Source organism: Hibiscus syriacus, unplaced genomic scaffold, assembly GCF_006381635.1.
Source record: "Hibiscus syriacus cultivar Baekdansim isolate YM2019G1 unplaced genomic scaffold, ASM638163v2 tig00014949_pilon, whole genome shotgun sequence".
NCBI classification, from domain to species: domain Eukaryota; kingdom Viridiplantae; phylum Streptophyta; class Magnoliopsida; order Malvales; family Malvaceae; genus Hibiscus; species Hibiscus syriacus.
Window position 1 is genome coordinate 187,311 of NW_024062339.1, and position 144,179 is coordinate 331,489.

The following is a 144,179-nucleotide window of genomic DNA, read 5'->3' on the forward strand; positions in this document are numbered from 1 at the left end:
CAATCAAGAGAAACGTTAGCCATTAGCTTCATAATCAATATTCATATTTAATGTGATATGGCAAAATTGGTCATATATCTAACATGAAGTAAATGATGCAATAATGAATAAATCACACAAAACATATAAGTTCATACCATCCATAAGTCCAAACAAATTCAGAATCAATGAATTCACAAATTCAAACATTCCAAAATATTCAAAATGTTAAAACAATAAGTTTGGAGTTCAAAGTAAAATATAGAATCAAACATCCGTAGGAGGATCGGGAGGAGGAAAACGAGCTCGCATAGCGTCCATCTCGTGTGAGAGTGCATCAATACGTTCATTCATTGAAGCGTTGTTTGTGTGCATCTCTCAGAGAATCTCTAATTGTTGAGCTCCCATTGTGGATAAATGAGACTCTATATAAGTAAAGCGCGAATCCATGGTCGCATATCAGAAATCAAATGTCTCCATAAAGGATTGAAAATATAGAGGCATTTGAGTCGATTGTTGTGCGTGCTCCTCGGGTTGCTCAGGCTCATCTTCGGCTTCATCGATATCCTTCATTAATTGTTCAAACTCTGGATCTTCGTCAGCTTTGAGTGGAGCTTGTGAAGAACTAGCTCCCGGAGTAGTTGCAGAAGATCGAATCCATTCATCGGTTTCTTTAACTTTGACCATCCCGCTCTTGTTAAAGAAAGAAGATTGATTTGTTTCTTAAGAGGAAAGGAGGCATCTAGACCAACTCAAAGCTCGACTTTAGAAAATATATTACTAAGGATACAACCGTAAACTAGTGAAGAACAGAGTTTCTTATTTGGCACTAGGTTAACGGTTTCAACAATCTCAGCAAAGATAATCTCGGAAAGGTTTATTTTTATATTGTGTTCAAAACAATGCAACCACCAAAGATCTAAATCTCTGAGAGTAGAATAACGACCCCCGGATGGACGAAACCACCAAGTGATCATGACATGAAGAAAACGCTCATGAAGATCTAGAATACTTGCACTATCATTTCGTTTATATCGAGAGCCTAAAACTTGTTTTTCATTTGATAAACCTTCATTATCTAAGCCTAAGGCATTGGCTATGTAAGCCGGATCAAGATGGAAATATTGACCTAGGAGGTAGGAACGTACTCCTATGGTTTTGGTTTTGTCACGATTTTTGATACAAACGGCATTACAATAGAAGATACGAACAAGTTGATGATAAACAATGGGTTCAAGTTCGAAAAGTTTATCAAATTTCCATTCGTGCAAGATAGGGAGATATTTAAAGTTATTAGCAACCATAGCTTGAAGAGATGGGATACGTTCTTCCCTAATCTTATACGAGTCAAAATATTGGTAAATCCAAAAACGATAATCTTTAGGACCCGGTTGATTGAAACAAGAATTTTGGATAGTCAAGTTAGGATCAAGATTTGGAATAGGATTTTGAGGAATAGGAGGAGGATTTGGAGGTGGATTTGGTTGATGACTAGAACGACTAGATGAAGACCTAGCACGTTTAGGATTGGACATGGTGAAGGAAATCGGAATAGATTGGATAACCTGCAAATTTAAAAACAAATGTATGCAATCAATTAATCCCAAAACTCAATTGAGTCTTCAATATTTCAAGGTTCTCTAAATCAATCCTAATGGGCAAAATTTTGAGAAACTTTTGAAAAATACGGTTTTGAGAAACAATATATGTATAGTTTTCATAACAACAACATAATTTAATCAAAACACAATAATTTGAAAAACAACAATTTTTTTTTAATTTCAAAAATTTAAATTTTTTGGGAAAATTCTTGTGTTTTTGATGAAATTAGTTGTAACATGTAGTTTCTAATCACTAAACAATCAATGCCTGATCACTATTTCAACCTAGAACTAATTAAAACTAATCCTATGTTCAAAATCAATGAAATAGAGAGTTTAGAAAAATTTACCTTGAAAGATGAAGATTGAGGGGATTTAGATGTTGCTTGCACGATTTTAATGATTCCAACAGGTTTAGAAGATGATATTTGATTCGAATTCTGATTAATATCGTTGATTTGAGGCAAGAATGGAGATAGGGAAAGAGTTGAGAGGGAACGGCGGCAAGAAGAAAAATAAGAGGGTTTTATTGTGTTTTGCCCGATTTTAACAGAACCCCAGGGGGGTATCGATTCCCCTGTGGGGGGAATCGGTTCCCCTTCAAAGGGGGAATCGGTTCCCTCATGGGGGGATCGATTCCCTCTACACCAAAATGCTAAAATCTGATTTTTAAGCACACAAAATGCTAAATTAATCTTCTCTAGTTGTATAGGCAACTCATATATTGAAAAATAATTATGTTCAAACAATTAAATTAATCTTTAATCGATATTTGAACATAAAATTATTTTTTCATCAAGAATCATAAACTCCCCCTAACTAATAGCAATGAATGCAATCAAAAATTACTATTATGAGCATTTTTCAGTATTTATTAAAAGTGCTGAATTATTTTAAACACTAAGTGAAGATAGGTCAGTTAAACCTAATTCTCTCCTAAGTGTCCAAAACCTTTCATTATCTAAGGGTTTTGTAAAAATATCTGCTAATTGATGCAAAGTATCAACAAATTCTAGAACTACATTTTCCTTAGTGACATGGTCTCTAATGAAGTGATGTCTAATTTCAATGTGTTTAGTTCTAGAGTGTTGGATCAGATTTTTAGTGAGACAAATAGCACTAGTATTGTCACACTTGATAGGAATAGTACCTACTTCAATTCCATAATAAAAAAGTTGTTGTTTCATCCATAAAACTTGTGCACAACAACTACCGGCTGAAATATATTCCGCTTCAGTGGTAGATAATGCAACACAATTTTGTTTCTTTGAAAACCAAGAAATCAGCATATTTCCAAGGAATTGGCAAGTACCGGAGGTGCTTTTCCTATCTAATTTACGTCCTCCATAATCCGCATTAGAGAAGGCATGCAAGCTAAAAATAGAGTCTCTAGGATACCAAAGTCCTAAACTAGAGTGTCCTTAAGGTATCTAAAGATTCTCTTAACAGCTAGTAAATGTGATTCCTTAGGATATGATTGAAATCTAGCACATAAGCAAAAACTAAACATAATGTCCAGTCTACTTGCAGTTAGATAAAGCAAAGAGCCAATCATTGACCTATATAGTTTAACATCCACACATTTACCTCCTTCATCTAAGTCAAGCTTTGTTGAAGAGCTCATTGGAGTGTCATGAGGTTTCCCATTTTCCAGTCCAAACTTCTTTAGCATATCTTTGACGTACTTAGCTTGATTAATGAAGATGCCATCTTTTCTTTGCTTGATTTGGAGTCCCAAGAAAAATGAGAGCTCCCCCATCATGCTCATCTCAAACTCACTTTGCATTAGCTTAGAAAATTCTTGGCAAAGAACATCATTAGTAGAACCAAATATTATATCATCAACATAAATTTGAACTACTAATAAATCTTTACCTTTATGCTTTAAAAACAATGTAGTGTCAACCTTTCCTTTTGAAAAACCTTTTTCAATTAAAAATTTGACAATCTTTCATACCAAGCTCTAGGAGCTTGTTTTAAACCATAAAGAGCTTTTGTCAATTTAAGAACATGATCTGGAAATTTTGAATCTTCAAAACCTGGAGGTTGTTCCACATACACTTCTTCTTTTATAAAACCATTTAAAAATGCACTTTTAACATCCATTTGATATAATTTAAATTCATGAAAACATGCAAATGCTAATAACATTCTAATTGCTTCCATCCTAGCTACGGGAGATATGTTTCATCATAGTCTATGCCCTCTTCGTGAGTATACCCTTGAGCAACAAGTCTAGCATTGTTTCTCACTATATTACCACTCTCATCAAGCTTATTCCTAAATACCCATCTGGTACCTACAGCAGATTTATTACTAGGCCTTTCAACTAATGTCCATGCTTTACTTCTCTCAAATTGATTTAATTCTTCTTGCATAGCCATAATCCAATGTTCATCATTTAATGCTTCTTTAATATTCTTAGGCTCTATGCATGAAATAAATGCAACATAATTACAAATATTTCTAAGAGAAGATCGAGTTGTTACCCCTTTGGATGGATCACCTATAATCTCACCACCCTTGACATAGTTGTACTCTCTTGGATAAGATACTTCCCTTTCTTCAATGGTTGGATTCTCAAGAGGATCATGAGTTTCCTCATTTTTCGTTTCTTCCTTTGATGATGGTTCTCCAACGTCATGTCTAACGTCATTTGTATTTATAACACCTACATCATCATTCACACAAGAATTCTTCCTCGGAAGGGGATTATCATTGAAAACAACATGTATAGACTCTTCTACAACTAAAGTTCTTTTATTAAATACATGATAGGCTTTAGAATTTAAGGAATAACCCAGAAAAATTCCTTCATCACTTTTAGCATCAAATTTGCCAAGGTTTTCTTTACCGTTGTTTAAAACAAAACATTTATATCCAAAAGGATGAAAATAACTAATGTTAGGCTTTTTATTTTTGAAAATTTCATATGGAGTTTTCTTTAAAATTGTCCTAATCATTACTCGATTTACAACATAACAAGCGGTATTTGTGGCTTTCGCCCAAAAATATTTTGGCAAATTATTTTCACAAAGCATGGTTCTAGCCATTTCTTCTAAAGTTCGATTTTTCCTCTCAACAACTCCATTTTGTTGAGGGGTTCTAGGTGCTGAAAAATTATGACTAATACCATTAGAATTATAAAATTCAATAAATCTAAGATTTTCAAATTCAGTGCCATGATCACTCCTAACACTAGTTATAGAGTAACCCTTTTCATTTTGGATTATTTTTGAAAATGTGATGAACTGTTCTAATGCTTCATCTTTAGTACTTAAAAATAGAACCCAAGTATATCTAGAATAGTCATCTACCAAGACAAATGCATATTATTTTCCGCCCAAGCTAGTAGTCCTAGTTGGCCCAAAAAGATCTACATGGATCAATTGTAATACTCTACTAGTTGATACGTCATTAATGGATTTAAAAGAAACACGCTTTTGTTTTCCTTTAGCACAAGCATCACAGATTTTATCATTATCAAATTTAAGCTTAGGCAACCCTCGAACTAAATCACCTTGAATTAACCGTTGCAAAACACTCATACTAGCATGTCCTAGTCTCCTATGCCATAACCAACTATCATGTTCATCCTTAGCAACTAGGCATAAATTAGTCATATCAAAAGAATCTAAATTCACCATGTATATGTTCCCTATTCTATGACCAACAAGCATAATCCGATTAGATGCAATGTCAATGACTTTACAACCATTAATTTCAAATAAGACATTGAATCCTTTATCGCATAATTGACTAATACTCAATAGATTATGCTTTAATCCATTCACATATAAAAAATTTTTAATTTGTATGGAAGAGGTATTACCTATTGTACCAATACCTTCAATGTGACCTTTTGAATTGTCTCCAAAAGTCACTTCTCCTCCATTTTTGGTGTTAAGCTCAATGAACTAGCTTTTGTCTCCAGTCATGTGTCTTGAGCATCCACTATCAAGGTACAATGAATTTGAATTTTTTTCCCGTGCCTTGTAGCAATGCTCCTTTCCCTACAAACATAGATTAATTTTTTATTTTTGGTACCCAAATTCTTTTGGGTCCATATTCATTAGTTTCCAAAATCCTAGTCCCCTTAGGTATCCATTTGTGTAGGATATTTTTATCTTTAGTAGTAATGAGTTCTTTTGAAACCCACATACTTCTAATGATTTTTCCATTAGAGGTTCTTTGGGGACCTCTATGATTGTAGTTTCTAAAACTTTTTCTAACAAAGTTGGATTTTGAATTTCCACCTTTTTAAAAATATTTTGTTCCAACTTTATCAAAAGAAGTTTTAAGATCATCAATTTTCTTTTGATGATCATCATTGATCTTTGAAAGTAAATTTTGCAAATCTAAATTTTTCTTTTCAAACTCTTCTAGTTTGATTTGCAAATATTTGATTTTACTTTCAAGATCGTTGTTGGTTTTGGATATGAGTTTGTTTTCATTTTTCAATTTTGAAACATCATTTTTGTATTTTAAAAATAATTTCTCATAATCCGAAGCTAACCCATTATATTCCTCTAATAACTCATCATAGGATAAATCATCAAAATCGGATGAGTTAGAGGTTACCTTAGAATCTTCCCCAAATGCCATCAAGCACAAGTTAGCTACTTCTTGTTCCTCTTCATCGGAACTTTCTTCATCGCTCCATGTAGCCACATGAGCCTTGTTCTTGTTCTTTGATTGATTCTTTTTCTTCAATTGTGGGCAATCATATTTAACATGCCCTGGCTTTTTGCATTCGTAGCAAATGATTGGGTCCTTCTCTTTCGGTTCATTTTTGAGGCCTTCATTTCGTTTAAATTTTATTCCTCGATAAGGTCTCATCATTTTTCTGAACCGTTTGACAAATAATGCCATTTCCTCGTCATCGTCATCGTTATTCGAATCACTCTCATCTTTTGTGGATTTGAGAGCAACTCCAATGTTTTTCTTCTTCTCCTTCTCCTTTGGTGTCTCGTCAATCTTGTCGAGGTCCACCTCATCTTCGAGCATCATTTCATGAGTGAGGAGTGACCCAATTAGCTCTTCAAGAGTTAAGGACGTTAAGTCCTTAGACTCGATGATTGCCGTCTTCTTTGATTGCCACAATTTTGGGAGGGAGTAGACTAACTTCCTCACAAGCTTTTCATTTGAAATGATCTCTCCATATGATTTGAGACCATTGACAATCGTTGAAAATCTATCCGTCATAGCTTTGATATCTTCATTTGGTTTCATCCTGAAATTTTCATAGCTATGTGTTAGAATACTAATTTTAGATTTCTTTACCTCATCGGTACCTTCATGAGTGACTTAAAGTTTGTCCCATATTTCTTTGGCGGTTATACACGATGAAACTCTTCCGTATTCATCTGGTCCAAGAGCACAAAAAATGATATGGATGGCTTTGGAGTTGAGCTGGAACATTCTTGTCTCTCATTCACTCCACAACCTTGGATGAGTGAGAGGTTTGATGTATCATTCTTCTACAGCATTCCATGCTCCCATGTCACTTGCTTGAATGAAGTACATCATTCTATTCGTCCAATAGGCATAGTTAGCTCCATTGAAGAAATGAGGCTTGTTGACAGGCATCGAGTCGAGACTGGAGTCGAAGTTTGAAGCGGAGGACATTGATGACTTTGATTATCGATATAACTCTTCCCGAATCGACTCAAGAGGTGATTAAACCTTCAAATGAGTTAGGCTATGATACCAATTGTTGAGTTAATCGATCGATGGAATAGGCCAAGAGGGGGGTGAATTGGCAATTAAAATTTCGGTGGAAGCTTTTGCAGAAAATTGAAAAGATTTGCACAACAATTAAGAGTGGTTCGACTTACTCAATCAAAGTCTACGTCCACTACCTTAGCTATCCACACTAAGGATTTTTCACAAATTCAGTAATTTGTCTTTCTTTTGAGGACAAAAAGTAACCTTACAAACCCTCAAGAATTATACCCCAAATTCTTGAGAAAACTCTCTCCCAAAGAGAACAATACAAATTTGCAAACTTACAGGGAAATCCTCACAAGGTAGATTGTTTGCACAATTCTAGAACAAAGAAAAGAACACTGAAAGATGAATACAATTGAGCACAATATGTGTTCTTGAAAGCAAAATGAATATTGAATGAAAATTGGCTTGAAATACTCAAACTTGAGGTTTGATGCTTTATCTTTGATTCTCTCTTGATTCTAGTTGCTTGATGTTTCTTATCTTTGATCAATGGCTTCTAAGCTTGCTTAAAAACACCTTGAATCACTTCTGAACGTTAGGGATGATTAATGAAGATAATATAGCCGTTTAAGTGTGAAAACATTTATTAAAAATGCTTGGAGCATGGGGGGAATCGGTACCCTCTCATAGGGAATCGGTTCCCTAAGTGTAAAATTCAAATATTTCAACCGTTGAATAGGGGGAATCGGTACCCCCTATGGGGGAATCGGTTCCCTCCGAGCATTCTGGAAATCTCGGAGCAAACCATTCAGGGGGAATCGGTTCCCTCTGAGCAATCTGGAATTTTTGGCTTTGAAATGGTTCGAAATACTTTGAAAGATTATTTTGAAATTTTTTTAAGATTAAAACTTAATTTTACACTTAAGTAAGGATTAAAAATGATTTTTGAAATATTTGGAGTAATGTTTTGATATTCGAATAATTATATCAAATATACTTAGAAAATCATTTGAAAAATCTTAAAATTCATTTAACTTAATTTGTTATATCGAAATATCAAAAGGTTTTCAACATAGATGGATTCGAGTAAAGTGGAGGATATTCTAAGCTAGAAGTAACCTAAGAACGTCTTTGAGATCCGTAGTTTCTTGGGCTTAGCTTATTATTACTGTCATTTCATTGAGGGGTTCTCCATTATTGTAGCTCCTCTAACGAAACTATTGAGGAAATATGTTCCATTTGTCTAGTCTGAGAATCCACAAGTTAGCTTTGAGAAACTGAAGACTGTTCTGACTCAAGCCCCAGTGCTGATTCAGCCTGAGTCTGGGAAAAAGATTTCTATCTACATTGATGTTCTCAATCTAGATTAGGATGTGTTTGGATGCAAGATGGGAAGGGTGTCGCTTACACGTCACGTCATTTAAAGCTGCATGATCGCAATTATCCCATTCACGATCTAGAGTTATCTATCATGGTTTTTTATTTGAAGATCTGGAGACACTATCTCTATGGAGAAAAGTGTTATATTTATACTGATCATAAGAGTCTGAAGTATCTAGTAATTTAAAAAGAATTGAATTTAAGACAGCGTCGCTGGTTGGAGCTTCTAAAGGACTATGATTGTGAGATAGAGTATTATCCAGGGAAGGCTAATATGGTGGCCGACGCCTTGAGTCGTAAGGCGATATCTGATATGAAAGCCTTGTTTGCCAGCTTGAGTTTATTTGATGACGACAGTCTATTAGCAATTGCAAGTTAAACCCACTTTGGCCGAGGAGATTAAAGCCAAACAGCTTCTTGATAGCTCATTGCTTCCCATTATTAAACAAGTTAAGTGGGATCGAGTTCAGATTATACTTTGGATCATGATGGTATTTTGGGCTTTCACAATCGTTATTGCGTCCCTAAAGATGACGAGTTGAGACGAGTTATTCTTCAGAGGCTCATAGTAGTCCTTAGGCTATGCATCCTGGCGGGGACAAAGTGTACAAGAATCTCAAGGAGCGCTACTTTTGGATTGGTATGAAGAAGAATATTTCAGATTTTTCTGCGAGGTGTCTTACTTATCAGTAGGTAAAGGCAAGCACCATCATCTGTCTGGATTATTACAATCAATTAAGATTCCTGGGTGGAAATGAGAGTGCATTACGATGGACTTCGTTACTGGTCTTCCACTGACTCATTCCGAAAAGGATTCAGTTTGGGTGATTATTGATCGACTAACCAAGTCAGCTCACTTTATCTCTGTTTGGGTTAATTATTCTTTGGACAAGCTGACTAGATTGTACATTTCTGTGATCTTTAGACTTCATGGTGTTCTGTTGTCTATCATATCTGACCGAGATCCGAGGTTCAATTTCAGGTTCTGGAAGGCTTTACACAAGGCTCTAGGTACTCGTTTAAATTTCAGTATATCTTTTCACCCACAGACTGATGGTCAGTCTGAGTGAGTGATCTAGGTGCTTGATAATATGTTACGGGGTTGTGTGATTGACTTCCATGGTAGTTGGGAAGATTTCTTATCCTTAGCCGAGTTTTCTTACAATAACAGTTACTATGCAAGTATAAGCATGGCACTGTACGAGGTTCTGTATGGACGTAGATGTCGTACTCCTATCTGCTGGGCAGAGTTGCATGATAGAAAAACTTTGGGTCCAGAGTTAGTTCAAGAGATTGAGGATATTGTCCAATTGATCCATGATCGCCTGAGAGAGTCATTTGATAGGCAAAAATCATATGTAGATCAGCGACAGAAGGATATCAAGTTTGAGGTTGGCGATCAAGTTTTTCTCAAGGTATCCATGTGGAAGAAAGTGTTGAGATTTGGACGTAAGGGTAAATTGAGCCAGAGATTTATATAACTGTATCATATTCTGAAGAAAGTCAGACCTGTTTCTTATCATCTTGAGTTGTCTCCCCAGCTCAGCCGCATTTATGATATTTTTCATGTATCCATGTTGAGGCAATATCGTCCAGATCCAGGTCACATCATTCAGGTTGAGGAGGTAAAGTTGAGACCTGATTTGTCCTTTGAGGAGGAGCCCATTCAGATTTTAGATTGGGATGAGAGAATTCTTCGGAATAGGCATATTCCAATGGTCAAAGTTCAATGGAGTAACCATGGCCCCTCAGAAGCTACTTGGGATGCATTGGAGTCAATGGAGGCTCAATTTTTGCATCTGTTTACATCAGGTAAATTTCGAGGAAGAAATTTCTTTTAAAGGGGAGAAAGTTATCACACCCCAAAATAAGGCCTAAAATTTTCTTAAATTGTTTTAGGACTAAATTTAATTTTGATTTAATTTAGGGACCAAAGTGAAATTTTGATTAAATTATGGATCTAAATTCATTAAACAATTAAAGATGGAGGACCCATGGCATGATTTTTTTCATTTTCTTTTTTTGGGGTTCTATAACCTCAAATTTGGGGGGAAATTAATTAATTTTTCTCTCTCTTTAATATTTTCCTCTTTTAGAAAGTTGATCGTCATTTCATCGCTGATCTTTGCTCCGTTTTCAATACCTCCTACATCATCATGTTCCTTGCATCGTCCTGAGTCCACCGATATCCTTCTTATATCCTTTATCACCTGCGTGTGAGGGGGTGAGGAATATCAAGTTTCTGACATTTCGAAATCGAGCTCTCCGCCGTTCACCGTTGTGAACCGAGTTAGGTAAGTGTCTTAAAACCCCTTAAATCACACTTACAAATTTTTTTAGAAATTTTTCGACCCCCAACAGCCCCGCACGCGCCCCCATGCGTCACATCTACACGTGGGGAAAGTCCACTACCTGGTGCAATGCTTGGAAATGGGTTGATCCGACCCGCTGACCCAACCCTCTAATCTGACCCGCCTGCCCGACCCGATCCAAACCGGTCCAACGTTGACCGTTGACTTTGACTAAAAGTCAACAATTTTTAAAAGTCATATTTTATGTTTTTCAACGTTCGAAGTTAGATTCCAAAGTCCGTTCTGACCCGAAAGCCCCGAATCGAGCTCGTTAATTCGATAATGCTTAGTATTTTTAGTATTTTTGCTTATTTATTTGAGATTTAATTATGAAATTGATCCAAGAAGATATTTTTATGAAGGGGATTATATTTCACCCGATTGAGGGTCGATTAGATATGGTGTTTCATGTCCGTCAGATTGTTCGATCTGCATTCTACGAGAGTTACCCATAGGTTTCAGTAAATTATTTCAATAAAGGTTAATATTATTCATATTAGGATTTCGATATGGATTTTTCGATTCGTAAGATCTAGCACTTACACTGATCGTGATCGACAAACTCAGTAGTAGGTTTCCCTATCAGAATATCAGACTACTCAGATCGATACAAGTGTGTTTCCTATTGGTGTTACATTATTGTTTTCAACTATCTGTCTGAACAGTTTTAGATTTCTGATAATATTGAATATTTTTATAACAAAGTAATTGATTTTCTGAACACGATTTATATGATATCTGATTTACTGTATATTTCTGATACGATCTCTGGATTACCATATTTTCGCATCTGATTTCTGAAAATGAAATATTTTCATGTTTTAATGGATTAAACTAACATTTTCTTTCAACTACATATATGTTATTTCTGTCATTGGGGTTTTATTGGAAGAAATATCTCAGGCCTAGTCTATGACTTGTAAGACCTTACCACTTTTCGCAGGCTCCTCGGCTTTGTACTCAGGGTAAGTCCTTACTGCAGGCTCCTCTGCTTTGTGCTCAGGGTAAGTCCTTACTGCATGCTCCTTTGCTTTGTGAACATGATAAGACATTACTACAGGCTCCTCCACTTTGTGCACAGGATAAGACCTTACTGCAGGCTCCTCTACTTTGTGCACAGGGTAAGTCCTTACTGTTGTACAGGTGGGTGTATGGTTCTAGGGAACCTACACATTTTGGTGATCGAACGGGGGCAGTGTTCATGTTTTTAAAACATGTTTGATAAATCGATTTTACTGAAATATTTCTTCTGTATGTTTTTATGCATCATAATGAGCACACTAAGCTTTTTAGCTCAAGATGAATTCTCCTAATTTTGTACAAATGTATATTTTGATATATCATTCTGTTATATTTTGGTGACATGTGTTTTTATACCGTCTTGATATATATGTATTACCGATATTTTGTTCCGTAAATGTTTTATACAGTTTTCTGCTATTTTTTATACATATATGTTTTATACAATTTTCTGACCTATGTATAAATATATGTTTATCATATAAATCTTTCCTATGATTTTAAAGTTGTTTTAAATATTAATTTTTATAATGCGATATGTGACCGCCTAGATTTGGACCTAACGTCCCGACTAGGTCTAGGGGGTTACTATAAAGTTCAACATTATAAAAAAAAATAGTTAATCTTATTGCCATTAATTGGATGTTGTCAATGAGATTCTCCGATATCAAGTTTTTGAGAAAATAATTAACCTAATTTTGAGGAATGTTATGAAGCCATCAAGCTTTGATTTACTATAAGTTCAAAGAAACAAACATATAGTTCTATCAAATTTGCTGAAGAAACTAGAGGTTTGATCAGCAATTTAATAAAATATTTACAATGAAGCTTAGTGTTGCGAAGTCGGTTGATTATGATAGATGTTTGTCTTTTGTCCAAAGACGAACAATTTTTTCAATTTTTAATTAAGCTCTGGTCAATCAGAAGCACTATTTATCAGCTAAGTTATATTAAAAGTAAAGATTACTAATTTTTTAAATAAGTTCTAATCAAATAATTTTAAACTATTAAATAAAAATTTAAGTTAAAAGGAGTCATTCATAATCACACAAACTTTTTCTAAGGAATGGTTGTTATGTTAAAACTCAATAGCTTTTTATGTCCTCAAACTTTTGAATAAAATTAATACATTTTTTAACTTTTTTCCACTCCATGAAACCCTCAAATCATAAAATAATTCAAGGCAGCTCTTTGATTAAATGAAACCATCGTTGATCATTGTTGTGCTAATGGGGTAGCCCATAAGGCTTACATGGTAGCCCATAATGCTTAGATGGTAGCTCATTGTACTTATGTGGCTGACACGTGTGAATGATAATGTGGAAAAGGGGTGTAATTGATTCTTTTTTTTAAGTTAGATGGCATAATTTATTTTTTAGAAAGTTTGACGACTTTTATATTCTTTATAGAAATAATATTTTTTTAAAAAATTAATGTATATATATCAAGAATTAAAATATAAATAAATTTAAAAAATAGAAGCCATGAAATGACAATTTATCAATTATAAAAGATTAAAAAATATTTTTATAAAGTATTAAAAAAGTGAACACCTTCATCAAAAAAGTCTCGAATTACATCTTGTAAGCCAAAGTCTATTGCTATTCTTCAAACTCACTTTTCAATTGCTACAGTAAAAACAAATAAATAGTATTTTTCAAAGACTCATGAGAGTTCATTTTTACTTTCAATATTTTTTAAAGTAATATTTTACTTTCATGAGAGTTCATTTGTTTTCCAATGTTTTGAGGTGTTATTGTCAATCATCTAGGTTGCCAAAGTAAAACCTTATTATACTATTTTATTAACATTTTAATAAAAATGTTAATTATTAAATTATATTTACTCATAATTCTAACAATATGATATTATATTCTTTAATATTATAATGATACATAATATTATAATTTTATTTTAATAATATATAATAAATTTTCAATAAAAATAATATTAATTACATAAATTTATTATTATTAAATTATTTAGTATTGATAACAACCCCTTAATATATTATATAATATCCTTATTTTAATAATATAGTTTTTAATATTTTAATATTATTATTTTCAATAGTAATTAATATAATCAATAATATATTATAATTATTATTTTAATAAATAATTAATATAATTTATTAAAACTTTCAATAAAATTTAATAATCTTAATATTTATATTTATAAAACTATATTTATAATATTTTAATAACTTTGACATAAATAATATGAAATGAATATTATAATATTTTTAATAAATATCTACAAACCTCTCAAATATTCTAAGACAATCAATTAAAATGATTTCTGATATAATCATTCACCTATGATAGCTACATTAACACTTTGAACTTCCATCTCGACATTTAGGATCACCTTGTTAGTATCGAGCAATAGGACATGATAATTATATTTTATTTTATTTAATGGCTATATTGTGAGTGAAAATGGTTTAGAGACTAAAAATATATTTTTGAAATAATAGAGGGCTTTATATACCATTAATAATTATACTAAAGACAACAAACAAAGAAATATCATTACTATCATTAAATACTCTATTGAAGTTTATTCAAACTATATGAAAAGTTTTATCGTATATTGAATTAAATGGTAATTAAAAACATTCCATGAATGTTTTATTGATGTCAAACTGATAATTAAAGTGAAAATGTTATTAATTTCTCTTGAAATTTAGATTCATGTCACAACCATTAAGATACTCTATAATGACCATATTGGTTGTCAAAGAATTGTTGCAACAGAAAAAAGGCCTTCTACGGACCAAAGTCATAAAATCCTTTTGCCCCCTAAAAAGCTTCAATGGCTAGTCTGAATGTTTATGTTGCTATAGTATTTGTTTAAGTATTTGACAACATTTTTAAGGATGGAACGGTCTCTAATGAATGTTGTTATCAACTTGTTAATCTAGGTCAAGCATGTCATGAAGCCGGGGTGAAGAAAACTCTTTAAAAACCTTTTTTCAAAAACGATGATACGTCAGTAATAATGTCTAAGAGTGCACAAATATGGAACAAGTGCACTTTAGTTGCAGTTGTTTCACCCAATCCTTGAGGAGTTTGATTCTTACATTGTGATATTAAATTTACTAATAATATATTAATAAATTAAAATGAGAAAATATTTTATATTTATTGGATATATATATATATATTATAATGTTGAGAATTGATTTCAGTTATAACTTTATTTATAAATTGTGATTACAAACTATTTGAAGCTTAATATTAATGTTAAACATGGTTGCTTGGACTTATAAGTTTGATGGTTTAATTATTTCATTATTAATTGCAAATTTATTTTATTTATAATTATAAAATAATTTATTTTGCTGAAGAGTTACCATACAAAATAATTGTTTCAAAAAAATAATAATTAATGTTATGAAGCCATCAAGCTTTGATTTACTATAAGTTTATAGAAAAAACATATAGTTCTATCAAATTTGCTGAAGAAACTAGAGGTTTGGTCACCAATTTAATAAAAGATTCTTACAGTCAAGCTAGTGTTGTGAAAGTCGGTTGATTATGATATATGTTTGTCTTTTGTCCAAAGACGAACAAATTTTTCAATTTTTAATGAAGCTCTGGTAAATCAAAAGGACTATTTATCATTTAAGTTATATTAAAAGTAAAGATTACTAATTTTTTAAATAAGTACTAATCAAATAATTTTAAACTATTAAATAAAAATTTAAGTTAAAAGGAGTCATTGATAATCACGCAAACTTTTTTCTAAAGAATGATTGTTATGTTAAAACTCAATAGCTTTTTATGTTCTTAAGCTTTTGAATAAAGTAAATATTGTCTTTTAACTTTTTTCCACTCTATGAAGCCCTCAAATCATAAAATAAATCAAGGCAGCTCTTTGATGAAAGGAAACCATCATTGATCATTGTTGTGCTAATGTGGCATCCATAACACTTACACGATAGCTCATTTTACTTATGTGGCTGACATGTGTGAATGATAATGTGGAAAAGGGGTGTAATTGATTCTTTTTAAAGTTAGATGGCATAATTTATTTATTAAAATGTTTGAGGACTTTTATATTATTTATAAAAATAATATTTTTCAAAAAAATTAATATATATATATCAAGAATTAAAATATAAATAAAATTTAAAAAATAGAAGCTACGAAATGACAATTTTTCAATTATGAAAGATTAAAAAATATTTTTATAAAGTATTAAAAGAAGTGAACACCTTCTGTCGACACCGATAGCATTCACTCCCAAGCATAAATGCGTGAGATCAACTATTGTGTCTAATAACCAAATATTGCATCGTTTTTAGAAAACATAATGTGGTTTTGAAAATGATGTCGACTTATTTCAGGAATTATTAGTAGTCACCCCCGGAGCATGATTGCTATAGATATACTTATAATTCCTTAATAAGTGAACAATGCCTTAGATTTAAAAAAAATACAATCAAACAAAACTTTATTCATCCTAATTAAACTAAAAGTAAATTAAGGTTATTTCTAGCTTAAGGTGTCAATTATGAAAATAAGGAACCTAGGGGATCAAACCTAAAAACGTAGGCTATAATATTAATTTAATTGATTTTGATCAATTATCGAGTCGAATAATCGAGATGGTCCTTCGAGCATTTAGGTGAGGGCCAACTCGAATTATCGCCTAAATTAAAAGGACTAGCGTGTAATTTTGTATCGGATTGCAACACTTCGATTAAATGCTACTTTCCACGCCCATTCCACGAAAAACGTTTTTGAAAACCATTTCAAGTACATATATATATATATATATATATATATATATATATATATATATATATATATATATATATATATATATATATATATATATATATATATATATATGGGAAACTTTAAACATTTAATGAATGAAAACATAACGAAGTTCAACAACATTATCATAAACTAATTAAGATTTATTATGAATAATAATATATATATTTATATTTATATAAATATACAATAATATTAATCATACAATCAAAGATGAAATAAAAATAAAACTCAATACAAGGAATAAAATGCTAAATATAGAGTTAATAAAGGATCTAATCAAAGTTAAAAAAAATAACAGGGGCCAAACAAGCAAATAAACCAAAATAAAGATAATCAGTGACTAAAATTACATCAAGAATATCTTATGGACTAGATATGTAAATTTCCATTTTAATATAACAAACAAAGGACTAAAATACAATGAAAGTAAAACAAACAAGCAATAATCCTTATTTAACCCAAAATACAGGAGTAGTGGTCAAAATAAAAGTTTCATAAATGCAGAGTACAATGTATAAATTTGTAAAAATAGTAACAACAAATAGTCTAGTGACCAAAATGCAAACCATACAAATACGGGGAATGAAATACAAAAATGAATAAAATAAAAGCAGTACCCATTCATGAAATTTCCAAAACACGGAGGACCCAAACGTAATTTACCCACATGAAAATTACAAACAAACCCCTCCCTAAACGGAAGCATTTAGGTCGAGGTATTTAAGGCCCAAACTTAGGCCAAAACTCAGCCAAATCCTCATTTTCTCATTCCCTCTTCTCTCTCTTCAAAATAGAGAGCAAATGCTCTCCACTTCTCCTCTCCCCTGTCTCCCTCTCTGCCATGGAGATAGACAAAAAAGAGCTACGGCCGCCATATATCGGCACCAATAGCGTGAAAATAAGAAACCCGACACCAACCCCTAGCCTCTCATCTCTTGTCCTTAAAAGAGTCTTTCTATTACGCAAAAAATATAGACCACACCCCGAAATCCTAAATTCAAGAAAAGGAAAGGTTTTACCTTTAGGAATAGGCTCTTCAACCTCTAATGAGATCACGACTACCAGATATAAGGTAAGGGTTTCGATTCTTGTGTATCTTTCCTTTCTCCTTTTTTATTTTTCTCTTTTCAAATGGGTTACTCCGAATCACTCTCCCTCTCTTTTTCAATCTCTAAACCCCCCGAATATATGGTTGCCTCCCTATTTCTCTTTTTTTGCATGTGTCTTTTATGTGTTCTCACTGCCCTTGAAAAAATGATTTCCTCTCTAAGTGTAGGAAATGACCTCTCTAATTGTAGCTGATGAAAAATCCTGGAATTTTGGGATTTAGATATTTTTATGGATTTTTTATGATTGTTATGGCTTGGATGTGTTCTTGGTCACTGATTGGGACAGGTTTGTCGACGACGGCATCAGAAATGGTCGGTGAGTATGGCGATGCAATGCACGCGCGACTGGGAGCTGAAAAGCTAATGCGTGAAACTCACGCGCCTGTGGGAGGTGAAACGTCGGCAGTGGCTACTAAAGTTAGGGTTTAAAATTCTAATTGCTTTGAGTGATCTGGACCTTTGGATGGGTCCAGATCCAACGACGAAGATCAGGGGCGGTTGGGTAGCAGCTGATGAAACCTAGCAAGTTTGGGTGCTGGGTCGGACTTCGGGCTTTGGGTCTGGGCTCCAGCTGGGTTGTTTTGTAATTGGGTTGCTTTGGTGTTGGGCTCGTGTACTAGATCAGTTTGGGGCTTAGTAGCCTACAAAAAATTTTAAAATAGATTTTAATAATAATAATAATAAATATTTTTTACCAGACAAAAATGGATATCTACACCTTCATCAAAAAAGTATCAAATTACATCTCGTAAGCTAAATTCTATTGCAATTCTTCGAACTCACTTTTCAGTTGCTATAGTAAAAACAAATAAATATTATTCTTCAAAGACTCATGAGAGTTATTTTTTACTTTCAAGATTTTTATCTTGTTTATGCTTCGGAGTGCCAGTAACCATTTATTTTCCAATGATTTGAGGTGTTATTGTCAATCATCTAGGTTGCTAAAGTAAAACCTTATTATACTATTTTATTAACATTTTAATAAAAATGTTAATTATTAAATTATATTTACTCATAATTCTAATAATATGATATTATATTCTTTAATATTATAATGATATATAATATTATACTTTTATTTTAATAATATAAAATGAATTTTCAATAAAAATAATATTATTTATAAATTACAAAAATTTATTATTATTAAATTATTTAATATTTATAACAAAACACTTAATATATTATATAATATTCTTATTTTAATAATATAGTTTTTAATATTTTAAAAAATATTATTATTTTCAATAGTAATTAATATAATCAAGAATATATTATTATTATTTTAATAAAAAATTAATATAATTTATTAAAGGTTTCAATAAAATTTAATAATCTGAATATTTATATTTATAAAACTATATTTATAATATTTTAGTAACATTGACATAAATAATATGAAATAAAACATAATAATATTTTCTAATAAATATCTATGCAACCCTCAAATATTATAAGACAATTAATTAAAATGATTTCCAATATAATCATTCACCCATGATAGCTACATTAACACTTTGAACTTCCATCTCGACATTTAGGATCACCTTGTTAGTATCGAGCAATGGGACATGATAATTATATTTTATTTAAGGGCAAAATTGTGATTAAAAATGGTTTAGAGACTAAAACTATTTTTTTGAAATGTTAGAGCGCTTTATAAACATTAAGAATTATACTAAAGACAACAAACAAAGAAATATCATTACTATCAATAAATACTCTTTTAAAGTTTATTCAAACTATATGAAATTTTTTATCATATATTGAATTAAATGGTAATTAAAAACATTCCATGAATGTTTTATTGACGTCAAACTGATAATTAGAGTGAAAATGTTATTAATTTCTCTTAAAACCTTAGATTCATGTCACAACCATTAAGATATTCTATAAATGACCATATTTGTTGTCAATGAATTGTTGCAACAACAACAAGGTCTTCTGCTGACCAAATTCATAAAATCCTTTTTCCCCTAAAGAGCTTCAATGGCTAGTCTGAACGTTTATGATGCCATAGCGATTCTTGTTATTTTTGCAAGTGGAGTTGTAATGGATCAAGACTTTTACGATTGTGAACACCAGAACAAGATAGACTTGCATTGTATTTTTGAAGTATTTGACAACATATTTAAATTTGAAACTGTTACAATTGAATGTTGTCGTCAACTTGTTAATCAAGGTCAAGCATGTCATGAAGCCTGGGTGAAGAAAACTCTTCAAAAACCTTTGTTCAAAAACGATGATACTTCAGTAATAATGTCTAAGAGTGCACAAATATGGAATAAGTGCACTTTAGTTGTTGTTGTTTCACCTAATCCTTGAGGAGTTTGATACTGACTTTGTGATCTTAAATTTACTAAGAATATATTAATAAGTTACAATGAAAAATATTTTATATTTCTTGGAAATATATATATAAGATATTTTTGAAAATGCTGATAATTGATTTCAGTTAGAACTTTATTTATAAATTGTGATTACAAACTATTTGTTGCTTATTAATGTCAAACATGGTTCTTCGACTTATAAGTTTGATGATTTAATTATTTAATTATTAATTGAAAATTTACTTTATTTATAATTACAAAAATAATTCATTTTTCTAAAGAGTTATCACATAAAATGACTGTTTCAAAAAATATAATATTTATAAAAAATAGTTGATTGTGTAAAAAATTATAAATTACGTTAAGTTCATATTCCTTACAACATTAATAAAAAATGTTAAAATATAATTATAATGTATACCAAATGCTTCCACCGCTATCATCTCCCCCATAAATGATTTAGATATTGTATTTTCAACGTGATATACTTAACATGATGTGACAAAATTTAAATTCCCACTACTTCTTCCATAAGTCTCCAATGCATCATACATGAATAAATTGAAAAGGATGGTATAGTTATCTTTTAGCAACTTGATTATCATTAACTTATAATATTATACAAATGACATCTCATTTATCTCACAGTCAACCAATAAAGTTCAACATTATAAAAAAATCGTTAATCTCATTGCCATTAATTAGATGATGTCAATGATCTTTTCCGATATCAAGTTTATGAGAAAATAATTAACGTAATTTTGAGGAGTGCTATAAAGCCATCAAGCTTTGATTTACTATAATTTTATAGAAAAAAATAGAGGTTTGATCATCAATTTAATAAAAGATTCTTACAATCAAGCTCAGTGTTGCCAAAGTCGGTTGATTATGATAGATGTTTGTATTTTCCAAAGATGAACACATTTTTCAATTTTTAATGAAGCTCTGGTCAATCAAAAGCACTATTTATGATTTAAGTTGTAATAAAAGTAAAGATTACTTTAGTTGTTGTTGTTGTTCACCCAATCCTTTTGATGTAGGCTGAATCTACACTCTTCAATGGAAGTGAGTAGATAACCTTATTGTTGTCCCGATCTAGGAATGACAAGTACTGATGTCCTTGACTTATAAGTATGGCTGCAACAAAATAAGAAAGATATGGAACTAGAAATGGAAATAGATATGGATAAGAAAATAATTAATGTAATAAAATAAGAAATAGATGGCTACGAAATTATAATGAAGATGTTGGTGGCCTTGATGGAAGATGGTTAAAGGTGTTGATGTTGAAATTGAAGATGATGGTGATGTTGTATCTGAAACACACCAAAGAAGAAACTATGCTCGAAAGCACAATCCCGATCTTCACAAACTTGGATGAGGGGTGGTGATAGTGTCTTCAACCCACTACATATAAAATCTAGGAATTAAGGAATCAAGGTGAAGAAATGACGCCACAAGTATAAGAAATATACTTGCTTAATCGATAAAGTTCACAAAGAACTTTGAAGAGAGATTTAACTCACCAAGGTTTGTTTATATTATGAAATGAGATGTGTTCAAATGATGGCAAGCTCTCAATTTATAGGAAAAGAGAGGGCTTGGCCGAATAGTCACATAAGGTTTCGGCTAGATACATGTCTCTAAGGAAAGTACATAATGCTTAAATGAAAGGAGAAGTCCCTTGGCATGGAGATGGTTTAACTATCCCTTTAAATAAGACATGATGGTTCGGCTAGGATGAAGATGCATCTCTCTTGGCCGAATGGTAATTTGCTGGTTCATCTTGGCACCAAAGTTATATTCCTTAGTTGAATGGGTTGTGTGTCCTCAAGTTGGTGCCAAAGTCTCAATGTGCAAGGCATATGTGTGGTGGTCGAAGAGGCATGGTGCTTTGTCTCATGTCTCTTCATGATTTAGGCCTCCAATGGATGTAAACTCTTTACCAACGTGTACCATGATGAAAGGGCACCTTCATGGGCAGCAACATTCATGAAAGGTCACATTTTTGGAAGGTAATTTTTCATGTTTAAGCTAGTTCTAGGGTGAATAAGCTGGAGGTGAGCTGGCCATAGGTGAGTTGTAGCATGATGAACATTATGGAAGCTCCTTATGAAAAGGTACCTCTTGAGATGGAAACTATTCGCAAAATGGTACGATTTCACAATATTTGACTTAGGACATATTTGAAGTGTCCTAAGTAGTGATGCTGATGGTGCAGCTCCCCATCTGAATTGAAGCCATCTTGTAGCTCAAATTTTCAGCTCAATCCAGCTATGAGCTCACGGGTCTTCGGATGACTTTTCACCAAATGTTCCTTATGCTCTCCTAAACATCCCCATGTATGTTTCCTTGCCTTTACTTTCACCATTTAGCTCCAAGATAGCTCCCAAGTTGTGGCCAAATATACGTACACACATAACATAAAGAGTAAGTTAAGTAGATGAACTATATTAATGTATTTAAGATAAAGATGTGGACTATAGTATATAATAATAACTTAGGCCTCACATAGTAATGAATAAGTTATTATCATTATAGTTTAGATGTAATATATGTATATGAATATAACTATGTTATAGCATATGAAACAGACATCATTATGTATAAAGATAGAAAGTTTCTTCCCTTGAAAGGTTGGAATAGTAAAGTTAAACATGATGTTGAATTGGATCACATCACCTTTAGTTGTTGTTGTTTCACCAATCCTTGAGGAGTTTGATACTGACTTTGTGATCTTAAATTTACTAAGAATATATTAATAAATTACAATGAACAATATTTTATATTTCTTGGAAATATATATATATAAGATATTTTTTATAATGCTGAGAATTGATTTCAGTTATAACATTATTTATAAATTGTGATTACAAATTATTTGCTACTTAATATTAATGTCAAACACAGTTGCTTGGACTTATAAGTTTGATGGTTTAATTATTTAATTATTATTTATTAATTTATTTTATTTATAATTACAAAATAATTCATTTTTCTGAGGAGTTATCACACAAAATGATTGTTTCGTAAAATATAATATTTACAAAAAATAGTTGATGGTGTAAAAAAGTATAAATTATGCTAAGTTCATATACCTTAGAACATTAATAAAAAAATGTTAATACACAATTATAATGTATACCAAATGCTTCCACCACTATCACCTCCCCCATACATGATTAAGATATTACATTTTCAATGTGATATACTTCATATGATGTGACAAAATTTAAATTCCCACTACTTCTAGCATAAGTCTCCAGTGCATCATACATGAATAAATTGAAAAGGTTGGCATAGTTATCTTTTGACAACTTGATTATCGTTAACTTATAATATTATACAAATGGCATCTCATTCATCTCACAGTTAAGAAATAAAGTTCAACATTATAAAAAATCGTTAATCTCATTACCATTAATTAGATGATGTCAATGAGCTTTTCCGATATCATGTTTATGAGAAAATAATTAACGTAATTTTGAGGAATGTTATGAAGTCATCAAGCTTTGATTTACTATAAGTTTATAGAAAAAACATAGAGTTCTATCAAATTTGCTGAAGAAACTAGAGGTTTGATCATCAATTCAATAAATGATTCTTACAATCAAGCTCAGTGTTGCCAAAGTCGGTTGATTATGATAGATGTTTGTCTTTTGTCCAAAGATGAACAAATTTTTCAATTTTTAATGAAGCTATGTTCAATCAAAAGAACTATTTATCATTTAAGATATAATAAAAGTAAATATTGCTAATTTTATAAATAAGTTCAAATCAAATAATTTTAAACTATTAAATAAAAATTTAAGATAAAATGAGTCATTCATAATCACACTAACGTTTTCTAAGGAATGATTGTTATGTTAAAACTCAATAGCTTTTTATTTCCTCAAAGTTTGAATAAAATAAAAACAGTATTTTAACTTTTTTTTCCACTCAATGAAGCCCTCATATCATAAAATAAATCAAGGCGGCTCTTTGATTAAAGGAAACCATTGTTGATCATTGTTGTGCTAATGTTGTAGCCCATAAATCTTACATGGTAGCTCATTGTACTTATGTGGCTGACACGTGTGAATGATAATGTGGAAAAGGGGTGTAACTGATTCTTTTTTAAGTTAGATGGCATAATTTATTATTTAGAAATTTTGAGGACTTTTATATTATGTATAAAAAATAATATTTTTCGGAAAAATAATATATATATATATATATATCAAAAATTAAAATATAAATAAAATTTAAAAATATAAGCTATGAAATGACAATTTACAAATTATGAAAGAATTAAAAATATTTTTATAAAGTATTAAAAGAAGTGAACACCTCCATCAAAAAAGTCTCGAATGACATCTCGTAAGCCAAAGTCTATTGCAATTCTTCTAACTCACTTTTTAGTTGCTATAGTAAAACAAATAAATATTATTCTTTAAAGACTCATGAGAGTTAATTTTTACTTTCAATATTTTTATCTTGTTTATGCTTTGGAGTGCCAGTAACCATTTGTTTTCCAATGATTTGAGGTGTTCTTGTCAGTCATCTAGGTTGCTAAAATAAAACCTTATTATACTATTTTATTAACATTTTAATATAAATGTTAATTATTAAATTATATTTACTCATAATTCTAATAATATGATATTATATTCTTTAATATTATAATGATATAAAATATTATACTTTTATTTTAATAATATATAATGAATTTTCAATAAAAATAATATTATTTATAAATTACACAAATTTATTATTATTAAATTTTTTTAAATATTTATAACAAAACCCTTAATATATTATATAATATTCTCATTTTAATAATATAGTTTTTAATATTTTAAAAATATTATTATTTTCAATAGTAATTACTATAATCAAGAATATATTATTATTATTTTAATAAAAAATTAATAAATTTATTAAAAGTTTCAATAAAATTTAATAATATTAATATTTATATTTATAAAAATATATTTATAATATTTTGATAACACTATGAAACCCTCAAATATTCTAAGACAATTAATTAAAATGATTTTCGATATAATCATTAACCTATGATAGCTACATTAACACTTTGAACTTCCATCTCGACATTTAGGATCACCTTGTTAGTACTGAGCAATGGGACATGATAATTATATTTTATTTAAGGGCTAAATTGTGAGTAAAAATGGTTTAGACACTAATAGTTTTTTGAAATGTTAGAGGCTTTATAAACCATTAAGAATTTGTTGAAAACATTTTGATATTTTGATATAACAAATTAAGTTAAATGAATTTTAAGATTTTCCAAAAAGATTTTCTAATGTATATTCGATATAATTATTCGAATATCAAAATAATACTCCAAATCTTTCAAATGTCATTTTTAATCCTTACTCAAGTGTAAAATTAAGTTTTAATCTTAAAATAATTTCAAAACGATTTTACAAAATATTTCGAACTATCTCAAAGCCAAAAATTCCAGATTGCTCAGAGGGAACTGATTCCCCCCAAGGGGGTACCGATTCCCCCCTGAATGGTTTGGCTTCGAGAATTCCAGTATGCTCGGAGGGAACCGATTCCCCCCTAGGGGGTATCAATTCCCCCCTTGTTTAACGGTCGAAATATTTGAATTTTACACTTAGGGAACTGATTCCCCCCACGCTCCAAACTGTTTTATTAATTGATTTCACACTAAAATGGCTATATTATCTTCATTAATGATCCCCAACGTTCAGAAGTAATTCAAGGTGTATTTAAGCAAGCTTAGAAGCCATTGATCAACAATAAGAAACATCAAGCAACTAGAATCAAGATAGAATCAAAGAAAAAGCATCAAACCTCAAGTTTGAGTATTTCAAGCCTATTTTTCGTTCAATATTCATTTTGCTTTCAAGAACACTTATTGTGCTCAATTGTTTTCATTCTTGAGTGTTCTTTTCTTTGTTCTAGAATTGTGCAAACAATCTACCTTGTGAGGATTTCCTTGTAAGTTTGCAAATTTGTATTGTTCTCTTTGGGAGAGAGTGTTCTCAAGAATTTGGGTTATAATTCTTGAGGGTTTGTAAGGTTACTCTTTGTCCTCAAAAGAAAGAAAATTAGTGAAGTTGTGGAAAATCCTTAGTGTGGATAGCTAAGGTAGTGGACGTATACTTTGGTTGAGAAAGTCGAACCACTCTAAATCGCTGTGCAATTTCTTTCAATTTTCTGCAAAAGCTTCCACCAAAATTTTTATTACCAATTCATCCCCTCTTAGCTAATTCCTTCAATTGATTAACTCAACAATTGGCATCAGAGCCTAACTCATTTGAAGGTTTAATGGCATCTTGAGTCGATTCAGAAGAGTTACATCGATAATCAAAGTCATCAATGGCCTCTACTTCAAACTTCGACTCCGGTCTCGATTCGATGCCCGAAAACAAGCCTCCTTTCTTCAATGGGGCTAATTATGCATATTGGAAAAATAGGATGATGTACTTCATTCAAGCAAGTGACATGGGAGCATGGAATGTCGTAGAAGAATGATACTTCAAGCCTCTCACTCATCCAATATTATGGAGTGAAGGAGAGACAAAAATGTTCCAGCTCAACTCCAAAGCCATCCATATCATATTTTGTGCTCTTGGACCAGATGAATACGAAAGAGTTTCATCTTATACAACCGCCAAAGAAATATGGGATAAACTTCAAGTCACTCATGAAGGTACCGATGAGGTAAAGAAATCTAAAATTAATATTCTAACGCATAGCTATGAAAATTTCAGGATGAAACCAAATGAAGATATCAAAGCTATGATGGATAGATTCTCAACGATTGTCAATGGTCTCAAATCATATGGAGAGATCATTTCAAATGAAAAGCTTGTGAGGAAGTTAGTCTAGTCCCTCCCAAAGTCGTGGCAATCAAAGAAGACGGCAATCATCGAGTCTAAGGATCTAACATCCTTAACTCTTGAAGAGCTAATCGGTTCACTCCTCACTCATGAAATGATGCTTGAAGATGAGGTGGACCATGATAAGATTGAAGAGACACCAAAGGAGAAGGAGAAGAAGAAAAACATTGGAGTTGCTATCAAATCCACAAAAAATGAGAGTAATTCGGATGAAGATGACGAGGAAATGGCATTTTTTGCCAAACAGTTCAGAAAAATGATGAGACCTTACCGAGGAAGAAAATTCAAACGAAATGAAGGTCTCAAAAATGAACCAAAAGAGAAGGACCCGATCATTTGCTATGAATGCAAAAAGCCGGGGCATGTCAAATATGATTGCCCATAATTGAAGAGAAAGGGTCAATCAAAAATTAAGCACAAGGCTCATATGGCTACATGGAGCGATGAAGAAGATTCCGATGAAGAGGAACAAGAAGTAGCAAACTTGTGCTTGATGGCATTCAGGGAAGATTCTAAGGTAACCTCTAACTCATCTGATTTTGATGATTTATCCTATGATGAGTTATTAGAGGAATATAATGGGTTGGCTATGGATTATGAGAAATTATTTTTAAAATATAAAAATGATGTTTCAAAATTAAAAAATGAAAATAAACTCATATCCAAAACCAACAACGATCTTGAAAGTAAAATCAAAATTTGCAAATCAAACTAGAAGAGTTTGAAAAGAAAAATTTGGATTTGCAAAATTTACTTTCAAAGGTCAATGATGATCATCAAAAGAAAATTGATGATCTTAAAACTTCTTTTGATAAAGTTGGAACAAAACGTTTTGAAAATGGAGTGAATTCAAAATCCAACTTTGTTAGAAAAAGTTTTAAAAACTACAATCATAGAGGTCCCCAAAGAACCTCTAATGGAAAAATCGTTAGAAGTATATGGGTTCCTAAAGAGCTCATCACTACTAAAGATAAGGATATCCTACACAAATGGATACCTAAGGGGACTAGGATTTTGAAAACTAATGAATATGGACCCAAAAGAATTTGGGTACCAAAAATTAGAAATTAATCTATGTTTGTAGGAAAAGGAGCATTGCTACAAGGCACAGGAAACAAATCCAAATTCATGGTACCTTGATAGTGGATGCTCAAGACACATGACCGGAGACAAAAACCGGTTCATTGAGATTAACGCCAAAAATGGAGGAGAAATGACTTTTGGTGATGATTCAAAAGGTCACATTGAAGGTATTAGTACTATTGGTAATACCTCTTCCATACAAATTAAGAATGTTTTATATGTGATTGGATTAAAGCATAATCTATTGAGTATTAGTCAATTTTGTGATAAGGGATTCAATGTCATGTTTGATATTAATGGTTGTAAAGTCATTGACATTGCATCTAATCGGATTATGCTTGTTGGTCAAAGAATAAAAAACATATACATGGTGCATTTAGATTCTATTGATATAACTAATTTGTGCCTAGTTGCTAAGGATGAACATGATAGTTGGTTATGGCATAGAAGACTAGGACATGCTAGTATGAGTGTTTTGCAACGGCTAATTCAAGGTGATTTAGTTCGAGGGTTCCCTAAGCTTAAATTTGATTATGATAAAATCTGTGATGCTTGTGCTAAAGGAAAACAAAAACGAGTTTCTTTTAAATCCATTAATGACGTATCAACTAGTAGAGTATTACAGTTGAACCATATAGATCTTTTTAAGCCAACTAGGATTACTAGCTTGGGTGGAAAACAATATGCATTTGTCTTGGTATATGACTATTCTAGATATACTTGGGTTCTATTCTTAAGTACTAAAGATGAAGCATTAGAAAAATTCATCACGTTTTCAAAAGTAATCCAAAACGATAAAGGTTACTCTATAACTAGTGTTAGGAGTGATCATGGCACTGAATTTGAAAATCTTGGATTTACTGAGTTTTGTAATTCTAATGGTATTAGTCACAATTTTTCAGCACCTAGAACCCCTCAACAAAATGGAGTTGTTGAGAGGAAAAATCGAACTTTAGAAGAAATGGCTAGAACCATGCTTTGTGAAAATAATTTGCCAAAATATTTTTGGGCGAAAGCCACAAATACCGCTTGTTATGTTGTAAATCGAGTAATGATTAGGCCTATTTTAAAGAAAACTCCATATGAAATTTTCAAAAATAAAAAGCCTAACATTAGCTATTTTCATCCTTTTGGATGTAAATGTTTTATTTGAACAACGATAAAGAAAACCTTGGCAAATTTGATGCTAAAAGTGATGAAGGAATTTTTTTGGGTTATTCCTTAAATTCTAAATCTTATCGAGTATTTAATAAAAGAAATTTAGTTGTAGAAGAGTCTATACATGTTGTTTTCGATGATAATCCCCTTCCGAGGAAGGATTCTCGTGTTAATGATGATGTAGGTATTATAAATACAAATGACGTTAGACATGACGTTGGAGAATCGTCATCGAAAGAAGGAACGAAAGATGAGGAAACTCATGATCCCCTCGAGAATCCAACCATTGAAGAAAGGGAAGTATCTTATCCAAGAGAGTATAACTATGTCAAGGATGGTGAGATTATAGGTGATCCATCCAAAGGGGTAACAACTCGATCTTCTCTTAGAAATATTTGTAATTATGTTGCATTTATTTCATGCATAGAGCCTACAAATATTAAAGAAGCATTAAATGATGAACATTGGATTATGGCTATGCAAGAAGAATTAAATCAATTTGAGAGAAGTAAAGTATGGACATTAGTTGAAAGGCCTAGTAATAAATCTACTGTAGGTACTAGATGGGTATTTAGGAATAAGCTTGATGAGAGTGGTAATATAGTGAGAAACAAGGCTAGACTTGTTGCTCAAGGGTATACTCAAGAAGAGGGCATAGACTATGATGAAACATACGCTCCCGTAGCTAGGATGGAAGCAATTAGAATGTTATTAGCATTTGCATGTTTTCATGAATTTAAATTATATCAAATGGATGTTAAAAGTGCATTTTTAAATGGTTTTATAAAGGAAGAAGTGTATGTGGAACAACCTCCAGGTTTTGAAGATTCAAAATTTCCAGATCATGTTCTTAAATTGACAAAAGCGCTTTATGGTTTAAAACAAGCTCCTAGAGCTTGGTATGAAAGATTGTCAAAGTTTTAAATTGAAAAAGTTTTTCAAAAGGGAAGGTTGACACTACATTGTTTTTAAGCACAAAGGTAAAGATTTATTAGTAGTTCAAATTTATGTTGATGATATAATATTTGGTTCTACTAATGATATTCTTTGCCAAGAATTTTCTAAGCTAATGCAAAGTGAATTCGAAATGAGCATGATGGGGGAGCTCTCATTTTTCTTGGGACTCCAAATCAAGCAAAGAAAAGATGGCATCTTCATCAATCAAGCAAAATACGTCAAAGATATGCTTAAGAAGTTTGGACTGGAAAATGACAAACCTCATGAAACTCAAATGAGCTATTCAACAAAGCTTGACTTAGATGAAGGAGGTAAATGTGTAGATGTTAAATTATATAGGTCAATGATTGGATCTCTACTTTATATAACTGCAAGTAGACCAGACATTATGTTTAGTATTTGCTTATGTGCTAGATTTCAATCATGCCCTAAGGAATTACATTTACTAGCTGTTAAGAGAATCTTTAGATACCTTAAGGACACTCCTAGTTTAGGACTTTGGTATCCTAGAGACTCTAGCTTTAGCATGCATGCTTTTTCTGATGCGGATTATGGAGGATGCAAATTAGATAGGAAAAGCACCTCCGGTACTTGTCAATTCCTTGGAAATATGCTGATTTCTTGGTTTTCAAAGAAACAAAATTGTGTTGCATTATCTACCACTGAAGCTGAATACATTTCAGCTGGTAGTTGTTGTGCACAAGTTTTATGGATGAAACAAAAACTTTTTGATTATGGAATTGAAGTTGGTACCATTCCTATCAAGTGTGACAATACTAGTGCTATTTGTCTCACTAAAAATCCCATCCAACACTCTAGAACTAAGCACATTGAAATAAGACATAACTTCATTAAAGACCATGTCACTAAGGAAGATGTAGTTCTAGAATTTGTTGATACTTTGCACCAATTAGCGGATATCTTTACAAAACATTTAAACAAGGAAAGATTTTGGACACTTAGGAGAGAATTAGGTTTGACCAACCTATCTTCACTTAGTGTTTAAAATAATTTTAGCACTTTTAAGACTAAATGAGAAATGCTAATTTTTGATTGCATTCATTGCTATTAGTTAGGGGGAGTTTATGATTCTTGATAAAAAAAATTAATTTTATGTTCAAATATCGTTTAAAGAATAATTTGATTGTTTGAACATGATTAATTTTCAATATATGAGTTGCCAATACCACTAGAGAAAATTAATTTAGCATTTTGTGTGTTTAAAATCGGATTTTAGCATTTTGGTGCAGAGGGAATCGATACCCCCATGAGGGAACCAATTCCCCCTTTGAAGGGGAACCGATTCCCCCCACAGGGGAATCGATACCCCCCTGGGGTTCTGGATTTTAACACGGGTAGAACCCTTAAAACCTCAAACCCTCTTCTTCTCTCATTCACGACGTTTCTCCTCCTCTACTCTCTCAAATTTCTATTTTGCCTCAAATCAACGATTTTAATCAGAATTCACTTCAAACATCATCTTCTAAACCTGCTAGCATCATTAAAATCGTGCAAACAACATCAAAATCCACTCAATCTCATCTTTCAAGGTAAAATTTTCTAAACTCTCTATTTCATTGATTTTGAACATAGGACTAGTTTTAATTAGTTCTAGATAGAAATAGTGATCGGGCATTGATTGTTTAGTGATTAGAAACTAGATATTACAACTAATTTCATAAAAAACACAAGAATTTTCCAAAATATTTGAAATTTTCGAAATAATAATAAAAATTGTTTTTCAAATTATTGTGTTTTGATTGAATTATGTTGTTGTTATGAAAACTATACATATATTGTTTTTCAAAATCTTATTTTTCAATAGTTTTCAAAAACTTTGCCCATTAGGATTAAATTAGAGAACCTTGAAATATTGAGGACTCAATTCAGTTTTGGGATTGATTGAATTGCATACATGTCTTTTCTAAATTGCAGGTTATCCATTCTATTCCGATTTCCTAAACCATGTCCAATCCTAAACGAGCTAGGTCATCATCTAGTCGCTCACACCGTCAACCAAATCCACCTCCAAATCCTCCTCCTATTCCTGAAATTTAAATTCCTAATCCTAATCCCATTGATCCTAATTTGACTATCCAAAACTCGTGCTTCAATCATCCTGGTCCTAGAAATCATCGTTTTTGGTATTATCAATATTTTGACTCTTACAAAATTAGAGAAGAACGTATCCCTTCTCGTCAAGCTATGTTAGATATTAATTTTAAATATCTTCATCTTTTACAAGAGTGGAAATTTGATAAACTTTTTGATCTTGAACCCATTGTCTACCATCTACTTGTTCGTATATTCTATTCTAATGCCGTCTGTGTTAAAAATCGAACTGAAACCGAAACCATAGGAGTTCGTTCCTACCTCCTAGGACAATTCTTATATATTGACTCGGTTTACATAGCCAATGCATTCAGATTAGATAATGATGGTATTTCAAATGAAAAACAAATCTTAGGATCTCATTATAAAAGAATGGATAGTGCAAGTGTCTTAGACCTTCATGAACGTTTTCTTCATCTAATGATTTCTTGGTGGTTTCGACCATCCGTAGGTTGTTATTCTACTCTTAGAGCCTTGGATCTTTGGTGGTTACATTTTTTCGAAAACAGTATTAAAATAAACCTACCTCAGATTATTTTTGCTGAAATTGTTTAAACCGTAAATCTTGTTCCTAACAAGAAACTCTGTTCATCTCTAGTTTACGGTTGCATTTTGAGTAATCTATTTTCGAAAGCCAGGCTTAGAGTAGGTCTAGATGCCTCATTTCCTCTAAAGAAACAAATTAATCTTTTTTCTTTAACGAGAGCAGGTTGGATAAAGGATAAGGAAACCGGTGAATGGGTTCGATCGTCTGAAAATATTCCGGGAGCTAGTTCTTCACGAGCTCAACCAAAAGCTGACGACGATCCTGAGCTTCAACAATTAATGCGAGACATCGATGAAGCCGAAGATGAGCCTGAACAGCCCGAGGAGCAAGCACAACAAACGCATCAAATGCCTCCATATTTTCAATCTTTTATGGAGACATTTGATTTCCGATATGCTACCATGCATTCGCGCTTTACTTGTATAGAGTCCCATTTATCCACAATGGGAGCTCAACAATTAGAAATCCTCCGAGAGATGCGCACAAATAACGATTTGATGAATGAACGTATTGATGCACTCTCACATGAGATGGTCGCTATGCGAGCTCGTTTTCCTCCTCCCGATCCGGATGTTTCATTTTGTGTTTAGCTTTAGAACTTTGAACTAAAAGTTTATTGTTTCAACAGTTTGAATATTTTGGATTGTTTGATTTTGTGGATTGTTAGACTTTGGATTTGTTTGGATGTTTGAACTTATATATTGTGTGGTTAAATTTATTCATTATTGCATCATTTACATCATTTTAGCAATATGACCAATTTTGCCATATCACAAAAATTATGAATATTGATTACGAAACTAATGGCTAACGTTTCTCTTGCTTGTGATCTTAGCAGCTTAAACTATATATAATTGGCTAAATGATTTGAAAACCTTGTTTAAATTCGTTTATAATATCTTTTTTATTTAACAAAAAGGGGGAGAAGTGTTAAGTGTTTTAAATGGGAGAAATGTTAAGTAAGGGGGAGTAATTTCAAAACTTGATTTCAAAATCTTAAAATTACTAAAATATTTTGTTATATAAAAAAGGGGGAGATTATTGAAAACATTTTGATATTTCGATATAACAAATTAAGTTAAATGAATTTTAAGATTTTCCAAAAAAGATTTTCTAAAGTATATTCGATATAATTATTTGAATATCAAAATAATACTCTAAATCTTTCAAATGTCATTTTTAATCCTTACTCAAGTGTAAAATTAGGTTTTAATCTTAAAATAATTTCAAAATGATTTTACAAAATATTTTGAACCATCTCAAAGCCAAAAATTCCAGATTGCTCAGAGGGAACCGATTCCCCCCCAAGGGGGTATCGATTCCCCCTGAATGGTTTGGCTCCGAGAATTCCAGTATGCTCGGAGGGAACCGATTCCCCCCTAGGGGGTACTGATTCCCCCTTGTGTAATGGTCAAAATATTTGAATTTTACACTTAGGGAACCGATTCCCCCACGCTCCAAACTGTTTTATTAATTGATTTCACACTAAAACGGCTATATTATCTTCATTAATGATCCTCAACGTTCAGAAGGGATTCAAGGTGTATTTAAGCAAGCTTAGAAGCCATTGATCAACAATAAGAAACATCAAGCAACTAGAATCAAGAGAGAATCAAAGAGAAAGCATCAAACCTCAAGTTTGAGCATTTCAAGCCTATTTTTCATTCAATATTCATTTTGCTTTCAATAACACTTATTGTGCTCAATTGTATTCATTCTTGAGTGTTCTTTTCTTTGTTCTAGAATTGTGCAAACAATCTACCTTGTGAGGATTTCCTTGTAAGTTTGCAAATTTGTATTGTTCTCTTCGGGAGAGAGTGTTCTCAAGAATTTGGGGTATAATTCTTGAGGGTTTGTATGGTTACTCTTTGTCCTCAAAAGAAAGACAAATTAGTGAATTTGTGGAAAATCCTTAGTGTGGATAGCTAAGGTAGTGGACGTAGACTTTGGTTGAGAAAGTCGAACCACTCTAAATCGCTGTGCAATTTCTTTCAATTTTCTGCAAAAGCTTCCACCAAAACTTTTATTGCCAATTCACCCCCCTCTTGGCTAATTCTTTCAATCGATTAAGTCAATAGAATTATACTAAAGACAACAAACAAAGAAATATCATTACTATCATTAAATACTCTATTGATGTTTATTCAAACTATATGAAAATGTTTACTGTATATTGAATTAAACGGTAATTAAAAACATTCCATGATTGTTTTATTGAAGTCAAACTGATAATTAAAGTGAAAATGTTATTAATTTCTCTTAAAACCTGAGATTCATGTTCCAACCATTAAGATACTCTATAAATGACCATATTTGTTGCCAAAGAATTGTTGCAACAGCAGCAAGGTCTTCTGTCGACCAAAGTCGTAAAATTCTTTTGCCCCTAAAAAGCTACAATGGCTAGTCTAAACGTATATGATACTATAATGATTCTTGTTATTTTTACAAGTGGAACTGTAATGGCTCAAGACTTTTACGATTGTGAACACTAGAACAAGATGATCTATGGACAAGAATACTTGGTATTAAAGAGTAAATACACTGGAAGGGAAATGAACTAACCAATCAACAAGCATCAGTTCTGTGAGGTGTTTATCTTGAGTTGTTCGATAATCCGATCAATCAACATAGATTGTAAAGGTCCTAGATCTTTTTTCTCCTTTAGCAATTCAAATCACTTGGTCATATCTAAAAATATAAGTAACTCAGATGTAAAGGATTTTGAATAACTGATGATTCGGTCAATTAATGAACTTTTCCAATTGTGATTCTAAATTCCAACATTCTATCGATATACTGAAGATTCATGTTTCTCTAACCGATAAGATTATCCAATATCTCGAATTAATATTTGGAAACTCTACTGTGTTCCCTAATCATATGAATATTTTATCTGATTTTCGATTTGAATTATGTTATGATACCTGACATGGATTATGTTATAATACCTGACCTCGATTCTGATATGATATTTGACCTGAATTATGTTTTGATTTTTGATATATTCGTTTACAGAGGGAACATGTTTTATTTAGGAGGGATATTGTTGGAGGAAGAATAGTTGCAGGCTCCTCGACTTTGTTCTGAGAGCCTTGCTGGACGTTACGATGGGTGCATGGTTTTAGGGAACCTACACATTTTGGACGTGTTCGGTTGGGGAATTACTATGGTTTCTGAAATTTAAAAAATATGTTTTAAAAAGATCTGTATCTTCTCACTGGTTTTACGGGAACACACTAGATAACCTATTCTTATCTTCTGAACCATGTCCCTTGAAATATTTCCCTTTGAATGAAAATTAACTATCTGTTACTAACTGACACATCAATGGAACCTCAGCTCAATCTAAAAATCTGTATATGTCTGAACCAATAAGAAAATATATGTTTATATGTATCTTCATGTTCTTCAGCATTATCTGGTAGTTCTATATTACTGAGCTTTCCAAACCTCACTCTGCTAGTTATCTTTCTAGGTTAAAAGAATTGTACCAGTGCACCTATCGACATCAATAAGGGAGTTCTTTTGGCGTTGCTTGCAGAGTATGGTACATGAGATTAGGGGGCAAGTAATTGTATTTTGTATTATATATGAGTCTGAAAATATTTTTTATCTCTGCATACTGATAAATCTTTTTATGAGTTACTTGTTCTAATAAAAGTTTTAATTTTTTTCTAGATTTTTACAATGGGTCACTCCGATAGCCCTAATGTGGCACTCTAGATCAGATCGGGTTACTCGCATCGGTCTGAGGGGGTTACATTTAGTGGCATCAGAGCTTAGGTTGAGTTAAAATTTTTAAGATAGACCAGCAGGACGAATGTCAAAAGATATCTGATCAGTACATGCCCCTAGACTACAATCGTACTTCTCTGAGCCAGACTTCAAGGTTGAGTCCATCTTTGTAACTAGCTAACCTAAGTTTTCTATCCGTTAGAAGTCTACCTTTGTATAAAGGAATACTAGTAACGTCTATCTAAATTCTGTAAAGTACCTCACGAGTCATGTGAGAGTTACTCATATGAGAAATTTAGACCCAACTCTAGAAATGAAATTGTGATATGTTACCCCTCCATGAGCCTATTTTCGTAACCAATGCTTAATTGATTCCACAAGGATATTTTTGTTTTGATTCTGTTATTAGAATGAGGGAGAGTTTTGATAAGAATGTATACTCAACTGGTTAAGGATTAGTAGAGGACACATACTTCTGTAAAAGCTGCTTGAAGATATGAAAGAACTGATTGAAACTTCATTTATGCATTTATGTGATTTGAATGAATTTCGAGGATGAAATTTTTAAGGAGGGTAGAATTTCCACACCCCAATTTAGGGGCTAAATTTTAGAAATTATAAAGTATTGAATTTAAGTGTTATTTTGGAAGAAATTGATGATTAAAGTGTAAAATCGTAAAGTTGGTAGACCATTTTAGAAAGTGTTAGAAATTCAGGAACCCAATCCTGAATTTACCCATTTTTCTTATATGCTGAATTATAAATCCCCTCCCCCGTATGTTTTCCAAGAATGCTTCCACAATTGCTCTCCCCGTCAACTCCTTTGTGCTCCGATTTCTCTAACGTTCGGCCATCGTTCGTCGATCCGAAACCACCATCGTGTTCATTGTCGATTGGTGAACAAAACCCCTCAAACCTCTCGTCATGAATCGTCAACGTTTGCTGTAAAATTCAACTCATAATTTCGAAGTTTTTAAACTCCACCATAGGGAAAATCATCGATTCATCGTTGATCGTTGCTATATTTTCGACACCTTCCGCACCATCGTGTTCTTTGCATTGTTCCGAGTCTGCCGGTGTCCTTCTCGTCCTCGTCGTCACCTACACGTGAGGGGGTGAGGAATATAATGTTTATGAAGTTTTGGAATCGAGCTCTCCACCATTCAAAATTGTCAACCGAACTAGGTAAGTGTCTCAAAATCCCTTAAAATAAATTTGGGATTTTTTTTGGATTTTTTGAAGCCCGTAGGCTACTACACGTGACCCCACACGCCACCCTTGTATGTGGGGAATATCCACTACGTGGTGGACAGTTTTGACCTGGTCGATTGGACCAGACCCGACTGATTGACACGACCCGTTGACCGTTGACCGTTAACTTTGACCTAAAAGTTAAAATTTTTCGATGCCTTGAGTCCCATTCGGAAGTTTGTTTCGCCAAATTCAAACCCGGTAAGTTATTTTTCACTGATTTTTCTCCTGATTCGATCCGTTTTTCGCAATTAAGCTATTTTTTTAATGAAATTTATGTTGATATGTATCCGACGAATTATTGGAAGTTGATTTCAAGATCGAGGGAGTTCGAATGAAGTTTAAATGGTCAATCAATATGAGATAAAAATCGAGGTAATACATTATTACCTCTTTATGATTTATGAAACATGTTGATAATGAATAAATGCTTGAATGTATATGATTGGTCTTTTATGCATGTTTGATTATTGATGGATTCGAACCGAATACGATTTAAGTGATAAATTAAGAGAATACTTCGATTAGGTAAAATTACGAAAATATCCTTATGTTGTAAAAAGACAATAATTGACCCTGTAAGTTGGATAAAAAGTTTGTAATGACATATAGATCTGATGAAACTACTAATGTGTATAGAAAATACTAGTTTTGATTAGGAAATCTAGATAACCAATTTCTAAACCCAAGATGGCTTGTACAAGATACTACAAGTTTGATAAAGAATAATTTAAAGTTTAGAGATTATCCAAAAAAAGCGAATAACCCTAGAATCTCTAAATTATAATTATATTTGTTAAGAGTATTAATACCGAAATTATATAGTTAAGAAATTATGAAATTACCCTTGAGTGGGAAAAATAGCCCGAATTTAACCTGAATGGAAAAGTACTCTAGAAGTCATGCCTAAATCGATGAATTACTAGTTTCATCATTATGGTGACACGTTTATATAGAAAATTTTGGATAATCCGTAAATCTTCAAATTATGAGTAATTACCTGAAGAATAATTTATCGAGTGTGCTCTTTTCTCATAATTATTTGAAAAGACTGGAATAGATGATAAGTTTGAATTAAATAATAAGATCGGACGAAAGAAAAGGATTGAAATACCCTAGATCTATAAAATGACCAAATTAGGAATGATTGGATATTTTCCAACTTTGAAATAATTGGAATAACATTGGGCACCAAAATACCCTTATGGCCTAGAATAAGTAAATGTCTTGGATTAATTAAGAAATCCAAATAAACATGGATGTTGTACTGCTCTTAAAAGTTATGGAACGCAGCTTAAGCTGGTAAATCAACGCTAGTGCTATATCAGTACCTGAATGGCATATGTACCATTTGAATACTTGTTCGTCTCCTCAAGTTTGGATCGATGATAATTATGGAAGTAATCAGATGAGCTCAACTCTAGAGAGCATTCGGTACTAAGAATTGGACATTCGTTAGACAAATCAACAAGAAATACCAAATTGAACTGAACGGAAATACAATATATATCTGAAATATAGGAACGTACGAATTAGTCTGGAAAACTCTGGAGTAACTGAGATAGACTTGGCTACTAAATGAACTAAGTAACCTCAATGACTAATGATTAAGTAAGTGATTGGGATAAGTCCGTAAACTCGGGTGAACTTACATGATGTGTCACATTTATGGTTCATGAACTACAAATCAAACACGATAGTATTTCATGATATCGTGGAAGTGTGGAAATGAAATAAAGATAATTGGAAGATCTATTCAACGATGATTCTGAAGATGATCTATGGACAAGAATACTTGGTATTAAAGAGTAAATACACTGGAAGGGCAATGAACTAACCAATCAACAAGCATCAGTTCTGTAAGGTGTTTATCTTGAGTTGTTCGATAATCCGATCAATCGGCATATTTGTAAAGGTCCTGAATCTTTGTTCTTCTTTAGAAGTTCAAATCACTTTGGTCATAACTGAAAATATAAGTAACTTAGATGTAAAGGATTCTGAATAACTGATGATTCTGTCAGTTAATGAACTTTTCCAATAGTGATTCTAAATTCCAACATTCTATCGGTATACTGAAGATCCATGTTTCCCTACCCAATAAGATTATCCAATATCTCGAAATAATATCTAGAAACTCTACTGTGTTCCCTAGTCATATGAATATTTTATCTGATTTTCGATTTGAATTCTGTTATTATACCTGACATGGATTCTGTTCTAATACATGACCTGGATTCTAATATGATATTTGACCTTAATTAGGTTTTGATTTTTTATATATCCATTCACGTATGGAACATGTTTTATTTGGGGGGATATTGTTCGAGGAATAATACTTGCAGGCTCCTCGACTTTGTGCTCAGGGCCTTATTGGACTTGACGGTGGGTGTATGGTTTTGGGGAACCTACACAGTTTGGACATGTTCGGTTAGGGAATTACTAAGGTTTCTGAAATTTAAAAATATGTTTTAAAAATATATGTATATTTTCACTGGTTTTACGGGAACACGCTAGATAACCTATTCTGATCTTCTGAACACAGTCACCTGAAATATTTCCCTTTGAATGGAAACTTACTATATGTTACTACCTGAGACATCAGTGGAACCTCAGCTCAGTCTAAAAATTTGTACATGTCTGAACCAATAAGAAAAAGAAAATATATGTTTATCTGTATCTACACGTTTTTCAGCATCATCTGGTAGTTCTGTATTATTGAGCTTTCCAAAGCATCTATCGACATCAGTAAGAGAGTTCTTCCGGCGTTGCTTGCAGAGTATGGTACATGTGATTAGAGGGCATGTAATTGTATTTTGTTTTATATATGAGTCTAAAAATCTGTTTTATCTTTGCATACTGATAAATCATTTTATTAGTTACATGTTTTAATAAAAGTTTTAATTTTTTTTCAAGATTTTTATAGTGTGTCGCTCTGTGGCCCTAATGTGACACTCTAGATCGGATCGGGTTACCTGCATCGGTCTAAGGTGGTTACATTGCTTAGACTTATAAGTTTGATGGTTTAATTATTTCATTATTAATTGCACATTTATTTTATTTATAATTAAAAAATAATTCATTTTACTGAAGAGTTACCACACAAAATGATTGTTTCAAAAAATATAATATTTATAAAAAATTGTTGATGGTGTCAAAAAATTATAAATTATGCTAAGTTCATATTCCTTACAACATTAATAAAAACGTTAAAATATAATTATGAAGTATACCAAATGCTTCCACCACTATCAACTCCCCTTACATGATTTAGATATTGCATTTTCAACGTGACATACTTCATATGATGTGACAAAATTTAAATTCCCACTACTTCTACCATAAGTCACCAGTGCATCATACATGAGTAAATTGAAAAGGTTTGCATACTTATCTTTTTGCAATTTGATTATCGTTAACTTATAATATTATGCAAATGACATCTCATTCATCTCACATTCAAGAAATAAATGTAACCATTACAAAAAAATTCGTTAATCCCATTGCCATTAATTGGATGTTGTCAATGAGCTTCTCCGATATCATGTTTTTGAGAAAATAATTAATTTAATTTTGAGGAATTTTATAATCCATCAAGCTTTGATTTACTATAAGTTTATAGAAAAAAACATAGAGTTCTATCAAATTTACTAAAGAAACTAGTGGTTTGATCATCAATTTAATAAAAGATTCTTACAATCAATCTCAGTGTTGCCAATGTCGGTTGACTATGATAGATGTTTTTATTTTGTCTAAAGTTCTAATCAAAAAATTTTAAACTATTAAATAAAAATTTAAGTTAAAAGGAGTCATTCATAATCACACAAACTTTTTCTAAGGAATGATTGTTATGTTAAAAGTCAATGGCTTTTTATATCCTCAAACTTTTGAATAAAAGAAATACAATCTTTTAACTTTTTTCCACTCCATGAAGCCTTCAAATAAAAAAATTAATCAAGAAAGCTCTTTGATTAAAGGAAACCATCGTTGATCATTGTTGTGCTAATGTGGTAGCCCATAATGCTTACATGGTGGCTCATTGTACTTATGTGGCTGACACGTGTGAATGATAATGTGGAAAAGGGGTGTAATTGATTCTTTTTTAAGTTAGATGGCATAATTTTATTTTTTAGAAAGTTTGAGGACTTTTATATTCTTTATAAAAATAATATTTTTTAAAATATATATATATATATATATATATATTAAGAATTAAAATAGAAATAAAATTTAAAAAATAGAAGTTATAAAATTTAAAATATAAATAAAGTATGATATATAATATTATACTATTATTTTCATAATATATAAGGAATTTTCACTAAAAATAATATTATTTATAAATTACATAAATTTATTAATATTAAATTATTTAATATTTATAACAAACTCCTTAATACATTAAATAATATTCTTATTTTAATAATATAGTTTTTAATATTTTAAAAATATAATTATTTTCTATAGTAATTAATATAATCAAGAATGCATTATTATTATTATTTTAATAAATAATTAATATAATTTATGAAAATTTTCAATAAATTTAATAATCTTAATATTTATATTTATAAACTATATTTATAATATTTGAATAACATTGACATAAATAATATGAAATAAAATATTATAATATTTTTAAATAAATATCTGTGAAGCCCTAAAATATTCTAAGAAAATCAATTAAAACGATTTTTGATATAATCATTCACCTATGATAGCACATTAACACATTGAACTTCCATCTTGACTTTTAGAATCACCTTATTAGTATCGAGTAATGGGACATGATAATTATATTTTATTTTATTTAAGGGCTAAATTGTGAGTAAAATGGTTTAGAGACTATTTTTTTGAAATGTTAGAGGGTTTTATAAACCATTAAGAATTATACTAAAGGAAACAAACAAAGAAATATCATTATTATAATTAAATATTTATTGAAGTTGTTTCAAACTATATTAAAATATTTACAGTATATTGAATTAAATGGTAATTAAAAACATTCTATGAATGTTTTATTGATGTCAAACTGATAATTAATGTGAAAATGTTTTTAATTTCTCTTAAAACCTTAGATTCATGTCACAACTGTAACCCCCTAGCCTGGACGTTAGGCCAAAACATATGCGGTCACATATTATATTCAAAGATTTGTTTCATGTTTAAAACAACGTTAAAATCCATAGAAAAGATTCATATGATAAACATGTATGTATACATATGTCAGAAAACTCTATAAAACATATAAATATCACATAAAATCGTATATAACATTTACGGAACAAAATATCGGTAATAAAAATATATCAAGACAGTAGCAAAACACATGACACCAAAATATAATTAAAAGGCATATAGAGATATACAGTAGTAAAAAAGTAGGAGTAGTTGATCCTCTTGATGCCAAGTCTGCTAGTCTAGTCTGCTATTATCTGAAAAGGTTAAAATTTACGGAATGAGCTAAAAAGCTTAGTGTGCTCTTACGGTGAATAAAAATATACAGATAAAATATTTCAGTAAAATCGATTTATCAAGCATGTTTTAAATACATGAACATTACCCCCATCTGATCACCATAATGTTTAGGTTCCCTATAACCATACACCCACCTGTACACCCAGTAAGGGCTTACCCCGTGCACAAAGAAAATAAACTTGTAGTAAGGACTTACCCTGAGCACAAAGTCGAGGAGCCTACAGTAAGGACTTACCCTAAGCACAGAGCCAAGGAGCCTGGGGAAAGCGGTAAGGTATTACCCTTGCACATAGCAAAGGAGCTTACAGAAACGGTAATTAATCCATTAAAACATGAAAAATGTTTCATGCTTGGAAATCATATACGGAAATACAGTAATAAAAAATCAAATCAGTAATATACGGTAAATTAGATGTCGGATAAGCAGTATTCAGAAATAAGTTATCATGTCGTAAACATATTCAGAATTATCACAAATCTGAAACAATTTAAATGGGTAGTTTAAAACAGTAACGTAACACCATCAGGAAACACAACTGTATCGGTTTGAGTAGTCTGATAAGGAAGGCTACTACTGAATCTGTCGATCATGATCAACGACAACGCTAGATCATACGAATAAAAATCCATATCGAAATCCTAATATGAATAATATTAACCTTTATTTAAATAATTTACGGAAACCTACGGGCAATTCTCGTAGAACGTGGATTGAGCGGATCTGACAGATGGGAAACACTGGACCTAACTGACCGCCGATCAGGTGAAACAAGAGTACCTTAATAAAAATATCTTATTGGATCAATTCCATAACCAAATCTCAAATAAATAAGCAAAAATGTTAAAATACTAAGTATTTTTGGTTAACGAGCTCGATTCAGGGATTTTGGGTCAGAATTTGGCAAAACGGACTTCAGAATCGGACTGAGGATTCGAAAAACATAAAATATGACTTTTCAAAAATTTTAACTTTTTGATCAAAGTTAACGGTCAACGTTGGACCAGATCGGATCTGGTTAGGTCGGATTAGCGGGTCTGGTTGGAAACGGGTTGGGTTGGATTGACCCATTCCAAGTTGTCTACGAGGTGGTGGACTTTCCCCACTCTCAGGGGTGGTACGTGGGGGCTCGTGCAGGGCCGTAGAGGGTTGAAAAAATCTATAAATATTCGTACAACTATTTTGAGGGTTTTGAGACACTTACCAAACTCGGTTCACAACGTTGAACAGTGGAGAGCTCGATTCCAAAACGTCAGAAACTTGATATTCCTCACCCCTTTACACGCCGACGATAACAGAGATAAGGACACCGGTGGACTCGAGACCGATGCAATAAACACGATGGTGTGGGAGGTATCAAAACGGAGCAACGGTCAACGATGAATCGGTTATCAAACGTTTCCTTATATAAGAGTAAAATTTTGGAGAGAGAAAATTAATTAAAATTTCCACATATTTGGGGTTATATAAACCATTAAAAAAGAAAATGGAAACATCATGCCACAAGTCCTCCATCTTTTATTACTTTATGAATTTGGATCCAAATTTAATCAAAATTTCACTTCGGTGCCTGAATTTAATTAAAATTAAATTTAACCCTCGAAACAAAATTAAGAGAATTTTAGACCCTATTTTGGGGTATGACAACTCTCCCCCTAAAAGAAAATTCGTCTTCAAAATTTGCCTAATGTAAAGAGATGTGAAAATTGAGCCACCATTGACTCCAATGTCTCCCAATTAGATTCTGAGGGCCACGATTACTCCATTGAACTTTGACCATTGGAATACACCTATTCTGAAGAACTCTCTCATCCCGGTCTAAAATCTGAACAGGCTCCTACTCATAGGAAAAAATCAAGTCTCAAATCTACAACCTCAACCTGAATGATGTGACCAAGATATGGATGGTATTGCATCAACATGGATACATGAAAATCATCATGAATGCGACTGAGCTGTGGAGGCAACGCAAGATGATAAGCAACATGTCCAACTTTCTTCAGAATACGATACGACCTAATAAATCTTAGGCTCAATTTACCCTAACGTCTAAATCGTAACACTTTCTTCCACGTAGACACCTTGAGAAAAACTTGATCCCCAACCTTAAACTTGATATCCTTCTATCACTGATATGTGTATGATTTATGCCTATCAAATGCCTCCCTCAGGCGATCACGGATCAATCAGACAATATCATCAGTGTCTTGAACTAAGTCTAGACCCAAAATTTTCTATCATGAAACTCTATCCAACCGATATGAGTGTGACATCTACGTCCATACAGAGCTTCGTACACTGCCATACAAATACTTGCCTGGTAACTATTTTTGTAAGCAAACTCGGCTAAGGACAATAAATCTTCCCAACTACCACGGAAGTCAATCAAACAACCCCTTAACATATCCTCCAACACCTGAATCACTTACTCAAACTGACCATCATTTTAAGGGTGAAAAGTTGTACTAAAATTCAAACGAGTACCCAGAGCCTCATGCAAAGCCTTATAGAACCTGGAAGTGAACCTCGGATCTCGGTTAGATATGATAAACAATTGAACATAATGAAGTCTAACGATCTTAGAAATGTACAATCTAGCCAGCTTATCCAAATAATAATTAACCCAAATAGGGATAAATTGAGCTGATATGGTGATTCGATCAACAATCACCCAAATAGAATCCTCTTTGGAAGGACTCAGAGGAAGACTACCAACGAAGTCCATCGTAATGTGCTTCCATTTCCGCTCAGACATCTTAATTGAGTGTAAAAATCCAGACAGATTCTGATGCTCTGCCTTAACTTGCTGGCAAGTCAGACACCTAACCACAAAATCTGAAATATTATTCTTCATACCAGTCCAAAAGTAATGCTTCTTGAGATTCTTGTACATTTTGTCCCAGCCAGGATATATAGCATAAGGACTACTATGAGCCTCCTGAATAATAGCCCGTCTCAACTCATAATCTTTAGGGACGTAGTAACGACCTTGAAAGCACAAAGTATCATTTTGATCCAAAGTATGCTCTGAACTCGATCCCTGCTCAACTTGTTCAATAATGGGAAGCAAGGATCTATCAAGAAGGTTTTTGGACTTTATCTCCTCAGAAAAAGTGGGTTTAACTTGCAACTCTGCTAACAGACTATCTTAGTTAAATGAACTCAAGCTGGCAAACAAGGCTCTCATATCAGATATCGCCTTACGGCTCAATGCGGCGACCACCACATTAGCCTTCCTTAGATGATACTCTATCTCACAATCATAGTCTTTTAGAATCTCTAACTAGCGATGCTGTCTCAAATTCAATTCTTTCTGAGTAAGTAGATACTTCAGACTCTAATGATTGGTATAGATATAACACTTTTCTCTAGAGAGATAGAATGTCTAGATCTTCAAAGCAAAACGACAGCTAACTCCAGATCGTGAGTGGGATAGTTAAACTCATGTTACTTTAAATGATGTGACACATAAGCAACAACATTTCCATCTTGCATCAAACCACAACCTAATCCAGAGTGAGAAGCATCATTGTAGACAAAAAAATATATCTCAGGCTCAGGCTAAATCATCACTGGGGCTTGAGTCAAAATAATCTTCAGTTCCTCAAAGCTAGCTTGTTGGTTCTCAGACTAGACAAATATAACATATTTCCTCAATAGTTTCTTTACAGGAGCTGCAACAATGGCGAACCCCTTAACGAAACGACAACAATAACCAATTAAGCTAAAGAAACTATGGATCTCAGAGACGTTCTTATGTTGCTTCCAGTTTAGAATACCCTCCACTTTATTCAGATCCACCTAGATACCCTTATCAGAAATGATATGTCCAAGAAAAGGCACTTCGTTGAGCCAGAACGCATACTTGCTCAACTTGGCGTATAACTTATTTTCCCTTAAAGTGTACAGAACAATCCTTAAATGCTCATCATGTTCTGCTTCAATTCGAGAATACACCAGTATATCATTAATAAATATAACCAAAAATTGGTCTAAATAGGGTTGAAACACCCGATTCATCATATCCATAAAAGCATAAGGGTATTAGTTAACCCGAATGACATCACTAAAAACTCATAATGCCCATACCTAGTACAGAAAGTAGTCTTTGGGACATCAGAATCTTTCACATTAAGTTGGTAATAACCAGACCCCCTCGAAATTGGTCAAACAGATCATCGATCCTAGGCAGAGGATATTTATTTTTAACCGTGAGCTTGTTCAGTTTCCTATAATCAATACAGAGTCTCAATGTCCCATCTTTCTTCTTTACAAAGAGAACTGGGGCTCTCCACGGTGATACACTGGGTCAAAAAAATCCTCTATCCAACAACTCATGCAGTTGGACTTTCAGTTCCTTAAGCTCCTTTGGGACCATACGGTAAGGAGCCATCAAAGTTAGGGTAGAATCAGAATAGACTTCAACCTCAAACTCAACTTTTCTATCCGACGGTAATCCAAACAACTCTTCAGGAAAAACAACGGGAAATTCCTTAACAATCTGATGCCTTCAATATCATATCAGGAACTCCTAGTATCTAGAATATAGGCAAGAAACGCCTCAGAACCCTTCCTGATCATCCTATTAGCTACCAAATCAGACACAACATTCATCAAGAATCCAGAACGTTCCCCGATCATCACAATCTTTCAGTTATATGGGTCTTTAAAACAACTCTCTTGGTCTCACAATCGATATTAACTCGATGATTGTTCAACCAATCCATGTAAAGAATCAAATCAAACTCCTCCAAAGGTAACTCCATCAGGTCGGCCAGAAATATCTCCCCATGGATCACTATAGGACACCCTCTAAAAATATGATCTAACTCTTTGGATTAACCTACGGGACTTTGAACTGTCATCCAATTCTCATTATTCAAAACAGGAATATTAAGACCCTCATAAATGGAATGCGACACATAAGAATGAGTAGAACCATTATCAAACAATGCAAAGTAGGGAATTGAATGAAAAGTAACAGTACATACAATCACATCAAGCTCATCGCGATCCTATTGACATCTAGTAGCGTAAACCAACGTAGGTTGTTTGGCCTTAGATCTGGCTAGACCCCTACTCTGAGATGCTCTGCCTCTACTAGTCAATCCTGATGCTCTCTCCTGACTGCGACCCCCTGCAGGAGTCTGAATTGTACTCTAGTACGAGTGGGAGTACGAGATAGTGTCTGAACTGTAGAGGAAACCACAAGATATGGTCACCAGAACCACATCTAAAATAAGTACCCAATTTTCTCCTACATTCCCCAAAATTATGTTTCCCACAATGATCACATGACTACAAAAGTTGCGACCAAGAAGAACCACCATGTCTAGAAGGCAGAACAGCTGAAGAACCTGATGCCATAGGCCTGGCACTTACACTACCTCTCTAAAAAGACTCACCCCTGTCTCTCTTGCTGGGGTGTGAAAAAGAATTAACGGAACCATAAGGTCTCCTGAATCGGTCTCGATTTGGATCTCTCATGCGTTCCATACCTACTCACTCGATCTCCTCGGTGGTCTTGGCTATCTCAACTAAGGCATCAAAGTTCCTTTCCCGGTGGGTAGCAACTCGACTCCTGGTCTCATACCTGAGATAATTCTCGAACCTCAAACACCGATCCGATTCAGTGTCAACAAGTCCAATAGCATAGAGGCTTATTCTAATGAACTCAATCTCATAATCCATAACATACATATCACCCTGCTCCAAATTTTGAAACTCTTGGCGTCGCTCCTGCAGATATCTCTCTCCAATGTAGCCACTCCACAAACATACCTTGAAAAGATCCCAAATCAATTGATTTCCCGTAATACTACCGGAAATTGATTGCCACCATTAAAACTCTCTTTCTTTAGCATAGCTAGGGGCTCTTTAACTTTTACTCAGACCTCAAATCTATCTCATCCATAATCTTGTATGTATCCTCCAACCAATATTCAACGTCAGTCAGAGGTCCACCAGTAATGCCTTCGAAATGAACTGCTCAAGCAACTACCAAAGACTTCAAAATCTCAACAACAGACATATTACCAAGGACTCTAGCCGCTCTCCTGAACATGCAAAAGACAACTCTATTAATGGTGTCCTCATCTATATTAGTGTCGTCGTCCTCAGTGACGGGAGGGTCTCTCGTAGGAGTAACCGGGTCATCTCTAGAAATAGACGGAACTATATACGGGACAGAAGGATCTCGAGGTGACAAGGGATTATCTATTATAACATAAGGTCGAGTCGCTCTCCCACGACCATGACCTGGTATACGACCTCTAACAGCACTCATTGGATAAATCTATAAGGCTCTACAAAACGATTTTGAACCTAAATCAGAATATTATCTGAGATTTCAAATATATTTAAAACTCATAAATAAGGTGACACAGTTTTTGAAAAATATCTTGAAAATTTATATTTTTGGACTCATCCACAGTTCAAGTGTTAAAATCGAAAGCTCTAATACCTCCAAGTGTAATCCACTAGACCCGACCTAGACGTTAGGCCCAAATCTAAAGGTCACATATCAATTTCAGAGATTCTTTTCATATTTAAAACAATGTTAAAATCCATATAAAAGATTCATATGATCAACATATATGTATACATATGTCATAAAACTTTATAAAACATATACATATCAAAATACCACAGAAAATCATATAAAACATTTACAGAACAAAATATCAGTAATACAAATATATCAAGATGGTAGCAAAACACATGTCACCAAAATATAACTAAAAGGCATATAGAGATAAACAGTAGTACAAAAGTAGAAGTAGTCGATCATCTTGATGCCAAGTCTGCTAGTCTAGTATGCTATTATATGAAAAAGTTAAAATTTATGGAATGAGCTAAAAAGCTTAGTGTCCTCCTTACGGTGAATAAAAACATACAAATAAAATATTTTAGTAAAATTGATTTATCAAACATGTTTTAAATACATGAACACTACCCTCATCCAATCACCAGAATGTGTAGGTTCCCCATAACAATACATCCACCTGTACACCCAGTAAGGGCTTACCCGTGCACAAAGTAGAGTAGTTTATAGTAAGGACTTACCCTAAGAACAAAGCTGAGGAGCATGCAGTAAGGACTTACCCTGAGCATAAAGACGAGGAGCCTGCGGAAAGCGGTAAGGTCTTACCCTTGCACATAGCAGAGGAGCCTGTAGAAACGATAATTAATCCATTAAAACATGAAAAAAGTTTCATGCTTGGAAATCATATACATAAATACAATAATAAGAGAACAAATCAGTAATATACGGTAAATCATATGTCAGATAAGCAGTATTCAGAAATCAGGTATCATGTCGTAAAAATATTTAGAATTATCACAAATCTGAAACAATTGAAATGGGTTGTTTAAAACAATAATGTAACACCGTCAGGAAACACAGATGTATCGGTCTGAGTAGTTTGATAAGGAAGCATATTACTGAGTCTATCGATCACGATCAACGACAACGCTAGATCTTACGAATCAGAAAATCCATATCGGAATCCTAATATGAATAATATTAACCTTTATTTAAATAATTTAGGGAAACCTACGGGTAATTATTGTAGAACGCGGATCGAGTAGATTTGACGGACGAGAAACACCGGACCTAACTAACCCTTGGTCGGGTAAAACATAAGTACCTTTATAAAAATATCTTCTTGGATCAATTCATAACAAAATCTCAAATAAATAAGTAAAAATACTAAAACACTAAGCATTTTTTGGTTAACGAGCTTGATTAGGGGCTTTCGGGTCAGAATTTGGAAAAACATACTTCGAAAATCAGACTCAGGACGTTGAAAAACATAAAATATGACTTTTCAAAAAAAATTACTTTTGGTCAAAGTTAACTGTCAACGGTCAATAATCGGTCAACACTCAACGTTGGATAGGGTCGGATCGAGTTAGGTCGGGTCGGGCAGGTGGTCGAATTAGTGGGTTGGGTCAATGGGTCGAGTCAGCGGGTTAGGTCAGACATAGGTCGGGTCGGATCGACCTATTCCAAGCAGTCCACCAGGCGGTGGACTTTCCTTACTCTCAAGGGGCGCGTGCAGGGCCGTAGAGGGTCGAACAAATTGTGGAAAAAATTGTATAGCTATTTTAAGGGGTTTTGAGACACTTACCAAACTCGGTTAACATGGGTATACAACATAGAGCTCCATTCTGAAACGTCAGAAACTTGATATTCCACACCCCTTCACATGCCTGCGACAACAGAGATAAGAAGGCCACCGGTGGACATGGGATGACGCAAGGAACATGATGGTACAAGAGGTGTAAAAAATAGAGCAACGGTCGACGATGAATCGACGTTGAAATGTTTCCTTCAATAAGAGTAAAATTTTGGAGAGAGAAAAATTAATTAAAATTTCCCCAAATTTGGGGTTATATAAACCTTTAAAAAGAAAAATGGTAAAATCATACCATAGGTCCTCCATCTTTAATTATTTTTTAAATTTTGAACCAAATTTAATAAAAATTTCACTTTGGTCCCTGAATTCAATTAAAATTCAATTTAATCCTAAAACATTTAAGAGAATTTTAGGCCCTATTTTAGGGTGTGACAACAACAATTAAGATACTCTATAAATGAGCATATTGTTGTCAAACAATTGTTGTAACAACATCAAGGTTTTCTGCCGACCAAAGTCATAAAATCCTTTTGCCCCTAAAACGCTTCAACGACTAGTCTGAACGTTTATGCTGCTATAGCGATTCTTTTTATTTTTGCAAGTGAAGTTGTAATGGCTCAAGACTTTTACGATTTTGAACATCAGAACAAGGTGAACTTGCATTGTATTTTTGAAGTATTTGACAACATACTTAAAGTTGGAACGGTCACGAATGAATATTGTCTTCAACTTGTTAATCTAGGTCAAGCACGTCATGAAGCCTGTGTAAAGAAAACTCTTCAAAAACCTTTGTTCAAAAACGATGATACCTCAATAATAATGCCTAAGAGTGCAAAAATATGGAACAAGTGCACTTTAGTTGCTGTTGTTTCACCCAATCCTTGAGGAGTTTGATACTGACTTTGTGATATTAAATTTACTAAGAATATATTAATAAATTGCAATACAAAATATTTTATATTTATTGAATATATATATATATATAAGATATTTTTTATAGTGTTGAGAATTGATTTCAGTTATAACTTTATTTATAAATTGTGATTACAAACTACTTGTTGCTCAATATTAATGTCAAACATGGTTGCTCGGACTTATAAGTTTGATGGTTTAATTATTTCATTATTAACTGGAAATTTATTTTATTTATAATTACAAAATAATTCATTTTGCTGAAGAGTTACCACACAAAATGATTATTTCAAAAAATATAATATTTATAAAAAATAGTTGAGGGTGTAAAAAATTATAAATTATGCTAAGTTCATATTCCTTACAACATTAATAAAAAATGTTAAAATACCATTATAAAGTATACCAAATGCTTCCACCACTATCACCCCCTCTCATGATTTAGATATTGCATTTTCAACGTGATATACTTCATATGATGTGACAAAATTTAAATTCCCACTACTTCTAGCATAAGTCTCTAGTGCATCATACATGAGTAAATTGAAAAGGTTGGCAAAGTTATCTTTTAGCTACTTTATTATCGTTAACTTATAATATTATACAATGACATCTCATTCATCTCACAGTCAAGCAATAAAGTTCAACATTATAAAAACATTCGTTAATCTCATTGCCATTAATTGGATGTTGTCAATGAGCTTCTCCAATATCAAGTTTTTGAGAAAATAATTAATGTATTTTTGAGGAATGTTATGAAACCATCAAGCTTTGTTTTACTATAAGTTTATAGAAAAAAAAAACATAGAGTTGTATCAAATTTGCTGAAGAAACTAGAGGTTTGATCATCAATTTAATAAAGGATTCTTACAATCAAGCTCAGTGTTGCCAAATTCGATTGACAATGATAGATGTTTTTCCATAGACGAACAAATTTTTCAACTTTTTAATTAAGCTTTGGTCATTCAAAAGCAGTACTTATCATTTAATTTGTATTAAAAGTAAATATTACTAATTTTTTAAATAAGTTCTAATTAAATAATTTTAAACTATTAAATAAAAATTTAAGTTAAAAGGAGTCATTCATAATCACACCAACTTTTTCTAAGGAATGATTGTTATGTTAAAACTCAACAGCTTTTTATGTCCTCAAACTTTTGAATAAAATAAAAACAATCTTTTAACTTTTTGCCACTCCATGAAGCCCTCAAATCATAAAACGAATCAAGGAAACTCTTTCATTAAAGAAAACCACCGTTGATCATTGTTGTGCTAATGTGGTAGCCCATAATGCTTACATGGCAACTCATTGTACTTATGTGGCTGACACATGTGAATGATAATGTGGAAAAGGGGTGAATTGATTCTTTTTTATGTTAGATGGCATAATTTATTTTTTAGAAAATTTGAGGACTTTTATATTCTTTATAAAAATAATATTTTTCAAAAAAATTAATATATATATATATATATAATTAAAATATAAATAAATTTAAAAAAATAGAAGCTATGAAATGACAATTTATCAATTATGAAAGATTAAAAACTATTTTTATAAAGTATTAAAAGAAGTGAACACCTCATCAAAAAAATCTCGAATTACATCTCGTAAGCCAAAGTCTATTTCTATTCTTCGAACTCACTTTTCAGTTACTACAGTAAAAAAAATAAATATTATTCTTCAAAGACTCGTGAGATTTATTTTTTACTTTCAAGATTTTTATCTTGTTCATGCTTTGGAGTGCCAATAAACATTTGTTTTCCAATGGTTTGAGGTGTTCTTGTCAATCATCTAGGTTGCTAAAGTAAAACCTTATTATACTATTTTATTAACATTTTAATAAAAATGTTAATAATTAAATTATATTTACTCATAATTCTAATAACATGATATTATATTCTTTAATATTATAATGATATATAATTTATAATTTTATTTTAACAATATATAATGAATTTTAAATAAAAATAATATTATTTATAAATTACATAAATTTATTATTATTAAATTATTTAATAATATATTAAAAATAATATTATTTTAATAATATAGTTTTTAATATTTTAAGAATATTATTATTTTTAATAGTAATTAATATAATCAATAATATATTTTAATTATTTTAATAAATAATTAATACAATTTATTAAAATTTTTAATAAAATTTAATAATCTTAATATTTATATTTATAAAACTATATTTATAATATTTTAATAACATTGACATAAATAATATGAAATAAAATATTATAATGTTTTTCTATAAGTATTTATGAAACCCTCAAATATTATAAGTCAATCAATTAAAACGATTTTCGATATAACCATTCACTTATGATAGCTACATTTTTTAACTTCCATCTCGACATTTAGGATCACCTTGATAGTATCGAGCAATGGGACATGATAATTATATTTTATTTTATCTAAAGGCTAAATTGTGAGTAAAAATGGTTTTGCAACACCCCAAAATAGGGACTAAAATTATCTTAAAAATTTTTGAGGACTAAATTGAATTTTCATTTAAGTCAGTGACCATAGTGAAAATTTGATTAAATTTTGGATCCAAATTTAGAAAGCAATTAAAGATGGAGGACCTATGACATGATTTTTCAGTTTAATTTTTTTGGTTTTATATAACCCCAAATCTGTAAGGAAATAATTAAATTTTTTCTCTCTTTTTAATGTTTTCCTTTTTTAGAAACAAATCTTTTATCGTTGTTTCATCACTGATCGTTCCTCTGTTTTTGACACCTCCTACATCATCGTGTTCCTTGCGTCCTTCTGAGTCAATCGGTATCCTTCTTATCTCCATTGTCGCCAGCGTGAGAGGCAGTAAGGAATATCAAGTTTCTGACGTTTGGAAATCGAGCTCTCCACAATTCACAGTTGTGAATCTAGTTTGGTAAGTGTCTCAAAACCCCTTAAAACGCACTTACGAATTTTTTTTAAAAAATATTCGACTCCCTACAACCCTGTACGTGCCCCCACTCGCCATTCCTACGCGTGGGGAATGTCCACCGCTTGGTGGACTGCTTGGAAATGGACTGATCCGACCCGCTGACCAGACCCACTGACCCAACCCACTAATCTGACCCGACCAGATCTGACTCATTCCAATGTTGATCGTTGACCATTTATAATTAACCGACCGTTGATCATTGATTGTTGACTTTGACCAAAAGTCAAAATTTTTGAAAAGTCATATTTTATGTTTTTCGATGTCTTGAGTCCGATTCCGAAGTCCGTTTTTCCAAATTCTGACCCAAAAACCCTGAATCAATCTCGTTAATCCTCAAATACTTAGTCTTTTTTAGCATTTTAGCTTATTTATTTGAGATTTGATTATGGAATTGATCCAAGAAGATATTTTTATAAAGGGGCTTGTATTTCACCTGACCAAGGGTCGATTAGATTCGGTGTTTCCTGTCCGTCAGATTCGTTCAATCCACGTTTTACGAGAGTTACTCGTAGTTTTTAGTAAATTATTTAAATAAAGGTTAATATATTCATATTAAGATTCTTATATGAATTTTTCAATTCGTAGGATCTAGCGCTACCTTTGATCTTGATAGAAAAACTCAGTAGTAGGTTTACCTATCATACTACTTATATCGATACATGTGTGTTTCCTGCTGGTGTTACATTATTATTTTCAACTATCTCTCTTAACTATTTGACATTTCTGATAATATTGATTATTTTTATGAAAAAGTTCATGATTTTTTTAACATGATTTATCTGGTATATGATTTAATTTATTTTTCTGATATAATATTTGGACTACCGTATTTTCGTATCTGATTTCTGAAAATGAAATATTTTTATGTTTTAATGGATTAAACTACCATTTTCATTCGACTACATACATGTTATTTATGTTATTGGGGTTTTTATTGGAGGAAGTATCTCAGACCTAGTATATGACTTGTAAGACCTTACCGCTTTCCGTAGGCTCCTCGACTTTGTGCTCAGGGTAAGTCCTTACTCTAGGCTCCTCTGCTTTGTGCACAGGATAAGACCTTACTATAGGCTCATTTGCTTTGTGCATAGGGTAAGACCTTACTGCAGGCTCCTATACTTTGTGCACGGGGTAAGTTCTTATGGGTGTACAGGCGGGTGTATGGTTCTGGGGAACCTACACATTCTAGTGATCGGACGGGGTAGTGTTCATATTTTTAAAACATGTTTGATAAATCGATTTTACTGAAATATTTTATATGTATATTGTTTTACACCGTAAGGAGCACACTGAACTTTTAGCTCATTCTTTAAATTTAACCTTTTCAGATAATAGCATACTAGGCTAGCAGACTTGGCATCAGGAGGATCAATTTCTCCTAATTATGTACCACTATATATTTCTATATACATTTCTATTTTTTTTGTGACATGTGTTTTGCTACCGTCTTGATATATATGCATTACCAGTATTTTGTTCCGTAAATGTTTTATATTGTTTTCTATAGTATTTTGATATGTATATGTTTTATACAGTATTCTGACATATGTATACATGTATGACAAATGTCATTTTGATGTCAAAATAAATTTCTTCTTCTCAAATAATAATTAAAGGAAATATGTAGTAAAGAGAAGTAAGGGTTAATCCTCAGGGACATAGAAAATTCCAAATTTCTGTTTGAATAGTTTAAACCAGGCGATAAGTAGTAAAAAAGGGGTTTTGGTAAAAAGAAATTAAAATAATAAAAAGAAATTCAAAGAAATAATAAAGAAAATAAAGAGTGAAACGTTGAAAATGAATATGGTAAAACAACATCAAGCCTCGCTTTGACTCAATTTCCTTCGGATAATCGAATTAGATTTTCCCTTTGGGATTCACATCAGTTACTTTGTTTACAAGGGTAATCCTCGTGACTCTATTTTTTATACAGAATACCCAAGGCAATTTTTGATTCCAGCTTTGGAAATTGATCTGATCAACATCAATTGTCGTAGATCAATTACCGTTTAAGTTCGTGAGGACCTACTCGGATTGTTGTTTCAGTAACTACTAATTCCGATCTCAATTCCCTCTTGGCATGGCTATTTCGCCAAGTGTGTTCCCAAGATGTCGAATATGCTTTCAATAAGTCGATCCTTCCTCCCACACATTTAATTACAATAACATCTTGTCCAAAGTCAATCTTTGATTTTGAAAATTGTTTTGATTTTGAAAAATAAGCGCAAAGATTGATAGAGATATTATGAAGTTATTAAGGTATTTTTCAATTCTCCCGTTGGTATTGAGTTATCGCTTCAGCTCTTGGCTTATGAGAAAATAGCTAAGCATGGCCAAAATAATTCTTAGCATGTTTAAAATAAGACTTAAATAAAAGAAAAATGAAAACTTGAAAAGAAAATAAAGGAGAGAACTTTATAAAACTAGAAAAGAGAAGAAGATTGTAATATGAGTTGTGAGTTTAGGCTTACCCCACGAGGGTATTTATAGCCTCTAGAAACCTAGAGATAAGCAAATTAATTAAAATAAAAATAATCCTAAAGATAATTCCAAATATTTTCTAAATTCAAGCTTTAAAATTTAAAAATATGTTTCCTTATAGAACTCTGCTCGTCCATCTTCGAGAAGGCGCTGACTAGATCATCTAGAAAACTGCCGCTGATTGGACCTTCTAAAAACTGCCACGTCAGACCGTGTCATGCCCAGAGTCGTGCCAATGTCTCCAGCTATGACCAAATAATAAAAAAATGCATAATGCACCCGTTTTACTATTAAATTTGGAAAGTAAGACCCTACACGAAAATAAGCATAACACAACCAAATTAGCAATAATAAATTCTTAAGATTGAAGAATTAACGAGCAAATATTATCGATTCAGAACACTCATCAAATTCCCCCTCACTTATCTCATGCTTGTCCTCAAGTATGATATAATCAAATCAATCAAAAATTCCATTTACCTTTCTTTGTCAAGTTTCACATTCAAGGAAGCAAGGTAGAGACTACAATAATTATTCAAGTCAAGATACCAATCAATTGTACATCACCAATTCGAACAAGTCAAATGAAATTGTAACATCCATTCATTCATCAATCTAAATGCTCATAACTCAACATCTTACCATGATTCACTCAAATCACTCAATGTGTTTAGGGCATAGAAACACTGAATGTCAAAACTGACACGATATTACCACAGGCCTGTAAGTAAATCAAATATCCACTACTAATAAGAACAAGATGCATAAATCAAAGGGTTTTTTATTGGTTGTAATGAGGCTTAGGTAAAGGTGGGAAAAAGGCTAAATAATATGGCTAAAATTCAAGGCAAGGAACTAACAAATAAAAAGTTCTACTCCATCAAAACATTAAGCACAACAAGATAAAAAGACAAACCATCAAACAACAATTTCCCTTTCGAAATGAATTTGATTTTTTTTCGCATCTTTTGTTGTTTTGTTTTCCACTTTTTCTCACGTCTTTTCTCTTTTTTTTGAACAACTTTTTTCCGAACTGCTTCTGTTTTTTTCATGGAGCATACATCGGAGAAAATGCATGGGTAGCCAATTTTAGTGGGGAAATAGAATGGTTAATCCTAAGGTGCCTAAATCATTTTTAAGCATCATGTTCATGTGTAATCTTGACAGTATTTAAAATACAGGTTATAGAATGTCAATGTCAAATTTGACACACTCAATCCAACAAAATAAGAGCAAAAATGATATGCTTGTAAAGGCTCAAATCTCACCAAATTGTTTTCATGCATTGAGCTAAGCACATTTAAACCAATAACACCAGGGAATATCGCAATAAATCAAACTTTATCACAACTCATGCTATTTGCTATCAATAATATCTTAACCTAAACAATCATGTGTTCCTAAACAAGCATGGTGTTCCAAAAAATATTCAACAAGACAAAGAGTTCAATGAAATTTTTCGCAAATCCAATCAACATAACTAGCATCAAAACATAGAGATAAGCAAAGGGAAATTCAACCTAGACTCTTCTCCCCCTCACTTAAATCATTTTGTCCCAAAATGTAAAATTAAACTGTAAGAGAAGGAATAGAGAACTACCCAGATATACTGTCGACCACGAACACAACCACGACCATGATAAAGGCACTAGGATAGTGAAGTAGGCTGTCCGAGTTGATACCTTGAACTAAAAACATAATCAGGTATGCGGTAGGTGGAAAACCAACATCTGTAAAACCATTAACAGGATAGTACATTAGTAATGGTTGAAAAAAAATGGGATTGGAGTTTACCTTAGGAGTATTATCTAATGTCGCCGAATGATTGGGCATGAGTGGAAGATCGATTATTGTGGACGAGAGGAAAAAGTGTCTACATTAGGCATGGACTGAAAGGATGGTGATAGAGAGCGTGACGGATATGGAAGCTAGATAATGCTCGGTCTGGGTGGAAGAGAGGCGGTGGGTGCGAACGCCGAGTGATGTGGTGTGGATGGAAAGTTTGGTGCGTGGCCTCGATCTTGCATCGAGCGAGGAGCAGGTTGGAGCGGAATGGAGTCTGAATCGCTTGGGGTGGCAACAAAAGTTGGAACATTGAGGCGACGACGTCCACCGAGAATAGCTGGTGGTGCGGCATTTTGTTGGTCCCTTGTGCGAACCATTGTTGAGAGTAGCAGCCAGGTAAGAGCACGGTGGTAGCTGGTTCAGAAATAGAGGTGGTCGACGTGTTTGAGGTAAGGCTCATCTATTTGGGGTTTAGCTGACGAAATGTATAAGAAGGGTGATAATATGGTTTTGGGGAAAAAGAAGAAGTTGGCAGTGAAATGTTTTGATTATAAAAAATACGCGGGGGGAAAGAGTTTTAATTTGGGTGAACTTGGGTTGGTTTAAAAAAAACAAAATAAATGATAAGTGATAGGGGATGACGTAAGGTGTAGGTTTTTTAGTAAAAAGAAAAGAGAAAAGTGTTTTAAATTTAAAAAGTGAAGATAAGGAAGAGATGGGGGCCAATGTGGAAGAAAAGAAAGTAAAGAGATAGGGTGAAAGGTCGGCGGCAGAATGTCTCACAAAAGGGGGGAAAGTGATTTGGGTTTTACTAACGTGTGCCAGTCTTCAAAAGGGTTGTACTAACGTGCGCCGTTTAATGAAACGATGGCCACGGGCTGGAACATCATTATGCGCAAAAGAAAATATAAAGCTACTGCTCCTATGGTATGAATTTGGCTTTGTTCGAATGAAAATTTCACAAATCTCCATTATTTTAGGTTGACTGAAAATATTTGGTTCCTGAAAAATAAAAATAAAAATTAAATGAAACTTACTCAATCGAAATAAAATAAAATAAAATAAATGCAACAAAATTAAAAATGGGTTGCCTCCCATAAAGCACTTTTGTTTAATGTCTTTAGCTCGATGATTTGATTCAGACTACAAGTTCTTCTAAGTTGAGATATTCAATTAAGCAAGCCTGACTATTCATATAATATGGTTTTATTTTGTGTCCATTGACTTTAAATCGAGAGACCGAATCATCTTCAAGTTCGACTGCGCCATGAGAAAAAATTCCAGTTACCGTTTAAGGTACACTCCAGTTCGATCGAAGTTCACCTGTAAAAAGTTTTAAATTTGAATTAAAAAGAAGATCTTTTTATCCGACAAAAAAAGATTTAAAAGCAAGTTTTCAATCATGAAATTATTTTGTTTTTCTTTATATATCCCGACATTATCATAAGCATCTCTCCGGATTTCCTTAAGTTCCTGTATATGTAACTTTCGTGTTTCGCCTACCGTTTCCAATTCCTTATTGCATTGCTTTACACCCAATATGCTTTGTGTTCCAGCTTGACTGGTAAATGAAATGGCTTGCCGAATACAAGGCGATATGGCGACATGTTAATAGGTCCTTTATATGCAGTTCGATAAGCTCATAAGACATCAATTAATTTCAAGCTCCAATCCTTGTGATTTGGCTTGACTATTTTTTCATGAATTGTCTTTACTTCACGGTTTGATATTTCTTCTTGTCCGTTCGTTTGCGGATGATAAGCTGTGGCAATTATGTGATTTACTCCATGCTTTTTCATAAGTTCATCAATTACCCGGTTGATAAAGTGTGTGCCACAATCACATATTATTGCCCTTGGTGTGCCAAATATGGAAAAAATACAAATTTTTAAAAACTGAACAGTAGTTTTGGAATCGTTGTTTCGAGTGGCTTTAGCTTCTACCCACTTCGAAACATAGTCAAGCGCAAGAATTATATAATAATTGTCAAAGGAAGAAACAAAATGACCCATATAATTGAATCCCTAAACATTAAATGTTTCACATATATGAATAGGATTAAGGGGAATTTCGTTTCTTCGAGTCAAATTACCTATATGTTGGCAGCTATAACAGGATTTGCAAAACAAGTAAGCATCATAGAAAATATGAAACCAAAAGAAACCGTATTCTAGAATTTTATGAGCATTCCGCTTTGGTTTGAAATATCCACCACACTAATAAGAATGACATAAATTTAAAATTAAGTTTACCTCAATTTCAGCAACACATCGCCGAATTACCTGGTATGAACAATGATTCCAAATATACGGATCATCCCAAATGAAAAATCAAGATTCTCTTTTAATATGGTTTACTTCGGCTCTCGTCAAATCATATGGTAATTTACCTGTAGCTAAGTAATTATATATATTGGCGAACCAAGGCATTGCCTTATGCACCATCATTAAGCTTTTCTTCGGGAATTCCTCCCGAATGGGAAGATCAATTTTAGTGATTGGAAGCTAACTTAAGTGATCGGCCAACAAATTCTCACATCCTTTCTTATCATTGATTTCCAAATCAAATTCTTGGGGACTAAGATCCAATAAATTAGTCATGATTTCACCTCTTTTTTCTAAGAAAATACTTCAAGGTTGTATGATCAGAGAAAACAACAACTTTAGTGCCAATAATATACGATATAAATTTATCTAAATACAAAAATTATATCAAATAATTCTTTTTCTATTGTTGAATAATTCCATTGTGTGGAATCTAAGGTGTGGGACGCATATACGATAATGTAAGGTTCTTTCCCAACCCTTTTTAGACTACGGCTCCAACACTTCCATCTGAAGCATCACACACGACTTCAAAGGGGATGTCCCAATTTAGCGGTTGGACTATGGGCGTCGAAACCAACTTCTCTTATAAAACGTCAAACACTTATCTGTATTGTTGATTGAATTTGAATATTTTATTTTTCTGTAACAATTCACACAATGGTTGCGCCACCTTGGAAAAGTCCTTAATGAACTTGCGGTAAAATCTTGCATGACCAAGGAAATAATCGATTTCCCTCATAGTAGTGGGGTATGGAACTGAACGTATTATATCAGTTTTCGGCTTGTCTACCACAATTCCTTTTAAAGAAACAATATGGCCAAGAATTAAACCTTTATCAACCATAAAATGACACTTTTCATAATTTAAAACAATGTTAAATTCTATGCACTGACGCAACACATTTGTTAAGTTAAATAGACATTCATTAAATGAATTACCATAAACAGTGAAGTCATCCATGAAGACTTTAATACATTTCTCAATATAATCATAAAGAATACTAATCATACACCTTTGAATATGGCAGATGCATTATAAAGTCTGAAAGGCATTCGTCAGTAAGCAAATGTTCCAAAGGGGCATGTGTATGTTGTCTTTTCTTGATCTTCAGGTGCTACTAGAATTTGGAAAAACTTGAAAATCCATCAAGACAACAATAGTGTGTCTTACCAGCTAATCTTTCTATCATTTGATCTATGAATAGAAGATGAAAATGGTCTTTTTCGGGTTAATGAATTCAACTTCCAATAATTGATGCAAACCTCCATCCATTCTGAACTCGTGTTGGTACAAATTCTCCTTCAGAATTTTCGATCACAATAACTCCTTATGTGCGAACAAAACCGTTATTAAATATTTTTCTTCTTCTTTGGCCAATCATTTCGATATGATCACTGGCAAAGTATTATTCACCCTGAGGAAAGCGTACTTCAAGTGATCCGATAATGGTTTTAGTTAAAATTCAGGCACCTGCAAAACAAAAGGCAGAACCTTAGGCTTAGAAGAATTCAATTTTAATTCGGCATAATCTGAATATATTTCCTCATCACGATTGCCTAACTCCCTACATAGATCAAAGGAAAAATTAGTTCTTAAAAATTTATCAACCAAAGGATCATTTATATCAATATAATTTATACTCTCCACTTTGTCAGGATATCTCATTGTCTTATACACATAAAACATAACGATCTCACCATCAAATTCCATGGTTAAAATCCCTCTTCTTACGTCAATCTTCGTGTGTGCATTACTTAGGATAGGACACCCCAATAGGATATTAGAAGATGTGTTTGTGCGATCATTCTCCATGTCAATTATATAAAAGTTGGCGATAAATATTAATTCATTTACCTCCACCAATATATTCTCTAAGAGTATTTCCAGATAGATCACAGATCTGTCAGCAAGCAGAATTGCTATTTTTGTATCCTTCAAAGGCTTGTTAGGAATCATATTGTAAACAGAGAGAGACATTACATTAATAGAAGCGCCAAGGTCACACATGGCTCATTTTATTCCAATTTTACCAATTTTATAGGGTATTGCGAACATACCTTGGTCTTTTAGTTTCGGTGGTAACTTTCATTGGAAGACGGTTGAGACATGTTCTCCCAAATTCAACTTCTCGACCCTAAAAGCCTCCTATTTGTTGTACAAAGATCTTTTAAAAATCGGACATATCTTAGAACCTTTTGGATAACCTCGAGGAGAGGTACATTGATTTCCACCTTCTGTAATACGTCTAGTATTTCCTTTTCCTCAGGTTGTTTATCTCTTTTTACTAACCTTGATGGAAAAGGTTGTTGTACCTCATAGGGAGATAGTGTTAGATATGTTTGTTTTACATTACTCTTCTTCTGGGATCCTGAATCAATAGTCTTCTTCCCTTTTTGTATTGCCTCATCTTTTGGAATATGTGGCGCCACTACTGTACCACTTGGAAGAGTGATTGCGCTAACATTCTCCCTTGGATTTACCTTGATTTTAGATGGAAGTTTACCTTGTGATTTCAAGCGTCCTACAGTTTGAGCAAATTAGCTAACCTATTTGTCTATATCTTTTAAGTGGGCTTCAGTAGGAATCTGGAACTTTTCCTGAGAAAGTTCTAATCTTTCAACAATTGACTCCAACGATGTCTTCTACGACTGTTGGGGGTGGCCTTGGTTGATATGCTTGATTCGACCTTGAGTTCTGAGCATAACTAAAATTTGGATGATCCTCCATCTTGGGTTCTAAGTATAGCCGTAGGGATTATACACTCTCTGGGGAGGTCCCAAAAAGTTACCAACTACATTAACTTGAGCTACTGTGTCATCTTAAATCAGTGGACAATCGTATGTTGGATGACCAGGTAGTGCACATATTCCACATAATTTGTTTGATCCTATCTTTCCTGCAACAAGAGAGTTTACTACTTCAGTTAATTTATCTCTCTTATTTTCCAAAGAAGATGAACTTATCTCATGAACCCTTCGAGGAGGTTCATTAGTTGGGTAGAACTGTTGGGAATTTATGGCCATTGTGGAAATTAATTCACTAGCCTCAGTAGGAGTCATGTTCACCAAAGCTCCTCTACTGGCAGAATCAATTATCTTCATTTCCAGGGGAGTTAATCCTTCATAAAATTATTGAATGAGTGTTTGCTCGATTAACCCATGTTGTGGGCAACTAGCACATAATTTTTTAAATCTCTCCCAGTAGTCATAGAGTGACTCTCCAACAAGTTGCTTGATTCCAAGTATTCTCCTTAATAACTCAATTGCTTTCACCGCATGGAAAAACTTTGCAAGAAAAATGCAAGTCATTTGATCCCATGTGGTAATATAATTTGGGGGTAGATAAAATAACCACTCCTTAGCCAAAACGACTAAGGAAAAAGGAAAAGCTCTAAGTTTTATTTGATCCTCAGTTACTCCCTGGGGTCTCATGTTGGAGAAGACCATGTGAAATTCCATGAGATGTTTATGTGGATTCTAGTTTGGTAATTCGCGCAAGGTAGGGAGGAGATGAATAAGGCTAATTTTTAACTGGTATAGAGTTTCTCCTTGGGGAAAATCAATGCACAAAGGATCTTGTTTAGTAGGTGTCACTGCTAACTCTCTGATAGTAGGATCGGACATCAGATATGATTATGTATTAATGGATTCACCTGAATTTGATTTGGATTTGATTATTGTCTCCTTCTTTCCCAAAGTATCTGTGTTCGAAGTCTCCACTAATTTGTTCGGGTTTGTCCTGATCATAAATCAAAAGCAAATAAAAATTAGTAACTTTGGCGAAGTCCCTGGCAACCGCGCTAATTCAACAACTGTTGTTTTGATGTCAAAATAAATTCCTTCTTCTCAATTAATAATTAAAGGAAATACGTAGTAAAGAGAAGTAAGGGTCGATCCTCAAGGACTTAGAAAATTCCAAATTTCTATTTGAATGGTTTAAACCAGGCGATAAGTAATAAAAAGGGTTTTGGTAAAAAAAGATTTAAATAATAAAAAGCAATTTTAAGAAAGAATAAAGAAACTAAAGAGTGTAATGTTGAAAATGAATACGGTAAAACAACCTCAAGCCTCGCTTTGACTCAATTTTCTTCGGATCATCGAATTAGATTTTCCCTTCGGGATTCACGTCGGTTACTTTGTTTACAAGGGAAATCCTCGTGACTCTATTTTGAATTTCGAATACCCAAGGCTATCTCTCCATGTATGTTCCCAGGAAGTCGAATATGCTTTCAATAAGCCGATCCTTCCTTCCACACATTTAATCTAACAACATCTTGACCAAAGTCAATATTTGATTTTGAAAACTATTTTGATTTTGAAAAATAAGTTTAGAGATTGAGAGGGATATTCTGAAGTTATTAAGGTGCTTTTCAATTCTCTCGTTGGAATTGAGTCATCAATTCAGCTCTCGACTTATTTGAAAATTAGCTAAGCATGACCAAATTCATACTTAGCATGTTTAAAAATAAAAATTAAAAGAAAAGAAAAATTAAAACTTGAAAATAAAATAAAGGAGATAATTTATAAAACTAGAAAGGAGAAAAAGAAGATTGTAATATGAGTTGTGAGTTTAGGCTTACCCCAAGAGGGTATTTATAGCCTCTAAAAACCTAGAGATAAACAAAGAAATAAAAATAAAAATAATCCTACAAATAATTACAAATGTTTTCTAAATTCAAACTTTAAAATTTAAATATAAGTCTCCTAATATAACTCTACTCGTCCATCTTCCAGAAGGCGCTGACTAGATCTTTTAGAAAACTATCGCTGACTGGATCTTCTAGAAACTGCCACGTCTTACCGTGTGATGCCCAGAGTCGTGCCCATGTCTCCAGTCGTGACCAAATAATAAAAAAATGCAGAATCCACCAGTTTTACTATTAAATCTGGAAAGTAAGACACTGCACAAAAATAAGCATAACACAACCAAATTAGCAATAATAAATTCATAAGATCGAAGAATTAACAAGAAAATATTATCGATTCTGAACACTCATAAATATATGTTTATCATATGAATCTTTCTTATGGATTTTAACGTTGTTTTAAATATGAAAAAAAATTGACTGTGATATGTGACTGCCTAGATTTAGGCCTAAAGTCCAAGCCAGGTCTAAGAGGTTACACTTATTGGTATTAGAGCTTTCATATTTAAACACTCAGACTACGGATAAGTCCAAAAATTTGGATTTTTCAAGATATTTAAAAAACCGTGTCACCTTATTTTATAAGTTTAAATATATTTGCGGTTCCTAATGCTAGTCTAACTTAGGTTCAAATTCTTTCTGTAGATCATTGTAGATTTACTCGATGAGTGCAACTAGAGGTCGTAGGCCAGGCCGTGGCTGATGTCGAGGGTGAGTGACTCGACCTTCTATTACAATGGACGATCTCATGTCACCTCAATATCCTTTTGTCCCACATATAGATCCATCTATTTCTAAAGATGACCCGATTACTCCTTTGGGAGACCCTCATATCACTGAGGATAAGGAAACTGATATGGATAAGACACAATTAATAGAGTTGTCTTTCGCATGTTCAGGAGAGCTGCTAGAGTCCCTGGTAATATGTATGCTGTTGAGATTTCAAAGTCTTTGGTAGCTGTTGTAGTAGTTCATTTCGAAGGCATTACTGGTGGACCTCCGACTGATGCTAAGTATTGGTTGGAGGATATAGAGAGGATTATGGATGAGATAGATTTGAGGCCTGAGCAGAAGTTAAAGGGGGCCTTAGATATGCTAAAGAAAAAAGAGTTTTCTGTGGTGGTAATCAATTTCTGGTAGTATTCCAGGAAATCAGTTATCTTGGGATCTTTTCAAGGAACATTTTCGGAGTCACTACATCGTAGAGAGATATCTGTAGGAGTGACGCCAAGAGTTTCAGAATTTGGATCAGAGTGATAAGTATGTTATGGATTATGAGATTGAGTTTATCAGACTTAGCCATTATGCTACTGGACTTGTTGACACTGAATCAGATCGGTACTTGAGGTTCGAGAATAGAATTAGGCATGAGATCAGGAGTCAACTTGCTACCCACTGGGAAAGAAACTTTGATGCCTTGGTTGAAATTGCCAAGACCGTCGAGGAGATCGAGCGAGTGGGTATTGAGCGCATAAGATATCGAGATCGATACTGATCCAGGAGGCCTTTTGGTTCTGTTGATTCTTCTGCACACCCCAGTAAGAGAGGAAGGGGTTAGTTTTTCAGAGAGGCAGAGCGAGTACCAGGTATATGGCATCAGGTTCTTCAGTTGTTCTTCCTTTTAGACATAGTGGTTCTTCTGGGTCTCATCCTTTGTAGTCATGTGATCATTGTGGAAATGTCATTTTGGGGAACGTAGAAGTAAATTGGGTACCTATTTTAGATGTTGTTATAGTGACCATTTCTTGAGGGATTGTCCAGAGCCACCTCCTATAATTCAGACACCAGCTCGTACTCCCGCTCGTACTAAAAGTACAGTTCAGACTCCTGCAGGGGGTCATAGTCAGGAGAGAGCATCGAGATCGCTAGTAGAGGCCAAACTCTAGCCAGATCTAAGGCTAGACAGCTTGTACTGGTTTACGCTGTTAGACGTCGACATGATCGCAATGAGCCTGATATGATTGCATGTATTATTACTATTCATTCAGTTCCCTGCTTTGAATTGTTTGATAATGGTTCTACCCATTCCTATATGTTGCATTCTATTTTTAAGGGACTTAATATCCCTGTTGAGAATACTGAGAATTCAGTCGTGAAGGTCAGTCCATAGAGTTAGATCATATTTTTAGATGGTGTCCTATAGAGATCTATGGGGAGATCTTTCTGGCTGACTTAATTCTTGGCATGAATTGGTTGAACAAGCATCGAGTTAATCTTGATTGTGAGACCAAGAGAGTTGTTCTAAAGACTCTAGATAACTGAAAGATTGTTATGTTCGGGAAACGCCGTGGATTCCTGACGAATGTTATGTCGACATTGGTAACTGAAAGGATGATCAGGAAGGGTTCCGAGGTGTTTCTTTCTTATATTATGGACACTAGGAGTTACAGATCTGATATTGAAGGCATCCAGATTATTAAAGAATTTTTTGATGTTTTTCCTGAAGAGTTGTCTGGATTGTCACTGGATAGAGAAGTTGATTTGAGATTGAAGTCTATTTCGGTTCCACTCCAGTTTTGATGGCTCATTGTCATATGGCCCCAAATGAGCTTAAGAAATTGAAAGTCCAACTTTAGGAGTTATTGGACAGAGGATTTATTTGACCCAATGTATCACCATATGGAGCCCTAGTTCTCTTTGTCAAGAAGAAAGATGGGACATTAAGACTCTATATTGATTATAGGAAACTGAACAAGCTAACGATTAAAAATAAATATCCTCTTCCCAGGATCGATGATTTGTTTGACCAATTTCGAGGGGCTTCTATCTTTTTGAAGATAGACTTGAGGTCTGGTTATTACGAACTTAAGGTAAAAGATTCTGATGTGTCCCAAAGACTGTTTTCCGTACTCAGTATGTGCATTACATGTTTTAGGTGATGTCATCCGGTTAACTAATGCCCGTGCTACTTTTATGGATTTGATGAATCAGGTGTTTCTACCATATTTGGACCATTTTCTAGTTGTGTTTATTGACGACATACTTGTGTATTCTCGAATTGAACAAATAATCATGAGCTTTTAAGGATTGTTTTGAAGACTCTAAGGGAAAATAAGTTATAAGCCAAGTTGAGCAAGTGTGAGTTCTGGCTCAGCGAAGTGACTTTTCTTGGACATATCGTTTCTGCTGAGTGTATTCGGATGGATTCGAATAAAGTGGAGGATATTCTGAACTAGAAGCAACCCAAGAACATCTTTGAGATTCGTAGTTTCTTGGGCTTAGCTTATTACTCCGTCGTTTCGTTGTGGGGTTCTCCATTATTGTAGCTCCTCTAACGAAACTATTAAGGAAATATGTTCCATTTGTCTAGTCTGAGAATCAACAAGTTAGCTTTGAGAAACTGAAGACTGTTCTGACTCAAGCCCCAGTGTTGATTCAGCTTTAGTCTAGGAAAAAAATTTCTATCTACATTGATGCTTCTCACTCTAGATTAGGATGTGTTTTGATGCAACATGGGAAGGGTGTCGCTTATACGTCACGTCATTTAAAGCTGCATGATCCCAATTATCCCATTCATGATCTAGAGTTATCTGTCATGGGTTTTTCTTTAAAGATCTGGAGACACTATCTCTACGGAGAAAAAATATTATATTTATACCGATCATAAGAGTCTGAAGTATCTGGTAACTCAGAAAGAATTGAATTTGAGACAGCGTCGCTGGTTGGAGCTTCTAAAGGACTATGATTGCGAGATAGAGTATCATCCAGGGAAGGCTAATATGGTGGCCGAAGCCTTGAGTCGTAAGGCGATATCTGATGTGAAAGCCTTGTTCATCAGCTTGAGTTTATTTGATGATGACAGTCTGTTATCAGTTGCAAGTTAAACCCACTTTGGTCGAGCAGATTAAAGCCAAACAACTTCTTGATAGCTCATTGCTTCCCATTATTAAACAAGTTGAGAGGGATCGAGTTTAGATTATACTTTGGATCATGATGGTATTTTGGGCTTTCATAATCGTTATTGCATCCCTAAAGATGATGAGTGGAGACGAGCTATTCTTCAGGAGGCTCATAGTAGTCCTTACGCTATGCATTCTGGCGGGGACAAAGTGTACAAGAATCTCAAGGAGCGCTACTTTTGGATTGGTATGAAGAAGAATATTTCATATTTTCCTGGCGAGGTGTCTCACTTGTCAGCAGGTAAAGGCAGAGCACAATCATCTGTCTAGATTATTACAATCAATTAAGATTCCTGAGTGGAAATGGGAGCGCATTACGATGGACTTCGTTATTGGTCTTCCTCTGATTCCTTCCAAAAAAGATTTTGTTTGGGTGATTGTTGATCGACTAACCAAGTCAGCTCACTTTATCACTGTTTGGGTTAATTATTCTTTGGATAAGCTGGCTATATTGTACATTTTTTAGATCATTGACTTCATGGTGTTCCGTTGTCTATAATATCAGACCGAGATCCGAGGTTCACTTTCAGGTTCTGGAAGGCTTTACACAAGGCTCTAGGTACTCGTTTAAATTTCATTATAACTTTTCACCCACAGACTGATGGTCAGTCTGAGTGAGTGATCTATGTGCTTGATAATATGTTATGGGGTTGTGTGATTGACTTCCATGGTAGTTGGGAAGATTTCTTATCCTTAGCCGAGTTTGCTTACAATAACAGTTACTAGGCAATTATAAGCATGACACCGTACGAGGCTCTGTATGGATGTAGATGTCGTACTCCTATCTGCTGGACAGAGTTACATGATAGAAAATCTTTGGGTCCAGAGTTAGTTCAAGAGATTGAGGATATTATCCGATTGATCCATGATCGCCTGAGAGAGTCATTTGATAGGAAAAAATCATACGCATATCAGGGATGGAAGGATATCGAGTTTGAGGTTTGCGATCAAGTTTTTCTCAAGGTATCTCTGTGGAAGAAAGTGTTGAGATTTGGACGTAAGGGTAAATTGACCCAGAGATTTATATAACCGTATCGTATTCTGAAGAACGTCGGACTTGTTTCTTATCATCTTGAGTTGTCTCCCCAGCTCAGTCGCATTTATGATGTTTTTCATGTATCCATCTTGAGGCAATATCATCCAGATCCAGGTCACATCATTCAGGTTGAGGTGGTAAAGTTGAGCCCTGATTTGTCCTTTGAGGAGGAGCCCATTCAGATTTTAGATCAGGATGAGAGAGTTATTCGGAATAGGCATATTCCAATGGTCAAAGTTCAATGGAGTAACCATGACCCCTCAGAAGTTATACTTGGGATGCATTGGAGTCAATAGAGGCTCAATTTCCGCATCTGTTTACATCAGGTAAATTTTAAGGAAGAAATTTCTTTTAAGGGGGAGAAAGTTATCACACAACAAAATAGGGCCTAAAATTCTCTTAAATTTTTTTGAGGACTGAATTGAATTTTGATTTAATTTGGGGACCAAAGTGAAATTTTGATTAAATTATGGATCTAAATTCATAAAGAAATTAAAGATGGAGGACCTATGGCATGATTTTTTTCATTTTCTTTTTTTGGGTTTGTATAACCCCAAATTTGGGGGAAATTAATTAATTTTTCTCTCTCTTTAATATTTTCCTTTTTTAGAAAGTTGATCGTCGTTTCATCGCTGATCGTTGCTCCGTTTTCGTCACCTACTACATCATCATGTTCCTTGCGTCATCCTGAGTCCACTGCTATCCTTCTTATCCTTTATCACCTACGTGTGAGGGGTGAGGAATATCAAGTTTTCGACGTTTCGAAATCTAGCTCTCCGTTGTTCACCGTTGTGAACCGAGTTAGGTAAGTGTCTCAAAAACCCTTAAATCACACTTACAAATTTTTTTAGAAATGTTTTGATCCCCTACAGCCCCGCACGCGCCCCCACGTATCACCTCTACGCGTGGGGAAAGTCTACCACCTGGTGGAATGCTTGGAAATGGGTCGATCCGACCCGCTGACCCGACCCTATAATATGGCCTGTCTGCCCGACCCGATCCAAACTGGTTCAACGTTGACCGTTGACTTTAACTAAAAGTAAACAATTTTTAAAAGTCATATTTTATGTTTTTTGACGTTCTAAGTCGGATTCCAAAGTTAGTTTTACCAAATTCTGACCCGAAAGCCCCGAATTTGATAATGCTTAGTATTTTTAGTATTTTTGCTTATTTATTTGAGATTTAATTATGAAATTGATCCAAGAAGATATTTTTATGAAGGGGATTGTATTTCACCCTATTGAGGGTTGATTAGATCCGTTGTTTCATGTCCGTCAGATTCGTTCGATCCGCATTCTACGAGAGTTACCCGTAGCTTTTAGTAAATTATTTCAATAAAGGTTAATATTATATTAGGATTTCGATATGGATTTTTTGATTCGTATGATCTAGCACTTACACTGATCGTGATCGACACACTTAGTAGTAGGTTTCCCTATCAGACTACTCAAATCGATACAAGTGTGTTTCCTATTGGTGTTACATTATTGTTTTCAACTATCTGTCTGAACAGTTTGAGATTTCTGATAATATTGAATATTTTTATAATAAAGTAATTGATTTTCTAAACACGATTTAGTTGATATCTGATTTACTATATTTTCTTATATGATCTTTGGATTACCGTATTTTCGCATATGATTTCTAAAAATGAAATATTTTCATGTTTTAATGGATTAAACTACTATTTTCATTCAACTACATACATGTTATTTCTGTCATTGGGGGTTTTATTGGAGGAAGTATCTCAGTCCTAGTCTAAGACTTGTAAGACCTTACCACTTTTCGTAGGCTCCTCGGCATTGTGCTCAGGGTAAGTCCTTACTGTAGGCTCCTCTGCTTTGTGCTCAGGGTAAGTCCTTACTGTAGGCTCCTTTGCTTTGTGAGTATGATAAGACCATACTGTTGTGCATAGGATAAGACCTTACTGCAGGCTCCTCTACTTTGTGCACAGGGTAAGTTCTTACTGGTGTACATGTGGGTGTATGGGTTCTGCGGAACCTACACATTCTGGTGATCGAACGGGGGTATTGTTCATGTTTTTAAAACATGTTTGATAAATCGATTTTACTGAAATATTTTATCTGTATGATTTTATACACCGTAATGAGCACACTAAGCTTTTTAGCTCATTCCATAAATTTTAACCTTTTTAGATAATAGCAGACTATGCTAGCAGACTTGGCATCAGGAGGACTGACTTCTCCTAATTTTTCATAATTGTATATTTTGATACACCATTCTGTTATATTTTGGTGACATGTGTTTTTATACCTTCTTGATATATATGTATTACTGATATTTTGTTCCGTAAATGTTTTATACAGTTTTTTGCAGTATTTTGATACATATATGTTTTATACAATTTTCTGACATATGTATAAATATATGTTTATCATATGAATCTTTCCTATGATTTTAACGTTGTTTTAAATATGAATTGTTTTTAATGAGATATATGACCACCTACCGTCCCGACTAGATCTAGGGGGTTACAGGTTTAGAGACTAAAAATATTTTTTTGAAATGTTAGAGGGCTTTATAAACCATTAAGAATTATACTAAAAACAACAAACAAAGAAATGTCATTATTATCATTAAATACTCTAATGAAGTTTATTCAAACTGTATGAAAATTTTTATTGTATATTGAATTAAATGGTAAAAACATTCCATGAATGTTTTATTAATGTCAAACTGATAATTAAAGTGAAAATGTTATTAATCTTTCTTAAAACCTTAGATTCATGTCACAACCATTAAGATACTCTATAAATAACCATATTTATTGTCAAAGAATTGTTGCAACAGCAGTAAGGTCTTCTGCTAACCAAAGTCATAAAATCCTTTTGCCCTTAAAAAGCTTCAATGGCTAGTCTAAACATATATTCTGCTATAACGTTTCTTGTTATTTTTGCAAGTGTGGAGTTGTAATGGCACAAGACTTTTACGATTGTGAACACCATAACAAGATGGACGTGCATTGTATTTTTGAAGTATTTGACAACATATTTAAAGTTGGAACGGTCATGAATCAATGTTGTCATCAACATGTTAATCTAGGTCAAGCATGTCATGAAGCTTGGGTGAAGAAAACTCTTCAAAAACCTTTGTTCAAAAACGATGATACGTTAGTAATAACGTCTAAGAGTGCACAAATATAGAACAAGTGCACTTTAGTTGCAGTTGTTCACCCAATACTTGAGGAGTTTGATACTGACTTTGTGATCTTAAATTTACTAAGAATATATTAATAAATTCCAATGACAAAATATTTATTATTTCTTGGAAATATATATATATATATATATATATATATAAGATATATTTTATAATGCTAGGATTTGATTTCAGTTATAACTTTATTTATAAATTGTGATTACAAACTATTTAATGTTTAATATTAATGTCAAACATGGTTGCTTGGAATTATAAGTTTGATGGTTTAATTATTTCATTATTAAATGCAAATTTATTTTATTCATAATTACAAAATAATTCATTTTTCTGAAGAGTTATCACATAAAATGATTGTTTCGAAAAATATTATACTTATAAAAAATAGTTGATTTATATATTACATTAATAAAAAACATTAAAATGCCATTATAAAGTATAACAAATGCTTCCACCACTATCACCTTCCCCTTACATGATTTATATATTACATTTTCAACGTGATATACTTCATATGATGTGACAAAATTTAAATTCCCACTACTTCTGGCATAAGTCTCCAATGCATCATACATGAATAAATTGAAAAGGTTGGCATAGTTATCTTTTAGCAACTCGATTATCGTTAACTTATAATATTATACAAATCACATCCCATTCATCTCACAATCAACCAATAATGTTCAACATTATAAAAAAATAGTTAATCTTATTCCCATGAATTGGATGTTGTCAATGAGCTTCTCCGGTATCAAGTTTTTGAGAAAATAATTAACTTAATTTTTAGGAATGTTATGAAGCCATCAAGCTTTGATTTACTATAAGTTCAAAGAAAAAACATATAGTTCTATCAAATTTGCTGAAGAAACTAGAGGTTTGATCATCAATTTAATAAAAGATTCTTACAATGAAGCTTAGTGTTGCGAAAGTCGGATTATGATAGATGTTTGTCTTTTGTCCAAAGACAAACAATTTTTTCAATTTTAATGAAGCTATAGTCAATCAAAAGAACTATTTATCAGTTAAGTTATATTAACAGTAAATATTACTACTTTTTTAAATAAGTTCTAATCAAATATTTTAAACTATTAATAAAAATTTAAGTTAAAAGGAGTCATTCATAATCACACAAACTTTTTCTAAGGATGGTTGTTATGTTAAAACTCAATAGCTTTTTATGTCCTCAAACTTTTTAATAAAATAAATAATTTTTTTAACTTTTTTCCACTCCATGAAGCCCTCAAATCATAAAGTAATTCAAGGCAGCTCTTTGATTAAATTAAACCAGCGTTGATCATGTTGTGCTAATGTGGTAGCTCATAATGCTTACATGGTAGCCCATAATGCTTACATGGTAGCTCATTGTACTTATGTGGCTGACACGTGTGAATGATAATGGAAAAGGGGTGTAATTGATTCTTTTTTTAAGTTAGATGGCATAATTTATTTTTAGAAAGTTTGAGGACTTTTATATTCTTATAAAAAATATTTTTCAAAATAATTAATGTATATATCAATAATTAAAATATAAATAAATGTTAAAAATAGAACTATGAAATGACAATTTATCAATTATGAAAGATTAAAAATATTTTTAAAGTATTAAAGAAGTGAACACCTTCATCAAAAAATCTCGAATTACATCTCGTAAGCCAAGTCAATTGTTATTCTTCGAACTCACTTTTCAATTGCTACAGTAAAATAAATAATAGTATTTTCAAAGACTCATGAGAGTTAATTTTACTTTCAATATTTTTATCTTGTTTATGCTTTGGAGTGCCAGTAACCATTTGTTTTCCAATGATTGAGTGTTCTTGTCAATCATCTTGGTTGCTAAAGTAAAACCTTATTACACAATTTTATACATTTTAATAAAAAATTTAATTATTAAATTATATTTACTCATAAATTAATCGAACAATCTTGAGAACGAAGATTCAGATCTTAATAATCTATGTCGACTGGTCAATTCATTTTCCTTTCAGGGTATTTTCTCGTTAATACCACAAATTCTTGTCCATAGATCATCTTCAGAATCATCGCTGAATAGATCTTCCAATGGTCTTTATTTCGTTTCCAAGCTTCCACGATATCATGACATACTGACATGCTTGATTTGTAGTTCATAACCCATTGTAATTGTACACTACGTAAACTCATCAGAGTTTCCACACTTATCCAACTCACTTATTCAATCCGCAGTCCTGTGGTTACTTAATTTATTTAGCATTCAAGTTCATTCCAGAAACTTCGGGATTTTATAGAGTAATTCAAGTGTTCCTAATTTTTAGACACATGCTGCACTTCTGTTCTATTCAATTTGGTCTCGTGGTTGATTTGTCGAACAAACGTAATTCTTAGTACTGAATGCGATCCAGAGTTGAACTAAGTTGAATACTTCCAAAATTTATCATCGAGTCAAACTTAAGAAGAGAACACGCATTCCAGTAATATTTATGTCATTCAGGTATTGACATAGCTTTAGGGTTATCTACTCACTTAAATTGTGTTCATTACTTTTAAAGATAGGCCAATACATGCTTATTGGATTCCTTAATTAATCCAAGGCATTTACTTGGTATAGGTCATGAGGGTATTTTGGTAATTTTGGTGTTCAGTTTTACTCCATTCATTTCAGAGCTTGAGGATATCCAATCATTCTTGAGCTTGGTGATATTCTTGGGTCATTTCCATTACATGGGTATTTTGGTCATTTTACAGATCCACGGTATTTCAATCTTTTTCCTATCCGGTCTTATTATTTTAATTCCAATTTATATCTTTTTCCTCCATCCGATCTTATTATTTAATTCAATCTCATCATTTGTTTCAGTCCTTTCGAATAATTCTGACAGCAGAATACCCCCGATAAATTTTCTTCAGGTATTTACTCATTTCTCGGATATTTTCGGGTCAAGTGCCTTCTCAGATTTTACAAACGAAAAATCAGGAATTTTCCTGAACTAAGTCAGGATCTTAACAATCAAATCCGTACTTAATCGAGTAAGTACGAATCTCAAAGTATTTTCTCATTCAGCGTTAACTCAGACTATTCTACCTCTTAAGGGCATTTCCATAATTTCTTAACCAATATTTTTTTCGATATTAGCTCTTAACGAAAATAATATAATTTAGAGATCCTATGATTAATTGCTTTCTTAAACACTCTCTGATCTTGAAACGGTTCTCTTAACAGACTTCTAGTATCCTTCACAAACTCTTCTAACACTCTCTGATCTTGAAACGGTTCTCTTAACAGACTTCTAGTATCCTTCACAAACTCTCCTCGGATTAAACCAGTTATCCATAATTTCCAAATAAAACTAACATTTCTTATGCACATCAATATTTTTCAGATCAATATGTCGTAAAATCCTCTTACCTAACTTCCATATTCAAATCTTGTCTTTTTATAACGTAAGGGTATTTTCGTAATTTTACCCTACCGGTATTCTCATAATTTCTCATCCAAGTACTTTTAGCATTTAACCTTTGATGAAATAATTATAAGTTGCAGATACAGGGCTGATTTCTTTATCACCAATCACAAACTTGTAATTTAATCTAACAATTTCTCAATCTCTTATATTAATCATTCGATCCGTAATCAGTTACAGAATTTCTACCACATCATCGGTGTATATTTATTTAACTCCACCAAAGTGACCAACATTATCTTATTCATGCATTACCAATATCAACATGTTCCATAAAGCATAAGAGGTAGTAAAGTATTACCTCGATTTCTGTGCAATACTGATCGACCCTAAAAATTCCATTCGAACGCCTTTGATCTTCAATTCAACTTCCAATAATTCCTCAGATACATATCAACATAAATTATATCAAAAACGGAGCTTAATTGCGATAAACGAATCGAATCGGGTGATAAATCAGTGAAAGACGGCTTACCGGTTCGAATTTGGAGAAACGGACTTCGGATTCGGATTCAAGACGTCGAAAGCATAAAATATGACTTTTCGGAAATTTTGAATTTTCGGTCAAAATCAAAGTCAACGGGTTTGACCGGTAATTTCGAGGCCTTCGGGTTCGAATTTCAAAAACGGACAGCGGAATCGGATTTGGACGTCGAAAAATGTCAGGATAGTATACTCGTCGAAGTCAAAGGTCGTTTAATGCCCGATCAAAGCTGGTCAAGTTTTGGTCACAGTGGTCAATTCCGGTCACGGTCAACGGGTCAACGGTCAACGGGTCGGGTCAACGGGTCGGGTCGGGTCGGGTCAACGGGTCGGGTCGGGTTGTGACCGGTCAAACCGTCAAAACAGTTCTAAAACCGGTCAAACCGGTCACTTTTCCCCTTCCCCACGCGCAGTGGGCGCGTGGAGCGCGTGAACAGTGATAAATCCCGGAAAAAATTTCTAAAAATTATTTTGAGCGATTTCGAGATACTTACAAAGCTCGGTTCACAATTTTGAACGGCGGAGAGCTCGATTTCAACTAATCGGGAGTTTGACCGGTTCACCTCCCAACGCGCCGCCGCCGCCGGAGAAAAAAGAGAACACCGGTGGACTCGGAACGGCACAAGGAACACGATGGTGCGGGAGGTGTCGTAAACGGATGACCCGATCGTCGTGAATCGATGAAAAACCAACTAAAACCGAGTTATTACCGACGATACTTCCGACTGAAATTCACGACGAACGGCGATGATTCACGACGAAGTTTGAGGGGTTTTTGTTCCTCGGTTGACAACGAACACGATGGTGGTTTCGGCTCGTCGTTTGGAGGTCGGACGACGAGTAGATCGGAGTTGGAAGTTGGTTGGAGAGGGGAAAACTGAAATATGCATCTGCGCACGGGGAGAAGAGATTTATAATTCCATATATAAACATGGGTAACAAGAGTTTAGCCACTGAACTTATGCACTTCATAAAACGGTCTGCCAACTTTGAAATCTTATAATTTAATACCCGATCCTTCCAAAATACCAATTAAATTCATCACTTTATAATTTCTTAATTAGCCCCTAAATTGGGGTGTTACAATTCTTCCCTCCTTAAAAGAATTTTCGTCCTCGAAATTCACTCATGTCACATAATTGCAGAAATAAACTTCCATCAGTTCTTTCATATCTTTTAGTACTCTTATAGAAACAGATCCTCCACTAATCCTTAACCAGTTGAGTATACATTCCTATTAGAACTCTCCCTCATTTCTATAAAATAATCTGAACGAAAATTTCCTTGAGAAATCATTTCAGCCTTGTTTACGTGAATAGGCTCACATAGCAACAACATATCCCAAATTCATTTCCGGAGTCGAGTCAGAATTTCTCAGATGAATAATTCACACACGGCTCGTGAGGTACTTTACAGCGATTAAACAGATGTTACTGAATTCCTTTTTGTACAAATATAACCTTAACAGATAGAAACTTCGGTATGATTGCAGTCTAGGGGCATGTATTGATCAGACATATTTTGACATTCGACCGGCCGGTCTAACTTGAAAATTTTGACTCAAACCATAGCTCTGATACCACTAAATGTAACCCCCCAGATCGATGCGGGTACCCGATCCTATCCGGAAGTCACATTAGGGCCACCGGAGCGACCCACTGTAAAATAGCGGAAAATTTAAACTTTTATCATAACATGTAAACTTATAAAATCATTTGTCAGTGTGCAGAAATAAAACAGAATTTCAGACTCGTATGTAATCAAAATACAATTACATGCCCCCTAATCACATGTACCATACTCTGCAACAACGCCGGACGAACTCCCTTACTGAAGTCGATAGATGCACTGGTACAATTCTTTTAACCAGAAATGTTGAGTAATAGAGTGAGCTTCGAAAAGCTCAGTAATACATAACTACCAGATCATGCTGAAGAACGTGCATATATAGATAAACATACATATCCTTATTATTTCTGAACATTTACAGATTTTTATGCTGAACAGAGATCCTACTGATATTTCATATGGTAACGGACAATGAGCTTTCAGTTCAGAGAAATATTTCGGATGACTAAGTTCAGGAGATCAGAATAGGTTTTCTAGTGTGTTCCCAAAACCATGTAACTTTTCAGATCTTTTTAAAACATATATATATATATACCCCATCCCATCACAACATAATGTGTAGGTTCCCCAGAACCATACACCCAACCCAACACAACATATAGGCCCTGAGCACAAGCCGAGGTACCTGCGGAAATTCTTCCTTCAACAATACCCCCAATTAAAACATTTTTCCGTCTTTAAACGAAGATATCAGAAATCAAAACAGAATTCAGAACAGATATCAGAACAGAATCCAGATCAGAAATCAGAACAGAATTCAGGTCATTTATCAGAACAGAATTCAAGTCGGAAATCAGATAAAATATTTATATGATTAGGGAACACACCAGAGTTTACAGATATTATTCAGAGATGCTAAATAATCTTAGCAGGCAGAGAAACACGGATTTTCAGTATACCGATAGAATGTCGGAATTTAGAATCACTATTGGAAAAGTTCAATAACTGACGGAATCATCAGTTATTCAAAATGTGAATTATCAGGATCATATCTTATTCGGACAGTTTTCAGAAGTTGTACGTAATCAGAAGGGTATTCAGAATCCTTTACATCTATGTCAATTGATCGGATAATCGAACAATCTTGAGAACGAAGATTCAGAATCTTAATAATCTATGTCGACTGGTCAATTCATTTTCCTTTCAGGGTATTTTCGTTAATACCACAAATTCTTGTCCATAGATCATCTTCAGAATCATCGCTGAATAGATCTTCCAATGGTCTTTATTTCGTTTCCAAGCTTCCACGATATCATGACATACTGACATGCTTGATTTGTAGTTCATAACCCATTGTAATTGTACACTACGTAAACTCATCAGAGTTTCCACACTTATCCAACTCACTTATTCAATCCGCAGTCCTTGTGGTTACTTAATTTATTTAGCATTCAAGTTCATTCCAGAAACTTCGGGATTTATAGAGTAATTCAAGTGTTCCTAATTTTTAGACACATGCTGCACTTCTGTTCCATTCAATTTGGTCTTCGTGGTTGATTTGTCGAACAAACGTCTAATTCTTAGTACTGAATGCGATCCAGAGTTGAACTAAGTTGAATACTTCCAAAATTTATCATCGAGTCAAACTTAAGAAGACGAACACGCATTCCAGTAATATTTATGTCATTCAGGTATTGACATAGCTTTAGGGTTAATCTACTCACTTAAATTGTGTTTCATTACTTTTAAAGATAGGCCAATACCTATGCTTATTTGGATTCCTTAATTAATCCAAGGCATTTACTTGGTATAGGTCATGAGGGTATTTTGGTAATTTTGGTGTTCAGTTTTACTCCATTCATTTCAGAGCTTGAGGATATCCAATCATTCTTGAGCTTGGTGATATTCTTGGGTCATTTCCATTACATGGGTATTTTGGTCATTTTACAGATCCACGGTATTTCAATCTTTTTCCTCTATCCGGTCTTATTATTTAATTCCAATTTATATCTTTTTCCTCCATCCGATCTTATTATTTAATTCAATCTCATCATTTGTTTCAGTCCTTTCGAATAATTCTGACAGCAGAATACCCCCGATAAATTTTTCTTCAGGTATTACTCATTTCTCGGATATTTTCGGGTCAAGTGCCTTCTCAGATTTTACAAACGAAAAATCAGGAATTTTCCTGAACTAAGTCAGGATCTTAACAATCAAATCCGTACTTAATCGAGTTAAGTACGAATCCTCAAAGTATTTTCTCATTCAGCGTTAACTCAGACTATTCTACCTCTTAAGGGCATTTCCATAATTTCTTAACCAATATTTTTTTCGATATTAGCTCTTAACGAAAATAATATAATTTAGAGATCCTATGATTAATTGCTTTCTTAAACACTCTCTGATCTTGAAACGGTTCTCTTAACAGACTTCTAGTATCCTTCACAAACTCTTCTAACACTCTCTGATCTTGAAACGGTTCTCTTAACAGACTTCTAGTATCCTTCACAAACTCTCCTAGGATTAAAACCGGTTATCCATAATTTCCAAATAAAACTAACATTTCTTATGCACATCAATATTTTTATCAGATCAATATGTCTGTAAAATCCTCTTACCTAACTTCCATATTCAAATCTTGTCTTTTTATAACGTAAGGGTATTTTCGTAATTTTTACCCTACCGGAGTATTCTCATAATTTCTCATCCAAGTACTTTTAGCATTTAACCTTTGATGAAATAAATTATAAGTTGCAGATACAGGGCTGATTCTTTATCACCAATCACAAACTTGTAATTAATCTAACAATTTCTCAATCTCTTATATTAATCATTCGATCCGTAATCAGTTACAGAATTTCTACCACATTCATATCGAGTGTATAATTTATTTAACTCCACCAAAGTGACCACATTATCTTATTCATGCATTTACCAATATCAACATGTTCCATAAAGCATAAAGAGGTAGTAAAGTATTACCTCGATTTCCGTGTAATATGATCGACCATAAAAATTCCATTCGAACGCCTTTGATCTTCAATTCAACTTCCAATAATTCCTCAGATACATATCAACATAAATTATATCAGAAACGGAGCTTAATTGCGATAAACGAATCGAATCGGGTGATAAATCAGTGAAAGACGGCTTACCGGGTTCGAATTTGGAGAAACGGACTTCGGATTCGGATTCAAGACGTCGAAAGCATAAAATATGACTTTTCGGAAATTTGGAATTTTCGGTCAAAATCAAAGTCAACGGGTTTGACCGGTAATTTCGAGGCCTTCGGGTTCGAATTTCAAAAAACGGACAGCGGAATCGGATTTGGAACGTCGCAAAAATGTCAGGATAGGTATACTCGGTCGAAGTCAAAGGTCGTTTAATGCCCGATCAAAGCTGGTCAAAGTTTTGGTCAACAGTGGTCAAATCCGGTCAACGGTCAACGGGTCAACGGTCAACGGGTCGGGTCAACGGGTCGGGTCAACGGGTCGGGTCGGGTCAACGGGTCGGGTCGGGTTGTGACCGGTCAAACCGGTCAAAACAGTTCCAAAACCGGTCAAACCGGTCACTTTTCCCTTCCCCACGCGCAGTGGCGGCGCGTGGGGGCGCGTGAACAGTGATAAAATCCCGGAAAAATTTCTAAAAATTATTTTGAGCGATTTCGAGATACTTACAAAGCTCGGTTCACAATTTTGAACGGCGGAGAGCTCGATTTCAACTAATCGGGAAGTTTGACCGGTTCACCTCCCAACGCGCCGCCGCTGCCGGAGAAAAAAGAGAACACCGGTGGACTCGGAACGGCACAAGGAACACGATGGTGCGGGAGGTGTCGTAAACGGATGACCCGATCGTCGTGAATCGATGAAAAAACCAACTAAAACCGAGTTATTACCGACGATACTTCCGACTGAAATTCACGACGAACGGCGATGATTCACGACGAAAGGTTTGAGGGGTTTTGTTCCTCGGTTGACAACGAACACGATGGTGGTTTCGGCTCGTCGTTTGGAGGTCGGACGACGAGTAGATCGGAGTTGGAAGTTGGGTTGTTGGAGAGGGGAAAACTAGAAAATATGCATCTGCGCACGGGGAGAAGAGATTTATAATTCAACATATATAAACAATGGGTAAACCAAGAGTTTAGCCACTGAACTTTATGCACTTCATAAAACGGTCTGCCAACTTTGAAATCTTATAATTTAATACCCGATTCCTTCCAAAAATACCAATTAAATTCATCACTTTATAATTTCTTAAATTTAGCCCCTAAATTGGGGTGTTACAGTTATGAAGCCATCAAGCTTTGATTTACTATAAGTTCAAAGAAAAAACATATAGTTCTATCAAATTTGCTGAAGAAACTAGAGGTTTGATCATCAATTTAATAAAAGATTCTTACAATGAAGCTTAGTGTTGCGAAAGTCGGTTGATTATGATAGATGTTTGTCTTTTGTCCAAAGACAAACAATTTTTTCAATTTTTAATGAAGCTATAGTCAATCAAAAGAACTATTTATCAGTTAAGTTATATTAAAAGTAAATATTACTACTTTTTTAAATAAGTTCTAATCAAATAATTTTAAACTATTAAATAAAAATTTAAGTTAAAAGGAGTCATTCATAATCACACAAACTTTTTCTAAGGAATGGTTGTTATGTTAAAACTCAATAGCTTTTTATGTCCTCAAACTTTTTAATAAAATAAATAAATTTTTTTAACTTTTTTCCACTCCATGAAGCCCTCAAATCATAAAGTAATTCAAGGCAGCTCTTTGATTAAATTAAACCAGCGTTGATCATTGTTGTGCTAATGTGGTAGCTCATAATGCTTACATGGTAGCCCATAATGCTTACATGGTAGCTCATTGTACTTATGTGGCTGACACGTGTGAATGATAATGTGGAAAAGGGGTGTAATTGATTCTTTTTTTAAGTTAGATGGCATAATTTATTTTTTAGAAAGTTTGAGGACTTTTATATTCTTTATAAAAATAATATTTTTCAAAATAATTAATGTATATATATCAATAATTAAAATATAAATAAATTTTAAAAATAGAAGCTATGAAATGACAATTTATCAATTATGAAAGATTAAAAATATTTTTATAAAGTATTAAAGAAGTGAACACCTTCATCAAAAAAGTCTCGAATTACATCTCGTAAGCCAAAGTCAATTGCTATTCTTCGAACTCACTTTTCAATTGCTACAGTAAAAATAAATAAATAGTATTTTTCAAAGACTCATGAGAGTTAATTTTTACTTTCAATATTTTTATCTTGTTTATGCTTTGGAGTGCCAGTAACCATTTGTTTTCCAATGATTTGAGGTGTTCTTGTCAATCATCTTGGTTGCTAAAGTAAAACCTTATTACACAATTTTATTAACATTTTAATAAAAAATTTAATTATTAAATTATATTTACTCATAATTCTAACAATATGATATTATATTCTTTCATTATATTCTTTCATATTATAATGATACATAAAATTATAATTTTATTTTAATAATATATAATAAATTTCAATAAAAATAATATTAATTACATAAATTTATTATTATTAAATTATTTAATATTTATAACAAACCCCTTAATATATTATATAATATCCTTATTTTAATAATATAGTTTTTAATATTTTAAAAATATTATTATTTTCAATAGTAATTAATATAATCAAGATTATATTATTATTATTATTTTAATAAATAATTAATATAATTTATTAAAAATTTCAATAAAATTTAATAATCTTAATATTTATATTTATAAAACTATATTTATAATATTTTAATAACATTGACATAAATGATATGAAATAAAATATTATAATAATTTTTTTAATAAAATATCTATAAAACCCTCAAATATTCTAAGACAATCAATTAAAATTATTTCCGATATAATTATTCACCTATGATACATTAACACTTTGAACTTCCATCTCGACATTTAGGATCACCTTGTTAGTATCAATCAATAGGACATGATAATTATATTTTATTTTATTTAATGGCTAAATTGCGAGTGAAAATGGTTTAGAGACTAAAAATATATTTTTGAAATGTTAGAGGGCTTTATAAACCATTAAGAATTATACTAAAGACAAAAAACAAAGAAATATCATTACTATCATTAACTACTCTATTGAAGTTTATTCAAACTATATGAAAAGTTTTATCGTATATTGAAGTAAAAACATTCCATGAATGTTTTATTGATGTCAAACTAATAATTAAATTGAAAATGTTATTAATTTCTCTTAAAACTTTAGATTCATGTCACAACCATTAAGATTCTCTAAAATGAGCATATTTGATGTCAAAGAATTGTTGCAACAACAGCAAGGTCTTCTACTGACCAAAGTCATAAAATCCTTTTGCCCCTAAAAAGCTTCAATGGCTAGTCTGAACGTTTATGCTGCTATAGTATTTGTTTAAGTATTTGACAACATTTTTAAAGATGGAACGGTCAAGAATGAATGTTGTTATCAACTTGTTAATCTAGGTCAAGCATGTCATGAAGCCTCGGTGAAGAAAACTCTTTAAAAAACTTTTTTCAAAAATGATGATATGTCATTAATAATGCCTAAGAGTGCACAAATATGGAACAAGTGCACTTTAGTTGCAGTTGTTTCACCCAATCCTTGAGGAGTTTGATTCTTACATTGTGATATTAAATTTACTAATAATATATTAATAAATTAAAATGACAAAATATTTTATATTTCTTGGATATATATATATATATATATATATATATATATATATATATATATATATATAGATATATATATATATATATATATATATATTATAATGTTGAGAATTGATTTCAGTTATAACTTTATTTATAAATTGTGATTACAAACTATTTGCTGCTTACTATTAATGTTAAACATGGTTGCTTGGACTTATAAGTTTGATGGTTTAATTATTTCATTATTAATTGCAAATTTATTTTATTTATAATTATAAAATAATTCATTTTACTGAAGAGTTACCATACAAAATGATTGTTTCAAAAAAATAATTATTGTTATGAAGACATCAAGCTTTGATTTACTATAAGTTTATAGGAAAAAAACATATAGTTCTATAAATTTTGCTAAAGAAACTAGAGGTTTGATCATCAATTTAATAAAAGATTCTTACAATCAAGCTTAGTGTTGTGAAAGTCGGTTGATTACGATAGATGTTTGTCTTTTGTCCAAAGATGAACAAATTTTTCAATTTTTAATGAAGCTCTAGTCAATCAAAAGAACTATTTATCATTTAAGTTATAATAAAAGTAAAGATTACTAATTTTTTAAATAAGTTATAGTCAATAATTTTTAAACTATTAAATAAAAATTTAAGTAAAATGAGTCATTCATAGTCACGTAAACTTTTTCTAAGGAATGATTGTTATGTTAAAACCCAATAGCTTTTTATGTTCTCAAACTTTTGAATAAAATAAATACAGTCTTTTAACTTTTTTCCACACCATGAACCCTCAAATCATAAAATAAATCAAGGCAGCTCTTTGATGAAAGGAAACCATCATTGATCATTGTTGTGCTAATGTGGCATCCTATAACACTTACATGGTAGCTCACTGGACTTATGTGGCTAACACGTGTAAATGATAATGTGGAAAAGGGGTGTAATTGATTCTTTTTTATGTTAGATGGCATAATTTATTTATTAGAAAGTTTGAGTACTTTTATATTATTTATAAAAATAATATTTTTGAAATATATATATATATATATATATCAAGAATTAAAATATAAATAAAATTTAAAAAATAGAAGCTATGAAATGACAAATTTTCAGTTATGAAAAATTAAAAAATATTTTTATAAAGTATTAAAAGAAGTGAACACCTTCTGTCGATACTGATAGCATTTGCTCCCAAGCGTAAATGCGTGAGATCAACTATTGTGTCTAATAACCAAATATTGTATCGTTTTTAGAAAACGTGATGCGGCTGTGAAAATGATGTCGACTTATTTCAGGAATTATTAGTAGTCACCCCCGGAGCATGATTGCGGGAGATATACTTATAATTCCTTAATAAGTGAATAATGCCTTAGATTTTAAAAAAATGCAATCAAACAAAACTTTATTCATCCTAATTAAACTGAAATTAAATTAAGGTTATTTCTAGCTTAAGGTGTCAAATTATGAAAATTAAGGAACCTAGGGGCTCAAACCTAAAAACGTAGTCTATAATATTAGTCTTAATTGATTTTGATCAATTATCGAGTCGAATAATCGAGATGGTCCTCCGAGCAATTAGGCGAGGGCCAACTCGAATTATCCCTTAAATTAAAAGGAATAGCGTGTAATTTTGTATCGGATTGCAACACTTCGATTAAATGCTACTTTGCACGCCCAATCTACGAATAATGTTTTTGAAAACCATTTCAAGTACATATATATATATATTTGGGAAACTTTAAACATTTAATGAATTAAAACATTACTAAGTTCAACAACATTATCATAAACTAATTAATATTTATTATGAATAATCTATATATATATATATACAATGATATTAATTCATACAATCAAAGATGAAATAAAAATAAAACTCAATACAAGGAATAAAATGCTAAATATAGAGTTAGTAAACGATCTAAACAAAGTTAAATAAAATAATAGGGGCCAAACAAGCAAATAAACCAAAATAAAGTTAATCAATGACTAAAATTACATCAAGAATATCTTATGGACTAGATATGTAAATTTCCATTTTAATATAACAAACAAAGGGCTAAAATACAATGAAAGTAAAACAAACAGGCTATAATCCTTTTTTAACCCAAAATACAAGAGTAGTGGTCAAAATAAAAGTTTCATAAATACAGAGTACAATGTATAAATTTGAAAACATAGTAACAACAAATGGTCTAGTGACCAAAATGCAAACCTTACAAACGCGGGGAATGAAATACAAAAATGAATAAAATACAACCAGTACCCATACATGAAATTTCCAAAACATGGAGGCCCCAAACGTAATTTACCCACATGAAAATTACAAAAAAAAACCCTCCCTAAACGGAAGCGTTTAGGTCGGGGTATTTAAGGCCCAAAATCATGCCAAATCCTCATTTTCTCATTCCCTCTTCCCTCTCTTCAAAACAGAGAGCAAATGCTCTCCACTTATCTCTCCCCTATCTCCCTCTCCGCCATAGAGAAAGACAAAAAAAAAGCTACGACCGCCGAAGATCAGCACCGATAGCGTGAAAATAAGAAACCTGACACCAACCCCTAGCCTCTTATCTCTTTTCCTTAAAAGAATCTTTCTATTACCCAGAAAATATAGACCCTACCCTAAAACCCTAAATTCAAGAAAAAGAAAGGATTTACCTTCAGGAATAGGCTCTTCAACCTCCAATAAGACCACGACCACCGAATATAAGGTAAGGGTTTCGATTCTTGTGTATATTTCCTTTCTCCTTTTTTGTTTTTATTTTTTCAGATGGGTTTCTCCGAATCACTCTCCCTCTTTTTTTTTAATCTCTAAACCCCCCTAATATATGGTTGCCTCCCCATTTCTCTTTTTTTGCATGTGTCTTTTATGGGTTCTCACTGCCCTTGAAAAATGATTTCCTCCCTAAGTGTAGGAAATGACCTCTCTAATTGTAGCTGACGAAAAATCCTGGATTTTTGGGAGTTAGATATTTTTTTGAAATGTTAGAGGGTTTTATAAACCATTAAGTATTATACTAAAAACAACAAACAAAGAAATATTATTAAATAATCTATTGAAGTTTATTCAAACTATATGAAATTTGTTACCGTATATTGAATTAAATGGTAATTAAAAACATTCTTTGAATTTTTAATGATGTGAAACTGATAATTAAAGTGAAAATGTTATTAAATTTCTCTTAAAACCTTAGATTCATGCCACAACCATTAAGATACTCTATAAATGACCATATTTGTTGTCAAACAATTGTTGCAACAGCAGTAAGGTCTTCTGTCGACCAAAGTCATAAAATCCTTTTGCCCCTAAAAGCTTCAATGGCTAGTCTAAACATTTTTGCTACTATAGCGATTCTTGTTATTTTTGCAAGTGAAACTGTAATGGCTCAAGACTTTTATGATTGTGAACACCAGAACAAGATGGACTTGCATTGTATTTTTGAAGTATTTGACAACATATTTAAAGTTGGAACGGTCACGAATAAATGTTGTCATCAGATTGTTAATCTAGGTCAAGCATGTCATGAAGCCTGGGTGAAGAAAACTCTTCAAAAACCTTTGTTCAAAAACAATGATACGTTAGTAATAATGTCTAAGAGTGCACAAATATGGAACAAGTGCACTTTAGTTGCTGTTGTTTCACCCAATCCTTTAGGAGTTTGATAATGACTTTGTGATCTTAAATTTACTAAGAAAATATTAATAAATTGCAATGAAAAAATATTTTATATTTCTTCGATATATATATATATATATATAAGATATTTTTTTATAATAATGAGAATTGATTTCAGTTATAACATTATCTATAAATTGTGATTACAAACTATTTTCTACTTAATATTAATGTCAAAAATGGTTGCTTGGACTTATAAGTTTGATTGTTTAATTATTGCATTATTAAATGCAAATTTATTTTATTTATAATTACAAAATAATTCATTTTTCTTAAGAGTTTTCACACAAAATGATTGTTTCGAAAAATATAATATTTATAAAAAATAGTTGATGGTGTAAAAAATTTTAAATTATGCTAAGTTTATATTCTTTATAACATTAATAAAAAATGTTAAAATACCATTATAAAGTATACCAAATGCTTCCACTATCACCTCCCCATTACATGATTTAAATATTGCATTTTCAACGTGATATACTTCATATGATGTGACATAATTTAAATTCCCACCACTTCTGGCTTAAGTCTCCAGTGCATCATACATGAGTAAATTGAAAAGGTTGGCATAGTTATCTTTTAGCAACTCGATTATCGTTAACTTATGATATTATACAAAAGACATCTCATTCATCTCACAGTCAACCAATAAAGTTCAACATTATAAGAAAATATGTTAACCTCATTGCCATTGATTGGATGTTGTCAATGTGCTTCTCCGATATAAAGTTTTTGAGAAAATAATTAACGTAATTTTGAGGAATTTTATGAAGCCATCAATCTTTGATTTACTATAAGTTTATAGAAAAAAAACATAGAGTTCTATCAAATTTGCTGAAGAAACTAGAGGTTTGATCATCAATTTAATAAAAGATTCGTACAATCAAGCTTAGTGTTGCCAAAGTGGGTTGACTATGATAGATTTTTGTCTTTTGTCCAAAAAGAAACAAATTTTTCAATTTTTAAATGAAGGTCTGGTCATTCAAAAGCACTATTTATCATTTAAGTTATATTAAAAGTAAATATTACTATTTTTTTAAATAAGTTCTAATCAATAATTTTAAACTATTAAATAAAAATTTAAGTTAAAAGGAGTCATTCATAACCACGCAAACTTTTTCTAAGGAATGATTGTTATGTTAAAACTCAATAGCTTTTTATGTTCTTAAACTTTTGAATAAAATAAATACAGCCTTTTAACTTTTTTCCACTCCATGAAGCCCTCGAATCATAAAATAAATCAAGGCATCTATTTGATTAAAGGAAACCATCGTTGATCATTGTTGTGCTAATGTGGTAGCTCATTGTACTTATGTGGCTGGCACATGTGAATGATAATGTGGAAAAGGGGCATAATTGATTCTTTTTTAAGTTAGATGGCATAATTTATTTTTTAGAAAGTTTGAGGACTTTTATATTATTTTAAAAAATATTTTTCAGAAAAAATAATATATAAATATATATATATCAAGAATTAAAATATAAATAAAATTTAGAAAATAGAAGCTATTAATGACAATTTATCAATTATGAAAGATCAAAAAATATTTTTATAACGTATTAAAAGAAGTGAGCACCTTCGTCAAAAAAATCTCGAATTACATCTCGTAAGCCAAAGTCTATTGCTATTCTTCGAACTCACTTTTCAGTTGCTACAGTAAAATAAATAAATATTATTCTTCAAAGACTCATGAGAGTTATTTTTTACTTTTAATTTTGTTATCTTGTTTATACTTTGGAGTGCCCGTAACCATTTTTTCCAAAGATTTGAGGTGTTCTTGTCAATCATCTAGGTTGCTAAAGTAAAACCTTATTATACTATTTTATTAACAATTTAATAAAAAATTTAATTATTAAATTATATTTACTCATAATTCTAATAATATGATATTATATTCTTTAATATTATAATGATATATAATATTATACTTTTATTTTAATATTATATAATGAATTTTCAATAAAAAATATTATTCATAAAATACATAAATGTATTATTATTAAATTATTTAATATTTATAACACAACCATTAATATATTATATAATATTATAATTTTGATAATAAAGTTTTTAATATTTTACAATTATTATTATTTTCTATAGTAATTAAAATAATCAAGAATATATTATTATTATTTTAATATAAAAATTAATATAATTAATTAAAAGTTTCAATAAAACTTAACAATCTTAATATTTATATTTACAAAACTATATTTATAATATTTTAATAACATGGACATAAATAATATGAAATAAAATATTATAATATTTTCTAATAAATATCTATGAAACCCCCATATATTCTAAAACAATTAATTAAAATGATTTCCGATATAATCATTCACCTATGAATGCTACATTAACACTTTGAACTTCCATCTCCACATTTAGGATCACCTTCTAAGTATCAAGCAATGGGACATGATAATTACATTTTATTTAAGGGCTAAATTGTGAGAAAAATGGTTTAGAGACTAAAAATATTTTTTTTGAAATGTTAGAGGGCTTTATAAACCATTAAGTATTATACTAAAGACAACAAACAAAGAAATATCATTACAATCATTAAATAATCTATTGAAGTTTATTCAAACTATATGAAATTTGTTACCGTATATAGAATTAAATGGTAATTAAAAACATTCCTTGAATGTTTTATTGATGTGAAACTGATAATTAAAGTGAAAATGTTATTAATTTCTCTTAAAACCTTAGATTCAAGCCACAACCATTATGATACTCTATAAATGACCATATTTGTTGTCAAACAATTATTGCAACAGTAGTAAGGTCTTCTGCCAACCAAAGTCATAAAATCGTTTTTCCCCTAAAAGCTTCAATGGCTAGTCTAAACGTTTTTGCTACTATAGCGATTCTTGTTATTTTTACAAGTGGAACTGTAATGGCTCAAGACTTTTACGATTGTGAACACCAGAACAAGATGGACTTGCATTGTATTTTTGAAGTATTTGACAACATATTTAAAGTTGGAACGGTCACGAATGAATGTTGTCATCAACTTGTTAATCTAGGTCAAGCTTGTAATGAAGCCTGGGTGAAGAAAACTCTTCAAAAACCTTTATTCAAAAACAATGATACATCAGTAATAATGTCTAAGAGTGCACAAATATTGAACAAGTGCACTTTAGTTGCTGTTGTTTCACCCAATCCTTTAGGAGTTTGATAATGACTTTGTGATCTTAAATTTACTAAGAAAATATTAATAAATTGCAATGAAAAATATTTCATATTTCTTCGAAATATATATATATATATAAGTTACATGTTTTAATAAAAGTTTTAAAATTTCTGCCATTTTTACAGTGGGTCGCTCCGGTGGCCCTAATGTTACACTCTAGACTGGATCGGGTTATCCGCATCGGTTTGAGGGGGTTAGAAAAACTCAATAACTTTTTGTGTCCTTAAACTTTTGAATAAATTAAATACAGTATTTTAACTTTTTTCCACACCATGAAGCCCTCAAATCATAAAATAAATCAAGGCATCTCTTTGATTAAAGGAAACCATCGTTGATCATTGTTGTGCTAATGTGGTAGCCCATAAAGCTTACATGGTAGCTCATAGTACTTATGTGGCTGGCATGTGTGAATGATAATGTGGAAAAAGGGTGTAATTGATTCTTTTTTAAGTTAAAAGGCATAATTTATTTTTTAGAAAGTTTGTGGACTTTTATATTGTTTATAAAAATAATATTTTCAAAAAAATAATATATATATATATATAGAGTTAAAATATAAATAAAATTTAGAAAATAGAAGCTACGAAATGACAATTTAACAATTATGAAAGATTAAAAAATATTTTTATAACGTATTAAAAGAAGTGAACACCTTCGTCAAAAAATTCTCGATTTACATCTCGTATGCCAAAGTATATTGCTATTCTTCGAACTCACTTTTCAGTTGATACAGTAAAATAAATAAATAATATTCTTCAAAGACTCATGAGAGTTATTTTCTACTTTCAAGATTGTTATCTTGTTTATGCTTTGGAGTGCCGGTAACCATTTGTTTTCCAATGATTTGAGGTGTTATTGTCAATCATCTAGTTGCTAAAGTAAAACCTTATTATACTATTTTATTAACATTTTAATAAAAAATTTCAAATTTAAATTATATTTACTCATAATTCTAAAAATATGATATTATATTCTTTAATATTATAATGATATATAATATTATACATTTATTTTAATATTATACAATGAATTTTCAATAAAAATAATATTATTCATAAATTACATAAATGTATTATTATTAAAATATTTAATATTTATAACACAACCCCTTAATATGTTATATAATATTATTATTTTAATAAAAAAATTAATATAATTTATTAAAAGCTTCAATAAAATTTTATAATCTTAATATTTATAAAACTATATTTATAATATTTTAATAACATTGACATAAATAATATGAAATAAAATATTATAATATTTTCTAATAAATATCTATGAAACCTCAAATATTCAATGACAATTAATTAAAATGATTTCCGATATAATCATTCAGCTATGATAGCTACATTAACACTTTGAACTTCCATCTCAACATTTAGGATCACCTTGTAAGTATCGAGCAATGGGACATGATAATTATATTTTATTTAAGGGCTAAATTGTGAGTATAAATGGTTTAGAGACTAAAAATATTTTTTTATGAAATGTTATAGGGCTTTATAAACCATTAAGTATTATACTAAAGACAACAAACAAAGAAATATCATTACTATCATTCAATAATCTATTGCAGTTTACTCAAACTATATGAAATTTGTTACCGTATATTGAATTAAATGGTAATTAAAAACATTCCTTGAATGTTTTATTGATGTGAAACTGATAATTAAAGTGAAAATGTTATTAATTTCTCTTAAAACCTTAGATTCATGTCACAACCATTAAGATATTCTATAAATGACCATATCTGTTGTCAAACAATTTTTGCAACAGCAGTAAGGTCTTCTGCCAACCAAAGTCATAAAATCCTTTTGCCCCTAAAAGCTTCAATGGCTAGTCTAAACATTTTTGCTACTATAGCGATTCTTGTTATTTTTACAAGTGGAGTTGTAATGGCTCAAGGCTTTTACGATTGTGAACACCAGAACAAGATGGACATGAATTGTATTTGACAACATATTTAAAGTTGGAACGGTCACGAATGAATGTTGTCATCAACTTCTTAATCTAGGTCAAGCATGTCATCAAGCCTGGGTGAAGAAAACTCTTCAAAATCCTTTGTTCAAAAACAATGATACGTTAGTAATAATGTATAAGAGTGCACAAATATGGAACAAGTGCACTTTAGTCGCTGTTGTTTCACCCAATCCTTTAGGAGTTTGATAATGACTTTGTGATCTTAAATTTACTAAGAAAATATTAATAAATTGCAATGAATAAATATTTTATATTTCTTGGATATATATATATATATAAGATATTTTTTATACTGATGAGAATTGATTTCAGTTATAACTTTATTTATAAATTCTGATTACAAACTATTTTCTGCTTAATATTATTATCAAACATGGTTGCTTGGACTTATAAGTTTGGTGGTTTAATTATTTCATTATTAAATGCAAATTTATTTTATTTATAATTACAAAATAATTCATTTTTCTGAAGAGTTATCACACAAAATGGTTGTTTGAAAAATATAACATTTATAAAAAATAGTTGATGGTGTAAAAAATTATAAATTATGATAAGTTCATATTCCTTACGACATTAATAAAAAAAAGGTTAAAATACCATTATAAAGTATACCAAATGCTTCCACCACTATCACCTCCCCATTACATTATTTAGATATTGCATTTTCAACGTGATATACTTCATATGATGTGACAGAATTTAAATTCTCACTACTTCTGGCATAAGTCTCCAGTGCATCATACATGAGTAAATTGAAAAGGATGGCATAGTTATCTTTTAGCAACTCGATTATCGTTAACTTATAATATTATACAAAAGACATCTCATTCAACTCACAATCAACCACTAAAGTTCAACATTATAAAAAAATCCATTACTCTCATTGCCATTGATTAGATGTTGTCAATGTGCTTCTCCGATATAAAGTTTTTGAGAAAATAATTAACGTAATTTTGCAGAATGTTATGAATCCATCAAGCTTTGATTTATTATAAGTTTATAGAAAAAAAACATTGTGTTCTATCAAATTTGCTGAAGAAACTAGAGGTTTTGATCATCAATTTAATAAAAAATTCTTACAATCAAGCTCAGTGTTGCCAAAGTGGGTTGACTATGATAGATGTTTGACTTTTGTCCAAAAATGAACAAAATTTTCAATTTTTAAATGAAGGAAAGATTACAAATTTTTTGAATAAGTTAAATAGATTTTTATGTCCTTAAACTTTTGAATAAAATAAATACAGTATTTTAACTTTTTTCCACTCCGTGAAGCCCTCAAATCATAAAATAAATCAAGCCATCTCTTTGATGAAAGAAATCATTGTTGATCATTGTTGTGCTAATGTGGTAGCCCATAAAGCTTACATGGTAGCTTATAGTACTTATGTGGTTGGCACGTGTGAATGATAATGTGGAAAAAGGGTGTAATTGATTCTTTTTTAAGTTAAATGGCATAATTTATTTTTAAGAAAGTTTGTGGACTTTTATATTATTTATAAAAATAATATTTTCAGAAAAATATATATATATATCAAGAATAAAAATATAAATAAAATTTAGAAAATAAAAGCTATGAAATGACAATTTATCAATTATGAAAGATTAAAAAATATTTTTATAACGTATTAAAAGAAGTGAACACGTTCGTCAAAAAATTCTGGACTCACTTTTCAGTTGCTACAGTAAAATAAATAAATATTATTCTTCAAAGACTCATGAGAGTTAATTTTTACTTTCAAGATTGTTATCTTGTTTATGCTTTGGAGTGTCGATCACCATTTGTTTTCCAATGATTTGAGGTGTTCTTGTCAATCATCTAGGTTGCTAAAGTAAAACCTTATTATACTATTTTATTAACATTTTAATAAAAATTTTAAATATTAAATTATATTTACTCATAATTCTAATAATATGATATTATATTCTTTAATATTATAATGATATAATATTATACTTTATTTTAATATTAAATAATGAATTTTCAATAAAAATAATATTATTCATAAATTACATTAATTTATTATTATTAAATTATTTAATATTTATAACACAACCCTTAATATTATATATATTATTTTAATAATAAAGTTTCTTAATATTTTACAAATATTATTATTTTAAATACTAATTAAAATAATCAATAATATATTATTATTTTAATAAAAAATTAATATAATTTATTCAAAGTTTCAATAAAATTTTATAATCTTAATATTTATATTTATAAAACTATATTTATAATATTTTAATAACATTGACATAAATAATATGAAATAAAATATTATAATATTTTCTAATAAATATCTATGAAACCCTCAAATATTCTAAGAAAATTAATTAAAATGATTTCCGATATAATCATTCACCTATGATAGCTACATTAACACTTTGAACTTCCATCTCCACATTTAGGATCATCTTGTAAGTATCGAGCATTGGGACATGATAATTATATTTTATTTAAGGGCTAAATTGTGAGTAAAAATGGTTTAGAGACTAAAAATATTTTTTAAATGTTAGAGGGCTTTATAAACCATTAAGTATTATACTAAAGACAGCAAACAAAGAAATATCATTACTATCATTAAATAATCTACTGAAGTTTATTCAAACTATATGAAATTTGTTACCGTATATTGAGTTAAACGGTAACTAAACATTCCTTGAATGTTTTATTGATGTGAAACTGATAATTAAAGTGAAAATGTTATTAATTTCTCTTAAAACCTTAGGTTCATGTCACAACCATTAAGATACTCTATAAAAGACCATATTTGTTGTCAAACAATTGTTGCAACAACAGTAAGGTCTTCTGCCGACAAAAGTCATAAAATCCTTTTGCCCCTAAAAGCTTCAATGGCTAGTCTAAAACATTTTTGCTACTATAGCGATTCTTGTTATTTTTACAAGTGGAGCTGTAATGGCTCAAGACTTTTACGATTGTGAACACCAGAACAAGATGGACATGCATTGTATTTTTTAAGTATTTGACAACATATTTAATGTTGGAACGGTCACGAATGAATGTTGTCATCAACTTATTAATCTAGGTCAAGCATGTCATGAAGCCTGGGTGAAGAAAACTATTCACCCAATCCTTGAGGAGTTTGATAATGACTTTGTGATCTTAAATTTACTAAGAAAATATTAATAAACTGCAATGAAAAAATATTTTATATTTCTTGGATATATATAGATAAGATATTTTTATAATGCTGAGAATTGATTTCAATTATAACTTTATTTATAAATTGTGATTACAAACTATTTTCTGCTTAATATTAATGTCAAACATGGTTGCTTGGACTTATAAATTTGATGGTTTAATTATTTCATTATTAAATGCAAATTTATTTTATTTATAATTACAAAATAATTCATTTTTCTGAATAGTTATCACACAAAATGATTATTTCGAAAAATATAACATTTATAAAAAATAGTTGATGGTGTAAAATATTATAAACTATGCTAAGTTCATATTCCTTACAACATTAATAAAAAAAGTTAAAATACCATTATAAAGTATACCAAATGCTTCCACCCCTATCCCCTCCCCATTACATGATTTAGATATTACATTTTCAATGTGATATACTTCATATGATGTGACAAAATTTAAATTCCCACTACTTCTGATATAAGTCTCCAGTGCATCATACATGTGTAAATTGAAAAGGTTGTGTTGAAAACATTTTGATGTTTCGATATAAAAAATTAAGTGAATGAATTTTAAAATTTTACAAAAGTTTTTTATAAGTATATTTGATTCAATTAATCGAACATCAAATTATTACTCCAAGTCTTTCAAGATCAATTTCAAACCTTACTAAATGTGTAAAATTGTGTTTTATAGTTAATATATTTTTGAAACAATTTTCACAAAGTATTTTGAACCAAAATCAAGCCTAAAATCAATTTTTCAAAGGAATGCACCGATGCACCAATCCATGCATCTATGCACCAATGAATAAATTGAACATCGAATGCATTTTATGCATCGATGCACATACCATGCATCAATGCACTCAGGTTTTTATGAAAACATCGAATGTATTTGATGCACAAGACATGCATCGATGCACTCAGGCTATATTGAAACATCGAATGCACTTCATGCATCGATGCAATCTTAGTGCATCGATGCACTAAGGGTCCAATGGTCAAAATATTTGAATTTTACACTTGATGCACCGATGGACCTTGTGTATGCATCAATGCACTGACGCTCCCAACTGATTGTATTAATTGTTTTCATACTTAAACGGCTCTATTGACTCCACTAACCATCCCCAACGTTCAAAATCAATTAAAGGAGTATTTAAACAAGCTTAAAAGTCATTGATCAACAACAAGAAACAACAAGAAACAAAAATCAAGAGAGAATCAAAGAGAAAGCATCAAACTCATTGTTTAAGCATTTCAATCCTATTTTTCATTCAATATTCATGTTGCTTTCAAGAACACTTCTTGTACTCAATTGTATTTATTCTTGAGTGTTCTTTCTTTGTTCTAGAATTGTGCAAACAATCTACCTTGTGAGGATTTCCTTGTAAGTTTATAAATTTGTAATCTTCTCTTTGAGAAAGAGTGTTCTCAAGAATTGGGGTATATTCTTGAGGAAGTTGTAAGGTTATCTCTTTGGCCTCAAAGGAAAGAACAAATTAGTGAATTTGTTGGAAAATTCTTAGTGTGTATAGCTAAGGTAGTGGACATAGACTTTGGTTGAGAAAGTCGAACCGCTCTAAATCGCTGTGCAATTACTTTTAATTTTCTGCAAAAGCTTCCACCAAAATTTTAATTGCCAATTCACCCCCTCTTGGCCAATTCCATCGATCGATTAACTTAAAATTTTGTATCAGAGCCTCACTCATTTGAAGGTTTAATAGCCTTTTGAGTCGATTCGGGAAGAGTTACGTCGATAATAAAGTCATTAATGGCCTCAACTTCAAACTTCGACTCCGGTCTTGATTCGATGTCTGTCAACAAGATTCATTTCTTCAATGGAGCTAACTATGCCTATTGGAAGAATAGAATGATGTATTTCATTCAAGCAAGTGACATGGGAGCATGGAATGGTTTTAGAATACGGATATATCAAACCTCCCACTCATCCAAGATTGTGGAGTGAAGGAGAGACGAGAATGTTCCAGCTCAACTCCAAAGCCATTCATATCATATTTTATGGTATTGGACCAGATGAATATGGAAGAGTTTCATATTGTACAACCGCCAAAGAAATATGGGATAAACTACAAGTCACTCATGAAGGCACCGACGAGGTAAAAGAATCTAAAATCAGTCTTATAACACATAGCTATGAAAATTTCAGGATGTAACCAAATGAAGACATCAAAGCTATGACAGATAGATTTTCAACGATTGTCAATGGTCTAAAATCATATGGAGAGATCATTACAAATGAAAAGCTTGTGAGGAAGTTAGTTTACTCACTTCCAAAATCATGGAAATCAAAGAAGATGACAATCATCGAGGCTAAAAAACTAAAATCCTTAACTCTTGAAGAGCTAATCGGTTCCCTCCTCACTCATGAAATGATGCTTGAAGATGAGGTGGACCTCGATAAATTAACGAGACACCAAAGGAGAAGTAGAAGAAGAAAAACATTGGAGTTGCTCTCAAATCCACAAAAGATGATAGTGATTTAGATGAAGATGGCGATGACGAGGAAATGGCACTGTTTGCCAAACGGTTCAGAAAAATGATGAGACCTTACCGAGGAAGAAAATTTAAACGAAATGAAGGCTTCAAAAATGAACCAAAAGAGAAGGACCCAATCATTTTCTATGAATGTAAAAAGCTGGGGCATGTCAAATATGATTGCCCACAATTGAAGAGAAATGGTCAATCAAAGAATAAGCACAAGGCTCATGTAGCTACATGGAGTGATGAAGAAGGTTACGATGAAGAAGAAAAAGAAGTAGCAAACTTGTGCTTGATGGCATTCGGGGAAGATTCTAAGGTAACCTCTAACTCATTTGATTTAGATAATTTATCTTATGATGAGTTATTAGAGGAATATACTGGGTTGGCTTCGGATTGTGAGAAATTGTTTTTAAAATATAAAAATGATATTTCAAAATTGAAAAATGAAAACAATCTCATATCCATGACCAACAATGATCTTGAAAGTAAAATCAGAGATTTGCAAATCAAACTAGAAGAGTTTGAAAAGAAAAATTCGGATTTGCAAAATTTACTTTCAAAGGTCAATGATGATCATCAAAAGAAAATTGATGATCTTAAAACGTCTTTTGATAAAGTTAGAACAAAACGTTTTGAAAAAGGAGAAAATTCAAAAACCAACTTTGTTAGAAAAAGTTTTAAAAACTACAATCATAGAGGTCCCCGAAGAACCTCTAATGGAAAAATCGTTAGAAGTATATGGGTTCCTAAAGGACTCATTACTACTAAAGATAAGGATATCCTACACAAATGGATACCTAAGGGGACTAGGATTTTGGAAACTAATGAATATGGACCCAAAGGAATTTGGGTACCAAAAATTAGAAATTAATCTATATTTGTAGGAAAATGAGCATTGTTACAAGGCACGGGAAACAAACTCAAACTCATGGTACCTTGATAGTGGATTCTCAAGACACATGACTGGAGACAAAAGCCGGTTCATAGAGTTCAACGCCAAAAATGGAGGAGAGGTGACTTTTGGTGATAACTCAAAAGGTCAAATTGAAGGTATAGGCACTATAGGTAATACCTTTTCCATACAAATTAAGAATATTTTATATGTGAATGGATTAAAGCATAATCTTTTGAGTATTAGTCAATTTTGTGATAAGGGATTCAATGTCATGTTTGAAACTAATGGTTGTAAAGTTATTGACAGTGCATCTAATCGGATTATGCTTATTGGTCATAGAATAGGAAACATTTACATGGTGCATTTAGATATTTAGATTCTATAGATATGACTAATTTATGCCTAGTTGCTAAGGATGAGCATGATAGTTGGTTATGGCATAGGAGACTAGGACATGCTAGTATGAGTGTTTTGTAACGGCTAATTCAAGGAGACTTAGTAAGAGGGTTGCCTAAACTAAAATTTGATAATGATAAAATCTGTGATGCTTGTGCTAAAGGAAAATAAAAGCTAGTTTCTTTTAAATCCATTAATGACGTATCAACTAGTAGAGTATTACAATTGATCCACATAGATCTTTTTGGGCCAACTAGGACTACTAGCTTGGGTGAAAAACAATATGCATTTGTCTTGGTAGATGACTATTCTAGATATACTTGGGTTCTATTTTTAAGTACTAAAGATGAAGCATTAGAACATTTAATCACATTTTCAAAAATAATTCATAACGGAAAAAGTTACTCTATAACTAGTGTTAGGAGTGATCATGGAACTGAATTTGAAAATCTTGGATTTACTTAGTTTTGTAATTCTAATGGTATTAGCCATAATTTTTGCAGCACCTATAACCCCCCAAAAAAATGGAGTTGTTGAGAGGAAAAATCGAACTTTAGAAGAAATGGCTAGAAACATGCTCTGTGAAAATAATTTGCCAAAATATTTTTTGGCAGAAGCCAAAAATACCGCTTGTTATGTTGTAAATCGAGTAATGATTAGGCCAATTTTAAAGAAAACTCCATATGAAATTTTCAAAAATAAAAAGCCTAACATTAGCTATTTTCATCCGTTTGGATGTAAATGTTTTGTTTTAAACAACGGTAAGGACAATCTTGGCAAATTTGATGCTAAAAGTGATAAAGGAATTTTTCTGGGTTATTCCTTAAATTCTAAAGCTTATCGAGTATTTAATAAAAGAACTTTAGTTGTAGAATAATCTATACATGTTGTTTCGATGATAATCCCCTTTCGAGGAAGGATTCTTGTGTGAATGGTGATGTAGGCATTATAAATGTGAATGATATTGGAGAACCATCATCAAAGGAATAAATGAAAGATGAGGAAACTCATGATCCTCTCGAGAATCCAACCATTGAAGAAAGGGAAATATCTTATCCAAGAGAGTACAACTATGTCAAGGATAGTGAAATCATAGGTGATCCATCCAAAGGAGTAACAAATCGATCTTCTCTTAGAAATATTTGTAATTATGTTGCATTTATCTCATGCATAGAGCCTAAAAATATTAAAGAAGCATTAAATGATGAACATTGGATTATGACTATGCAAGAAGAGTTAAATCAATTTGAGAAAAGTAAAGTATGGACATTAGTTGAAATGCCTAGTAATAAATCTATTGTAGGTACTAGATGGGTATTTAGGAATAAGCTTGATGAAAGTGGTAATATAGTGATAAACAAGGCTAGACTTGTTGCTCAAGGGTACACTCAAGAAGAGGGCATAGACTATGATGAAACATACGCTCCCATAGTTAGGATGGAAGCAATTAGAATGTTATTAGCATTTGCATGTTTTCATGAATTTAAATTATATCAAATGGATGTTAAAAGTGCATTTTTAAATGGTTTTATAAAAGAAGAAGTGTATGTGGAACAACCGCCTGGTTTTGAAGATTCAAAATTTCCAAATCATGTTCTTAAATTGACAAAAGCTCTTTATGGTTTAAAACAAGCTCCTAGAGCTTGGTATAAAATATTGTCAAATTTTTTAATCGAAAAAGGTTTTTCAAAATGGAAGGTTGACACTACATTGTTTTTAAAGCATAAAGGTAAAGATTTATTAGTAGTTCAAATTTATGTTGATGATATAATATTTGGTTCTACTAATGACGTTCTTTGCCAAGAATTTTCTAAGCTAATGCAAAGTGAATTCGAGATGAGCATGATGGGGGAGCTCTCATTTTTCTTGGGACTCCAAATCAAGCAAAGAAAATATGGCATCTTTATCAATCAAGCTAAGTACATCAATGATATGCTCAAGAAGTTTGGACTGGAAAATGGGAAACCACATAACACTCCAATGAGCTCATCAATAAAGCTTGACATAGATGAAGGAGGTAAATGTGTAGATGTTAAATTATATAGGTCAATAATTAGCTCTTTGCTTTATCTAACTGCAAGTAGACCGGACATTATGTTTAGTGTTTGCTTATGTGCTAGATTTCAATCATGTCCTAAGGAATCACATTTACTAGCTGTTAAGAGAATCTTTAGATACCTTAAGGACACTCCTAGTTTAGGACTTTGGTATCCTAGAGACTCTAGCTTTAGGTTGCATGCCTTCTCTGATGCAGATTATAAAGGATGCAAATTAGATAGGAAAAGCACCTCTGGTACTTGCCATTTCCTTGGAAATATGTTGATTTCTTGGTTTTCAAAGAAACAAAATTGTGTTGCATTATCTACCACTGAAGCGGAATACATTTCAGTTGGTAGTTGTTGTGCACAAGTTTTATTGATGAAACAACAACTTTTTTATTATGGAATTGAATTTGGTAGCATTCCTATTAAGTGTGACAATATTAGTGCTATTTGTCTCACTAAAAATCACATCCAACACTCTAGAACTAAGCATATTGAGATAAAACATCACTTCATTAGAGACCATGTCACTAAGGAAGATGTAGTTCTAGAATTTGTTGATACTTTGCACCAATTAGCGGACATTTTAACAAAACCTTTAGACAAAGAAAGATTTTGGACACTTAGAAGAGAATTAGGTTTAACTAACCTATCCTCACTTAGTGTTTAAATTAATTTTAGCACTTTTAAGAATAAATGAAAAATGCTTATAATAATAATAATTTTTTATTGCATTCTTTGCTATTAGTTAGGGGGAGTTTATGATTCTTAGTGAAAATTAATTTTATGTTCAAATTTAGTTTAAGGATTAATTTGATTGACTGAACATGATTAATTTTCAATATATGAGTTGCCAATACCACTAGAGCTAATTAATTTAGCATATTAAGTGTTTAAAACGGATTTTGGACATTTTTGTGCTTAATGCATCGATACACTTAACAGTGCATCGATGCATCCCTTTGAATGTGTATCGATGACCATGAAGGTGCACCGATGCACTCCTTGAATGTGCATCGATGCACAAAGCCATGCATCGATGCATCCGTCGGGTTTTGGGTTTAAAAGGCTTATTTTCTTATTTATTTCAAATCCTAAAACTAAACTCTCATCAGTCGCATGCCTCTCTCCCTCTTAAATTATCCTTTTGCTCAAAATCAATGAAAAATAGTCGGAATCTTCAAGTTTTTCATCTCCATATCCTGCTAACATCATTAAATCGTGCAAAACAAATTCTCATTCTCATCAATCCAAAATTTTCAAGGTATTTTTCTAAAAACCTCTATTTTATCATATTTTGATTTTAGAACTATTTTAGATTAGTTCTAGGATGAACATTATATCAGGCATTGATTGTTTAGAGAACCTTGAATTATTGCAGACTCAATTGAGTTTTTGGGATTGATTAAATTGCATACATATGTTTTTCAAATTGCAGGTTACATTCCTTATTTCGATACCTTAAACCATGTCAAATCCTAAACGCCCTAGGACTTCTTCTAGTCGTTCTACCCGACCTCCTATTCCTGTTCCTCCTCCACCTACAAATCTTATAGGATACTATTTTAATATGCCTGAACATCGTAGAGAAGAATTGTACCAAAGGTACATGAATTCTTTCCAATCTTATAGAATCCGAGAAGAGCGTATTCCTTCTGTTCAAGCCATGATTGATATTGACTTCGAATACCTTCCGATTCTCAAAACATGGAAGTTTGATAAAATATTTCACCTAAAATCTATCGTCTATCATCAGTTAGTTCGCATTTTCTACTCTAATGCGGTATGTGTTCAAAACCAGACTCAATGTGGAACTATAGCAATCAGATCCTACCTTTTAGGACAATATATTAATATTGACCCTGAACTATAGCTTCACATTTTGGGCTAGATGACGATGGTCTATATAATGAGAAAGAAACTGTGGATTATCCCTATATTCCAAATGCTAGTGTTAGTACTCAACGATCTCATCAGGATCGTCTTCTTCATTTGATGATCTCCTGGTGGTTTAGACCATCTGGAGGTAGGTACTCCACTCTTCGTATTTGGGATTTATGGTGGATGCACTGTCTCAAGAATAAGAACAAAATAAATTTGCCACACATTTTATTTAGTGAGCTAATGGATACCATAAACATTGTTCCTTCAAAACATGTCGAAACATTAGTTTATGGATGTCTTCTTAGCAATCTTTTTATCAAACTCGGTCTTAACGTCTCTCTTGACAATCCTATTCCTCTTCAAAAACCCAATCAATCTCACCTTGTTGAAGAAAGCTGATTGGAAAAAGGACGAGGAAACTGGTCAATGGGTCTTTCGACCCTCTAAGCAAACTCCGGGAGCTAGTTCTTCACGAGTTGCTCCTAGTTCTTCTCGTGCTCCTCCTCCTCCTCCGGCACTGGCAACAGATGATGATCCCGAGCTTCAAGGATTATTTCAAGACATTAACGATCCTGAAAATGCGTCGGCACCACAAGATGATCAAGTGCCTCTATATTTTCGTTCGTTTTTGGAGACATTTGATTTACAGTTTGCTTCCATCGAATCACATTAGACTGCTAACAACGAAGCGATGAATCATCGCTTAGACACTTTGAAAGCACAACAAATGGAGTTTCAAAGAGAGATGCTTGCACGTGTGGATGCTCTTTCTCTTGATATGCAAGCATGATTTCCTCCTCCTCCTGATCCCTCTATGGATGAGTAGACCTTGATTTATTTTTGTTTTGGATCAACTTAGGACTTTTCTTGTTAAAACATTTTGAATGCTTTGGGATTGTTTTACTTTGATTGTTTATTTTAGATGTTTGAATTTGTTCGTTGTTGGATGTTTGAAATTATTTGATGCTTTATGGATTTTGAACTTATATTTATATATTTTGGTTGAATTTATTCATTATTGCATCATTTACATATCATTAGACATATATGACCAATTATACATTACATGTTTATAAATATTGTTTATGAAAACTAATGGCTAATCTCTCTTTTGATTGTGATCTTAGCAGCTTAATCTTTAAATTAATAAATCAATTGGCTAAGTTTTTCAAAACCTTGTTTAAAAAAATGTTTTAGAGTCTTTTTGATTTAACAAAAAGGGGGAGAAATGTTATGAGGTGAAGTATCATAGTAAGGGGGAGTAATTTTCAACTTTTCAAATTGATTTTAAAAATAAATTTTAAAAACAAATCTTAAAATTACTCAAGTGTTTTGTTATATCAAAAAGGGGGAGATTGTTGAAAACATTTTGATGTTTGATATAACAAACTAAGTGTAAATGAATTTTAAGATTTTACAAAAGATTTTTATAAGTATATTCGATTCAATTAATTAAATATCAAATTATTAATCCAAGTCTTTCAAGATCAATTTCAAACCTTACAAATTGTTAAAATTGTGTTTCATACTTAATATATTTTTGAAACAATTTTCACAAAGTATTTTGAACCAAAATCAAGCCTAAAATCAATTTTTCAAAGGAATGCACCGAAGCACCAATCCATGCATCGATGCACCAATTAATAAATTGAACATCGAATGCATTTGATGCATTGATGCACAAGACATGCATCGATGCACTCAAGCTATTTTGAAACATCGAATGCACTTCATGCATCGATGGACTCTTAGTGCACCGATGCACTAAGGGTCCAACAGTCAAAATATTTGAATTTTACACTTGATGCATCGATGCACCTTGTGTATGCATCGATGCACTGACGCTCCCAACTGATTTTATTAATTGTTTTCACACTTAAACGGCTCTATTAACTCCACTAATCATCACCAACTTTCAGAATCAATTGAAGGAGTATTTAAACAAGCTTAGAAGCCATTGATCAACAACAAGAAACAACAAGAACCAAGAATCAAGAGAGAATCAAAGAGAAAGCATCAAACTCATTGTTTGAGCATTTCAAGCCTATTTTTCATTCAATATTCATTTTGCTATCAAGAACACTTCTTGTACTCAATTTTATTCATTCTTGAGTGTTCTTTCTTTGTTCTAGAATTATGCAAACAATCTACCTTGTGAGGATTTCCTTGTAAGTTTGCAAATTTGTAATCTTCTCTTTGAGAAAGAGTGTTCTCAAGAATTGGGGTATATTCTTGAGGGAGTTGTAAGGTTATCTCTTTGGCTTCAAAAGAAAAAACAAATTAGTGAATTTGTGGATAGCTAAGGTAGTGGACGTAGACTTTGGTTGAGAAAGTCGAACCACTCTAAATCTCTGTGCAATTACTTTCAATTTACTACAAAAGCTTCCACCAAAATTTAATTGCCAATTCAGCCCCTGTTGGCCGATTTCATTGATCGATTAACTCAACAGATTGGCATAGTTATCTTTTAGCAACTCGATTATCGTTAACTTATAATATTATACAAAAGACATCTCATTCATCTCACAGTCAACCAATAAAGTTAAACATTATAAAAAAAATCCGTTAATCTCATTGCCATTGATTGGATGTTGTCAATGAGCTTCTCCGATATAAAGGTTTTGAGAAAATAATTAACGTAATTTTGAGGAATGTTATGAAGCCATCAAGCTTTGATTTACTGTAAGTTTATAGAAAACAAAACATAGAGTTCTATCAAATTTGCTGAAGAAACTAGAGGTTTGATCATCAATTTAATAAAAGATTCTTACAATCAAGCTTAGTGTTGCCAAAGTGGGTTGACTATGATAGATATTTGTCTTTTGTCCAAAAATAAACAAATTTTTTAATTTTTAAATGAAGCTTTGGTCATTCAATAGCACTATTTGTCATTTAAGTTATATTAAAAGTAAAGATTACTAGTTTTTTAAATAAGTCCTAATCAAATAATTTTAAACTATTAAATAAAAATTTAAGTTGAAAGGAGTCATTCATAATCACACAAACTTTTTCTAAGGAATGATTGTTATGTTAAAACTCAATAGCCTTTTATGTCCTTAAACTTTTGAATAAAATAAATATAGTATTTTAACATTTTTCCACTCCATGAAGCCCTCAAATCATAAAATAAATCAAGGCATCTCTTTGATTAAAGGAAACCATAGTAGATCATTGTTGTGCTAATGTGGTAGCCCATAAAGCTTACATGGTAGCTCATTGTACTTATGTGGCTGGCATGTGTGAATGATAATGTGGAAAAGGGGTGTAATTGATTCTTTTTTAAGTTAGATGGCATAATTTATTTTTTAGAAAGTTTGAGGACTTTTATATTATTTATAAAAATTATTTTTCAGAAAAAATAATATATATATATATATATATCAAGAATTAAAATATAAATAAAATTTAGAAAATAGAATTTATGAAATGACAATTTATCAATTATGAAGATTAAAAAATATTTTTATAACGTATTAAAAGAAGTGAACACCTTCATCAAAAATGTCTCGAATTACATCTCGTATGCCAAAGTCTATTGCTATTCTTCGAACTCACTTTTCAGTTGCTACAGTAAAATAAATAAATATTATTCTTCAAAGACTCATGATAGTTATTTTTTACTTTTAAGATTTTTATCTTGTTTATGCTTTGGAGTGCCGGTAACCATTTGTTTTCCAATGATTTGAGGTGTTCTAGTCAATCATCTAGGTTGCTAAAGTAAAACCTTATTATACTATTTTATTAATATTTTAATAAAAATTTTAAATTTTAAATTATATTTACTCATAATTCTAATGTTATGATATTATATTCTTTAATATTATAATGATATATAATATTATACTTTTATTTTAATATTATATATAATGAATTTTCAATAAAAATAATACTATTCATATATTACATAGCTGTTTTAGTATTAAATTATTTAATATTTATAACACAACCCTTAATATATTATATAATATTCTTATTTTAATAATAAAGTTTTTAATATTTTAAAAATATTATTATTTTAAATATTAATTAAACTAATCAAGAATATATTATTATTTTAATAAAAAAATAATATAATTTATTAAAAGTTTCAATAAAATTTAATAATCTTAATATTTATATTTATAAAAATATATTTATAATATTTTAGTAACATTCACATAAATAATATGAAATAAAATATTATAATATTTTCTAATAAATACCTATGAAACCCTCAAATATTCTAAGACAATTAATTACATTGAGCTCCGATATAATCATTCACCTATGATAGCTACATTAACACTTTGAACTTCCATCTCCACATTTAGGATCACCTTGTAAGTATCGAGCAATGGGACATGATAATTATATTTTATTTAAGGGCTAAATTATGAGTAAAAATGGTTTAGAGACTAAAAATATTTTTTTTGAAATGTTAGAGTGCCTTATAAACCATTAAGTATTATACTAAAGACAACAAACAAAGAAATATCATTACTATCATTAAATAATCTACTGAAGTTTATTCAAACTATATGAAATTTGTTAACGTATATTGAATTAAATGGTAATTAAAAACATTCCTTGAATGTTTTATTGATGTGAAACTGATAATTAAAGTGAAAATGTTATTAATTTCTCTTAAAACCTTAGATTCATGTCACAACCATTAAGATACTCTATAAATGACCATATTTGTTGTCAAACAATTGTTGCAACAGCAGTAAGGTCTTCTGCCGACCAAAGTCATAAATTCCTTTTGCACCTAAAAGCTTCAATGGCCAGTCTAAACGTTTTTGCTACTATAGCGATTCTTGTTATTTTTGCAAGTGGAGTTGTAATGGCTAAAAAATTTTACAATTGTGAACACCAGCACAAGATGGACTTGCATTGTATTTTTGAAGTATTTGACAATATATTTAAAGTTGGAACGGTCACGAATGAATGTTGTCATCAACTTGTTAATCTAGGTCAAGCATGCCATGAAGCCTGGGTGAAGAAAACTCTTCAAAAACCTTTGTTCAAAAACAACGATATGTCAGTAATAATGTCTAAGAGTTCACAAATATGGAACAAGTGCACTTTAGTTGATGTTGTTTCACCCAATCCTTGAGGAGTTTGATAATGGCTTTGTGATCTTAAATTTACTAAGAAAATATTAATAAATTGCAATGAAAAAATATTTTATATTTCTTGGAAATATATATATATAAGATATTTTTATAATGCCGAGAATTGATTTCAGTTATAACTTTATTTATAAATTGTGATTACAAACTATTTTCCGCTTAATATTAATGTCAAACATGGTTGCTTGGACTTATAAGTTTGATGGTCTAATTATTTCATTATTAAATGCAAATTTATTTTATTTATAATTACAAAATAATTCATTTTTCTGAAGAGTTATCACACAAAATGATTGTTTCGAAAAATATAACATTTATAAAAAATAGTTGATAAATTATGCTAAGTTTATATTCCTTACAACATTAATAAAAACGTTAAAATACCATTGTAAAGTATACCAAATGCTTCCACCACTATAACCTCGCCATTACATGATTTAGATATTGCATTTTCAAGGTGATATACTTCATATTAAGTGACAACATTTAAATTCTCACTACTTCTGGCATAAGTCTTCAGTGCATCATACATGCGTAAATTGAAAAGGTTGGCATAGTTATCTTTTAGCAACTCAATTATCGTTAACTTATAATATTATACAAAAGACAACTCATTCAACTACCAGTCAACCAATAAAGTTCAACATTATAAAAAAAACCCGATAATCTCATTTCCATTCATTGGATGTTGTAAATGAGCTTATCCGATATAAAGGTTTTGAGAAAATAATTAACGTAATTTTGAGGAATGTTATGAAGCCATCAAGCTTTGATTTACTATAAGTTTATAGAAAAAAAAAAGATAGAGTTCTATCAAATTTACTGAAGAAACTAGAGGTTTGATCATCAATTTAATAAAAGATTCTTACAATCAAGCTCAGTGTTGCCAAAGTGGGTTGACTATGATAGATATTTGTCTTTTGTCCAAAAATGAACATATTTTTTAATTTTTAAATGAAGCTCTGGTCATTCAATAGCACTATTTATCATTTAAGTTATATTAAATGAAGCTCTAATCAAATAATTTTAAACTATTAAATAAAAATTTAAGTTGAAAGGAATCATTCATAATCACACAAACTTTTTCTAAGGAATGATTGTTATGTTAAAACTCAATATCCTTTTATGTCCTTAAACTTTTGAATAAAATAAATATAGTATTTTAACATTTTTCCACTCCATGAAGCCATCAAATCATAAAATAAATCAAGGCAGCTCTTTGATTAAAGGAAACCATAGTAGATCATTGTTGTGCTAATGTGGTAGCCCATAAAGCTTACATGGTAGCTCATTGCACTTATGTGGCTGGCACCTGTGAATGAAAATGTGGAAAAGGGGTGTAATTGATTCTTTTTTAAGTTAGATGGCATAATTTATTTTTTAGAAAGTTTGAGGACTTTTATATTATTTATAAAAATTATTTTTCAGAAAAAATAATATATATATATATATCAAGAATTAAAATATAAATAAAATTTAGAAAATAGAATTTATAAAATGACAATTTATCAATTATGAAAGATTAAAAAATATTTTTATAACGTATTAAAAGAAGTGAACACCTTCATCAAAAATGTCTCGAATTACATCTCGTATGCCAAAGTCTATTGTTATTCTTCGAACTCACTTTTCAGTTGCTACAGTATAATAAATAAATATTATTCTTCAAAGACTCATGATAGTTATTTTTTACTTTCAAGATTGTTATCTTGTTTATGCTTTGGAGTGCCGGTAACCATTTGTTTTCCAATGATTTGAGGTGTTCTTGTCAATCATCTAGGTTGCTAAAGTAAAACCTTATTATACTATTTTATTAATATTTTAATAAAAATTTTAAATTTTAAATTATATTTACTCATAATTCTAATGTTATGATAATATATTCTTTAATATTATAATGATATATAATATTATACTTTTATTTTAATATTATATAATGAATTTTCAATAAAAATAATAATATTCATAAATTACATAAATGTAATAGTATTAAATTATTTAATATTTATAACACAACCCTTAATATATTATATAATATTCTTATTTTAATAATAAAGTTTTTAATATTTTAAAAATATTATTATTTTAAATATTAATTAAACTAATCAAGAATATATTATTATTTTAATAAAAATGAATATAATTTATTAAAAGTTTCAATAAAATTTAATAATCTTAATATTTATATTTATAAAAATATATTTATAATATTTTAATAACATTGACATAAATAATATGAAATAAAATATTATAATATTTTCTAATAAATACCTATGAAACCCTCAAATATTCTATGACAATTAATTACATTGAGTTCCGATATAATCATTCACCTATGATAGCTACAATAACACTTTGAACTTCCATCTCCACATTTAGGATCACCTTGTAAGTATCGAGCAATGGGACATGATAATTATACTTTATTTAAGGGTTAAATTATGAGTAAAAATGGTTTAGAGACTAAAAATATTTTTTGAAATGTTAGAGTGCCTTATAAACCATTAAGTATTATACTAAAGACAACAAACAAAGAAATATCATTACTATCATTAAATAATCTACTGAAGTTTATTCAAACTATATGAAATTTGTTAACGTATATTGAATTAAATGGTAATTAAAAACATTCATTGAATGTTTTATTGATGTGAAACTGATAATTAAAGTGAAAATGTTATTAATTTCTCTTAAAACCTTAGATTCATGTCACAACCATTAAGATACTCTATAAATGACCATATTTGTTGTCAAACAATTGTTGCAACAGCAGTAAGGTCTTCTGCCGACCAAAGTCATAAATTCCTTTTGCACCTAAAAGCTCCAATGGCTAGTCTAAACGTTTTTGCTACTATAGCGATTCTTGTTATTTTTGAAAGTGGAGCTGTAATGGCTCAAAAATTTTACAATTGTGAACACCAGCATAAGATGGACTTGCATTGTATTTTTGAAGTATTTGACAATATATTTAAAGTTGGAACGGTCACGAATGAATGTTGTCATCAACTTGTTAATCTCGGTCAAGCATGCCATGAAGCCTGGGTGAAGAAAACTCTTCAAAAACCTTTGTTCAAAAACAACGATATGTCAGTAATAATGTCTAAGAGTGCACAAATATGGAACAAGTGCACTTTAGTTTATGTTGTTTCACCCAATCCTTGAGGAGTTTGATAATGGCTTTGTGATCTTAAATTTATTAAGAAAATATTAATAAATTGCAATGAAAAAATATTTTATATTTCTTGGATATATATATATATATATATATAAGATATTTTTATAATGCCGAGAATTGATTTCAGTTATAACTTTATTTATAAATTGTGATTACAAACTATTTTTCGCTTAATATTAATGTCAAACATGGTTGCTTGGACTTATAAGTTTGATGGTCTAATTATTTCATTATTAAATACAAATTTCTTTTATTTATAATTACAAAATAATTCATTTTTCTGAAGAGTTATCACACAAAAATGATTGGTTCGAAAAATATAACATTTATAAAAAATAGTTGATGGTGTAAAAAATTATAAATTATGCTAAGTTCATATTCCTTACAACATTAATAAAAACATTAAAATACCATTGTAAAGTCTACCAAATGCTTCCACCACTATCACCTCCCCATTACATGATTTAGATATTGCATTTTCAAGGTGATATACTTCATATTAAGTGACAACATTTAAATTCTCACTACTTCTGGCATAAGTCTTCAGTGCATCATACATGCGTAAATTGAAATGGTTGGCATAGTTATCTTTTAACAACTCAATTCTCGTTAACTTATAATATTATACAAAAGACAACTCATTCAACTCACAGTCAACCAATAAAGTTCAACATTATAAAAAAATCCGTTAATCTCATTTCCATTGATTGGATGTTGTCAATGAGCTTCTCCGATATAAAGTTTTTGAGAAAATAATTAACGTAATTTTCCGGAAAGTTATGAAGCCATCAAGCTTTGATTTATTATAAGTTTATAGAAAAAAAAAACATAGAGTTCTATCAAATTTGCTGAAGAAACTAGAGGTTTGATCATCAATTTAATAAAAGATTCTTATAATCAAGCTCAGTGTTACCAAAGTGGGTTGACTATGATAAAAATTTGTCTTTTCTCCAAAAAAAAAAACAAATTTTTCAATTTTTAAATAAAGCTCTGGTCATTCAAAAGCCCTATTTATCATTTAAGTTATATTAAAAGTAAAGATACTAATTTTTTAAATAAGTTCTAATCAAAAAATTTTAAACTATTAAATAAAAATTTAAGTTAAAGGAGTCATTCAAAATCACGAAAACATTTTCTAAGGAATGATTGTTATGTTAAAACTCAATAGCTTTTTATGTCCTTAAACTTTTGAATAAAATAAATACAATCTTTTAACTTTTTCCACTCCATGAATCCCTCAAATCATAAAATAAATCAAGGCAACTCTTTGATTAAAAGAAACCATCGTTGATCATTGTTGTGCTAATGTGGTAGCCCATAAAGCTTAGATGGTAGCTCATTGTACTTATGTGGCTGGCACGTGTGAATGATAATGTGGAAAAGAGGTGTAATTGATTCTTTTTTAAGTTAGATGGCATAATTTATTTTTTAGAAAGTTTAAGGAATTTTATATTATTTATAAAAATAATATTTTTTAGAAAAAATAATATATATATATATATATATATATATATATATATATATCAAGAATTAAAATATACATAAAATTTAGAAAATAGAAGCTATGAAATAGAAATTTATCAATTATGAAAGATTAAAAAATATTTTTATAACGTATTAAAAGAAGTGAACACCTTTGTCAAAAAGTCTCGAATTACATCTCGTAAGCGAAAGTCTATTGCTATTCTTCGAACTAACTTTTCAATTGCTACAGTAAACTAAATAAATAATATTCTTCAAAGACTCATGAGAGTTATTTTTACTTTCAAGATTGTTATCTTGTTTATGCTTTGGAGTGCCGGTAACCATTTGTTTTCCAATGATTTGAGGTGTTCTTGTTTATGCTAAAGTAAAACCTTATTATACTATTTTATTAACATTTTAATAAAAAAATTAATTATTAAATTATATTTACTCATAATTCTAATAATATGATATTATATTCGTTAATATTATAATGATATATAATATTATACTTTTATTTTAAGATAATATAATGAATTTTAAATAAAAATAATTTTATTCATAAATTACATAAATGTATTAGTATTAAATTATTTATTATTTATAACACAACCCTTAAATATTTTAATAACATTGACATAAATAATATGAAATAAAATATTATAATATTTTCTACTAAATACCTATGAAACCCTCAAATATTCTAAGACAATTAATTACATTTAGTTCCGATATAATCATTCGCCTATGATAGCTACATTAACACTTTGAACTTCCATCTCCACATTTAGGATCACCTTGTAAGTATCGAGCAATGGGACATGATAATTATATTTTATTTAAGGGCTAAATAGTGAGTAAAAATGGTTTAGAGACTAAAAATATTTTTTTTTAAATGTTAGAGGGCCTTATAAACCATTAAGTATTATACTAAAGACAACAAACAAACAAATATCATTACTATCATTAAATAATCTACTGAAGATTATTCAAACTATATGAAATTTGTTAACGTATATTGAATTAAATGGTAATTAAAAACATTCCTTGAATGTTTTATTGATGTGAAATTGATAATTAAAGTGAAAATGTTATTAATTTCTCTTAAAACCTTAGATTCATGTCACAACCATTAAGATACTCTATAAATGACCATATTTGTTGTCAAACAATTATTGCAACAGCAGTAAGGTCTTCTGCCGACCAAAGTCATAAAATCCTTTTGCACCTAAAAGCTTCAATGGCTAGTCTAAACGTTTTTGCTACTATAGCGATTCTTGTTATTTGTGCAAGTGGAGCTGTAATGGCTCAAAAATTTTACAATTGTGAACACCAGCACAAGATGGACTTTCATTGTATTTTTGAAGTATTTGACAATATATTTAAAGTTAGATCGGTCACGAATGAATGTTGTCATCAACTTGTTAATCTAGGTCAAGCATGCCATGAAGCCTGGGTGAAGAAAACTCTTCAAAAACCTTTGTTCAAAAACAACGATACGTCAGTAGCAATGTCTAAGAGTACACAAATATGGAACAAGGGCACTTTAGTTGATGTTGTTTCACCCAATCCTTGAGGAGTTTGATAATGGCTTTGTGATCATAAATTTACTAAGAAAATATTAATAAATTGCAATGAAAAAATATTTTATATTTCTTGGATATATATATATATATAAGATATTTTTATAATACCGAGAATTGATTTCAGTTATAACTTTATTTATAAATTGTGATTACAAACTATTTTCCGCTTAATATTAATATCAAGAATCGTTGCTTGGACTTATAAGTTTGATGGTCTAATTATTTCATTATTAAATGCAAATTTATTTTATTTATAATTACAAAATAATTCATTTTTCTGAAGAGTTATCACACGAAATGATTGTTTCGAAAAATATAACATTTATTAAAAATAGTTGATGGTATAAAAAATTATAAATTATGCTAAGTTCATATTCCTTACAACATTAATAAAAAAGTTAAAATACCATTACAAAGTATACCAAATGCTTACACCACTATCACCTCCCCCTTACATGATTTAGATATTGCATTTTCAACGTGATATACTTCATATGATGTGACAGAATTTAAATTCTCACTACTTCTGGCATATGTCTCCAGTGCATCATACATGAGTAAATTGAAAAGGTTGGCATAGTTATCTTTTAGCAACTCGATTATCGTTAACTTATTATATTATACAAAAGACAACTCATTCAACTCGCAGTGAACCAATAAAGTTCAACATTATAAAAAATCCGTTAATCTCATTGGCATTGATTGGATGTTGTCAATGAGCTTCTCGATATAAAGTTTTTGAGAAAATAATTAACGTAATTTTAAGGAATGTTATGAAGCCATCAAGCTTTGATTTACTATAAGTTTATAGAAAAAGCATAGATTTCTATCAAATTTGCTGAAGAAACTAGAGGTTTGATCATAAATTTAATAAAAGATTCTTACAATGAAGCTCAGTGTTGCCAAAGTGGGTTGACTATGATAGATGTTTGTCTTTTGTCCAAAAATGAACAAAATTTTCAATTTTTAAATGAAGCTCTGGTTATTCAAAAGCATTATTTATTATTTAAGTTATATTAAAAGTAAAGATTACTAATTTATTAAATAAGTTCTAATCAATTAATGTTAAACTATTAAATAAAAATTTAAGTTAAAGGAGTCATTCATAATCACAAAAACTTTTTCTAAGGAATGATTGTTATGTTAAAACTCAATAGCTTTTTATGTCCTTAAACTTTTGAATAAAATAAATACAATCTTTTAACTTTTTCCACTCCATGAAGCCCTCAAATCATAAAATAAATCAAGGCAACTCTTTGATTAAAGGAAACGATCGTTGATCATTGTTGTGCTAATGTGGTAGCCCATAAAGCTTAGATGGTAGCTCATTGTACTTTGTGGCTGGAACGTGTGAATTATAATGTGGAAAAGAGGTGTAATTGATTCTTTTTTAAGTTAGATGGCATAATTTATTTTTTAGAATGTTTGAGGAATTTTATATTATTTATAAAGATAATATTTTTCAGAAAAAATAATATATATATATATATATCAAGAATTAAAATATACATAAACTTTAGAAAATAGAAGCTATGAAATGACAATTTATCAATTATGAAAGATTAAAAATATTTTTATAACGTATTAAAAGAAGTGAACACCTTTGTCAAAAAGTCTCGAATTACATCTCGTAAGCGAAAGTCTATTGCTATTCTTCGAACTAACTTTTCAGTTGCTACTGTAAAATAAATAAATATTATTCTTCAAAGACTCATGAGAGTTATTTTTACTTTCAAGATTGTTATCTTGTTTATGCTTTGAAGTGTCGGTAACCATTTGTTTTCCAATGATTTGAGGTGTTCTTGTTTATTCCAAAGTAAAACCTTATTATACTATTTTATTAACATTTTAATAAAAACTTTAATTATTAAATTATATTTACTCATAATTCTAGTAATATGATATTATATTCTTTAATATTATACTTTTATTTTAATATTATATAATGAATTTTAAATAAAAATAATATTATTCATAAATTACATAAATGTATTATTATTAAATTATTTAATATTTATAACACAACCCTTAATATATTATATAATATTCTTATTTTACTAATAAAGTTTTTAATATTTTAAAAATATTATTATTTTCAATAGTAATTAAAATAATCAAGAATATATAATTATTATTATTTTAAGTAAAAAATAATATTATAATATTTTAAAAACATTGACATAAATAATATGAAATAAAATATTATAATATTTTCTAATAAATATCTATGAAACCCTCAAATATTCTAAGACAATTAATTAAAATGATTTCCAATATAATCATTCACCTATGATAGCTACATTAACACTTTGAACTTGCATCTCGACATTTAGGATCACCTTGTAAGTATCGAGCAATGGGACATGATAATTATATTTTATTTAAGGGCTAAATTGTGAGTAAAAATGGTTTAGAGACTAAAAATATTTTTTTGAAATGTTAGAGGGTTTTATAAACCATTAAGTATTATACTAAAGACAACAAACAAACAAATATTATTACTATCATTAAATAATCTATTGAAGTTTATTCAAACTATATGAAATTTGTTACCGTATATTGAATTAAAGGGTAATTAAAAACATTCCTTGAATGTTTTATTGATATAAAACTGATAATTAAAGTGAAAGTGTTATTAGTTTCTCTTAAAACCTTAGATTGTTGCCAAAACCATTAGGATACTCTATAGATGACCATATTTTTTGTCAAACAATTGTTGCAACAGCAGTAAGGTCTTCTGCCGACCAAAGTCATAAAATCCTTTTGCCCCTAAAAGCTTCAATGGCTAGTCTAAACATTTTTTCTACTATAGCGATTCTTGTTATTTTTACAAGTGGAGCTGTAATGGCTCAATACTTTTACGATTGTGAACACCAGAACAAGATGGACTTACATTGTATTTTTGAAGTATTTGACAACATATTTAAAGTTGGAACGGTCACGAATGAATGTTGTCATCAACTTGTTAATCTAGGTCAAGCATGTCATGAAGCCTGGGTGAAGAAAACTCTTCAAAAACCTTTGTTATAAAACAATGATACGTCAATAATAATGTCTAAGAGTGCACAAATATGGAACAAGTGCACTTTAGTTGTTGTTGTTTCACCCAATCCTTGAGAGTTTGATAATGACTTTGTGATCTTAAATTTACTAAGAAAATATTAGTAAATTGCAATGAAAAAATATTTTATATTTATTAGATATATATATATAAGATATTTTTTTATAATGATGAGATATGATTTCAGTTATAACTTTATTTATAAATTGTGATTGCAAACTATTTACTGCTTAATATTAATGTCAAACATGGTTGCTTGGACTTATAAGTTTGATGATTTCATTATTTCATTATTAAATGAAAATTTATTTTATTTATAATTACAAAATATTTCATTTTTCTGAAGAGTTATCACACAAAATGATTGTTTCGAACAATATAATATTTATAAAAAATAGTTGATGGTGTAAAAAATTATAAATTATGCTAAGTTCATATTCCTTACAACATTAATAAAAAATGTTAAAATACCATTACATAGTATACCAAATGCTTCCAACACTATCACCTCCCCTTACATGATTTAGATATTGCATTTTCAACGTGATATACTTCATATGATGTAACCCCCTCAGATCGATGCGGATAACCTGATCCGATCTGGTGTGTCACATTAGGGTCACCGGAGCCACCCACTGTAAAAATAGCAGAAAATTTAAAACTTTTATTAAAACATGTAACTTATAAATGATTTATTAGTATTCGAAATAAAAATAGATTTTCAGACTCGTATATAAAACAAAATACAATTACATGCCCCATAATCACATGTACCATACTCTGCAACAACACCGAAAGAACTTCCTTTTTAATTTCATTAACTGCACTATTCCAATTCTTTTAACCTGTAATGGTGAGTAATAGAGTGAGCTTCGAAAAGCTCAGTAATATAGAACTACCAGATGAAGCTGAAGAACGTGCATATACAGATAAACATATATTTCCTTATTTTTTCTTAACATCTACAGATTTTTATGCTGATCGGAGATCCTTCAAATATTCTAGATAGTAACGGACAATGAGCTTTCAGTTCAGATAAGTATTTCGAATGACTAAGTTCAGGAGATCATAATAGGTTATCTAGTGTGTTCCCGTAAAACCAGTGAAAAGATACATAACTTTTAAAACAATAGCAGTTTAAAACATATTTACCCTGTGCACAAAGCAGAGGAACATGTAAAAACGATAAGGTCTTATCCTTGCACATAGCAAAAGAGCCTGGGGAAACTGTAAGGCTTACCCTTGGACACAACAAAGGAACATGGGGAAACTGTAAGGCTTACCCTTGCACACAACAAAGGAATCTAGGGAAACTGTAAAGCTTATCCTTGCACACAGCAAAGGGACCCGGGGAAACTGTAAGGCTTACCCTTGGACACAGCAAAGGGACCTGGGGAACTGTAAGGCTTACCCTTGCATACAGCAAAGGGACCTGGGGAAACTGTAAGGCTTACCCTTGCACATAACAAAGGGACCTATTGTAAGGGTAATTAATCCATTAAAATATTAAAATGTTCCATATTTAGAAATCATGTACAAAAAACCGTAACCAGAAACCATATCAAAATATGTGGTAAATCAGATATCAAAATAAACTGTATTCAGAACATCGAGTATTATCTCATAAAAATATTCAGTATGTGATTTATCAAAAATCATATTTTCCGATGAAAATAGGAAACCCGATAACATATTTCAAGTAAACATATTTCATAAAACCAATAGATTCCATGATATCATAAATCAGGAATAATTCATATTTTTCGGTGAAACCCGTAATCGAAAAACATATAACATGTTTCCATGGTTCATAAACTAGTAAATCAATAATTTTGGTGAAACTCATTGAAAAACATATAAAATCGTCATGTGGTACATGTGGAACACATTAGGATATCCAAGTATTTCTCAGAGACACTTAGTAGTTATCAGAATGGATAACATGAAACTGATGTAATTTGATCAGATTCCAAAAATAAGGTCCTATTGAAGGGAATCGATTGCTAACCAATCTAATCCGACATTTACGGTTGATACTTTAGAATTCCGCTATGATTCATGTGCATCAGGAAAGTGTTTTAGAAACCTTTATACAAAATATGTCGTTTGTTCTGATTATCGAACAACTCATAGATGAATATTTTCTAGAACTAATGCTTGTCAATTGGTCAATTCATTGTTCTTCCAGGATATTTACTCTTTAATACCACAAATTCTTGTCCATATATCATCTTAGGGATACTCTATAAATGGCCATATTTGTTGTCAAAGAATTGTTGCAATAGCAACAAGGTCTTCTGCCGACCAAAGTCATAAAATTCTTTTGCCCCTAAAAAGCTTCAATGGCTAGTCTAAACATTTAAGCTGCTACATCGATTCTTGTTATTTTTACAAATGGAGTTGTAATGGCTCAAGACTTTTACGATTGTGAACACCAAAACAAGATGGACTTGCATTATATTTTTGAAGTATTTAAGAACATATTTAAAGTTGGAACGGTCACGAATGAATGTTGTCATCAACTTGTTAATCTAGGTCAAGCTTGTCATGAAGCCTAGGTGAAGAAAACTCTTCAAAAACCTTTGTTTAAAAACAATGAAACGTCAGTAATAATGTCTAAGTGTGCACTAATATGGAACAAGTGCACTTTAGTTGATGTTGTTTCACCCAATCCTTGAGGAGTTTGATAATGACTTTATGATCTTAAATTTACTAATAATATATTAATAAATTGCAATGAACAAATATTTTATATTTCGGAAATATATATATATATATATATATAAAAGATATTTTTATAATGCTGAGAGTTGATTTCAGTTATAACTTTATTTATAAATTGTGATTACAAACTATTTACTGCTTAATATTAATGTCAAACATGGTTGCTTGGACTTATAAGTTTGATGGTTTAATTATTTCATTATTAAATGCAAATTTATTTTATATATAATTACAAAATAATTCAATTTTTTGAAGAGTTATCACACAAAATGATTGTTTCGATAATATAATATTTATAAAAAATAGTTGATGGTGTAAAAAATTATAAATTATGCTAAGTCATAATCCTTATAACATTAATAAAAAATGTTAAAATACCATTATAAAGTATACCAAGTACTTCCACCACTATCACCTCCCCCTTACATGATTTAGATATTGCATTTTAAACGTGACATATTTCATATGATGCGATAGAATTTAAATTCCCACTACTTCTTGCATAAGTCTCCAGTGCATCATACATGAGTAAATTGAAAAGGTTGGCATAGTTTTCTTTTAGCAACTCGATTATTGTTAACTTATAATATTATACAAATGATATCTCATTCATATCACAGTCAAGCAATAAAGTTCAACATTATAAAAAAATCCGTTAATCTCATTGCCATTAATTGGATGTTGACAATGAGCTTCTCCAATATAAAGTTTTTGAGAAAATAACTAACATAAATTTGAGGAATGTTATGAAGCCATCAATCTTTGATTTACTATAAGTTTATAGAGAAAAACATAGTGTTCTATCAAATTTTCCGAAGAAACTATAGGATTAATCATCAATTTAATAAAGGATTCTTATAATCAAGCTCAGTTTTACCAAAGTGGGTTGACTATGATATATGTTTTTCTTTTGTCCAAAAACAAACAAATATTTCAATTTTTTATTGAAGCTTTGGTCATTCAAAAGAACTATATATCATTTAAGTTATATTGAAAGTAAAGATTACTAATTTTTAAATAAGTTCTAATAAAATAATTTTACACTATTAAATAAAAATTTAAGTTAAAAGGAGTCATTCATAATCACAAAAACGTTTTCTAAGGAATGGTTGTTATGTTAAAACTCAATAGCTTTGTATGTCCTCAACTTTTGAATAAATTAAATATAGTCTTTTAACTTTTTTCCACTCCATGAAGCCCTCAAATCATAAAATAAATCATGGCAGCTCTTTGATTAAAGGAAACCATCGTTGATCATTGTTGTGCTAATGTGGTAGCCCATAAAGCTTACATGGTAGCTCATTGTACTTATGTGGCTGACACGTGTGAATGATAATGTGGAAAAGGGGTGTAATTGATTCTTTTTTAAGTTAGATGGCATAATTTATTTTTTAGAAAGTTTGAGGACTTTTATATAATTTATAAAAATTATATTTTACAATATATATATATATATATCAAGAATTAAAATATAAATAAAATTTAAAAAATAGATGCTATGAAATTACAATTTATCAATTATGAAAGATTAAAAAAATATTTTTAATAAGTATTAAAAGAAGTGAACACCTTCATCAAAAAAGTCTACAATTACATCTTGTAAGCCGAAGTCTATTGCTATTCTTCGAACTCACTTTTCAGTTGCTACAGTAAACAAATAAATATTATTCTTCAAAGACTCATGGTTGTTATTTTTTACTTTCAAGATTTCTATCTTGGTTATGCTTTGGAGTGCCGGTAACCATTTGTTTTCCAATGATTTGAGGTGTTCATGTCAATCATCCATGTTGCTAAAGTAAAACCCTATTATACTATTTTATTAACATTTTAATAAAAAATTAATTATTAAATTATATTTACTCATAATTCTAGTAATATGATATTATATTCTTCAATATTATAATGATATATAATATTATACTTTTATTTTAATAATATATAATGAATTTTCAATAAAAAACAATAATATTCATAAATTACATAAATTTATTATTATTAAATTATTTAATATTTATAAAAAATCCATAATATATTATATAATATTCTTATTTTAATAATAAAGTTTTTAATAATTTAAAAATATTATTATTTCAATAGTAATTAATACAATCAAGAATATATTATTATTATTATTTTAATAAACAATTAATATAATTATTAAAAGTTTTAATAAAATTTAATAATCTTAATATTTATATTTATAAAACTATATTTATAATATTTTAATAACATTGACATAAATAATATGAAATAAAATATTATAATATTTTATAAAAAAATATCTATGAAACCCTCAAATATTCAAGACAATTAATTAAAACGATTTCCGATATAATAATTCACCTATGATAACTATATTAACACTTTGAACTTCCATCTCGACATTTAGGATCACCTTGTTAGTATCGAGCAATGGGACATGATAATTATATTTTATTTAAGGGCTAAATTAAGAGTAAAAATGGTTTAGAGACTTTTTTTTTTTGAAATGTTATAGGCCTTTATAAGCCAATAAGTATTATACTAAAGACAACAAACAAAGAAAAATCATTACTATCATTAAATACTCTATTGAAGTTTATTCAAACTATATGAAATTTGTTACCGTATATTGAATTTAATGGTAATTAAAAATATTCCATGAATGTTTTATTGATGTGAAACTGATAATTAAAGTGAAAATGTTATTAAATTCTCTTAAAACCTTAGATTCATGTCACAACCATTAAGATACTCTATAAATGACCATATTTGTTGTCAAAGAATTGTTGCAACAACAGCATGGTATTCTTTCGACTAAAGTCATAAAATCTTTTGCCCTTAAAAAGCTTCAATGGCTAGTCTAAACGTTTATGCTGCTACATCGATTCTTGTTATTTTTACAAGTGGAGCTGTAATGGCTCAAGACTTTTACGATTGTGAACACCAAAACAAGATGGACTTGCATTGTATTTTTGATGTATTTGACAACATATTTAAAGTTGGAACGGTCACGAATAAATGTTGTTATCAACTTGTTAATCTAGGTCAAGCATGTCATGAAGCCTGGGTAAAGAAAACTCTTCAAAAACCTTTGTTCAAAAACAATGAACATCAGTAATAATGTCTAATAGTACACAAATATTGAACAAGTGCACTTTAGTTGCTGTTGTTTCACCCAATTCTTGAGGAGTTTGATAATGACTTTGTGATCATAAATTTACTAAGAATATATTAATAAAATGCAATGAAAAAATATTTTATATTTCTTGGATATATATAGGATATTTTTTATAATGCTGAGAATTGATTTTAGTTATAACTTTATTTATAAATTGTGATTACAAAGTATTTGCTGCTTAATACTAATGTCAAACATGGTTGTTTCGAGTTATAACTTTATTTATAAATTATGATTTTAGTTAATATTGATGGTTTAATTATTTCATTATTAAATGCAAATTATTTAATTTATAATTACAAAATAATTCATTTTTCTAAAGAGTTATCACACAAAATGTGTAACATCCCAAACTATGGGTTAGTGATTTAATTGTAAAATTTCAGAATTTGGTGATTAAAGTGGAAAAGTTGAAATGTTCAATGATTTATTTGAAAGTATTTCCTAAAAGTTTTAGTAATTATTAAGAGAATTAAAGGGCAAAATGGTCATTTGACAATAGAGATATTTTCCCCCTATTATATGAATGAATCACGTGGGGGGAAGGGGAAGAGTTATCTTCTTCTTCTTGCTTTCTTCTTCTCCACCGTGGACTTCAAGAGCAAAGGTAAGATTTCTTAATTTTTGATTATTAGCTAAATTTAAAGTTGGGTTTTGATCATTAGATGATAACTAAGCTTAAGGAAAGCTTAAGTTATCTTAAAATCAATGGATGAAGAAGTTATAAGAGATTAAAGAAAATGAGTTTTTATATGAAATTATGGAAAAGAGTTGATAAGTGGAATTTGAAGATAAATTTGACTTGTCATCAAACTAATTAAGGAATATGATGTGTTTGAATATAATTTAGAACATATTGATATTTGAGTATGATTCTTGAATTCTAGGTAGATAAGTGGATTTTGAAGTAAAGGATGTGTTGAATGAGTATTAATGAATTCAAGTATGAGAAGATGAGTTAAGTATATGAAAAGGAATGAAATAGGAAGTGTTTCAGCAGAAATGAGGTGATTTTCGTACTTAAAATGTAATTTCTGGTCATAAGGTATCGATACCCTATGAAGGGGTATCGATACCTCCTCTTGAACGAAAAATTACAGAATGTTAGTATGGTATCGATACCCATTAGGAGGTATCGATACCCCCCTTAAGATGAAAATTTCTAGAATGTTATCAGGGTATCTATACCATAGACAGGGTATCTATATCTCAGTTAGGGATGTATCGATACCTATTTTATACAAGAAATGAAATTGGTATTTCCTTTAGTATAATAATTGGAAGATTAGAGTAGACAATTGTATTACTGATATGTAAAAATTTATAATTATGTAGATAGTGAACGTAACTTTGTTCCGCAACGATTGAGTTATTAGAAACGATCGAGAAAGAGATAAGTTCTAGAATCGATTCAAATCAAGCAAGGCTAAGGTGAGTGCAATTTAATTTGTACTTATATTATTGAATAAACATTGGCTTGTGATGAGCCAGTGACGGAGTTACTATGGCAAGAAGTGACTCTTAAAATGTTATATGATTTTTTTATGAGTGTATATGTTAAACGATAGGTGTGAGTACATGTTAGTGTGATTATGAATAGGTAGAAAGAAAACAAGTGATGATATAGGAATCTAGTATAAGATATATGATATGAAAATATGATTTAAGTTATGTATATGTGATCTATGTGAATGCATGTAAGATGTATGAATTCATGAGTAAAGGTATGCATAAATGATATATATTACATGATATGATATGTGAGTTTACATGAACAAATGAGAAATGATATAAGTCTTATGAAACTATCTACGTGATTACATGCACATAAGATATATGTTACATGTGATATGATATGAGATATATGATTACACATACATGTGGTATGTGAAAGAAGAGAAAGAACAAGTGATATGAAATAATAAATAATAATGCCCATGTTATATGATACGAGAGCTATAGGTGTAGTTAGTATGCCAAGAGTTGAGGGTTTCATAGGTCCTTCAGGACAATACAGTGGTCCTTCGGGACAAATTTCATATGCCATTTAGTGGGACTTATACGAGCTGTGGTGACAACATTAGTGCATAACCTCAATGTACTCACATACCTTCAGTTCTCAATAGTGTACATGGGCTAATAAAGAAATTAAATAAATATATTGAATGTGATATGTATATGTGATTTGTTATATGAAATAAATTATAGGTTTCATGTATTGGTTATATGAAAGGATATATGTTTTTAGTTATATGAACTATATTACATGAATTATATGAGGTTAAGTGTATTTCTTTATGAAATGATATATGATGGGTATAAATTATAAGTATATGATAATATGATAAAAGTATTAATGATAATAATAGGATAATGACAAGGAAGAAGATAATTATATATGTATATGTGTGGATTTGATATATGAATAGAAATATGATGGAATATGTGCATGAAAGCATTTTGATATATGAAATGTTTTATGGGTTTTATTATATGTTTTTATATGCCTCACTAAGTCATCGACTTAGCGTGTGATTGTTTCACACGTAGGTTTGGAAAGCGGAAAGAGAAGTAAAGAGGAACAAGACAGGTCATTTCTCTTACTAAAGATCAGATCAGAAATGTAGATATAATTGCATGTATTTTGTTATAAAGAATTTAGTTGGCATGTAAAAATATAAAAGATTTGTATTAGATACGCTCTGATCGAGTTTTAGAATGTTTTAAAGATGTATTTGTAAATGGAAATTTTATACGAATGAAAGCTTGGAATTTTATGAGTTTTATACATGTTTCGTTGAGGTACTGTAGCAGTACTGTAGCAGGGGAATCAATACCCTATTTGTAATCTGGAAAATTTAATATTTTTGGGTACTGTAGCAGATTACTATTCATGGTACTGTAGCAGGCTAATTTTCATATCATATTTTACTGTTCATAAATTGTATATTTTCTTAAATTGGATATAACAAACATAATTCAACAATATATTATCATATTTTCTTAAAAAGAGTTCAAATGTTTTGATATTTTATATGAATATCGTTTTTGAAAAGTCAATGTGACATCTCAGACTTGTATTCAGGTCGGATACGGGTTGGGCGTTACATTTAATGGTATCAGAGCTATGGTTTAGCCGATTTTAGGCTAAAAACGAAGTTAAAAGTGTTTTAAAAAGTATACATGCCAACAAAAACTGAAAAATTTTCTGATCTGATAGTGTAAGGAGTGTAATGTCTTGCTAATAGAATTAAAATGTTATGTTATATTAGAAGTATGATCATAAGAGCTTCCAAAGTGAAATATAAGGCAATAGACTGAAGGTAATAGCATTCACCTACCCTTTCCAGGTAGGGAGAAGAGCGAAAACCTCAGGGAGTGCCTGTACAAGATTAGAGAATGTTTCATGATGTTGAATGATATTATGATGTGTTTTCAATTTTATACTTCTATAGTTCATGGAATGAATGTATTAAAATAGTTAAGAGAGAGTTAAGAGCACTCGAGTTCAAGGGTGAATTTGAAAAATGTTCCATTATTATGGATATTTGATTAAATGATAGAAAGATAATGTTAGAAAGTTTTTATTTCTCCAAATTGAGAAGTTAAATTGAGTAGTTTTGTTACTATGTGGGCAAGCTAGAAGTACGGTGGACAAATGTCACCATGAGAATGTTAAAGACTCAGTGATGTGGGTATTATTTATAGAAGAATTCAAGAATAAGTACATGGATGACCAATTCATAAGACAAATGAAGCTAAAATATACGAGCATGAAGCAAGGGAATTACACATGCATGTGTATGAATTTGAGTGCGAGTTCAATAAGTTAAGATGTTTTGCGATTGAGTTAGTTCTGACAGAGAAGGATTCATGTGAATTGGTTTGTGGAGGGATTACTCCCAAAATTAAAAGAAACGTTGATTATTTTGAATTTGTTCTCGTTTCAAGAAATGGTTAATTGCGTTAAAGCTCCAGTAAGAACTCAAAATGTAAGGATTGGAAAAAAATCACAGCTGATTAAGAGAATTAGTGCTTAATAAAGTTAAGCACCATCAAAGAAAGATAGAGATTTTGGTTTTCAACTTTAAACCAGATATGAATTAGTTGTATTCTCCGGTAGAGAATAAAGCCAATAAGTTCAGACGGATTGGAAATTTTTGTATTAAAGGGATTTTATCATTCTGAAATGGAATAGTTTCTTTACAGCATGGACAAGATAAAGTGGAAGAGATGGATGTTAATTGAAGAATATTAAAAGAGCAATGAAGGGTTTAAAAAATATGTATATCAGTGATTAGTTATAAGACAAATGTATATGAAATGTTTGAATTCAAAACAAAGGAATTGTATTATGAACGAGTGAGAATGAAAGTTTAATAAGTGAAAGAAATAGAGGATGAATTATTTTGACTAGAAAGAATATATATATGGATAGTTTGATGAAGGTTTATGTTTTGATTGAAAGAAATAAGTTGAATTATAAATTAGTGTGATAGTGAGTATATTAAAGTTAAAGGATTTGCATGGTTGACAGAAACTAAGGATTAATAGGAAAGTTAAAAGGATAAAGAAAGAAAAGTATAAATGATATAAAAGGAATATAGAAGCATAAGGGAAAAAGGTAATGAAAGAATTAAAGTAATAAAATGAAGTTATGATAGCACGAAAGATTTGTTGAATAGGTGATATGTGAAAAGGGATAATAAACATATAGTAGTATTGTCTATATGCAAAAGTGTGGATATGATAAGGAGTTTGCATTATAGATGGCAAGAGTTAGCAATGACTAACAAAATTATGTGATAGAAATGTATTGGAATTATAAGATATTGTCAGTTTATGATAACCAAATATGAAGTAGATTCGAATACAATGTATATTTTAATTATGTAATGTGATGTAATGAAGGAGATAATGATTTGAATGTTTAAGAGAATATAGAGAGTAATAGAAAAGTTTGAAAAATTGAGTATGATATCGTAGAGGAAAATTTTGACGGAAAAGAAGGTATATGATTGGATGATTAAGGCTTGTTCCCTAGATTGAACAGTTGATGTATATTAACTGTAATAGTAAAGGTGATAGAATTATAAGATTTGGAAAAGATATAAGGTTAAGTTAATTAAGTATGATGAATCTGGATTTGGTTGTGTATTCTGATCATATAGATATGATGTAGACAAAGAAATAAGTATTTGTATAAGATTAAGGAAGAAATTATCAGTACAAGAGATGGTAAAGGATGATGTTACTGGTTACTGTTTAGATGATAAGCGACAGTAGATGAATAAATAAAGAAAATAAAGGGAATTATCAAAGTTACAAAGATGTGATGAAGATCGATAATCAGTGATAAGTATAAGTGATATGAAAAGAGTATGAGAGTCTGAAGAAAAGATATGATATATGTTACAAGGAGATTTTGATTTGTGGATGAGTAAAGGGATAAGGAAATTAACTGAAAAAAGGAAATTAAAGGGTTAAGTATGCTAAAGGTTATATGGAAGTGTAAATGATAAGTTCGATATAGAAATATGAAAAGTGTGCAAGGTGATGTGAAAAGATTGTTTGATTCCATAATCTATATGTTTAATCACAATTGAAGAAGATTTAAAGTCGTGTTTTGGTCAAATGATGATGGAATAAGAATGTGGTTACTTTTATGAGGAATTAGAGATGGATTTATGATATTGAGTAATGGAAATGGATGTTACTGTTTATGTGATAAGTGACATGATATGAATGTATAAAGGAAAAAGTAGTTGAAAAATTAAAGGATTGAAAAGTAAGTTTTCTAATGATGACAAGAAAGATTAAATAAGTGAAGCAACATGAGAACATTAGAAGATATGTTCTTATCAATGTGTGCAATCAAAATTCGAGGACAAATTTTTCTTAAGAGGGGAGATTTGTAACATCCCAAACTATGGGTTAGTGATTTATTGTAAAATTTTAGAATTTGGTGATTAAAGTGGAAAAGTTGAAAGGTTTAATGATTTGTTTGAAAGTATTTCCTAAAAGTTTTAGTAATTATTAAGAGAATTAAAGGGCAAAATGGTCGTTTCACAAAAAAAATATTTTTCCCTATTATATGACAGAATCACGTGGGGGAAAGGGGAAGAGTTATCTTCTTCTTCTTCCTTTCTTCTTCTCCACCGTGGACTTCAAGATCAAAGGTGAGATTTCTTAATTTTTTATTATTAGCTGAATTTTATGTTGGGTTTTGATCATTAGATGATAACTAAGCTTAAGGAAAGCTTAAGTTATCTTAAAATCAAAGGATGAAGAAGTTATAATAGATTAAAGAAAATGGGTTTTTATATGAAATTATGGAAAAGTTGATAAGTGAATTTGAAGTTAAATTTGACTTGTCATCAAACTAATTAAGGAATATGAAGTGTTAGAATATAATTTAGAACATATTGATATTTGAGTATGATTCCTGAATTCTAGGTAGAGAAGTGGATTTTGAAGTTAAGGATGTGTTGAATGAGTATTAATGAATTCAAGTATGAGTAGATGATTTAAGTATATGTAAAGGAATGAAATAGGAAGTGTTTCAGTAGAAATGAGGTAATTTTCGTACTCAAAGTGTAATTTCTGGTCATAGGGTATCGATACCCTCTGAAGGGGTATCAATACCTCCTCTTGAACAAAAAATTGCAGAATGTCGGTATGGTATCGATACCCTATAGGGGGTATCGATACCCCCTGAAGATGAAAATTTCCAGAATGTTATCAGGGTATCTATACCATAGATAGGGTATCTATATCTCAGTTAGGGATTTATCGATACCTATTTTATACAAGAAATGAAATTGGTCTTTCCTTTAGTATAATAATTGGAAGATTAGAGTATACAATTGTATTACTGATATGTATAAATGTATAATTATGTAGATAGTGAACGTAAATTTGTTCCGCAACAATCGAGGGATTAGAAACGATCGAGAAATAGATAAGTTCTAGAATCGATTCAAATCAAGCAAGGCTAAGGTGAGGCAATTTAATTTGTACTTATATTATTGTATAAACATTGGCTTGTGATGAGCCAGTGACGGAGTTACTACGGTAAGAAGTGACTCTTAAAATGTTATATGATTTTTTATAAGTGTATATGTTAAACGATATGTGTGAGTACATGTTAGTGTGATTGTGAATATGTAGAAAGAAAACTAGTGATGATATAGGAATCTAGTATAAGATATATGATATAAAAATATCATTTAAGTTATGTATATGTGATCTATGTGAATGCATGTATGATTGATGAGTGTTCAGAATCGTTAATAATGTCCGTTATTTCTTCGATTTTGTGAAGTTATTGCTGCTGATTTGGTTGTGTTATGTATATTTTCGTGCAGGTCCTTACTTTCCAGAATTGGTGATAAAATGGGCGAATTCTGCATTTTTTTTATTATTTGGTCACGGCTGGAGACATGGGCACGACTCTGGGCACGACGCGGTCTGACGTGGAAGTTTCTAGAAGGTCCAATCAGCGGCGGTTTCTAGAAGACTTCGTCTGCACGCCTTCTGGAAGATTGACGAGCAGAGTTGCATTAGGAGACTAGTTTAAGTCTGAATTTAAATTTAAAAACAATTATCTTTTGTATTATTTTATTATTTTCTTTGTTTATCCTTTAGGCTTTGAGAGGCTATAAATACCCACTTGGGGTAAGCCTAAACTCATCATTTGGAATACATTCTTCTTTTCTCTCTAGTTTTTATAAAAGCTTTTCTTTTTACTTTTCAAGTTCTTTTCATTTTTCTGATTTTCAAGTTTTGTTTTTATGCTAAGTATGACTTTTGTCATGCTTAGCTAAACTTTTCATAAGCCTAGAGCTGTCGCGATGATTCAATTCCAACGGGAGAATTGAAACGGTCCCTTAATATCTCGGAATATCTCTCTCAATCTCTGCACTTATTTTTTCAAAATTAAAACAGTTTTCAAAATCAAAGATTGACTTTGGTCAAAAGGTTGTTGCGATTAAATGTGTGGGAGGAAGATTCGACTTATAGAAAGCAATTCGACTTCCTGGGAACACACTTGGCGAGATAGCTTCGCCAAGAGGGATTTGAGATCGAATTGACGGTTATAGAAGCAACAATCCGAGTCGGACGCCACGAACTTAAACGGTAATTGATCTACAACAATTGATGTTGTTAGAATCAATTACCGAAGTCGGAATCAAAGATTGCCTTGGGTATTCGGTATACAAGATAGAGTCACAAGGATAGCCCTTGTAGACAAAGTAACCGACGTGAATCCGAATAGAAAATCTTATTCGATGATCTACGGAAATTGAGTCAAAGCGAAGCTTGAGGCTATTTTCACAGTATTTATTCACAACCTTATTTCTACTATTTTTACTTCAATTTCTTTATTTAATCATCTTTATTACTATTTAAATCTCATTCTACCCAAAACCCCCATTCTACTATCTTTCACGCCTGCCATAGACCAATCAAACATTAAATTAAGAATTTTCCAAGTCCCTATGGATTCGACCCTACTTCTCTACGCTGTGAGTTTTCCTTTAATTATTATCCGAGAAGAAGGAATTTATTTTGACATCAAAACGACAGTTGTCAAATTGGCGCCGTTACCGGGGGACTTCGCTAAAGTTACTAATTTTTTTGTTTGTTTTTTATTTATGACCAGGACTAATCTGGGGACATTAGTGGAGTACAACTCGGAGATCGAAGCTAAAGCTAGGAGACTCCACGCATAGACACTTCGGGAAAGAAGGAGACAACAATCAGATCCAAAAGAAGAATCAAATTCAGGTAATACAATCCTGATGGCCGAACCTACTATTCGAGAGTTAGCTGCGGCACCCACTGAACAAGGACCTATGTGCATTAATTTTCCCCAAGGCAAAACTCCATACCTGTTGAAAACCGGTCTTATTCATCTCCTCCCTACATTCTGCGGATTGCCAAACGAGGATCCACACAAACATCACAAAGAATTTCACATGGTCTGCTCTAGCATGACACCACAGGGAGTAACCGAGGATCAAATCAAACTTAGAGCTTTTCCTTTTTCTTTAGCCGATTCAGCTAAGGAGTGGTTATTTTATATTTCTCCTAATTCTATTACTACATGGGCTCAAATGACTCGTTGTTTTCTTGACAAGGTTTTCCCTGCGGCAAAAGTAAGTGAATTACGAAGGAGAATACTTGGAATCAAGCAACTTGATGGAGAGTCGCTCTACGACTATTGGGAGCGGTTTAAGAAATTATGTTCTAGTTGCCCACAACATGGGTTATCCGAACAAACACTCCTTCAATACTTTTACGAAGGACTATCTCCCCTGGAAATGAAGATGATCGATGTAGCCATCGGTGGAGCCTTAGTGAATATGACTCTTACTGAAGCAAGAGACTTAATATCGACGATGGCAGCAAATTCCCAACAGTTCCGCGTAAATAATGAACCTTCTTGAATGTTCATGAGATAAGTTCATCTTCCTTGGAAAATAAAATTGACAAGTTAACGGAAGTCGTAAACTCTCTTGTTGTAGGAAAGACAGGACAAAACCGATTATGTGGAATATGTGCACTACCTGATCATCCAACAGACGGTTGTCCACTGATTCAAGACGATGCAAAAGCTCAAGTCAACATAGTCGGAAACTTCCCTGGACCTCCCCAAAAAGCTTATAATCCTTACGGTAATACATACAACCCAGGATGGAGGGATCATCCGAACTTCAGTTATGCGTAGAACCCGAGACCGAATCAAGGATATCAAGTGAGACCTTCACCACAACAACAGCCGCAGAAGACATCACTAGAATTGATTGTCGAAAGGTTAGCACTATCCCAGGAGAAATTCCAGACCTGAACTGAAGCCCACTTCCAAGAGATGGACAAGCAATTGAGCCAACTGACTCAAACTATTGGGAGATTAGATTCACAAGGTAAACTTCTGTCTCAAACTGAAGTGAATCCGGGGAAAACGTTAGCGTCATCACCCTTCGAAGTGGTACAGTAGTAGTGCCACCTATCCCATCGAACCAACCAGTCCAAAAAGAAAAGAAGACCAATGACGCAGGATCCCAGAATGAGAATAAAGAAGAACAAGTGGACGATCCGACGCCATCTCCCTATGACGTGCCACCATCTTTTCCATCAAGGTTTGTTAAAAAGGATAAAAAAACTGAAGAAAAGGAAATATTAGACGTACTTCGGAAGGTAGAAGTTAATATACCTCTCCTTGAGGTTATCCGAAAAGTTCTAAGGTATGCCTGGTTTTTGAAGGATCTCTGTACAACAAAGAGGAAGCTTACCAGAGTCGAGAAAGTAAGATTAGGAGCGAACGTCTCAGATGTTTTCCAACAAAAGTTACCACCTAAATTGAAGGACCAAGGTATGTTCGCAATCCCTTGTAAAATTGGTAAGGTTGAGATTAAACGAGCTATGTGTGACCTTGGTGCATCAATTAATGTAATGCCTCTATCTGTCTATAAAATGGTCACTAATGATCCTGTGAAGGATAAAGATTTTGATACAGCTTGTCGATAGGTCGGTAATCTATCCTGAAGGACTCTTGGAGAATGTATTGGTAGAAGTAAACGACTTGATATTTCCCGTCGATTTTTATATAATCGACATGGAGAATGAACGCACGAGCACATCGTCCGATATTCTTTTGGGGTGCCCTTTCCTGAGCACTGCACACACAAAAATTGACGTGAGAAGCGCAATTTTAACTATGGAGTTTGACGGTGAGATCGTTAAATTTGACGTATATAAGGCAATGAGATGTCTTGATAAAGTGGAAAGTTTAAATTCTGTCGACTCAATTGATCCTTTGGCTGACTAATTTTTAAAGACTAATTTCTCTTTTGATATATGTAGGGAGCTGGAGGGTCATGATGAGAACGTGAATTATGATCATGCAGAATTGAATTTGATTTCTTCTAAAATCTTACCTTCTGATCGTAGGAACCCGAAGTTAAACTTAAACAATTGCCTGACCACTTGAAATACGCCTTCCTCGGACCAAACAACACTCTGCCAGTAATCATATCAAAAGGGTTATCCGAGGAGGAGGAAAAAGACTTGATCAGGATTTTGCGCCAAAACAAGGGGGCTATAGGATGGACCATCCCTGAAATAAAAGGTTTGAGTCCATCTACTTGTATACATAAAATTAAAACCGAAGAAGGCACAAAACCAACACGTGAGGGTCAACGCCGGCTGAATCCACCAATGATGGAAGTGGTAAAAAAGGAGATACAAAAACTCCTAGATGCAGATATTATATATCCAATTTCGGATAGCAAGTGGGTAAGTCCGGTACATGTGGTTCCTAAAAAAAATGGAGTTACTATGGTTGAATGTTCAGAAGGAGAACTTGTACCAACACGAGTTCAGAATGGATGGAGAGTCTGCATCGATTACAGGAAGTTGAATTCGTTAACTCGGAAAGACCATTTTCCTCTTCCATTTATAGATCAAATGATAGAACGATTAGCCGGTAAATCTCATTATTGTTATCTTGATGGATTTTCAGGTTTTTTTCAAATTCCAATAGCACCTGAAGATCAAGAAAAAATGACATTCACATGCCCCTTCGGTACCTTCGCCTACCAACGTATGTCTTTCGGACTTTACAATGCACCTGCCATATTCCAAAGGTGTATGATTAGTATTTTTTCTGATTTTGTTGAGAAAGGTATTGAGGTCTTCATGGACGACTTCACTGTTTACGGTAATTCATTCAAGGAATGTCTATTAAATTTGAAAAATGTGTTGCGTCGGTGCCTAGAATTTAACCTTGTTTTGAATTATGAAAATTGTCACTTTATGGTTGATAAAGGTTTGATTCTAGGACATATTGTTTCGTCCAAAGGAATTGCGGTAGATAAGGCGAAAACAGATATCATACGTTCACTTCCTTACCCCACTTCGGTGAGGGAAATTCGTTCTTTCCTTGGTCATGCATGTTTTTACCGTAGATTCATTAAGGACTTTTATAAAGTAGCACAACCATTGTGTGAGCTATTACAGAAGGATAAAATCTTCAATTTCGACCAAAAATGCCAACAATCGTTCGACGTATTGAAGGAAAAGTTAGTGTCGGAACCCATAGTCCAACCGCCAAATTGGGACTTTCCCTTCGAAGTTATGTGTGATGCTTCGGATGGAAGCGTTGGGGCTGTGCTCGGACGAAAGATCGGGAAAGAACCTCACGTTATCACTTATGCATCCAGCACCTTGGATTCCGCACAACGGAATTATTCAACAACCGAAAAAGAATTACTTGCCATTATTTTTGCGTTAGACAAATTTCGATCATATCTTCTTGGCACTAAAGTTATTGTTTTCTCCGATCATGCAGCCTTGAAGTACTTGCTCAGCAAAAACGAGGCGAAACCACGACTAATCCATTGGATCTTGCTCCTCCAAGAGTTTGATTTGGAAATCAAGGACAAGAAAGGATGTGAGAACTTAGTAGCCGATCACTTAAGCTGGCTTCCAATCACTACGGTTGATTCTCCCATTCGTGAAGAATTCCCGGAGGAAATCTTGATGATGGCGCAAACATCAATACCTTGGTTCGCAGATATAGTTAATTACTTAGCTACAGGGAAGTTACCATCTGATTTAACGAGAGCCGAAGTAAACCGCGTTAAGAGAGAATCTCGTTTCTTCATTTGGGATGATCCATATCTTTGGAAGCATTGCTCGGACCAGGTAATTCGTTGATGTGTTCCTGAAAGCGAGGTAAGCTCAATCTTAAATTTTTGTCATTCTTATTCGTGTGGTGGACACTTTGGACCAAAACGAACTGCTCATAAAGTCTTGGAATGCGGATTCTTTTGGCCTCATATTTTTCGTGATGCCTACTTGTTCTGAAAAACTTGTGATAATTGTCAACGTGCAGGTAATTTGAATCAAAGAAACGAAATGCCCCTTCATCCTATACATATATGTGAAATATTTGATGTTTGTGGACTTGACTATATGGGTCCATTTGTTTCTTCTTTTGGCAATTGTTATATAATTCTTGCGGTTGATTATGTTTCGAAGTGGGTGGAGGCTAAGGCCACTCGAAACGACGATGCTAAAACTAATGTTCAATTTCTAAAGAATTGTATTTTTTCCAGGTTTGGTACACCGAGAGCGATAATAAGCGATCGTGGCACACACTTCATCAATCGAGTAATTGATGTACTTATGAGGAAGCATGGAGTGAATCATAGAATTGCCACGGGTTATCATCCGCAAACGAACGGACAAGCGGAAGTTTCAAACCGAGAAATCAAGATGATTCATGAGAAAATAGTTAAGCCAAATCGCAAGGATTGGAGCTTGAAATTGATTGACGCTCTGTGGGCTTATCGGACTGCATACAAAGGACCTATTGGCATGTCACCATACCGCCTTGTGTTCGGTAAGCCGTGCCATTTACCTGTCGAGTTAGAACACAAGGCATATTGGGCCGTAAAACAGTGCAATATGGAGCTAGAAGCGGTTGGCGAAACACGAAGTTACATATACAAGAGCTTGAGGAAATTCGGAGAGATGCTTACGACAACGCAAAAATATATAAGGACAAAACAAAAGAATTTCATGATCGAAAAATTGTTTCTAAATCTTTTTATCGGACAAAAAGTTCTTTTTTTAACTCAAAATTAAAACTTTTTGCAGGTAAACTTCGGTCAAAATGGAACGACCTTATACAGTAACTGGAATATTTCCTCATGACGCAGTCGAAATTGAAGATAATTCGGGCACTCGGTTTAAAGTCAATGGACACAGGGTTAAGCCATATTATGTGAATAGCGAAGTTTGCTTAATTGAAGATCTCAACTTGGAAGAACCTGTAGTCTGAATCAGGTCGTCGAGCTAACGACGTTAAATAAAGCGCTTCATAAGAGGCAACCCATTATTTTCCGTTAAATTTTTATTTTTAATTTTTATTTTTGTTCGACCAGTCGTGTTTAATTCTTTTTTATTTTTATTTTGCAAAAACCGAATATTTTTATTCGAACATAAACGACGAAGAGTTGCAAAATTTCCATTCGAAAAGTTCTAAACCCGGAACTTACAATGCACGATCGAGCAGAGAGGGAACAAAAAAGGAGAAGCCGTACGCGCCGTTTAATTAACGGTGCATGTTAGCAGAACCCAAGGGGGGGCTCGGCGCACGTTAGCGAAACCAAAATATTTCTTTCCCCCCCTTTTGATGATTCTGTCGCCCACCTTAACCTCTCCCCTAATTTGATATTGTGTGGACCCCAACCTATCACCATCTATCCATTTTTTTTTTAAATTTCAAACACTTTATCATTAAACAAAGTAAACCCATTTTGACTCAAACTCATCTCCCACGCACGGCAGTATCAACTTCAACCAAAGTCACATAAACTTCTCTCCTTATCATATCCTACTCGACAACCCCCCAAACGCACGCCTCCTACTTATCATCGCCGGCGGCTACGACACACCACGCTTCTCCTTATCCCGCTATGGTACGCACGCGAAACTGACCCGATGCCACCAACGCTCCGCCTCCCACCATACTTAGAGGACGACGCCGCTCAAACGCCCCGACGTTCGTCGAGGTGCCAAGCGACTCTGATTCCCAACCGCCGCAACCCCCAGTTCGATCAACACAAAATTATGGACCGGCTCCGATATCGCCATACCATTCGGCATTTGTGCCGACCGCCTCCTTCCATCCCGATCCAAGCACATCTCGTCGCCCATCCCCTTTGCTATCTCCATCTCCGTCCTTTCACTCCATGCCAACTGAGGCAATGTCATCTCGCTCACGACGGATAGCATTCCCGTCATACTCGATGCACTCGGCAACATCGAATAATGCTCCCGAGGTAAACTCTAGCCCCGTATCAATTCAACCTTTGCTAATTTACCACCCTGTCTATGGTTTTACAAAGGACTTCACTGCCGAATTTCCACCCCCGGATCCATCACCCGCGACATCCAGCTCTCGGCAACACCTCGACCGTGATACTTCGCCAACCCATCCACCTAGCTCGGGGGACGTACCCGACAGCCCGCCACCAACCCACGAAAACCCATAGCGCAACCGTCGAGGACGATGCACGGCTATTTACAATTCTCCAATGACAAACTGGTACGTTTCGAATCGGTAAGACATTGCCCTTTCCATGTCGCTAAATATATTCTGACGCGTACTCTAGAAACATTGCATTTACGTGAATCTGTTCATGCATACTTTGCTGCCATTGGTTGGGAACTTTATCCGATGATTAATTGTGGAACGTTTTATGAACTTGTGTTTGAATTTTATGCAACTTTTAATTTTTCGCCACAACGTCTGCTTAATGTTAGTTCACTTGATGTTGTCTCATTCCGACTGTATGGATCTTACTTCTCAATGTCTATATCAGAATTTAATCTTGCTATGGGGTTCGTAACGGATGTCACGAGTCATTCGTATTTAACCGCTTTGCTTGAGATTCCACAGAGTTTCGACGCCGACACGGCTTATGCGGCACTCACGGGTTTAGCCGAACCAACATTTAACGCCCGCTCGACGCGAGCCCACCTTATCCACGACCCGACCTTGCGTTATATCCATTGCTTCCTCGCTTACAACTATTCTGGCCAGAATGACTCATCGTCCTCCTTAAGCCGCGTCGAGCTATTCTTTTTATGGTGCATGTCCGCCGGCGAGCATGTGAACCTCGGTTTTTGGTTTGCTCGGGCTTTTGAGATCGTTATCCGATCCAACCGCCCACTTATCCTTGGCCCTTACATTACACATTTAGCTTCTCGCATCGCTCGCTTTGATGTAACATGATTTACTTATGCTTTTTCTACAGATGCTTTAGATGAGCGTTGTTTGGATTCCATGGGCCTACTTGCCGGAACCCCAACCGCACCTTACTTCATTCCACCGGGTGTCCTCACTCCTCGCAGCGAGCACGTCTTCACTCGTCGACACGCACCAGCACCGCCTCCTGCAGCACCACGCCCAGATATGCAGTCACAAATGGATGAAGTCCACGACCGCCTCCACTCTATCGAGACAAACATCACAGAAATTCTCTCATACCTCCGTCCTAGTACCTCTCATCGCGGCCGAGGCCGTGGTCGACACTAGATCAGGGGAGTACTCTATTCCTTCTCTTGTATTTTAATTTTTCGTTTTGAGGCAAAACACTTTAAGTGAGGGGGAGTAGAGTGTAGGATTGAATTTCCTTTCGTTTCTCTTTATGCTTTGAATCTAGTATCTGTTGGTTGAATTGGTCAGAAATTTCATTGATTGTCTTTGTCTTGGTGAAAATTTTTGGAATGCTATGCTTGTTTTGGAACACATGATTATTTAGGTTATGATATTCTTGATAATGGATAGCATGGATTGTGATAAGTTGGTATTTTTGTGATATTCCATGATTTTGTTGGTTGAAATGTGATTAGCTCAATGCATGAAAACAATTTGGTGAGATTTGAGCCTTTACGAGCATATCATTTTCGCTCTCATTTTGTTTGATTGAGTGTGTCGAATTTGACATTGGCATTCTAGAACCTGCATGTTAAATACTGTCGAGATTACACATGAACATGATGCTTAAAAATGATTTGGGCACCTTAGGATTAACCATTCCGTTTCCCCACTAAATAGCCTACCCATGCATATTTTCCCTTAGTTAACCACTTTTGAGCCTATTTCATTACTTTGTTTCCACCATATTCATAAACCCGAGCCTTTTTATTTATCCCTCTTTTCTACCTTTTCCAGGGTAAGTGAATAATTTTACCATTGTATTCTCCATCACAAAAATTGTTGAAAAAAAAATAGCAGTTCGAAAGAAAAAAAAAGACATGAAAGAAAAAATGGAAAGCAAAACAACAAAAGTGTGAAAAAGAAAAAATGCATTTCGACGAGAAAATTGTTGTTTGATATGTCGTCTTTTTATCTTGTTGTGCTTAATGTTTTGATGGAGTTGAGATTATTATTTGTTAGTTCCTTGCCTTGAATTTTAGTCATATATTTAGCCTTTTCCCCACCTTTACCTAAGCCATGTTACAACCAATAAAAGACCCTTTGATTTATGTATCTTGTTCTTATTAGTAGCGGAGATTTGATTTACTTGCAGGCTTATGGTAATATCGTGTCGATTCTGACATTGAGCGTTTCTTT